The following is a 144,179-nucleotide window of genomic DNA, read 5'->3' as shown; positions in this document are numbered from 1 at the left end:
TGAGATGATCGACCAGAGATGTTAGCCACGGGTCCTTGCGCTGTTCCGATGGCATGTCGTCGATGGACAAGAAAGACATGGTGGAGCTAGAGGCGGAGGACAACCGAGCATCAAGCAGCACCGGCGAGCGAGATAAAGCGTCTGCGTCGGAGTGCTTGCGCCCTGTACGATGGATGATTCGGGCATTTTACTCTTGTAGTCTGAGCGACCAGTGGGCGAGACGGCCGGTGTGGTCTTTCAGTGAAGACAACCAACACAAGCGTGGTGGTCCATAAAAACCTCGACCAGGCGATCATACAAGTTATGGCCGAAATTTCTGAAGCACCCAGAATATAGCCAAGCATTTCGTTTCTCTCACCGAGTCTGGGGTTTGGTCAACATTCGACTTGCGTACGTCACAATGTATTCATAAGCGTCTGGTTTTCGTTAGGCAAGAACAGCGCCAAGGCCGGCGGGGCTGGCATTGGGGTGCTCTTTGGAAGGAGCAACGGGATCAAAATAACGCAGTATGAAGGTTAGGTAAATATTGTGCGTATTTTTATAAAGGCATTATCGCAAGCCGGCGACCAGCCAGAATGAACTTTTTGAGTGCCGAGAAGCCACGTCAGAGGGGCAGTGATGATTGCAAAGTTCCAAACGAAATGCCCAAATATGAACATAAGAGTATAAAGCTCCGTAGTTTCTTTATAGTTGCTGGCTTCGGGAACTCAGTGACAGCGCGGAGTTTCGGTGGATCCCGAAGGATGTCATCCTTTGATACTGAATGCCCTAAAATAGTGAGTTGGCGAGCGGCGAATTGGTACTCTTTTTCAGATTGAGCTGCAGACCGGCGTCGCTAGGGCATTGCAAAACAGTTTCAAGGCGAGTCAGGCGGGTAGCTAAATAGGATTAAAATACGAAGATATCGTTTAGGTAGCAAAGACATGTGTGCCACTTGGACCCGCGGGTAATAATGTTCATCATGCGCTCAAAGGTGGCAGGCGCGTTACACAGGCCAAACGACATACGTTTGAACTCATAGAAGCCGTCGGGAGTAGCAAAAGCTGTCTTGCGACGATCTTCCTCAGCCGTTGTAACTTGCCACAAGCCCAATCATAAATTTATAGAAGAGAAACATTCCGCTCTGTGCAGTGGCCATCGCGTCGTCTATGTGTGATAGCTGATAGACGTCCTTTTGTGCGACCGCATTCAGACGGTTGTAGTCCATGCACTCAGAATCGAGTAGACCCGTCTTTCTTCTTTACTAAAACGACCGCGGGGACGCCGAGGGGCTACTTGAAGGCTGGTGACACCTCTACTGAGCATCTCGCCGACTTGCACATCAATAATGCGGGGCTCCGAGGCTTGTACACGATAAGCACTTTGCCGTAATGGGGCATGCGTACCAGAATAGATGTGGTGGTCAACAGTTGCTGTCCGTCCCAACGATGGCTTCTGTATGTCAAAGGAAGCTCGGAATAGGTTCAGCAAGTCGAGGAACTTGTGTTTTTGTCAGAAGAGAGAGACCACTGTCGACGGCTTTGCAAAAGGCAGTCCTAGGTAATGAAGGGGACGAGGAAAGAGGTGGGCTAAGGGCACTGACGTTGTCTGAGATGGTGACGACACAGGTGGAGAGAGGCGGTGGGACGAAAACAAAATGTTCTAATCGAACAAGTTCGGCTTGCCCAACGCACTCGCCACGTTGCAGTGTGAATGGGTAGAGAGAATCATTAGTAATGGCTAGTTCGGTGCGGCCGCCTGGTACAGTAATGATGGCGCAAGATAGCTTCGCGCTACGAAAAGGAAAGATGGGGGGAAGAGCACTCTACAGTCATTAAGAGAGGCATAATTTATAGGCACAATCGCCGCAGATTAGGGCAAGATATCAGTAGAATCCGCTACGGGGCATTTGACTTCCCTAAGAACGCAAGCGGTGGTCGGTGCAATGCACAGCGGAGGAACCTCGGCTTCGGCACGAGCGCACAGACTTATGGTGCGATTGAGACACAAAAACAAAAAGCATCATACTAAAATATTGTCATGAGAGCAGTCACGGAGAACAGTAAAACTGATCAAGTAGAGATCGTCCTGAATTGTGACTCGAGCCATGGAGGTATCGAGCGGTTGGATGTGCTGAGCAGTGGCGGTGCGCAGAGAAACCACAGAATACGACAGAACAACTTTGCGAAAGTCTAACGTCTGTAACTCACGCAGCAGCACCAGTATGTATAAGCACAAAGGTACAAACATTTACAATGGTAAGTTTGATTAAATTGCTCGGTGACGCAGCAGGACTTTCACTGGTCAATGAAAGCGCAGTGCTTGCCTGTGGAACGGCGTCTAGTGGATTTCCGGCTTTGACGTGGTAGGACGACGACGCATTGGCAACGGCGAGCAACGGCGCGGAGAGGTTTTGCCGTTGGCATGAGAGAAGTGGTCAAAGTGGGACGAGGGCTGAGGCGGCGCACGGAGATCTGACGGCGGCTGCGCGTAGTTGACCGGGCTCTGATTGAAGACGTACAGGGCCGGCGACGGCGGCACAGGCGTGCAACATGGCCAGGGAAGCTACATGCAAAGCAAATCGGCCGGTTGTCAGATGTGCACCAAGGGTGTACAATGGGTGGCGCACGACGCTGTGTGAAAAGTCTCCGCTGAGGCGAACCGTGGAAAAGGCGCATGTGGCGTGCTCTTGCGGCCACCTCAGCATAAAATACTATAGTGAGTCCGGCCGTCGAGTCTGCGTCGGCATGAGTGAGTGGAGCCGCGTAAATTTTTGGTTGTCGAAGGGGCAAAAGTGCTTTGGAAATATGTTCCGAAATAACCTGGCGTATGGTCGGAGCCAGGTGACAGCTGGATTGCAGAACGTTTGGAATTATTGATAATTGCCGGGCAACCTCTCCCCGTACGAAGTCTTTGATTTCTTAAATAACGGTGGAACCGACAATGGCCTCAGACATAGTCGCGGTCGTGGCTTCAAGTTGTCGAGGGTCGACGCGTTGGCAATGAAGGTAGTCGTAGTTTTGAGACTGATAACAACATCAATTACAGTGCAGGGATCTTTGGCGAAGAGCATGAGCAATGCGCATTGGTGGATGCTCCTCACAATGTGGCGAATTTTGTTGGCTTCAAGCATGGATGTATTTACACGATGGCACAAATCTAAAGTATATTCGATGTAGTTAGTGAAAGTTTCTCCCCTTGGCTTTGGGTCGCTTTATTAGCTCTCCCCTTTTGTTTATCAACTTCCAATCAAAAACCATTGTTCAAGGACCTATTTATTTATATCTCTCATTAGATTACCTTTCTCTACCCGCCATTTATATGTGGTGCGAGAGGAGGCTGTCTATGGACTCCAACATACTACATGTCTGCTTCACCCCTTCGCGCAAACGGTGATCATGTTGTTGAGCTTCAAGACGTCATCCTACTTATTGTGGATGCTTACGCGTTCGTACGACGAAAGCCAGTACTTCACGTCCTGATCATCGGTACCTCTAAAGACCGCCGGCTCCCGCTGTCAAAGCACCTCGGAGCGTTGAATAGAAGGTACACATGGAGCGGAGCTGGCAGGGCTGGTGCTGGGGGCAGTCATTGAGGTCAACATTCGACATCTGCGGAGCTCAAGGGTGAGGAAATGAAGAAAAAAATTCTGTGACCTCTACCAAGTCTTAAGCGGGGATCCTGGCACTGGTAAGAGCAGGACCGCAGCGGTGGTGGCTTAGCTTGTAGACAGCGAGTCCGCAAAAGCACTTCCTTTCTCGGCCATCTGTCCACAAAATGGCAACTTCTTTACAACTGAATAAAAATTATAAAATATTTTAGTTCACTCAAGGCGCATCACGCCTTTTTACTTTAAAGCCTCAGAAACTCCCGCAAATGCCTTAAAAGAAACACCAGATGGCCGGAACATATATAATCACTGGTCCTCTCCCACATGACAATCCCCTAGTAAAATTATCCCTCATTCTTCTCAATCATTTCCACCATGCTCCCTAAGAAGCCGAATCACTAACTGATTTCCTGATACATAATATTTTCCAACTGTTTAAATTGCAGTACAAATATTTGTCAGAGTGCTCTCAGTTGATATATGATAATTATCTACACTCTCCTTCGTTTTTCATTCATATAATTGTCCCTCGCCCAGTGGCTACTTAATCGTAGGCACGCCCACAGACGTTCCTGCTTAGCTTAAGGCATACAACGGGGACCCGTGAAGTTCTTGCTAATCGCAGGCCCTTAAGCAGGCCTCCATGCCTCGTGAGCAGGCTGGCCGCGCTGCAGATAACTGCGAGAAAATCAGGTGGCCTCATTCGAGAACGGCGAATTTTACTGCTGCCAACGTCTCTCTACTACCGGTCCTGCGACCGATTGCCAACAGCGCACCTTCCTCTCTATATTCTGCCAGTTTCTAATGCGCGAACCTCCACGCTTCGTGCGAGCACATACTCATACCTGCACGCACGCACACAGCGTTCCTTATGTCCGTGCTACGATGCGATCAAATCGCGTAAACTACACTACTATCACTCCACCCACTTAACGCCACGTCAAACTTCATATCATTATAAGATACGACGGAGCAAGAAAAAAAGAAAACAAAATGAAGACAAAACGCGTCACTTTAGCTGCTCTCAGGAAAATATTTGGAGTTATTCTAGCGCATTCCTGTCCGCCCGTGTACAGCTCCAAGCCTGTAAAAGAGGTTGTTTGTTGCTTCGGCCTTCGATTCACTTCGCGACAGTTGCTTTTGAGGACATTAAAATGTGTGTGTTTCTTCACTTCTCGTTGTACCTCTTTTTACCACGAGTGTAACCAGACAACGCTGCATCCTTGGTCTATGAAGCCACTGGAGTGTCACAGGGCGTCCTCCGGACACCTACACAAGTCCGAAGTACGCCATCAACTTTAACCTGACAAGCACAGCCTTCTGTCTGCCAAATTGAGAGCTGCTTGCGACGGGTACAATCCTGCCGCTGCACTTACGCAGGCTTACTGCAGGTCGTTTATGCTTTTGAGATGACCTACCAATCGCCTACCTCCACGCTAAAAGCTGTGTCGAACATTAGAAGCAGTTTCGGAAGTTTAAGACGGACAGTTGAAATTTGGTACACAAGCAAGAAGTATGCAAGGCGGCGACGACGTTGCGAATGCGACTAAGCTGACTATCTAGCTCGCTCTTAGGAACGCCGGCCTTTGCAACTGCAATGTGTCAGTAAAGATACTGCCATGTGAATTGAATAATTCACTACATTCTATAAGTAGTTATTTACAGACACTGCAAAATGTATGCTGAACATAGATTTACATATTAAAACTACGCAATAAACTTAACACACTACATTCAAAATTAATAGCAACAGTAATTGAAAACTATTGGTAATACCAGTGTTGAGTGACAACCAAGTGTGCTTAATTACTGTGTATTAAGTTAGCCAGATTTCGGAAAACCGCTTTAATTAGGGATATATATATGTCCGAGGTATATAAACAAGATGTTCCATGACACCTGCCTTCGGAAGGCTTTTCTACAAATGCTCAAAAAAGCTCTTCTTTCATCCACGCGAGTTGTTTTGGACATGGGTTAAAACATTCAGGTCGAACCACCTCTTTTTGACTCTAGACTAAAACAGTTCAGTTCGTTGCGCGTTTTCGACTTAGGACACCCATCGCTGCTGTTCAGGGTCTATATCCAGTGCTCCTATGATTGCAGTACCATATGCCAGCTGCAGCAGACCCTTTCAAGGAAGGCAAACTGTAAAATAAATATTTTAGGAGCTAAACTCTCGTTTACCCCAAAATTACGTAATCGCAGTGCAATGATGAACATATCGGATTCTACGAATGGAAATCTTTTCAGTGATATATGCCTAGGTCTGCAGCATAAAGTTGAATTTTTATTCACATTTACTATATATAGATATTTAAGAAATACTAAGACATACATTTATGGAAGTCATACTCCAATAAGCTCTACAAGGATACATAACTACTTATGTGGCGTAAAGTTTGCAATCAGCATCAACTGCATAGCATCAATCCTTTATTTTCTGTAATTAGTTAAGCGCAACATTACTCGACATAATCTGGCCAACGATATATTACTGCATTACTAAAGTTCAACTTTTAAATGACAAGAATCCAGACCTGCCATTAGTCCAGTGAAATTACACTCGATATATACTATTCAGCGGTATAATACTGAAACGTCTACCGTGTAGTTAAATGTCACCAAAATAAATAATTGAGGGTAATTACGACGCCTATTTAGTATAGTGGCCAGTTATAAAAGCTAGGTATGTCATCTGGTCATGCACTAGCTCACCATAGCACACTCTATTAAGCGAGAACTGTTGCTAGGCGTGCCAGATCCCAGTTTGTCTTTGAATGACTTGAAGGCCATTCTAAGATAGCATAGCTGCCTCTTGGTTTGCACCTAGAGTATTGGAGTTTACACTGTATAAGGATGACCGCCGATTTAGCCTCGTTACGCTAATGTGAATTCGGGTAAGATAGCAATTCAGTGTTTACTTTTGTGTCGGGTCACACATACAGATTATAAATAGTCGTAACTACGGCTTTACGTGGAAGCCCAACTTTAACCACTTTAACCAAGTCCCGTTCGCATTACATAGAAATAGTATGGCTGAATCGCTATCCAAGCGTTCAGGTGCGATCGATTCCCGTGTCAAAAGGGCTGATCAAGTTTTCAGTTCCTGTTTAATCGGTCATGACTTCCTGGAGTGACCTTAAACAATGCACCGGCCAGACACTACCCGGCCATGCCCCATCAAAACTGCTACCTGCAGGGCACATTTGTGATAAGGCACGAACAAATCTTCTAGAAATATGGTAATGGTGATCTTAGTCTTAAGCACACTAAAACGTTTCTTGGCTCTTTCGTATCAGTTTTGACTAACACAGCGCGATCCCATCACTACATGAGCCTTCGTTTACGAAGCCTATCATATCTGATGCATCACCTAGAAACCTATAACGTCTTACAATTTTCAATTCGCATTTGTTTTTAAGCATCTTCATAAATGCTATACTGTGGCAATGGTGGGCTGCATATAAAAATTGGGGTTATCGTTTAATTTACAATTTAATTGGCTCCCAAAGCTGAAGCGCGGATCTTTGTCAGCTGCTGTATGCAATTCGCTATCATATCATACTTTGATTTTTTAGCGCAAGGACATCTTCCCAGCAGTCAAACTCCAAAGTCTTCAAAAGTCATCATTAATAACACCTCGAACTTACATGGCTTTAGTCTCCTTTTCCTTCAACTGCCAAAGATTCAGCTGTGTCTCCACAGTCAGACTACTAAATTCCTCAAAAGCCTTTTTATACTTCTCAGCGAAAAGAACTTGGAAGCGCTATTTCGCAATGCTGTGGCGCATTTCATCATAGAAGGCATTGTCAGGCATTTAGGAATTATTATCACGAGTTGCTTTGCATGTTAAAGGGCCACTGTCCAGAGAACGACCTTTTAAACAAATGATCCCAGTGTTTCCATCAGGTAGCGGAGATAGTCTAGATAGGGGAGATAGTGCGTTATTAGTTACACTTTTCAAAAACATTTTGCGATCTTGCGTTCTGGGGGAAAGTCTCACAGTCACCGGGGAAGAAAATATTTTCGACCAGAGGATGGAAAGTGGGCCTTTAAGAGTGAACTGACTTCTCCATGTTTCTAGGCTATAGACAGCTGCAGCAAGTTAACCTTCAGAAATGTGAAAGATTCAAAACAATCAATTCCTCAATATTTAGTTCCACGGCAAAAACACTTCGTCCTCTCTAACTGCCCACAGATTTGTGGAAAATTCGATCAATAAAATCTTGATAATTGTAAATGAGAAGTGAAAGAAACTACAACTGAGGTATAGTTACTGAACGTTGGTTTTTATCAAGGTGTTTTTATTTAACTAAGCGGAAATAGTACTTGTATAGCGACCCACAAAACCAGCTGCCGGATATACCGCTCTGCTTAAATGAAGAGTGAAACGTGCATGCTGGATTTATATAAGCTGTGTACATTTCTTCAGTACAAAAGCACGATACCGACCGCTCAAAATACGAGGGCCCATTTCCTACCGCTGCAGTTGGTTTAGTTACAGCGCTCGTACTCACCAGTTTGTCGATTAATACTGGACGTTTTGTCTTTCTGTGCAACAAACGACGCTGATCTTGTACAAAGCATCGAAACAGTAAGAAACATGCATTGTTTAAGCCTACGGTCTTTCTCTCGTCAGTCGCGTTCAGATTTAGCTTCTTGCCAAACCTGAAAGGGTAACTGAACATGTTGAAACTGGTGCATTGAAATGTTTCTACATTATTGATTCTGCGACTGCATGCATTTGTGCAGAATTCCCCTACAACTGTTGATATTGTATTGACCCTGCCCTTGTCAATCTAGTTGCATACACCTGTATGCCTCGCCTGAGCATAGTATCCTATTGGTCCAATCTTACAGCCTGCATACTCCAACTCATATTATAGTTCTTTGCGCGAGATGTCTTGCTTTTCGAACACTTTGATTCCTATGTCAAATAAATTTTTATGACAGAACAGAGGAATATGCTCCTTCTTCTGATCCCTTGTATCGTGAGAAAGCTCCCCGGTATCCTGTTCAACAATCACTTTACCTATATCTGTTGTGTACACTATACTAATATACTTGAAATAACTGTTAATTTGTTTGGCCTAAGGCCACCCTCTTCATTTAATTAAGTATACCATATCTGTATATTTTATAACTCTGCTTCATCTCTTATTGATGTCTTGTGGAGAGTCAGCTTGCCTTCAGGTTCCTTTCGTTTCCTCCAGTGTAGATACTAAGGTGTTTTATGTTTCGCACATAGTCTTCTGGTTGTTCCATTGCGGGGGACGCATGGGACTATGAAGTAAAGCGTGCTTGTGGGCAGGGGAATATTTCAGAGAAAATTAGTATCTTGCGCTCTGGTTACTGTATCGAACGGTGTGCTTTACAGTTTGCCTGCATTTAAAGATGGCCTCCGTGACCAGGATCGAGACGGCGAACTTGGGATTTGGAAGCGATAGGCAGAAACCACTGGAGTACGTCGGCGGGTCGCAAACTACCGTTGTTTAATTATAGTCAGCTGCTGTAAAAAATGGTGGTGCGAAGCTGCCCGTGTACTACTGTGCAAAACCGCTGTGCAAGTACCGCTTTTCTGCCTTGTGGTCTATCGCTGTACCCTTTTGAAAGGCTTAATACGTGGCGCAGCGCTGCAACATAACGCGTGCAGCAGCAATTCATCTTTGGCCTGCGGTCTTCGTGATGTTTAAACTTAAGCTGTTTGTTGTTACACTAACTTTGACCCTTGATGCGAACGCGATGCAATAACATAATGCATTTTTCCATTATCCCTTATCCCTTCACGGTGTGAAAAAAAAGTGATCGGAGTAGGAACCGAACCGACATCTAATGCCCGATTACCCGCTTCGGGTTTTTCACTGCACCTCTGAGGCCTCTATTTTGCTCCGGCACTCGCATATGTCGTATCAGTAATTACCCATCATAGGAAGAACAGCAAAATTTAATATACAGGCAGATATAAAAAGGGGGCGGGGGGGGGGGGGGGGGACGAATACATTCCACCGATTACACAACGATTCATTGCAGGCTTAGATATGTTCAGTGCCGTGCACAAGAGCTGTATCCTAGCACCGCTCGCACCTTTGTGTCTGGACAATCATTCCCTGTCTGATTGCTGGCGTTAGCAGCAATGTGGGATAAATCAGTATGCGCTATTTCACTAAGCATGAATGATAACTTATCGGGGGAATGCAAAGAAAGCGGACCCAAGACCACATATTAACGGCTTTTTCATTGGCCGAATCGTTGAGATAAAATTTTTTTACCGCAGCGATTGAGCGACAGCTGCGAGTGTAAAATTTCCTGACTTTGCTTTATCTGCATGGGACAATGCAAGGATGCAGTTCCTATGTCACTGAGTTAGCACACAAGTCCTCCGAGCGTATATGCTCCAATGCATTTTAACCCAGTGGTAATGTGTACCTGCAGAGTGTCGTATAAACTACATTTGAATGAAAACTTCGTTGGCTGTGTTGGATTATGCTCCCTTATTTGTAACAACTGAATTAATTCATTTCGGATAGAAACAGCTTTCCTACAATATAAAATAAAGTGTCAAATAAAATATATGGCATAAACCCGCTGCCTTCAGTCAAAATCAAATATGGGTGACTTTCCCTACCGCCCTTAAATTGCAACATTTGTGACAAAAAAGTGGGCTCTCACGCAGACTTCAGAAATGTAATTAGAAATTCTGTTGTTTCTTTTTCAGGATTCCTTCTGCTGTATACTTCTCAGACATGCTCGGACGAAGGCCGTACCGCCAAGTTATTGATGGCGTTCCTAGGTGTCCTAACATCAACCCAGACCTACTGAGGAAAAACCTTTCGTTCCGTGCGACGAAAGGCGATGTCCTTCAAATATCATACCCGAAAAGTGGAACGCACTGGCTTCATTACATCACGCAGCTAATTATTACGAAGGGGAAGCCCGTCAGTACGTTCAGCGAGTTTTCCCGCCATTGCCGTGTAGTAGAGTATACCGAGTGCGCTGACTGGAAATCTGATCTTCCTGCGAGGCTCTTCGTCACGCATCTACCACTCCGTCGGGAGACCATGAACGATGATGCCAAGTATATATACATGGCTCGAAATCCGTGGGATGTCTGCGTCTCTCTATACCGCATGATGTCAGACTTAAGTGTCTACCAGTTTCAGGACGGTACATTCGAGGAGTTCTTTGATGCCTTCGTCGAAGGTGATCTAGGTCACGGCAGCTACTTTGACCACGTAATGTCCGGATATGTCTTGAGGCAGGAGCCGAACGTATTTTTTGTGACTTACGAAGAGCTCACAAAGGACACACAGAGAACCGTGCTCAGGCTAGCTCACTTTTTGGGCGAGCAATACGGACGAGCATTAGAAGAGGATGAGCAAATGATGTCGAACGTGCTTGAATGGTCAAAATCAGAAAATATGAAGAAGATCGTTGTTCTTGACCTGGCAGTGAACGACACTCCTGAGTGGCAAGACTTTGCCTCGAGAACCAGCATGAACAGCAAGACTGGTTACGCGGGAGACAAAAACAAGTACGCAATAGTCAAAGACGCCAAGGTAGGAAGCTGGAAGAATTACTTCACCCCGCCACTGCTGGCTCGCTTCGAAAAAATTATACAAGACCAAGGAGAGAAGGCTGGGTTTTTACAGCTTTGGTCTGATATTCACAAAGAGGTGATCTCTTTGGCGCGCCTCTCCAAGTAGTTTCTGCCGATAATGTGACCGCTAAACATCAGTGAGCAGTTGCGTCAGCGATCAATTTCCTTTTTTGATTAAGACGTGAAATTCTGAAAGCGTAACATGCTTACACCGTAAAGACAACCCTGCCCTTAGGACAAAATAATAAATGTCTGGCGAAGTAACAGTGACACGAGTAAAAACTGCGCACGCATACTCTAAAATGAGGAGCATGTCTTTAGCCAATTAAAACAGTGAAAACCTGAACCGTCTCCACGTCACTTGTACTGCCGCTATAAGTATTCATTTATTTTTTCACGCCATTCCCTACAAACGTAAACTGCTTTTTATTTATTAGCACACTTTTACTACCACCTCAAACAGATAGGATATCTGTCCAACTGTCTTAGTACCACCTCAAGCAGATAGGGTATCTGTCCAACTGAGCGCCTTTGCTAAAAAGATGGCTAATTCACACAATTTTTATTTGCTTATTCCGTCTTATTCGCTGTGTCAGTCGTAAGAAATTTATTTGCTTATGTACTCTGCATAGTAACCTAACTGTACGAATCCTGCGGGAGTTGATTAAGTGTGAAAAAGCAGTGTATGTATAATTTTTAAACAAATCTGCAATATTGTCGTGAATACTCTACAAGGACGTATTTATTTTTCCACACTTGCTGTTTTACGTGGCGTCATTATTCCCCTCACTTGCCACCCTGCGGCCACACTGTCGTACCTATCGCGGCATTCACAAGCACTTTGTTGTTAGCAAGGTCATTTTATTAGTTTTAGCATGGTTCCCCAGGGTTTCTTTTATTAGAATTCCGAAACTTTAAGGCTCTTATCATGTCTGCTAATAATGCTGCTAACTCTTAACGCTCGCAGCAGCAAGTGCTGGGTAACTGCTTAGGTTCCATGTCAAGTGCGAAACCTGACAGCGATCATGACTACTGCTTTGCGTTAGCCGTACTTTGTGACACATCGAACTCACAGCAAATGACTCCGCAAACATGGCTCCTGACAGTAAATTGTGTAATCATGTGAACGTTTCCCTGTGAATCTTATAAGAACATTCACTGGACAGGCGGCATTTAAATTGTTTCACGAGGAGACCAATAACTGCTGCCTCCAAATTTTTCGGCTCCTCCAGAAACGGGGCCGCATCCTATTAATTACAGAAAACATTTTCTGGCAAAATGGCAGCTGCCCCGCTTGTAGCTCACTTAGCTGGTGCACGCCTGTGTGGCTTCGGCAAGCCGAGGCAACGGCGTTGAAATGTGCCGAAGGAATGCTCAAAACTGCTTGCTTTTCTCTGAGCTACCTTTTGAGGATCTGTGATCAATAATATAAATATCACCGCAACGTTGTTTATAGACCTTATACAAAAACTAGCGCCCCCTCGCTCCGACCGCATGCGTTTTCGTCATGTTGGCGGAATATGGATACACCAGCAGCACTATGGCAGGCAGTGTTCGCCACAAACGTTGCTATTTATCACCTTCTAATGTGCCCACACTGCTCTGCGCCTTCATGTACACAAACCTATATATAGCTACGAATAAGCAGGAAACAAAGTGAGGGCGACAGCTTCGTAGTTGCGAATAATGCTCTGAATTATTACCTGGCTCATGTGCGCCTTGTATGGAATGTGTGTAAATAATGTCTGCAGTGGGTGCGTAGCTTATGCTGAGCATTATAGCCGAATGGTTGTTTATGTTTGGATATCTTATGTCGAGCGTAATCACCCTTTATTTATTTCCGGTCTCAATTGATGGCCGTTAATTAGTTAATTGGGATTGAGTTGAACTTTGTGCTACATGATTAAATTTTAAATCTTTGGATAGCTTATGGCGAGGACAATTCCATTTAACTATGGTATATATTAATTTTTAGAGTTAATTAGTAACTTTGTCTCGGCTGAAATTTACTCGACATCAGCAAATATATCGTTGGATAGCTTCTAGCAAGTATAACTGAAGTACACTAATTCAGTTCTTTGTTGATAACCGTTAACTAGGAGATTTAATTGACATATTTGAGATTAACTTTTGGCTACCCTTCATGGATCACTGCCTTGTCATGGCGGAGGAGCTTGCGAAACTCGATGAAGTCGCGAGCTGTGCTGTGTAGGGCCACCCAAGATAGACAGGTCACGGCAGAGAGTTCTGACAAAATGTGATTCACTGGAGAAGATAATGGCAACCCACACCAGTATTTCCTGCCAAGAAAACCCTATGGCCAGTCACAATTTAAACTGAACAATAAAAAGACAAAGATCATGGCGTCTTGCCCTATCAAGTCCTGGAGCATCAATGGACAAGATGTGGAAGCTGTGACAGATTTTCTCTTCTTGGGCTCCAAGATTACCTCGGAAGGAGACTGCAGCCATGAAATTAGGAGACGCCTGCTTCTGGGAAAGAGAGCAATGGTTAGCCTTGACCGCCTAGTAAAGAGCAGAGACATTAGTCTGCCAACCAAGATCCGTATAACTCGTGCTATGGTCTTTCCAGTTGTGATGTATGGATGCGAGAGTTGGACTGTGAAAAAGGCTGACCGCCGAAGAATTGACGCGTTTGAATTGTGGTGCTGGCGAAGACTCTTGAGAGTTCCTTGGACTGCCAGAAGATCAAATCAGTCGATATTGTCGACCATAAACCCTGACTGCTCATTGGAGGGTCAAATTTTAAAGTTAAAGTTCAGCTACTTTGGTCATCTCATGAGAAGAGAGGAGTCGCTTGAGAAAGATTTGATGTTGGGAAAGGTTGAGGGTCGCCGGAGAAGGGGTAGGCAGCGAACGCGTTGGTTAGATGGCATCCTCGAGGCACTGCAGATGAAGTTATGTGATGTTAGGAAGTTAGTGAGAGACCGGAAAGCGTGGCGTGACATGGTCCATAGGGTCACGAAGAGTCGGACACGACTGAACGACTAAACTGAACTAAACTGATCATTTAAAAAGCCTCGTCTACTAGAATCTAGCTCTAGTCTAGAACTCTAGCTCTGAAGAACGTAAAAACGATGTAAGTCTGATGAAGCAGCCTCTAACCGAGCTAAGGGTTATCCATCTGGGTTAAAGAACACACAGCAGACGCGAAATACAACAGAATGATAGCCATTAGCAGCACATCGGGTGCCATAAAGGCTCGAGCAGGTTTTCTAGCTGGGATCACGATACGAGGACAGCGAGAAGCTCTACAAGGTGTTTAGTTTTGCTGGTGAGATAATAATTCAATCGCAGAAGTTACATCATAGAAAAGGACCAAAAGCTAGCTCTTTGCTTGTCGTATAATTTGCCAACGAGCACTCCGTGGTCTGCTAGGAGTATTAGAGCACAGTGCATTAGTTTGCTAGTAGTTTCCTACCCGAGACTATGCGCCTGGCGCTTCGGCTTCGTGGTCCTTTTTTATCCGTAACGCTGAGTGTACTTTTTTATAGGTGTTACAATTTTTCTGTTTGCGAAGTGTTATAGGCGAAAGAATCTGGAGCAGACCTTCAGCTAGCCCCCCGAACGCAGTCACGCAAATCCCTCATTCACCGCTCGTGCTCAGCTTTTCATTCTTCGTGCATATCGAGAAGATCATATCTTCTAAGCCGAACTGTCCTAGCTATGGTGCGCCAACACTCCAGCATAGGCAGCCATGGTTAGACCGTCACTCTGCCAATTACCTGCTATAGCGGCTCCGAATTGCGAGCAGCGATGCAAATTATCAGGCCATTTAGGCGCATCCAAGCTACACCAGGGTTGTGGTGCGCGCAGTTATAAAGGGCTACGAATTAATTTTGAGCAACTTGGAATACGTGCAGGAAATCTCTACACATGGGCGGTTATATTTTCAATCCTATAAAAGAAATGGGGACTGCAGCCGGTTCCTTTGGCTAGGCAGCGTAGCATCTTTGGTCAGCCTTCAACACTTCAGCAAACAGGAAGTTTCATCAAAGTGTACTCGTAATTGAGTGTGTGATCGTGATCTGGCGTTGTCCGTGCAATGCGGGTGCGGAGTTTGCCATTAATTTCATTATATGATCGTCGAAGCAAAAAGTAAACAAACCGGCGCAAACAGTGATGAATAGGTGTCGCCTTCCGAAGATTCAGAAGGGTGATTCGGCAGACGAAGGAATTTTATGGCAAGTCAAGCAGTCTTGATTTTGAACGAAGAGGAAAGATATATTTACAGATTATGTGCAAAGCCACCTGAATTTACAATGGAGGCCTCAAACAGGGCTGCCACCGCTCTAGCAAAAGGGTACACTTGATGCACAAAACATCTCACAAAACATACACAAAACATCAGAGAACTGCTTTCTCACACAGAGGGAAGCTTACGGGCCGAGCACAGAGTCGCCAGTTGTGCTCGGCTGGACAGAACTGCTCAACCGGGTCTGATTGCTGCTTTTTCATGGCAGCGACAAACAAAGACATAAGGGCGGTCGCTTTACATGATCCGCCTCAACATTACGCAGCCAATAAAACCCGTTGATTAAGACGACGCAACCCCGGTGGGTTGGCCATAATCTGGGACCCAGGTCTTTAATTCCTTAAAATAAAAACGCAGCATACATGCCGCACGCTCTCTTCTCTCGAGGGTTCAACCTCTCCCCATCGGCGCTCGTCCTCCTTTCTCTATCTTACTGTCGACATGGGGAAACAGCCATGCCGCTGCCGCATCTCCCGATGTAGCACCGCGGAGTGTTTGAGACAAAGACACTGTTCCGTTAGCCACAAGGGGCCAGGGTGAAATACTGTCAGTGGCCATTAGCGAGAGGGGCTGGTCGCCATCGCTGCTGCCCGATCCGGGAGAGGCACCGCGGGTGGGCAAGGTCAGATCGCGTTTCGTTTAGGAGGAAGATCGAAACTGCTCTATAAACAGCGCCGTCCCGCGCCTCCAATTTTCTGGCTCAATAGAGCTCAGCTGGAGTGTCTTCGAGACGCCATGTGTCGGACAGCTCCATTGACAGCCGAGTTGATTCGTTAGCGGCGCCATATGGGGGACCGCCGAGGAAGCTGTGCTCCAGCGCTTTTCTGAAAAACAGACCCTCCCAGGCAGAGGGAAGCGCAGCTATTGTCGCGCCCCGAAAGTCTTCCAACGCCTGGGAGGTGATAAAAACGAAACCTTCCCGCATTCCAAGAGGGCTCGGGAAGCGGTCGGCACCGGAGGAAAGGCGAGAAATAACAAAACGCTTCAATCCTGGCTCCGAGTAGCGTGGTCCGGCAGCCCTTTCGACGCGGCGCGGGCTACACGTCTAAGTGCCAAAAAGAAAAAAAGAGGAGCTGCAGTTTATCGCGGCCTTACACCAACGTTAGAGGAATAGTGTGCCTGACATTTAAAACCGAAAAGAAAAGATATTGTTGCCCCCGTGCACTGTCTGGTCTTCAACGTACGACACAATTCTGAATTATTTCGCTGCTGCAATTTGCCTCTCCGATTTCGTTTTCGACGCGTATTAGGTATCTCAAAAGCAGCTCAGAAACGTGACAACACAGAAAGGTACATGAATCACGTATTGGTCATGATTTCTCTCTTCAACCTTAAATTAAAAGCGTAACCGACCCGAGAAAGCCGCTCACAAGTTCCGCTCCAGGCAATGCCAAACCTGGGCCGATTACTCGTTTCCGTTTCCTCCATTACATGACAGCACGTTTGCCTGGGGTCTATTGCCTCATAGATCGAAATGATCTATAGGTGAGTGATGGACACGCAGTCATGATTTGTTGTCCCTTCATACGCGTGGAAGCGCATTTTAATGCGTTGAAAGCTTTCACCACGCCGCGGTGGAGCAGTGGTTAGGAAGAACGGCGTCTGCACCCAAGGATGCGGGTCGATTCCCGGCCGCGACAGCCGCTTTTCGATGGAGGCGAAAAGCAAGACACCCGTGTGCTGTGTGATGTCAGTGCACGTTAAGAGCCCCAAGTGGTCTAAATTTCCGGAACCCTCCACTACGGCATCTCCAATAGCTGAAGTCCCTTTGGGACGTTAACTCCAAAACCCAAACAAAACCAAGCATTGAATTATTTCTATGCAACAGCATTTTGTCTTTAAGTAGAGAAATGTAGTTAAAGGCATAGTGTTAGAATGCAAGTAAAAACCACTCCAAGCGATGCGGACAGTGTGAGGAAAAGAAACGGCACCGCGAGCTCGCACTGTCCGATATTTTAATGCGTAAGCACTATGCAGGCGTGTTTCGCGTGGGCACGACCCTGTCGGCGCTGTAAAAGAGGCACTAGTTGCTATACGGGAAAAGGAACGGTACCCATAGGACGTCAATTAACGGTGTGCGAGTGACGAAATTGTTGATGCAGTTTAATTAGGTAACTAAATAGAGCCAATAAAAATATTAATGCTTCACTGAAAAAGAAAGGCGCAACATCTGTCACACGTTGCAGTTGGAGAGTATTTCTTCCTTTGTAAAAGAAAGTGGAAGCCAAGGCAAAAGGCGACAAACCTGGCTGGGCCTTGGCTCCCAAAGAAGAAAGCAGCAGACAACAGCAGACACCTCTTGTGTATATAAAGTATAAAAAAAGCATTATGCAACACTTACATACAATATATCAAAGATATCAACACATGCAGCATTCATTTAGAGATTCAAATCAACAGGCCACGCACTCAACAATATATAGTTTACAGCAGAAAATATTTACTTAAAAGAAGATTGCATATGAGAAAAACAACTACAGCGCTCTTCGAAGAAGGCAGCAGAGCAGTAACAACACAAAGCATAAGTAGAAGACGCAAACACAAGGGCAACGCTGCACTGAGAACTATACTGACAAGAACCGCACATCTTCTCCCTTCACTTCAGGCAGCTAACTTCTCCCTCGTCTTTAAATCCTGCCGGTTTGCGCAAAAATTCTAATTCTATCTTCAACAAAACCACTGATGGCATACTGATGGCATACTGACTACAGCGACCACGAACCAAGAGAATATAGGGGATATTTATATAATAAATGTTATTTTACGTTCTCTGTAATTACCCTTGGTTCCAATGAAAATATTTGGTGTTGTGTTGTTGATAAGAGATGGTACCTGAAAAGTTACTTTCTCTTTTCCATAGTTGGTTCTAGGCCTAGGTACAAGTTGCTTCGTGCTCTCAGATCATAGGTTACTGCAAATCTATCAGTTCGAGTAGTATATAGCTTATTATGGTGAATGTACTAAATGTAGTAAATCTGATGAGTGGCTAAAATGGCATATTTTTTAAATAAAGGTTCTCCGCGCAAGTCTCACTGTATGCCGTAATAACCTTCTATACCTGGAAAGGCTTTTTTCGGAGAACAAGTAATTTATTAATATTTGTAGAAGTAGTGGTTCCCTATATGAGAATACAGTATGTTAGTTTGTGGACACCTCAACCGCACCTGAAAGGAAGCGAGGAAAATCGGAGTTGAATCAAAAATAGTGAAAGGGGTGCACTGATGAATAGGAGTCGCCTTCCAAAGGTTCAGAAGGGTGATTCGGCAGACGAAGAAATATGAAAAGTCAGGCAGTCTTGATGTTGAACAAAGAGGGAACAAAAACAACTGAATTTACACAGCTGGCCTGACACAGAGCCGCCACCGCCGTATTAAAACGGTACATAAGCACAGGACATATCTCACACAGAGAACCGCTTAACTCACACAGAGTACAGCTTACGTGCTGAGCACGGAGTCACAAAGCTGTGCTTGACTCGACAGAGCTACACAACCGGGTCTGATGACGCTTTTTCATGGCAACGACAAACAAAGATAAGAGTGCGGTCGCTTCACATGATCTGCCTCAAAATGACGCAGCCAATCAAACCTGTTAATTAATAAGATTCAACCCCGGTGGGTTCGCCGTAATCTCGGACCCAGGTCGAATTCTTTAAAAGAAAAATTCAGCATACGTGCTGCATGCTCTCTCCACTCGAGGGTTCAACTTCTCCCCATCGGCGCTGGTCCTTATTTCTCTATCTCACGGTCCACGCCGCTGCCGCGTCTCCCGAAGAAGCGTCGCGGGGGGTTTGAGGCGAGGACGCTATTTCATTACCCACTGGGGGCCAGAGTGACAATGCAGTCAGTTGCCATAAGCGGGAGGGGCTCGTCGCCGTCGCTGCTGCCAGAACCTGGAGAGGCGCCGCCGATGGGCAAGGACAGATCGCGTTTTTATTTAGGACAAAGCTCGAAACTGCCCTATAAACAGTACCATCCCGCGCACCCAATTTTCGGACTGAATAGAGTGGAGCTGGGGTGTCTTCGAGACGCCGTGTGTCGAACAGCTCCATTAACTGCCCCGTTCCTACGTCAGCAGCGCTACGTGGGGGACCGCTGGGAAAGCGTGTTCCTGGAAAACACGCCCTCCCAGGCAGAGGGGAGCGCAGCTATTGTCGCGTCCCGAAAGTCTTCCAACGCCTGCAGGAGGTGACAAAAATGAAAAAGCATCCCAAGCGTGCTTGGGAAGCGGCCGGCACCGGAGGAAAGGCGCGAAACAAATAAACAAAGCGCTTCAATCCTGGCTCCGAGGAGCGGGGTCCTGCTGCACTTTCGACGTTGTTCGGGGCCACGCGTGTAAGCGCGAAAAAAAAAAAAAGCTGCCGTTTAGCGCGGCCTTACATGTCCCCCCTAAGATGGTAATGAGCTTGGAGTCTGCTCATTCTAGCCTAATAGAACAAAGACCGCAACAACTCGCGACGAAAACGAGACATGTATGACACTTCACACATGAATGTGACACAAAATGAATCTCGCGACAGAATATGAGTCTAACACAGAACAAATCACACACATTCGCATTGGCGGACCGGGCATTATTCGTAAGAGGCTCGCGCGTGAGCAATTGGATGTTCTCACACAGAGTTCACGCACACTTCACCGTTCACATCTCATAGCCTGAGTCGCTTTGGGACGTTAAACCCTACAAACCAACCAACCATCACACATTGCACCGGGTACGCGGGAACATTCACGAGTCGCCGAAAGGTCATGGCTCAACCGTATGCTTGCTCTACGCCCCAAGTCACATTCGGGACCCGGGATAACGCGTCGGCGTTCCCATTGCTTGGCCCTTTCCTATGGGTCACCGCCACATTGTAGCTCTGTAAAACCAGCGCCCATCGCGCGAATTTTGCCCCATGCGGCGTACTCGTTGTGAGATAAGAGAGGAGGTTGTAGTCATACACCACGTTAACGTCTGCCCCGTACACCCAATGATCATTTTTCTTAAGTGCACAGATAATGGCGAATGCTTCCCGCTCGATCCTAGACCAGCGGGTCTGCATTGGCGTGAATCGGTGGCTGGCAAACGCTATCGGCCTTTCCCATCCCTCGTCTCCTTCTGCGCTAAACAAGCTCCCGCTGCAACGTCGGACGCGTCCGTGAACAGCAATAGCAATATGGCCTTTGAATGTCGGGGGTGTTCTGCGTTGAAGCTTCGCATAATGCTGACTTGAGCCTATCGAGCGCGTTTTGCACTTCCTGGCTCCACAGAATCATGTTAGGTACACCTCGCCTCGACAAAGACGTGAGTGGTGCGGCCACCTCGGCGTAGCCTTCAACATAAACGCAGCAGTAACCACATACGCCGAGCAGACTCCAGAGCTCTTTCTTCGTTGCGGGAGGCACGAGGCCACGAATGACCGATAGCTTTTCTGAATCGGGTCCATGGATTCCGCTCCCAGTATGTGTCCTAGGTGGTGCAGTGGTTAGACGCCCGACTACTGTGCCGGATTACCCGGGTTCGAACCCGACCTCGGCGTCTGCGTTTCGATAGAGACGAAACAAAGTGGCGTCCGTGTGCTATGCGATGTCAGCGCACGTTAAAGATCCCCAGGTGGTCGAAATTACTCTGTAGCCCTACTCCACTACGGCTCCTCTTTCTCCCTTTCCTCTTTCACTCCCACCTTCCTCCTTTCCCTTACGGTGCGGTTGAGGTGCCCACAGAAAACAAGTGAGACAATTACCGCGACTTTCCCTTCCTATAAATCAATCTACGCAGTCACGTCGCCTTGACTCACCAGCGGCGTTGGCGGCATTGGTCACTGGCTGCTAGCGCTGCCTCCAGTGACCCCCCCCCCCCTTTTCTGTTGTTCTCCGGTAGCTGCACGAGCTACCATTCGCCCCCTTTTTCTGCGAGGCTCCGGCTGCCGAAGTGCCGGCTCGAACTGGCGGGCTGAAAGGGTGGCGGAACTGGTTACGAGGCCGACGACGCCGCGAAACCCAGGAACGGGCGCCTAAGAGCTGCGCTCTAAAAGAGTAGTGTAGAGATTCTAAAAATTTAATTCATTCGGTGTGTAAAATCTAAACAGAGTGGTGTGTAGGGCGTAATAATTCCTTCACGTCGCATAATGAAGTGTGCAAAAATTAAGAGGACATGCACATGGTTTAAAACGGGCTGAGGTCCGCATCGATAGATTTCATGCAAAAAGCCAACTTTTGATAGGAATTTGAAAACGTGTTATAAAGGAAACATTGGGTTTTCGCCAAGAAAGCCTCCTTTCTAGTTAAAGTAGCACGCATGCATATAAAACACATCTCGAACAATGTGGCGCAGGGAAGTTTGTTAAAAAACACATGAATGTGTTGTGCATGTGTGACCTATTCTCAGCCTTCAGGGAGGTATTTCTTTGCACCAGTTTCGTTTACCTGTAGTGTATCTGTCTATCCTTGGCTTTATTGTACGTAGTTTATTTTTCATTTCTGTATCCCATTACTCTTGCCATTACTGCCTAATCATGTTCTAATGTGTTGAGACTATAATATATTATCTTGTCAATGTACATGTTATTCAAAGGGCAGCTGCTACAGCTAGCTTATCAGCCGTCCCGTTACCTGGTATACAACGGTCGCCTGGCACCTAAAGCAGCGTAATTTTAAGTTCTAATTTACGGTCAGACATAGGGTTGTTCAAGAGAAGATTCAGGCCTAAGTTCTTATGATGCCGTTTCGAATCGAATAGGGAGGTTAGAACACTGAGGGAGTCTGTGTAGATGACCGATGTCAGAATTTTCTTTTCACTGATGTGTCTCACAGCTAACAGCATTCCGTGACAACAAGCACTGCACCGCGTGCCCATCGTTACTATATGCGGCCTGGGCCCTCTGCGGGATGCATCAGTATAGGGAGCGGCGGAAAGCAATCTGTTTTTTTCTGCGCCTCTCCGCATGATATTTTTTCTATTACCGTCAACTTTATCACCTCGTTTTCTTCCTGAGAGGCCGCACAGGACGATGAATACGCCAGATGTGTGCCCTCACAGTTTACACATTTGTTAGTAGCTGCATTTCAGTTATGTCTTGCTTGGTCGTGTGCACTGCGCTTTGCAGAGGTAAGGCGTCCTCGGCATGTCTGGCTACGATGCCAGTACTGCTGGCACTTGAAACACCTGCGGCGGCTTGGTATGTGTGAACTTTGCGTCGTATGAATACGACATTGATGAATTCAGAAAGTTTGCTCCGGTTGAAAGTGAGAACATTATGTTTGGTTCTTATTCCTCATTCTTTCACTGATTGTTATTCTTCGAACTGAAATTGCGCGTCGGCTCGACGCCTTCAAGGAAGGTCTGAGTCTGTTTCATTTAGGACTCGTTCAGAAAATTACTCCCTGGCAGCTGTTAAGACTGTGGTCAGGTTATACTTGAACGTCAAGGTGAGCAAACGTCTTTCTTGTGAGAAGCTTGTCTGATTGGATTTTATCTGATAGCGCTATTATTGGTCACAAGATCCTAGTTTTCCGCGCTTTATAGTTTGCCCAATGAAGGCCTTCAGCAAGTTGCCAATATGAAAAACTGATAATTTATTCACAGGTTCGGACTTTCTTATAGAGCGCAGGTTAAGGAACTCTGGGAAGTTCTCATCTAGCACCATGATACGCGTGACTTCGATGCGACTCTTTTCGGGGATCAATGAGGTTTCTTTTTATTCTTTTTTCATACATTACGGATAGTCTAAGCGTTCCTAATATTCGTCACCTCTGTTTCACCCTTATATACCGTGGAAGGTCTCGGACTCCCTCGCCTGGTAGACTGGCCAGGAGCCCATTAGCCGAGGCTTGACCGCCTCCGTTCAAAATTTCTTCGCTCCACATTTCAACCTATTGCCACGATACCGATGCTCAGGTGTCTCTGGTGGCACCTTGTATCAACACCTGGCCGTAAACTAAGAGTGTCATGTGAAAAACATTGTACTAGAAATAGATATAAACTGCACAAATTTATATTCTGATTCACCCAGGATGCTCAGCATAGCAGAAAGCTTTTTTCTTGTTCTGTCCAACGTCCCAGTACCTACGTCCCCTGGAAAAATGCTACTCTGAGAAATACCATTGATCCAACCTTTTTCGCACCTGAAAAAGTTTAGGCGGAATATTTAAAGGTTAAAAATTCCTGTTATGGCCCCACAGCCCGGACATTCAAATGATGTACAACACGCGACTTCCTGGGCATTACCGCCTTTAACCTCGGAGAGCAGCTGTGGGGCATTTGTTTGACATAGCAGGAACTCTGTTTTCCTGTGCACTCTCTCTATAAATAATAATAATAAATTGAAGCTGCGCAGACACAGGACGATTAAAAGCACAACGACACAGTGCATTTATTGGTCAGCGTATTGCCCTCCGGTGTCAGCGCTGTTCTTTGTACTGATTCCTTAAGTAGCCCGCAATAACCACCTCGTTTAAATAAATGCGCTAGCTTTCACAGCATTTCTTGCTCTGCTAGGCAACACACAATGGTGGGCGGGAAAGCCCAGGCGCTCGTTGCGGCGCTTCTCACTTTTAGCGTGGGACCATCAGGAGCATCTGTTTATCAGAACTTCTATCCCGAGCAACGGAGTGACCTTCAAAAGTATCAAGATGTCAGCAGGGTAAGCGCGTCTGCTTTTCTGCATTCCCAATTCTTTTTCGATTGAGAATAAGGGGCCCTTCGTTTTCTGTACTTGTAACGAATGCAGCACAAAAACTCTAGAGGTTCAACTACCCGTCAACCGAGTTGCACGAGCGTTCGCCATAGGCCTCAGCCGCACTCTCTGCGGCCGCTTCGATCTTGGCTCCCTAGCGTGCTTCCTAAGCCTCCCGGCAACGGCTACGGTTTCTGTCTTCAGCGATATGGCGTATGTTTGTGACTTGTTTACATGGGTGCTTTAAGCGACCCAGATGGAACTTCAGCACGACATGTTCATTGCACAGCGAAGAGCTTTTTGCACATGGAACTTGATGAAGACGATGATGTTTAATTCTCAGCACGAGATTGTGTTCCAGTTTTACACTGGGGGTGACCGGTCGCGGGGATAGCATAACCTCTCGTTCGTGGACATGATGATGAAGACAATATTTGCTGCGCAGCGCGAGATTAAAGAATATGCGGCGCCGTCTGCGGAATCCTTGAGGTACTAAGGGGTTGGAACAGAGCGACACCCTAATGAACGCAATAGAGCTAAAGCTCTATTAGTATGACCACACAACAGAGTACATGTCACATAGAAACGCTACTAGTCTGAAGCGGGGGTGACAAGGCCATAGGCAACAATCGGACTCCTACGTTCTTATGAAATGAACGCTTTATTGAACTGACTCGTCACGAAAAGAATTAAGAAGACTCGGCGGCAGCGATAGCAGCAAGCGTACTCCTTTGTCATCGAACTACGAATTTTGATTGCACTCGTCAGTAATGTCAGAAATGTTTAGATAAAGCCGCACAAGGTGACTACAAGAATCTGGAACACTGTGAAAAGAGACGATAGTGGCTGGATAATTCGAGACACAATCCGGCACGTCCTGCGTGACAAAGAAAACGACAAAGCCGCGTCTCGGTGAAATCGGGCGTAAACAATGAACACAGTTGCCTTCCGAGCGGTACACGCAAACGGATAAGGCCTCACGCCCAGCGGCTGTCAACAACAAAAATAAAAATTAAAAGGCCATTAATCTTTCCTTATATCGCTTCAATGTTTCAAAATTAACACATCTGTATAAAGGAAAAATTACTCCGGCTTAGCTCGGCTAAGCCGGTTATGCAAGCGAAATATTCACCATGCTTGGTTACGGTGTTTTGTGAAGCCAGCTTAGACTCAACTCATGTTTCTATTTCCAAATTTATTTCAGACAACAATCGAGGTTATCCGGGGTGGCATGGTAGACGGCATACCTACCGTGCCACTCCGATGATAGACAACAAAAATCAGGACTACTAAAACATCCTTTTTGCCAGATTAGACGATATGACACAAATTCAATTTTTTTGTCATGAATAGTAAAGGGACAGATTTACAAGCATTCAGGTTCTGGTGCAAATAAGCATAGTTTATCCACAGTAGTATAAAAAGTAATAAACCTATTTATGACCGAAATAAGCGTATATTAGATTTCATCTTTCAAGGCTCATTTCATTTTAAGGCGGAGTTCATTTTTAACTTTTTGATATTTGCTATTAGAGGCAGTGGTGTGTGCAATGTCAATGATAATAGGATGTTGATGAATTCACGAATTCACAAATTCACTGCACTTAGACCTCTGAAAACCTTAAGGTGTCTATATAGTGTGGTAATATTTCGAGACGTAACGAGTATGCCTGCAGTTGACTTATTTCTAACATGCATTAAAACTTAAATAATTGGACAGCTTTGTGAAACCGCTAACTTCCCGATAGCCTGCAATGCTTGCTTTAATATAAAAAGAAAAGAATTTAAATTTGTTTGTGTCGTTAATCATACAAGGGAACAGTATATTAAACTGGAGTGCCTTAGTAACTAATATATTTATGTATATATATTTATTTAAATATATAAAGTGTAAAGAAGACGAAATCCCCATTTCATACAAAATAATATGTTTATTTATTATATGCATTTTTAGTTCATATATGTACTTATGCCATATAGCATATCACAAAAATTTTAAAATTGGCTAAATACGCAGAGACATTTTCGCCTCCGTCTTCACGTTACTTCTTTTATCCGGGAGCCTACGAGACCAAGTTTGTAGTCTTTTGTAAAACTGCAGTGACCCTTCCTTGTCAGCATGAAAGGTGCGACAAACACAAATTTCCTAAGCACCACATTTTCCATGAAGAACACGCCCAACATCTGCACGAAAGTCCTTACTGTGTATCGCCACGAGACCGCCGAGCCATCGGATAAATGCTTCGTGATGATAAAATCTATCGATAAAATGCTTCGGGATGACGTCATCAAGCCATCGGAGAGCCTATGGGTGGCACCAGTCGTCTTGGTGGAGAAGAAAGACGGCACGCTGTGCCGCTTAAACAACATAACGAAAATAAATGTTCACACCCTCCCTCGGACCAGGAATGGCTCAGCAACGTCAGGTACTTCATATCGATGAACACGAAGAGCGGCTACCGACAAATGAAGCACCACGAAAGAGACCACAAGAAGATCGCATTGATCACACAAGATAGCATCAACTAGTTCAAGGGGACACCATTTGCCCTTTCCTTTGCCCTAACGTTTGCATCTACCATGGTAGATGCAAAAGTACGCTGACAGCATTAGTCATGTGCATCTTCTGGTGGTTGGTCGGTTAGGGTGATTACATCTAGGATGTCTGCTAACTAGTCGAGTAAAGCGATCGTCGTATCCATGTTGAGATTCCGGTATTGTTCGGTAGAGGTCGCAAGCAGCCCTTTAGAATGTCCCTTCCGGAGGTGGGCGAAGCCTATTGCGATGCCTATTCCTCAGTCAATGAGCAACTCAGTGTACCTTTCAAAACGTGTATCTGAGTGACACTCAGACACACGAAGACATCAAGATACACTCAGAGACATCAGAATGCCTTCGTAGTTTTTGTACCGTTGATCAAAACATCTTAGGCGTTTTTGATGCCTCCGGTACCCACGCAGATGATGACGCTTGATCGGCGTGGTACGCTCAATCCTTCATCAATGACCTTTAGTCCGACATGATACTTCACAATTTTTGTAGAATGTACGGCTTTATCCGCCGAAGGTTTGATTGTCGAGGTTCGATGGAAGGTCAATCGTTGCTCGATTTTCGCAAACAAAATCGATTATTAAATCACGTCGTGGGGGCACTGCGGTGAGACCACAACGCTGGCAAGATAAGTATATAGGTTTACTGGTACTCTGAATATACATCACCCTAAAGGCGTACTAGGTTACCACCAGCGCTGTAAGTCCTCGTGCCGTCACTTGCGGCTGTTTTTTTTTCAGCTTGGCGGCGAAGACTACACTGATGACTTAATAGTCATTTCAGATGTCCAATAAACTAGTGACCGTACGCGGGGTTTCGAACCGGAATTGTAACCTGAGTCGAAATAAAAACCTGAACCAAAACCTGAATTTTCAATCGGTAGCAGAACCGAACCGAACCAAATTTTTTTCCGTTATCTTGGAACTGAACCTGCACCGAATTAAATCGGACGAACAGTTCCGAACCGTTTAGAGGTGCGGTTCCGATTTACTTTTGCTGGCAACTTAGCTTCATTGTATTTCTTTTATCGCAGCTTGTAAAGCGCTTTTATGGCTTTTTTCCAAACCGTTTTTCTTGATTATTTCCAAACCATCATTGCGCATTGCAAGCATCACAACAATACCTATAAACCGTTCCTCGCCAAAAGATGATAGCACCAATACTTGGTGTCGGGCTATCGTTTCTTCCCTGAGCCGGGTGGCCCGCTGCACTGCACAATGGCGCTGATAATGAAGAAATCTGCCCCATTCGAGAGCCCAGCTTCCTAGTCAATGAAACAATAGCATACCTGTATAATTCGTAAGTTGAGTTACATATATAGATAAGTAACTATATAGCCATGTACAACTCAAAAACAAAATGGCGAAGTGTTAAAAATGTCCTTCAAATCATTTTATTTGATATCGTTTGACGAACTCGAAATGATTTACATGGCATGTACATTACAGCCGTATGCGATGTGACGCCAGCACATTCACTTTGGTTGACCGAGACTGATGGAGGGAAGGGTGCTTTCGGAAGCAATTTACCGGTCTCTTCTTGAGTTGTACTTGAACTTAGCACAAGAATGAATTAATACGTTGATTTCTCTTTTTCTCTTCTCTCGTTTTTGCTCCTAGCGATATGTGATTATTTTATTTCCCTTCGCACGTTAAACTATGCCAGAAGTGAAGCTTCGATGTTTAAATGTGAAGACCAGGTGGGTCAAGGAAATGAGTGGAATTGCTAGTAGGAGTATTAAATCACAAGTTATATTTTGTGTGCTGTTGCTTTGAGCCGTACAAATACGGTGTTGAAAAAAGAATGCCTTTCATTGTTTTATCCCCCATCACTGATGCGAGCACCTAAAGCAGTTTAGAAATGCCCCACTGAAAGCTAGGAGCGCACTATTGAGATAATACGTAACTATTGAATAACCTGGTTAACGGGTTGCGCGATGATAAGGGAGAGTGACGAGGCCATGCGGACCGATGAAACCTGCGACTAATCCCTAAGAAGAACGGAGAAGGTAATGGCAGTAGTTGTGTAATCGGTGAACTGTAGCTTCAGAAACTGAAGGAAAGAAAAGCCGCTGAGGAGACGGGATGAAGCAAGCTTGAAGAGGGAAAACATGAAGTAAAAGAATTATCAGAATAAGTAAAGGGTAAATGGAGTATTATTTGTAATCTCACTCGAGTGGATCAGACCGCTTACAAACCAAATGGTCACTGATAATATTCCTTCTATCGTTAATTTTTTTTTTTCTGAACCCATTTCAACCGGTTCGGGCAGGGTGTAATCGGTTCGAACCGGAATGAAATATCTCCGGAGCCGAAACCAAACCCGAATCCAACCTGAAAAAATACCGGTTCGACACCCTGACCGTACGACCATCGACAGCCACGTCAAGGGCTCGTGTTAACGTCCCTGCATTCCGCTTTGGCCTCGGTGTCAGATCTTGACGCCATCGTGTACTGTGCTTGCAGCTGTGGCGCACTGTTGTCATTTCGCTGGGTGGCGGTGTCAGTTCGATGTGTTGTCACTTCGTGGTCGAAATTGTCCTCGTGTGTAGTTACGGGGCAACATTGGCGGCGTCTTCATTCGTCGTCGGAGGCAGAACATCTTCTATAGTTTGCCAATTAGTAACCTCACCTCCAAAGGTCAGTCTTCCTCTACGGAGGCTGGCACAAGGATTTTTGCGGCTAGGAGATGCAAAACGTTGTCGGAACGAGAATGGTGAGCTGGACAGATAACTTGCGGGAGTGTGCCATATGCAGGTAGGCGTCAATTTCTTCTAGTAGATTGCCGGGTCTTGGGGCTTCGAATGCAAAACCGCGAATGCCCACGAACCAGTAGGGGCAGTAGCGTAGAGTATGATCGGCTTCAAAAAACTGGAAGCATAGTATGGTTGCTCGCAGTCCCCCAGGCGGCTTCGCACTTCGTGGGGCTCGGCAGTCGGCCATGGCTGGTTGGGCAGGGGTCGAGGGGCAGTATTTACGGACAGATTGGAAAAGGTGAGGGCTTTGTACCTGCCATCGAGGTGGAAAACTGAGAAACGCAGCGATGTAGTTCATAGCTTGTGAGTAGTTCGTTATAACTCTCAAGGGCCAGGCATCAAGCACCTGGTGCACTTTATCCCGATTGATATCTACAAGTGCAGCTACATAGAACTGTTGCGATGATAGTAGAAGCAAAAGGGGGCCTTCTAAGAGGACTTCCCGAATGAAATCCCTCTGGTTGTTGTTATTCATAGATGTTGCATTGGGGGGCATGGACAGCTGAGAATTCAGCTGAGAAGTTGTAACGATGAGTCCGGGAGTCGAGGGTCCGTTTTGGAGCAGGCTTTTCTTTCCAATTCGGCCACGGTTCTGGGTATGTTTCTCAGGAGTCAAGCATTCTGTGTATTGTTTTCGTACTTTTGTATTCCATAGTATTATACATTCTTTTTATACTTAGAGTCTCCTATATTCTTCTTGGTATTGTGGTGCGTACCTTGTAAACGTGTCCTAGTGTGCACAGTATGATGACTTTTTCAGCCTTCGGCGCTCTGCGGCTGTATTACAAGTAATTTTGTATTGGACCGGCCACTAGTTTTATAGCTATCGATCCAAACAATGTTTGCGCATATTTCTTGTCATCGCCATAACGTCCCCCCCCCCCCCCCAAAGAAAAAGGCTCTTCAATACCTCACATAAAGAAATTCGGTTTCCTATCTACTGCCATGTCAGTACCGTTGGGGCAAAATAGGCACGTCATTTCTTCGACATAACTGAGGAGGGAGATCGTTTTCTGTAGGAGCATTTCCGCTCTTTCTTCACTATGCTCGTGAACCCGCTGCAGCACTCTTCATTTATTCATCCCATGCCATGAGAGAATACTCGTAATCTTCATAAAAGGTGCGAACTGCGCAATCCAGTGCAAAGAAGGAGAAGGTGGATGAGGAAGATGAGGAGGAGGAAGGGCAGGGAGTTCAACCCGTAAGAGAAACCGGTTTGCTACCCTGCGCTAAGGGAAGGGGGTGAGTAGACATAAACGTGATGCGTAAGAGAGGGATGGGTGAAGTCAGTATAGTCACATCACAGCCATACCACGACATATCACATCACGTCAAAGTGATATTGTAACAGTTGTTGCGATAAAGAATTACGGCAGCCGCTGAACGAGGGCACCGAGAGAGCAGAACCAGGAACGCGGGTAACGGGAACGGACCCACACTTCAACGTCCTCTACTTCTACCGATGGCGCTCCTTCTTTTACCTCTAATGCACGTGTCATTGCCCCTTCTCTGCGCCCCGATGCGGTGTTACCGTCAGACAGAAGAGCTGGGAGCAAAAGCGTTCAAGAGTTACACCACGAGTCTAACATCACGGAATAGACTACATGCAGTCTGAAAGTCAGTCGATGGGTCACTCGTAGTATGGCTTTATTCGCACCACATGCACAACATCGCTGGGCTTGTTGTGCGATGAACGAGCTGGCGAGGCTGGGGCAACTCCACACGTTACATCGCGGAGGCGGCGGAATACAAGCTTAGGGCGGAAGTAGCGGCGCAGTAGCTTTTCGGACAGCCCGCGGCGACGAACGGGTGTCCAGATCCATACATAGTCTTCCGGATTGTAGGTAACGCAGCGGCGTCCAAGGGTGTAGCGGTTAGCATCTATCTGCTGCTGACGGAGAATGCGGTGTCTGGCCAGTTGGCACGCTTCTTCTGCGCGCTGAATATAAATGGCGAAGTTGACGTCAACTTCGGCCTGATTTTCGTGGGGTCCACGGGTAGCATAACCTCCAGGTGGATTTGGGAGTTCGAAACCCACCGCCGGACACCCACCGGTAAAAATGGGTACACGCGTTCCCCGGCCTGGCGCTCGGCTTTTCCAGGGGTGTGCGTTTGGGAGAAGCTCCGTAAACCCGGCTGCGCGCCTCTCCTCCGCAGTGGGCCCAAACCCAGTTTCGAACCTCGCAGCCTGCAAAGGTGGTTGTTTGTCTTGCAAAGGTACTTCCTTTGAGCCTCACCAGAAGTGCTCCCTTAGAGCCTCAGCTGCAGCAGTCCCAGACCTAACCTGGCGACCGAAGAATAATTCGAACGGAGTGAACCACGTCATTTGTTGCTGCGCGGTATTACACGCGAACGTTGCGTATGAAAGAAATTGGTCTCATGTTTTGTGTTCGATATCAACGTACCAGGAATGCATGTCGGTCAAGGTCCGGTTGAGGCATTCCACCAAGCCATTTTTTTCCGGATCGCAGGCTGTTGTACGTCTATTGCTGGTGTGCGCGAGCTTGAGCACAGCCTGGGTGAAGTGGGCCTTAAATGCAGCACAACGGTCAAAAAGGATACCTGTAGGAACACCATGACGCAGAACGATGTTGTGGACAAAGAATTCGGCGACATGAGCAGCAGTACCGTTTGCAAGTGACGTGGTGCCAGCGTACTGCTTCAAGTAATCTGTCGCGACCACAATCCACCGATTTCCTATGGACGACGTAGGGCCGAAGAGGTCTATGCCAATTTGCTGGAAAGGGGCTTTGGGGGTGCTATGGGCAGCAGAAAGCCGGCTGGTTTCAGAGGAGGAGATTTGCACCGTTGGCGATCGCGGCCTGTTTTTACATATTTACACACTGATGGTAGTAAACTGGGCCAGTAATGTTTCCGCCCAATCTTTGCCAGTGTGCGACCGACCCCCAAGAGGCCGGCAGAAGGTTCATCGCGACAAACGCTCAAGATTTCAGAGCGTAACTGGGATGGTAAAACAAGCAGAAACATCTCCTTATTGCTGTGAAAGTTGCGCTTGTTGAGGGCTGCACGCCGCGGATTGGATTGTATTCCACGGCGAAACACACGAGGTACAATAGAATTAAAGCCCACCAGATACTTAATGAGTGGCGGTAACTCCAAGTCAGTCCATTGAAGCTGCGCCATATGGGAGGTGCTAACAGCACAAAAATAGGGCAATCTTGGGTGTTGTCTTGCGTAGCTAGTTCCACTAGCGCTCGTGATAGACAGAATGTAAGATGGAGTCCAAAGACAGACTCCGGCCGCACCACTAATGTATCGCGGGTAAACAAAGTCGCGCAATTGGAGATGTCGGTGCGCGTCTTGGTGCTGCTGACCCGATTTATAGACGACCGTCACATCGTACTCCTGCCACCGGAGACTGCATCTCGCCAACCGGCCAGAAGGGTATTTAATGCTGGCTAGCCAGCATAGCGAGTGCTGATCGCTGACAACATGAGACGGTCGTTCGTAGATGTATGGTTTGAACGTACTCAGAGCCCAGATGACGGCAAGACACTATTTTTCTGTCGTCGAATAGTTCCCTTCCGATCGAGAACATGTGATGCTAGCGTAGGCGAAGACTCGTTCTGCGCCGTCCTGCCACTGTATGAGGATCGCTCCGAGGCCGACATTACTGGCGTCAGTGTGGACACCAGTCTCTGCATTCTAGTCAAAATAAGCTAGTATTGGTGGACTTTGAAGGCGGCGGCGGAGTTTCTCGAAGGGCTTCTTCTTGGCCACTTCCCCATAAAAAGGGTATGTCATCTCGAGGCAAGGCTGTGAATGGCTCAGCTAGGCGAGAAAACCCTTTAACAAAGCGGCATAAAATAGGAGCAGAGGCCTGAAAAAAGTCGAAGGGTCACGACTACGAAGGTGACTCTCAGCAAAACCTTCGTAGTCGTCAAACCAGTCGTTACTCACTAACATCAGCACACTGGACCGCAGTGGCAGCATTATGTAGTCTTCAACAATACGCATAGCGTTCACTCCTTGGTCTTCTGTATCACTATGCGCCACGGCTTGCTTTGTCGACAACGTTGCTCCTGCCTCGTGTAGGTCAATCACAGCACCGTTTGCCATCAGAAAGCCGAGGCCGAGGATCAAATCTCTCGAACCGTACCCCGCCCCTCACCCCGACCTCGACCGGGCGCAAGCCACGACACTCAGACGCCTACAAACAAAGGCCATTCTTAGCCCCTACCGAGTATCGTTAATTACGAACGGGGAATTCAACCCTGCATGCCGGCACTGCGGTGACGGGACGCAGGCCACTCAAGACCATATACTGTGGGAATGCGCCAGCAATCCCCCTCCAAAGACACTCTTGCAGCTCCCTCAGCGGAGGAATGGGACAAGCTGTTGGCCAGCCCAAGAAAAACTACGCAACTGGCCCTCGTCACGTGAGCTCAAGAGCTCCCGACTGGAGGCCACCCTAGACTCGCCCCAGCCCGAAATAATTCCTTTCATTTCGTGGCAATAAAAGTTGTTACCACCAGTCGCGCAAGACGACGAATTCACCGACGCAGACTAAACCAATAATAATAATAATAATAATAATAATAATAATAGTTGGTTCACAGGAAGGGAAAGGCGCAGTATCTGTCACACTTGCTCTGTGACACCTGAACCGCGCCGTAAGGGAAGGAGTGAAAGTGGAAAGAGAGAAAGGGGAGCCGTAGTGGAGGGCTACGGAGTAATTTCGACCACCTGGGGATCTTTAACGTGCGCTGACATCGCACAGCACACGGACGCCACTTCGTTTCGCCTCCATCGAAACGCAGCCGCCGAGGTCGGGTTCGAACCCGGGAACTCCGGCACAGTAGTCGGGCGTCTTACCACTGCACCACCACGGCGGGGCCGCAGACTAAACCACGGATGCCGATTGGGGCTGTGTACCTTCCAGCCGGGCTGATGAGGTGATCTTCAGCCATGCGAATGCTAAGACCCAGCCATGGCATCAAACCTTTGCTCATTCCTGAGCTCGGGCGTGGCTCATTCCTGAATAGTCTGCACCAGTATAAAGTAAAGTGATCGTGTCAGTTCCTTCAATTGTCACACAAAAATCAGAAGTAGCGCGTCAGATACTTTCGCTACCCTGCCGCTGAGAGAAATCATCGTATCGGTGTATCGGTGGCGAAGGATCTTCAGTTTTTCCGACAGACCGCTGCAATTAGTTTTCCTGGCGTGGAATAGGAGAACGCCGTTCTGGATAGGTGGTCTCACGGCGAGGGCGTGGAGAACAGTACCGCAGCGGAGAGGATGATCTGGAGTCATAGCTGTCGTATGTCCCAGGCCTCTGACGGGCTGACAGATTAGTTACAATTTTGTGTGGTAGTTTGCCGTTCCGTGAACAAGAACCATCGGGCGCGAAACCGCGCAGACGTACTCGGCGGCACGGGCAGGACCTGTAAAGATTACCCGCCTCACCATAGTGGTAGCAGAGGGGCCGCCGGTCCGGTGCACGCCACACATCCCATTTCCGTGGCCGTTGATAGACTGGTCGAGCAGGCAGACGGGAAAGACCAGGCTGCTGCACTGCTTGAGTCGCGGTATTTGCATCATAGCCTGGTGCCGGCGCCCGGCAGAGGACAGATGCATAGGTAGATCTGACTTCAGTCTGTCTAGGAATCTTAGAGAGTTGTTGCTGCTGCGCTGCCGGCCGCAGCTCATCCCAGATAACTTCAGACAGCGAGGTAACAGACGGCGTGCTGGGAGGCAGCTGGAGGGTTTGTAATTGCTCCCTGACAATCCACCTGATTAGGTCACGTAAAACGGCTACATCACGCCTAGTGGTATTGAAGAAACAACTGACACAAGCGTGCTTACATTCCGATTGTATTGCTGGGCTCATTGCAGGAGCGTCCGCTTCACTAAGGAATTCGGCAACAGTACGCAGTAGACTGCGCACAAGACCGGCGAAAAGCTCCTGATTGGCCCGCGCATGAGGTGGCGAAGCTTCATGTCGATCCACCATGAAGGGGTCAGCACATTTGAAGAGGCGCGTCATGTCCTCCACATACATGCAAACGCTTTCGTTAGTCCGCTGGTTACGGGAGTGAAGCGCTGCTTCAGCTTTTTCCCGGCGGCCTGTGTTGTGGAATGTATCCAGAAAATTTCGGCAAAATGAGTCCCAGGTGAACAGGATGTCCTCGCGGTTCTCGTACCATGTCCTAGCGGTGTCCTCGAGTGCAAAATACCCGTTATGAAACTTACGGTCGTCGCTACAGCCGTTGAAGATGGCGACCCCTCGAAGGTGTCCAGCCAGCCACGACGACGCTCGACGCAGTGCTGCCGCACGTAACCAACGAGGACAACTTTGACGTCGCCGCCGATCTGCAGCGTGCAGAGGAAGCCCGACGGCTTGCACGGGTGCATATTAAGACCAACAGCGCACCAGCACCCAGCGATAAAACTTACGACGACGCCACGCAGAGTACAATCCAGGAGACCAAGTGTGGGTTTGGACTCCAATTCGCCGCCGTGGACTAAGTGAAAAGCTACTGCGTCGAGACTTCGGGCCACACAAAATCCTTCTCCGCGTCGGACAACTCGGCTATGAAGTCATTCCCGACGGTACGACAGCATCATAATGGCGACCCGCGCGCCCAGAAATCGTACATGTTGTTCGTCGGAAGCCTCATTACGCGCGGTAACGAATCCGTTTCTATATAAGTTGCTTTGTTTATTGTGAAACATCGGATCGATGTATTTAAAGGGAGGAGAAATGCCGCGAATCCTTCAAAACTGTATTTGTTGTTTTTTAACAGCCGCCGGCATGCCGGCTTATCACTGTGATTCTGGCACGCGTGTGAATTCTGTCTTTTTTTGTTTGTTAATGCTCGATGTTGCGAGACGCACCTTTATCAGTTTCGTTTTCGCGCAACATGCGCCGAGATATGTCTCGAAGATTCGGATCGCTCGCGTATGTTTCTACAGTCTTCCAGGTTGTGCTAGTAGCAGTTTGCGACGTTATCTAGGTTGTTCTGAGGCAGCCTTTAAATTGAGCGTTAAGTGCGACGGGCATTCTTAGTTCGACGATCGACGAGCACGTTTGTTGCTATCGCAGCCGCCGAGTGGCTTAGTTCGTTTGCAGGCGCAAGTCAGCCCAATAAAGAGTTTCTTCAGTGCAATCACTGACTCTTCATTTGTGTCATCGACCTCGTCACCACCACATGAGAATATAGCCACATCGTGGTCTTGGGTGGGGCCTGATAGACGGTAGTTGGCGACTCTCGTGCGCTTCTTTCAGTTGCAACTCATGACTCAATCTCTACCCTCTTACCAATTCACCTAAATCCCTGTCTTCACGACAGTTTTGGTGGAGGTACTGGGTGGAGGTTGGCTGTAGAGGGCGATATTGGCCGATGTCGCATTTCCTTAGGTAAATAAGTTGTTAAAAGTGCCGAGACGCTTTGTATGTTTACTTCCGCTTGCCTCACAGAACGCAGGATTCGCTTTCCGTACCTTATTTGCGCTGCTTAAAGTGAGAAAACTGTGCTTCCCAAGCGCCGTCGAAGGAGTAACCGATACACAATGGCTGAGTGCTGTGCTGTTCCCTTCACAACATTTCTGCATGAAATGCAACTACAACTTTTTCTTCGCTACACTGTTAGGATATAAACTGCGTCAACAGCAATGGCAAGCCAGTAAAATATTCTGGAGTTCACTTCTTCAGTAATGTAGTGAGTGTGGCTAAAACATTAATTGTTACGGCGATGTTTACTGGTGATACGGAGAGGCAGCTCAGGCCACGCGAATGTCTTGCGCCAAGAAACGCTCGTGCAATATCAGCTCGTTACTAACGCAACCATGGCTTTCATGTATTTGCTTTTTTTGGCAAAGATTCACCAATACATCGACGCTGCGATATGCGCCAAGGTTCGGAAGAGCGTGGCTGGCCCTCTATCTAGTCACTTGCATCCAGTGCCTCACCCGACCTGTGCACACCCCCCCCCCCTCCTATATACCTTGTACTGTACTCCCGATGTAGCTATTACTGCTAGAATACGTGACATGGTGGTGAGACTTTAAACTCAAGAAACGCAAAACTCCGTGTCGAAGTAGGAACTGCTACCTTTGAAACATCCAAAAATAATCAAAATAAATATTTGTTTCATTAAATGTCAGTTGCCACCTCGTGTGTTTTACATGCATGCAGTGCTACCCGGATGTAGGAGAGTGGATATGCATGTACCGAAACTACTACGCTGACCCCGATTTTGGTGGCTCCTCCAAGTGCCTCAAGTACCAGACATACGGAACCTACGAGAACTTCACCACTCAAGTTGTTTTTACTTTCGGACAAAATGGATCGACGTAAGCATGCATATTTTGCCTTAAAGGTGACTTGGCTGCAGGGGGCTGTAAAATACAGCATAACACATTTTTTCAAAAGCGGTTAAAGCCCTATAACGCAAAAAGACACAGCAACAATACAAAGAAGGAATTCAATGAAATTAAATGGCATTAATCGCCCGTTGACTATTTGTGTTCACATATACTTGGTGAAACCAAAGGGGCGCTGCGCTCATACCAAACCTGGTGACCTTCCTTATCGCGTACTTCGCTTGTAATGTTTCTGGTATATAGTTTCTCATTTTAGATTGCAGTCTAATAATGGAGACCATGGAGGCATTGCTTGAAAACAGCCGTTTGAAAAGAATCTCTTCATTTTTCTAGACATGCTTGAAGAGGGAAATACCCTATATATCATGCTTTCTGGCTTTGCATAATTTCTCAATTGTCATTGCATTTTTCACAATTTAAGGGACGTTTCTGTTACTTTTGCCAACTGAATTACTGGCAGTAATGTAACCACTTTGAGAAGGTTTTTCTCTTGTTGCCTGATGATTTCATTAATGAAAAAGCATAGGATGACAGTAAAATTCAAGTTGCAAGTATTATATCGAACTGTATCTCTGTAACGCATGCCGTCTTAAACATTGAGACGCTGATCGCCCTATACAACGGGTCATTTAGAAACACGAAGAGGCGCTGCAATGATTCAAGGGAGTTTGGTGAACCCAAGAAGCATGGTATATTCAAGCGTAGCCATAATATTTCAAAACCACGACGTTGGTTGCATCGCCTTCGTTTGTTCGCTGCGAACCATGGTGGCGAAAAGTTATTGAAACGACAATGAATGAATGCATACGTTTTCCTTGATCTCGAGAGGGGAAAAGAGCGGACGTCTTGCTTTTTGCCTTTACCCAAAAGCGCATTGAGGAGAGCCACCAGGCGCCCTAACCACTGCGCCACAGCGGCGTGTGTAGACAAGTGAATGGACACAATTCTTCCCTGCACCCGAAAAGCGCCAAAGCACCAGCTGTGTGTCTGTGTGTTTTTGGCAAGCAGTTCAGCTCACTTAAAATAGCATGCAAATCAGTTTCGCTACTAGGCATGCAGCTATATTCTGCTCCTTATGGACATCCCTGTCCGAGAGAACAAGGAACACGTCGTATTGAGAACGCACCTCGAGGAAGGCGCTATGAAAGACGCGACATTCTGCCATCTGTCTGTCCAGCGGCGGTGGTTCGCCTGTCGTACTGGTGTCCCCTTTTAGCTTGTTGCCAGCATTGACTAGAAAACTTCGCAAAAACTGAATAAAATAAATACAGAGAGTCGCTCAAGATCTTATGAGATGCCAGGCGTGATGATCGCCGCATTTTATTTGGCGACAAACTGACATTGCTTGCACGTCTTGCTTAAACGTATACGCAGCAATTAGCGCGTTAAAGTTTATACACTTTCTGCAAACCCACAATCCAGTGTCCGTTTTGTTAGCTGACTCTAAATTTTACGCCAGAAGTTTTCCGTCTTTGAATTTCATATCCACGGGTGCACCAAACACAATAAGCAAAATTCACGTAGAACAAATCTAGCAGCAGTATGGGCGTAGCTAAAATACATAGAAATGACCAACCTGTAAAGAACAGTTACCAGTCGCAAACAACATCTTGTTTTCGTATGTTGTAAAAGTCTTAAAGCTGCACTGAAAGAAACTTGCAGATGCTAAGCAATGAACAGAACTTGATTCTAAATATATTGATCAACTTGGTTCTGGTGACGACATACATGGATATAGTAATGAAGAAAGTGCGGCGATTATAGACAGCGTCACGATAATTCAATATATTACTCCTTGATTCAAAATATATTGATCAACTTGGTTCTGGTGACGACATAAATGGATATAGTAATGAAGAAAGTACGGCGATCATAGACAGCGTCACGCATAATTCAATTATTAATCCTTTTCCACACCAAAACAAAAAAAATGCATGTCGAGAAAAGGAAGCAAAGAAAAACTGAAACACCATAACAGGGCTCCACTCAACCACAACAGCCTCCGGCACTTGCCCAGACCACACATGATTTGTATATAGCAGAGACCTCCACGCCCCAGGTGGAAATCGCTGAGGCTGCTCCAGCACCCCCAAAACAAGTTGCCCGGCCACAAGATCGCTCCAGTCACGGCGAGGCTTAACTCAAATGTTTCTGTGCGTTCTTCCAACATATCTGAGAACGCTAAGGGTTCAACAAACCATGACAGTGCTGTGCCTTCGGAATAGGAGAAAAAGGAGTAGACCCTTGGGGTCAACAAAAAGAGGAAAAGCCCAAATCAACGGGCTATATGGCGTCTAGTATCTTCCCTTGGCTCATATATGATACTAATTCTGGTCCAGATACCTGCAGAGAGCATGTAACTGTAACTATATAAAAGAGTTTCCTTTTCACCTGTATCGCAGCGCGTACAGGAAATAACACATACTCATACTAAAAAATATATTTGGCTTTCCGCCGAGATCGAGACAAAACAAGCCGGATGTCAGGTGGCGTTGGCATTGCCGTAAAGAATGGAATATGCTAATAAACATAAGCTTAACACTCGGTATAAAGCAATGACAGCCACCTTAATCGCATTCCAGAAATCATAGCTTGCTTTGTGTATATCGAGCCATTTCCGACAATAACCATCCACGACCGATAAGAGCTTTGAAATAAACTGCCAAATCCTTATGAGGTGGTTGGAGATTTTAACGAACGCTCTGCTTTTAGGGAAGTAATAAAATGACACTCGCCGTGACATAACAAGATTTTCTTTTATTTACCAATGTCTGACACGTGTAAACCGCTCTACTACTCCCTTACCACAGGAAAATGAGTGTTTGGCTTATCGTTTTATTTACCATCTGTTTTCAACTAGTTTAATATACGTTTTAGATACTTCATATAGGGGTGATCACCTATCGATGTTAACCTGTCCTGCCAATTGACCTCCGATGAGCCAGAGGTGACAGTGTGTTTGCATAGGTTAGCCATGGCAACACCTACACTCCCAATTGACCACTCACATTCACCTTTGACGGTAGATACAGCATCGCGTGTTGCCTCTTGTAGTTGACGGCGTCTTTGATTTCATAGTCTCAGATTTTTAATCACTGCTAGTTTCTTACCCTAATGCCAAAAGCAAAGCAAAACCACGCTTAGGCTTCGCCTAACTGGGTTTAGTGTGCTGATTGTTTTTATGTATGTTTTTGTATTCAAAATGGCAGATATTTACCTCAGCTGTTCGTATTACAAAACATAGCCATAAACTACTAACGTGCATAAACTGGTGGTGCAAATGAGCCCTATAAAAGCCACATTACAGTCCATGCGGTCAATAGAGGACTGTCTGGCAGAAAGCAGCTCCAAGGTCCGACAGAATACTGTATGAAACGTAGGCCCATTTGTCCGATTCCGCTGTAGAAGCACTTTTGCAATTTTTAAACTAAATATCCATGCTAGGAAAGCTACCTGAGGGTTAGAAAAGAGTTATTTTAGATGCATTCCTTAAACCAGGAAAGCCGTCAAAGTCCCCTAAGAGCTATAGACCGTTTACAGGGAGCAGTTCGCTTATTTGACACCCGCGGCGCCCCTGTCGTCGCGACATGAGTGGCCTTCTGGATAGCAGTCGGCTACAGATGATGTCGATCAGTCACTGATCTCGCATTCTGGTCTCGCTGCTGCATACGCAGTGCTTTGCGAAGAAAATGTGGAAAAGCCGAGAGAAAACATGTTCGGTGTTTGGGTGTAAAACCTGCGACGCCGACTTGAAAGTGTGGGACAAATCCGTTTGTCAGACACACTTCCCTCTACTTCATGAAGACTGCGCGTGCTCTAGGCCTTTCGGAATGCATCGATTCCCAAAACAAGCCGATTAGCCAGCGTTGGATTTCGAACCTGCAGAGAAAGAATTTCAACCATGGAAACATCGGCTAGAGTGAGTATGCTGCATAGTAGAAATATCGCGCAACGATCGTTTGTTGATGGTAGCTGTCATGGGGGGAGGGGGGGGGGGTCGACTGCTGTCAGTGATCATGCCCTTGAGCATGGGCTCAAATCAGTTTCTGTGCGCGATTGAACGGGAGAACGTGTGCATGACTTCATTTTCAATGTCGTTGACTCTTTGCTCACCCGATCGTAGTGGGATACCATTTAAGTTTTCGAATTACGTCCGCGTTACGAGTCAACTGTGCATTCGCGCTTGTATTGTAGGTCAGTACTGTAAACAACTTCTGGGATCAAACTTGTTTCGATATATTCAAAATGCTTTAGATGAGGTGTTGGATGCATTTCGGTTTCACCGCAACGGTGAGGCGCTTGGGAGTGTTACGCGCGCATGAAATAGGCAGTTCTGCAAACATCACAAGCCTTCTGTGCATTATGTTGGTTGTTTTTGCTTCAGCGAATTGTGTTATTTCATAGAAGAGATAATATGTGCTTGGTTTCGTTGAGTAATTGCGGACGCCGGTGGCAGGTGATTGCTGCTGTGCTTTTAGCTTGCGATTGCGAAAGAAGTTAAGGCAGGCTCGCGTTTTCTTTATGCCAGACAGCCTCACTAATACATTCCTCAACTGTGCTGTGTCGGCGAAGTTAGTGGTGTGCACAAACACGTTTCAGTGATCCATATGCTGTGCCTACCTTTGTGAAATATTATAAATGACCAAGCTGGAAGACAAAGCCAACAAAAATATGCCTTAAAAACGTTGGCAATGAATTCTTTTTAAGAGGATAAAGGAAGACGTGCAATGCCATGGGCACCTGCATGGAATGACTCTACTCGATTATGTGACTGTTTCAGTTAATATTCTTTGTATTTATGGCTTTGAAAGTAGCCTGCTTACACTGTTTTTCAGTACATGTTTTAGTCCTCGCATTTTTTTTTCAGGTATGCTCAATTCACTTTGTTGACAGGCGGCCCTCCAAACATAACCCATATCCAACGCTGCACCTTGGAACGCCGGTATGGATTTTGAGGTTTTGTTTTGAACTAGCATAAACACTACCGGGTAATGACTATCATAACAGAAATTGTCTCACTGCAAGCGTTAAAAACACATAAACATACTCCTTTTTTGCACATATGTGTGAGCATTTTTTATTCTTTTCATCAGGGTGCTAAGTGGTGTGTCCTACATAAGTTCAGCATGAATGCGTTTATATGGTTTATATTTTCCTGTTTTATTGATAACTAACATTGTTCATTGCTGCATATATTTAGTGGTTTATTACCATGCCTTGTTTGGATTTTGTTTCACAGTGTATTTTTATATTAATATTAATAGTTTTCACTGTCTGTATTAATGTATTACTTTTGTTGTAATGGTATTGTTTAAGAGTTCCAGAGCACTGTGGCTTTGTATATTACTTTACTGCTATTGAGTGATGTGTGTGGGGGTGGGGGAGGGTACAGACACTGAGTCATGCATTTTTTTCTTTTTGTCTGCATCTTAGGAATCTTGCTGCCTGAGTGAAATACTTTGACTTTGAACTTGACCCTATTTATGGTCAAAAGATGGAATGCACTGTTGTCGTTTGAGCATTATTTCCCATTTAAGTATGAACTACCAATATGACCAAACTTACTCCCTGCTTCAGCCTACTTACTATCCTTCTGTATTTTTGTTCATTGCAATACCTTAGACTGTTCATCACAAAGGACGAAGGAAGCTAGCACGGCACATTGCCACAACTCTGGAGTCAGAGACCAGTAAAACGCCTTCCCCTGTGCCTTGCAGCAAAACAGGCACACAAAACAACGAAGACAGCACTGAGGCTGACCAGCTCCCTGGGGATGTTGCAGCGGTTGAACTTGAACATAAGTACAGTACAGTTGATTACTTTTGACGGGTACTCCTTTATACGGTTTTGTGTTTGTCTTGTGTAAAAACATAAATCTTTGTTTTCAGCAATATGTGGCAGAATTTAAGAATTTCAGCAGCATAGCCTGCTCCCGCTATAATGTAGCTGATATTCTGCGACGCACAGCAGACTTTTGCATATTGGTCTTGCCAGCTCTAGCATAATCATTTTCAGTTAAACTTTCTTGGGATCACTCATACAAAGCCAACCTGATTACAGCCGATAGCTTCCAGCCAGAATGTCTCTCATGCTGCCAGGTGTTAAGTTTATTCGAAAAGATCATGCAGTAGAATTGAATGGACTATATATATATATATTATTCTAGAAGGCTCCACAGTAAACATTGACAGGGGACTTCCTAACAACAAGTGTGGTAAAGGGTCGTAGAAAATGCAACAAGTAGCGATAACATCAGTAGAGCATTTATATTTTCAAACTAGCAATCGACAGCAGGTAGCCAAATGCATTGAAGGAAGAAATAGTTTACCTCATTTGTTACCAGTCAATTTACTGATGACATGCTATTAAATATGATAGTGAAATAAATCTGGAGCACACAAAGTTTACTTTCAAAATGCAAAGTAATATGTCATCAAGTTTAGTGGCAAATTTTACATATTTGATCCTATGTTTAGGAAAAAGTAAATTATAATGCTTTGAAAATCTAGTGTTTTTAGTTCTATTAAGCTCACTTGTGGAGAAGAATCAACAGAAAAAAATTACCAATCAGTACAGCATGCGCTTTAATTGAAAAAGTTGTCAGAAGCAAACAGATGTGTAATGCCTGCCACATGAACATTTCGAAGGCTTTCAAACTGATAGCCTATTAATTAAGCAGCCAGTTGAATGCTGCTGCACTGGCAGCTCCAGAAGTCAATATAGTTTATTAGTTAGCCAAGCAGTGCAGAACTGAGATTTTAAAGACCCTCAAACAGCAGCAGCAACAGCAGCAGCAACAGCATGCAGAGTTGAGTGCTGAATGCTGTCAGGAACATGCTAAGGAATAAAATCGGAGCAGCGTAATTGTCGAAAAATTGTGCAGCTCCAAAATAAGACTTTTTAAAACCTTTTCTCAGGTTACAAATGTGGTCATATTGCTTGCATGACTGTAACATTATTGTTTACGTGGGCCACATCATCTCACACCATTTTATTGCTAGATTTTGGAACGTTTTAGCAGCTCTTTGCTATGTGGCAGCAGCAAAACTATCTCTAGATCGGTCACCATTGAGAATATAAAAAGCTCTCAACTTGATAGCAGTTTGACTACTCGTGTGGCTGGTGTAAAATATGTATTGCAATAGGAAAACAATTAGTAAGAGAAATTGCAAATATTGTGATGTTGAAAATACTGCTGCATTCTGATAATGGCATCTAGACGTAACAAAATCTTCCTTGGCGTTGAATAAATGCCAAATGTTTGTCGAAAACTACATGAAGCATATGGACATTGTTCTTTGCAATAGTACAATAATTTTACATGTTAGTGAACGGTGCAGAAGTATGTAAGCTGCATTTTAGTGAAACAGCCACCAATATTGCATTCATTTTCCCATGCAATGCTAGTTTGTCACATGAAGCTTGTACATGTTTATGATGACTTGTTTGTTTCACGACACTTCCCGGGGTGGGAGTGCTGTACAAGCAATATATGCGACAGGTATCTTATTTTTAAACTGTGCAGTAGAATGGCTCTGCAATGTACACGCACTAATCATCTACTGCATGCTGGACATAATACACCATTGGTACTATTTATAAAGCCTTTGGAACTTAAGGAAGTTGGCTAGAGAGTACAATATAGGTCATTTATTTGCATATAGTACTTGCACGTGGCAAGGTGATCATGTTTTGGGTGGTATAATATAGCGGTGCCAAAAAACGGTTCTATGCCGTGTTGAATTTTCACCAGTCACGCCCTGCATTCGCACTTCATTATTGGCTGCAGCCTAGGCCGTGGCATTACTTCTGTCAGTGGCAAGGGGAGGGGGCTTAAAATGGATTGGGGAAATAATTTTTATATTATACAAACCCTAGTGTACCTTCTGGCTCATGCTGCTGTGTTGTTTCCAATATTTATTCACGTTTTTTTTGCACAGGTTTTAAGGAGCTCGGAATGAGGTCGACAGCTGCAAGACCTGCGGTTGCAGGTTCAAGAGTGCCGAAATGGCTGAAAAAGGAGTTCAAGTTCAGCCAGCACATATCCATGACCACGCATATGCAGTCACCCCCAAGCAGGCCCCTGTTGTTGCTGACAGTGCTTGCCAAACAGTGTTCAGTGTCAGTTCATTGATAGCGGCAAGCCAGTTCCGTTTCTTTACAGGACTATCGAAAGTGACTTTTTACGAGCTGGTCAGCACTCTCAAAACAGTTATGAAGACCATCTTTACGATGCCTTTTGAGGACCAAGTCCTTCTAACATTGATGCGGCTTCGCCTAATCCTCTTGCTCAATGACTTCAGCATACGTTTCTGCGTATCGACAGCAGCCGTGAGCAGAATTTTCTGCTTCATAGTATCTGAACTTGCCAAGTTTTCCAGAGAGTTTTTAGTGTTCTGGTTGCCCGACAAACAATAAGGAGAACATCACCTGATTGTTTTGAGGAGAATTACTCGGTGACTTGCATTGTGGATTGTTTCGAAATTTTTATTGACAGGCCCGAGAATTTGCTGCGAAGAAACATAACCTATAGTTCATACAAATAACAAAATACGGCCAAAGTCCTTCATGCTATTGCACCAAGTGGATTCATAATGTTCACTTCTAAACCATATGGTGGCCGTGCAAGTGATCGCTGCATAACACTGGAGAGTGGTTTTTAGAGCACTTAATCCAAGGTGATGAAGTCCTCGCCGACAGAGGCTTTACCATCGCCGATCTTCTTTCGCCAGGCATGAACGTTTCACTACCGAGCTTCTCTAAAGGCCGGCCCCAGATGAGTCGGTCCGAACTTGTAGCTTCGCGTCGACTGGCCAGACTACGTATTCATGTGGAACGGTCAATCAGGCGTCTTATAAGTGCTTCAGAATCCTGAAGCGATTCCCAGCTAGCATTTTTGCAAAGAAACCGCTAGCAAACAACATACTCATTGCCATAGCTGGGCTGCGTAACCTTAAGCCACGTTTCATCAGGGATCAGTGCGATGGAATGTCAGAACCTGGAGCTTGATTGTCATCGCATCCAGACTAGCAGCTAGGAGACACCAGATGCCAGATCTCTCTAATTTTCGCATTTTCATCTGCCCACTTGACTGCCACTTTGATATTATTGGTTATCTTCCCTTTGCATTAGGTGTCTTGCCTGCGACCACCGCTTGTTGGTTTCAACTCAAATACCAATAGTGAAACTATGTTCACGCAATAAATCCATCCTTTTCCATAGCTTGGTATGCTGCCTTCATCTTAATTCCAGGCTTTTTGTTAGGATCCAACTACCTTTCTATGGTGACTCCTGGCAAGGATACAGCTATTGTATACTTCCCACTTGGCGGATGCTGGTAAACTATTGTCTATGATGCAAGGGTTACTGTCAAGTTCGCTCTAGCCTATTTATGTACTCCTAGCTACTGCAGTGTCAAGGTGATGACCAGCAGTCATTACCACCCATTAATAGATGTATTCATTTGCCCCTTCCAATGCTTTGCTCTGTATTGTGAATTGGTGTTCTTTACCCACGTAGGTAATTTTTTATATTAGATTTTGGATCCGCCTTATTATTTCACTGCTTAGGTCATCAATCATCTCCACAGCTTGTTGTATTACTTAGCAGTGCATTATTATCAATCATCTGAAAATTTCAAATATATTTTCCATTAGCTTGATCTCATCCCCATTGAATTCCGTCGCTATCTTCTGGAAAAACCTGATTAGTTGTGAAACTGTCTTTTATCTTTGATTGGTATTTCGCCATGTTTTGTATGGATGGCCATCATTGACTTGCAATCTTTAGATATTTCTCAGCACTCATGCACGTGCTTTTTCGGCACTTGGGTTGCCCAGTCACTGCCAGTGTTTCGACTAAATCAAATTTCTCAGTCACTGGAGGATATTTTTTTTGTTTTTTTAGATTGGTACAGAAGGCTATCTGGCATCTGCCTTCGGCCCTTAAGTGCAGACCTTAAACCTTTCAAGGTGAAGCAAAAAATATTACGAGTTGGTTTTATTGTATTACATGCTTTTGCAAATATTAACAGTTATTGCAAACTGAACAAACCAATTCATTATTCCTTTAGGTAACATATACTTCAATGAACTCTTGCAGGTGCTATACTTGAAGAACCAAGTTTTATCCACAATGTATTGTCCATGCTCAGTACTGATGCCAATATGTGATGCGAGTGGCCCAGTAATTACTTTGGATTCCCAAAGTACGGCAGTCCGCACCTCATCAGAATGCAGAAATTGGTAGAAGTTTAGCTCGCAGGGCTGTTAAGAGAACTTGCCGTTTCTAATACTAGTACACAATGAAGATGCCATGTGTAAAACGGAATGTCATATTTGGCAGTTTCTGTGTGCTTGCTTCGTTGAACCTTGTCTTTAAAAATGCTTCCCGAGCTCCTTGCGTTCAAAACTAGAAATTGACGTTTCAAGGAAAGGGTTGACCAGAAGTTGAACACTGGGCAAGCATGCAAGCCTGTTGCTTTATGTAATATAGTATACTGTGTACATTTTTAATTGGTTCATGGGAAAGGAAAAGCGCAGTAACTGTCACATTTGTCCGTGGACACCCGAACCGCGCAGTAAGGGAGGAGAGGGAGGCGGGATTTTTTGTATTATGTAATTATGTGCTGATGTTTTGATACTCGTGTATTATGTAGAGCATTAGTTAGAAAGGGCAGCCAGTCCAAACATTTTTCTCACAGTTATTTTGATGAAAACTTTACTGCTTGCTCTCGACGATTGCTGGCAGCAGGTGTGAAAAATATAAATCTTCAAGATGTGCTACTTGCGTTTTTAGAAATACGTCATCATAGGGCACCTCAACAACATATGCCTCATTGAGTGACCAAACCACAAAGTCACATTGGCTTCTCTCAGAAGAAAAAAGCTGCAACTGCACTTGGTGGTAGTACCTGTTTTTGCCAGTCTTGCTCAGTGTGAAGCGGTTGTCATTTTCCACGACGTCATACTTGCCCCTCTTAAAGAGGGCAGCAAGGTTTCCATGCTTTTGAATTGTCTGAGGGGTTGGGCACTTGATTTCCAGAACTTTATCCAGGCGTGGAATAATGCCATCAGGGTTGGCACCCAGCCACGACATAGCAGGCCGGACGACAAGGCCGCATTCTGTAATGTCCGCATTCTTCACCTGCTCATACCAGGCACGGGCTTTCACTTCTGACTCCCTTCCATACTTTCATGCAAAAATAGCAATCATGTTCATGTGTACCTTGTCTAATGCAAGTCACTGCAACAATGATTAGTATCCCGAAACACTCAAACTGTGCATGCAAAACATAATGAATATCAGTAAACATTCCATTCAGAGCCTCCTACTTATTAGTGTCAGTATTGCCCCATACATGAATTTTGCTTTGATAAATCAAGTAATGCTTTCTCATTCAAAGCAATTCATATAAATAATAACATGCAAATTTCCACCACAAGCTACAACTGAATAAAAATTGTGTGCTTTGCAGACAGATGCGGCTAGCATATGACACTTTGCGTAATGCTATCATAGAATCCATGCTAATTTGTGACAGTGCTGCTCTACCTAAAATGTTATAATTTATAATGAAAGCGTGGTGTTCAACTGACTTATTGACAGCATCACAAGTGAATGTTTAGCCAAGTTTCTTGCACTACCAAACTTGGCATAGCAGTTATGAATCAGTGCTGTAGAACTAGACTTTCCGCATGGCATGCACAGTAAATGTGACCGGACACAGCTCAAAAACGAAGTGAGAATGCCCTTCAAAGGAGACCTTCCAGCTAATGACAAACTGTCATAATATTGAAGTCAGATTATTAACCTGGTGTTAATCCCCTGACACCTGCCATCCACATGTGATGTCGTGACAGCGGGCTAATTAAAGAATTTAGTCCCAGTGGCATGACAGTCAGTCAGCCACATTGGCAGGACAGCATCTCTTGAGGAACACTGAAAATTCGTTCTTGAGTTATATCCTACTTTACAGTACTTCAAGTCTACAATCAGTGCGACTGTTCGTAACACTGTGTTTAGATCTTACCGTGTGCTGGCATTGCCATATAAGTTTGGGTGTATGTGCTTCGTCACCCACTTCTCAGGGGCAGCCTTGACAGGAACTGTTCGAGCCTCACTCGCTGTTATTCGTAGTAGACGTTCCTCGTACCAGGCTCCACTTCCTTGGGGGTGTTTTACCAAGGCTACAGATCGGTCAGGGGACCGCAATACATTGTCCCTGTAGAACTCCTGACATGGCTGGCACAGCAGCCTTGTGTCATGCTGCCCATGCTCTTGCTGAACAGCTGTGAAGTTATGACGACTGCTTTAATAATGAACTCTTTCTGTATACATTCAAAACTAGTTTCAGGTGGCTCACACCTTAGCTTTATGCGATCAGAATGAACACTGGCAAATGAGGTATTATGTATTATGTTCATCTTCAGATCGCAAAAACTTGAGAAAACCTTTGCTGCAGTACGGCTTCATGGCCCAGGTTTATGGCACAAAGTGGTACTAATATATCAAACGAGGCTATTGTAAAGTGATATCGCATAATGCATTTTCATTGTCGACAATGCATCCTGTTCTATTACAAGACAACTTAGATTGTGTGTATCAGCATGAACAGTCTGCTTGATGCAATACTTCTTGTTCCAAGATCAAGATCAAGATGAAAGCTTAACACCGCATAACTATCAAAGCAGTTTCATATATCGGGATTGTTCTAACTAAAGAAATGTTACTTACAGCTTTGAACACAGTAACTGATAGCACATTTTATACTCAATAGAATGGAAAAGGAAATCTTATGTGCACCTCGATCTTCACCTGCATGTGCTTTCTTGCGTTGCATGAGGACGGAGTGTAGCATGATGTTCTGCAGCTGGCTAATATCCAGTGGACATTTTTTAAAACGCTCTATAATTTCTCTCTCGGACAGGAACTCTAGAGTTTTTGCAGTTGTTTTTTATGACAGTAGACTGTCTCCATTGTCGCCGGGGTCACATTTCTTGACGTTGTTTAATTCTATGCGCACAGTCTGTCTGTGGCTGATACTCCAATAAGTCCCCTTGATGTAGCCTCAACAATCTTCATAAAGAGGGCACAGATATGGCTGCATCATTCACTCAGCCCTGCTTTGCATGTGCAGCTTGCTGCACATGCAAAGCAGCATACAAAACTTGCCCCCATACTAGAAGCTGGTGTCCATGCCAGTTGTTCCCTGTCTGCTGTTGGGTTTTCAAGGGACCTAAATAAAGTCAATGCTAATGCTCTGAGCAGGGATTCAGATCCAAATAAAATAGCAGAAACTGAGAACTGATGATCGCATGCGCAGATCTTGCGTTTTTGTAAAGTTAACCACACAGGCGCAGAAATAAGCACAAAAATTGTAAGTTGCGGGATTTAATGTTTAAAATTGGGTATCAGCTATGAGGAACCCCATAATGAAGAGCTCTTGAATGATTTCGACAACTTCAGGTTCTTTACCGTGCAGTGGCATCGCAAAGCACACGGTCACATTTTGCGTTCCGCTTCCATCGAAACACGGTCGCCGCAATCCAGGTAAATCATGCAATGAAGAATAATGCTTGCGCTGTCATTTTTCTTCGGTTTACTGACGGCTGTAACTTATGGCTGTCTACGCTGGCAACTTCAGTTTATCACACGCAAAGCTACCGCAACACATCGCGGCATGTAAAGCAGCAACTGCCGGTTAGGCAGCACATCTTGCAAACAAGGTTTTTAAAACGCACCTGAACCAATACGTGTTGAATGTCGCACTCGTAAGAAAATAAGAAAAGCTTGAATTCAAGCACGTTGCCCACGCAAGCGCGAAAAAATCAATCTCAAGCGCAGTCTAACGTCGGGGGGCTTGTTAATTGTTCTACCAATCTGCGGTGGGTCGCACGCAGAGCAAGATTTCAGCAACTTGAAGAAAGGCTTGTGCGATATGGCGCAATGCAATCAATCCTCAATATGCATTACCACCTTGCGCACTGTAGCGAGAAATTTCTCGTAGTTTGGGGCAGTTACGTGCCGGCTACATAAAATACAAACTTTTAAAGCTTTACTAGACGCGCTTTATCAACAGCTCCTACAACGTGTACATGCATACGCCAAAACTGTCGCAAACACACAAGCAGGCATTAAATTTCTAGCAGCGCATTTAAGTTTAGAAAAATTAGGAAAGAGAAAAAACAGCGAGAATGCCATCTTCAAACATGAGTGGAGGTGTGAAGGCCGAAGAGAGGCTCGAAAAAGAAAGCCAGAAAGGCAGCGCACTTACACTGCCGCTAAAGGTTTGACCAAAGCTTCGTGTCATCAATCCATCCCGTCGTATCTATTTTGGGAAGAAATAACAATATTTCAGACGTACTTGCAGTAACAAACAGACTCGCAGGTCCAGCGTCCGCACGGGCAGGCAGCGTCCGCGCGGATAGACAGCATCAGTACGGGCAGACAGCGAAGAACGAAGGCCACCGATGGCTTCGGACGTCACGTGATACAATATGGCAGCCTACATGCGTGAGCGCTGTAAAGGGTCTATACGCCCATAACCCTAACAAGCTGCCATGTCGGATCTCTCTAAAGTGTACTAAATACTCGTTTGACCTTTAACCAGGAATCGATTAAAGTCGACATTCAAACATTCGCAGTGCGGGTTTCGAAAGCATGCTCAAGAACCGACCATCTCGTTAGTCTAGAACATATTAAAACCTTTATACACAAACAGTACTTTCTCGTTGTATTCCACCTTGACAAGACATGTGACACAACCTGGAGGCCTGATATTCTGCGTGGCCCGGCAGATCTAGCCGTCCGCGGCAGTATATGTGGCATATTTTCTGGGAACGCATCCACAGGGAGAATAAACATATGTGCTAAGTCAGTTACAGTCAGATTTATCGCGTGTGTATTGTTTATTGGGCATAATTTCTAAGCCGTCACCTTCTGTGTTAAAACTGTTGTTAGAGCTGTGGAACACAGTACTTGCTTCGCTAGCACAAGTTCGCAGCAGACATGCGCTGTACGGGTTAATTGGTATGGCTATTTCGGATATGCGACCGCTACTGCTGCCTCCTCTTTCAAGGAAAGAAGTTTTGTAAAGGTCATTGAGGACTCGGCCACAACGCCGAGTCCTCAAGTGCTACACCTCGGCTACGCCGCGTCACAGGAAGCTTGGAAATATTTCTAGTGTTTATGTCATGGCCCCATTTACAATAAAGTGTTTCTGCTGCCGGTCTAAAAATTACAACTTCTTGATCATTGAGGAACAAAATACTGCTCATGCGTCCGAGGGTCATGAGAACAACTCAGCGTCTCAGGCCTTGGACGAGATGTCGTGTCAAGCTTCGGATAAGGAGCCAACCGCAGACGATCCACCAATCGTTCCCGAACAACCAGCGGATGTCACCGCGGATATTGTGACCCCTGTGGCCGTTGCTGTGCAACAATGTCCAGACCAGAGCCAAGTTCCTGTGGCTGACGGGCTCGCGGCTGCCGACGAGCCGGTCTTGAAACGCTGTGCATCATGTGCCTCCGAGTCCAGTGAGGAGGACGATCAAGCTGGCAACAAGCATCGTCGTCGCGGTCGAGCGTCGAAACACAAAGGGAAGTGCCGGCGTTCGCGGTCGAGGAGGCCTGGCGGTGGTTCGGAGGCGAATTCGCCGTCTTCCGAGAGGCAAATGGAATTGTAGACAAAACTATGTGCTGTCATCATGGCGGTCTCTGAAGAGATAGTGCTTGCAACTCTCAATGTACGGGGTCTTAGGTCTCGCCAGAGACAGATGCAACTTCGCCGACTTTTGCACAGCAGGCGTCTAGATATTGTGGCAGTCCAAGAGACGAAGATAGAGAGAGAGGAGGAAACTGAGAGGGCGTTACAGCCCTTTTTGGCAGATTTTAATGTCATTTATGCGCATGCTGTGGGCTTGTCGGCAGGTTGTTTTCTGTTTCTGCGAAAGACGCTGCCTTGTACTGGCCTAACTTATAATATCGACGCCGAGGGTCGGTTGATATGTTGCGATCTTCTACTCTTTAGGAAGCCATGGCGGATAAGTAATGTTTATGATTTTAATACTGTGACACAGCGCATAAGTTTTTTTGAACACATAGCCAGCTTACTTGACTGTGACCGACATCTTGTGCTAATGGGTGACTTCAACTGTGTTTGCAACCCCATAGATCGTTCTAGTCGAGACGCACGCAGTGACAGGAGTGGAGAGCTTTTGTTCCGTGTTACAGAAGATGCGGGACTGGTTGATACAGGGGCATCCTGCCGTGCTTTTAGATCATTCACCCACATTCAGGGGCATTCTCACGCTCGCCTAGACCGGATCTATGCATCTTGTACATTAGTTTCCCGCTGGCTTGTTTGCGAAACTATACCGGTTTCGTTTTCTGATCATAGCATGTAGTAGCCCGGCTCGGCGGCAATGACCATTCAAAGTTTAGGCCGCAGTGGGAACTTTGGAAGTTAAACTCATCGCTGGTAAATGATCAAGAATTTATCATTCGTGTGCGCTCACAGCTCCAATCATGTTTTTCCAGAAATCTACCATTGTTCGCCGCTTGGGAAATGTTCAAGCAGGAAGTACGTGCGATAGCAATTGAACTTGGCTAAATTAAATCTTTCTACAGAAAACATCAGGAGAAGACACTTAACAAAAACTTGTGTAACCTGTATGAGCTAGAAGGTGAATCCCCTGGATCATATACGGACGAAATTGCTAGTGTCAAAAGTCAGTTACAAAGGCATGATGCGGAACGATACAGGGGTGCCTTAAATTCGATCTCGTGTCAAGCGTGCTTTGCACTGCGAACGGCCGACGCGGCAAGCTTTGCTTGATGAACGTCATCATGCGACTGCAAAGCTCATTCCGGGAATTATGCGTAATGGCACATTGGTTACGAGTACGAATGAGGTTACGTCCGCATTCGTGGATTATTACTCGATTTTGTTTAGTGCCACTCCTCCTGTAAGAAATTCTAACATCTCGCGTTTCACATCCCTGGTGAGCCCTTTATCAGAAGATGATTGTTCTGTAATTAGTAGCTCTTTCACGCAGCAAGAGGTAGAAGTGGCAATTGATCAATTACCTCTCTCAAAAACGCCTGGTCCTGATGGCATTTCCTCTGAATTTTACAAACCTTTTAAAACTGTTCTTGTTCCTATCTTGCTAGATGTCTTCGCGATAAGTTTTGATCTAGAAGCCCTTCCCGAGACTTTTACAAAATGCCACACAGTCCTAATTCCAAAGAGTACTGATGAAGAAAAATTACGCTCAGTAGAAGGCTATAGACCAATCACACTGGCAAATGTGGATTACAAGATTTTCGCCAAAATTTTATCAAATCGCCTACAGTTCGCAATGTCGGTTCTCATTGGCCCTCACCAGACGTGCGGCTTGAGGGGCCGAGCCATACAGAGTAATGTACATATTGCACGCACAGTCCTCGAATCATGCTCCTGCTCTCACGATCAGGTTGCTTTACTTGAGGTCGACCTCGCAAAAGCATTTGATCGAGTTCGTCATTCTTTCCTGTTTTCTCTTCTGGAACGAGCGAACGTTGGTTCTGTAGTACTGAAGGGGGTGCAACTTTGCTATAGAAATTGTTCGACTCGCCTAATTGTAAATGGCCACCTATCAAACCCCATACCAATCAACTCTTCTGTGAAGCAAGGCTGTCCGATGTCTCCACTGCTTTTTGCTCTTTACTTGGAACCACTTTGTCAGAGTGTTTTACGTAACAGTAGTATCCATGGCTTCCCTCTCCTTGGAAATGAGGTTAAAGTGCTTGCATATGCGGATGATCTTGCGTTTTTCTGCACTGACAAACCAAGCATAGAAAAAGTTATATCCAGCATACAAGAATTTGGCGTTGTTTCTGGTGCTCAGATGAATCACTCCAAGAGTTCCGGCCTTTGGTTTGGTTCGTGGGGCTCAACACCACCCCTATATGCAGGAATTGAATGGTCATGTGTGCCACCTAAATATCTAGGCGTTCCACTGCATGCATTTAAGTCAAGTTCAAATTACTGGAAAGAGCGCGTTCCAGTAGTCCAGCGTTATGCTAATACATTTGTCCCCTATCGGCTTTCAATATTCGGTCGGGCTCAGGCCTGCAACATGTTGTTGGCGACAAAACTTTATTATGTGCTTCAGGTCCTCCACTGTGCTAGGCATTACATCCAGCGCTTTCACCGAATATTTGCGACGTTTATCTGGCCATCCAATTTTGAACCGATTCGGCGTGATAACCTATTCAGACCTGTTTGTGCAGGGGGGCTCGGCTTAGTGCATCTGTATGTAAGGCAGTTAGTTGCCCGTTTCTTCTTTTTTCGTGATTGTTCACATCCGATTATTAGAGCATTCCTACAAGTTAATTTCATGAATCTGCTTCCCGACTTAGTGGTTTCTTCAGATTTTACTGATCGCCCGCAGTTACTAGGATTTATGCAGGAAGTTTATGCTTCGGTGAGGTTTTTGACAGTACGATTCTCGAATGAGTACTTATATTCTGTTTCGCGCAAAATACTATACAAGGATTTGGTAGCAATGCTTTTTCCGCCCCCACTGTATCGTTCTTTATACTTTGGCTTTAAGGGTCATGATGTGTTAAAAAGGGTGCGCAAAATGCAGATTTCTCCTTGCACGAAAACATTTTTCTTTAAATTACACACCGAAGCTCTACCTGTTAACACATGGCTCCATAGAAAAAATATTTTTGTATCTTCTGTAAACTGCCGTCTGTGTGATGTGCCCGAAACTATTGAGCACTGTTTCATTAATTGCAAAGACGCAATTCTTTTTTGGGATGTGCTGCAAAGAACTCTAAAGAAAGACTTTGTTCTAAATTCGTACAGTGTGCGGTACCTTGCTGTTACACAATCTGATTACGAACCATATGACATGTTTTTCCTTATTGGACTTCATAGCTTGTGGAAGACACGCATGTCGGATCGCAACGCTGAACCTGTTGTCCCACCTAGACTCCATTTTAGCAGAATGATGCTGCAACTGAAGGACACTTATGATGAAAATGACTTTCAACCTGATTGGTTTCCGCTGGTGACACGGTGCTTATTTTTGCCTGCCTTTTAAAAAAGTTGTCTTCTGTTGTGTATCTCAGCAATGGCTGAATGAATTGTAAATAGTCTGTGTACATAACCCTTTTTGTATAATAAATACCATGTCAGAAAAAAAAAAACGCGGCGTAGCCGAGCGGTTAGCGCAGAACGTTACGGAGCAAGCAATAGCGAGTTCGAGTTTTACCGCTTCTGGCGTTTTTTTTTTTTTTTTACAAATCGTTTTTTTTTTTAACTTTTGTAATGTATTTCTGGTGCTTCGTTATTTTTAGCTTTTACTTTTTACCAGAGGCCCTTTTTTTCGCCGGGCGACGAGCGCAATATATCGACGCTCTCCTTGGTATGAGCGGCAAATATGCCCCTTTTGTTTACGACGCCTGCAAATAGCACGTTGAAGGTCTTGTTGACGCAGTATATGTTGGTCAGATGTGCCATGATTTAGTGAACAATTGAATGATACTGCGTTTTTCCTTCGGTACTTAGCATATGTTTGCTTTTCGTGGCGTATGTAGCTGCAGTCAAGCGGTCAGGTCGTAATCGAAGCGGCAACGGCGGCGATATGTTGGCGCAGAAGTGTGAACGAAGGAGCGCGTCGGCGGTAGCGGATTTCGCTCGCTTGTGCCTCCGAATGCTCAAATGGGAACCATCAAGGCGCATCTGCTGCTCCAAGCTCGTAATTCAGGCGCTGCAGGTTCAAACAAACTATCCGAGTGCGCACGAAATGCCTGAGCCGAAACATAACCAAAACTGAAGTGGGCGCCTGTGGCGCCTCCAAGTATATTTTTGTATTTGCCTTGCAACGTTTACGTTGTCTTTCCGCCGTCGTTTACGTATGATAAAAGCGTGTTATCATGTTTGAGAAAAAACGTACTACCGCATTCAAACATGCAACGTAATTCACATTTGCCAGCCTCCGGGATCCCTAGCGCGTCACGTGATTTGTAGTTGCGAGCCTCGGCCGTTTGGCTGTGGTGGCGATACCTGTATTTCTGTTATTCTTCTTTACTACCTTATAACAGCTCTGTTTTCAGTAAGAGTGGTCTTTTTGTAATCAGGAACTAGCATTCTATTAATGCAAACCCACTTCCTTTCTCTCTTTAGTGTCCCTTTAATGATTATATAATGTGTAAAGCTACTTATCACCGTATTATATGTCCTGTTAACATCAGTTATATGAAATGTGTCCGTCCAGTCAGTCACGCAAACACTTTCTTTATTGTTGTCTAAAGCTATGTGGCGTGGCTTGCTCATTTATATCTGTTTATATTTAACGCTTTTGCTCTATAAGGAAAAACACTTACGGTAGAGGTTCCTAAAATTGCAGCTTAAAATTCGTGATCGTGTATATTCATTATGTGAATGTATGATGGCCAAATCAAACAACGACGGAATTTATCAAGCTATTCGTGTTGCTACAGAAATGACAATATAAAAGGTTTTGCATTTAGCTATTGATTGAAATTTTGTGGCTATAGAGAATACCACTTAGTATAATCTCTCTTAAATACAATACCAGTTGTTAATTTGAATTGATGGTGATTAGTGCAGCAAAAAAAAACGTTCAAAGAACTCGATGAAATAATCGATGATACCATTTCTAGGGCGAAGAAGAGCGGCAAACAGAGTTCTATCCTTTCTTTACAGTATTTCATAGTCTTCTGTGATGAGACTATGTTCCTTTACAACTTCGCAGTGCTGAGGGAAGGTTAGTGTGGATATGCTACCTCCTCTCCTAAATGTTAGTGTAACATTGGCTTGACATATAATACTTTGCGCTTTGCTTGTACCACGTTTCAGTGCAAAAAAGAATGCCGAAATCAAAACTTGAATCTTTAAGCAATGCAGATGTGTAATCCATTCATCCTTGTATAGATCATCACCATGAAATCGTGGGAAAGCCCACAGCTACCGCAGTCATTCTTCACGCACCTTACTTCTGGGTGCTCCCGTATGGCTATGGTTTCATTCGGCTCTAGCTTGCACGTACACAAAACTCTTCGCCATGTACCACGGACCCTATCAAGTGACACAATAGACAGCTCCTGTAAAAGTGAAACATGATAAAGAAATCTCTACCCTAAAGAAACGTGTTAGTGCCCTTGAGACCAGAGTCGACGCTGATGATGTTGAATCGTTGAAAATGACTGTGAACGACCTTGAGTGGCGAAATAGAAAGCTGAATCTTGAGGTGCATGGCATACCGGTGACAAATGATGAGAATCCGATGAAAAAAGTAAATGATGTAGCAAAATCTGTGAATTTGCCAGAGCTCACTTTGAACGACGTCGATGTTGTGCACAGACTTCCTTCAAAGGCAGGGAAGGGATCATTGTACGGTTTTCAAAGTTCTCAACTCGGGACATGTGGTTTCAGAAGCGGACAGCCTTAAGAGATGCTCAGTCGGATGTTTCAGTCACTGAAAACATGACGCGTCAAAGCCGTGAGCTGTTGCGCTATGCAAAGGCTTGGGCAGGTGAAAATCAGTACCAGTACGCTTGGCACCGGAATGGAAAAGTGTTCGTTAGAAGGAAACAATACGATTCTGCGATTGTCATCCGTTGTGCAGCAGATTTAGACCAGTTTTGAGGCCAGTAATGTGCGGTAATACGCGGCACTCTTTTTTTTTTCAATGTCTTTTTTTACTGATCTAGTTGATCTCTGTGACCTCAGTAGTTCCATTAACCTTGATAATCCTAATTGCTGCTCTTGTATTCACGTTAATCTCAGATCTGGCCGAAATAAGCAAGAAGAACTTGACTGTTTTTTCAGCGAAGTGGAAACTCGTTTCGATGTTGTTATGTTTTCGGAAACGTGGTTTACTTGTGAAGGTGACGTTTATGTTATACCGACGTACAAGTGTTTCTATATGAAACGATCCATAAGAAGGGGAGGTGGTGTTTCAATGTAAGTTTCGAATCTTATGAAATCGGAAATGCTGCCTGAATTTTGTTGCATCACGCCCCATTACGAAGTCTTGGCAGTAAAGTCTGGCACAAGGATATTTTGTGTCTGCTATCGTCCCCCGGGTAGCAGTTCTGCTGAGCTCTTTTTATTTCTTGATTCATTCCTAGAATTTGTTAACATGAACCAATATCAGTTAATTTTAGGTGGCGATTTTAACATTGACATGCTGGCCAATAATAACACATCAATCGAGTTTAATACTTTACTTAACGTTCACTCCTGTGTAAATATCATCATGTCACCTACACGGATTACAACAGAATCAGAAACACTTTTATATCTTTTCATAAAAAACTTCAAAACAGATACCTTGAAATCTGGCACTATCGCTTATGCTCTGAGTGATCATATGCCAATATTCATATCTGTCAATCTCACTTCGAATTCCCAACGACAACCGCACCAAACGTCATTTTATCGAGTTATAAATGATCACACGTTATGCGAGTTCAAGGAACGCTTATCTATTGTTAACTGGGAACATGTTTTTGAGGAAAGTGACCCTGATGAGGCGTATGCAAAATTTTTAGAGATATTTACTGACATTTATTATGCTTCCTTTCCACTGAAGAAATTCTCCCAATCAAAGAAAAGTAGAAAACCATGGGTCGACAAAGACATGTTGCAGTTGATAAGAAAACGAGATAAACTTTACAGACAGTTTTTACAAAGTAGGTGTCCTGAAGCGCTAAAAACGTTCAAAAAAATTAGGAACTTTGTCACAAAGCAACTTCGCGTCGCTAAAAAGCAATATATTTATAACCGATTTAATCGAACTGGTGGACAATCTGATAAGGTTTGGAAGGTTTTAAAATCTATCTTTGATAATTCTTCCGAACCGACCACAAAAATTATTCATGAAGGGATTGAATTAAAGGGAGCCGACCTAGCAGATTCCTTTATGACTACTTTCTTTCCTTTGCTGATACATCAAACGACGACGTAAATGTGTCTAATATGAGTGCCCGAAATAGTGAAAAAATATTTCTAACACCGGTTACAGTAAATGAAGTCATTACGGAATTTGTATCACTTAATAATAGTAAAGCTACAGATGCGTCAGGTTTCCAGGTACAGCCCACAAAATTTACTATCGACATTCTTGCACCTTGCCTTGCCCATATCTTCAACCTATCTTTGGTGTCCGGCGTTTTCCCGCGTCTTATGCAAAGGGCAAACGTCACAGTAGTATATAAAAAAAGGAAACAAAAATGAAGTGGCAAACTATCGCCCGATATCAATCTTACCTGTGTTTTCAAAAGGCCTCGAAAAAGTCACTCTTAAACGGCTATCCTGCTTCACTGAATGATATAACAATATCACTACCGCTCAATATGGCTTTCGTAAAAACAGGTCGACTGAGTTAGCTCTCCTTGCTCAGAAAGAGTCCATACTAAAAATTTTGAATAAAAAAACATGGTACTTGGATTATTTTTAGATTTTTCAAAGGCGTTTGACCTTGTTAATCACTCTGTGCTGCTTAAGAAACTGGATCACTAAGGCATCAGAGGCATAGCTCATATGCTGATTTCCTCATACTTGCGACATAGGTCTCAGTTTGTTAGTATTGCCGGTGAATGCTCCCAGTTGAAAGCGGTAGCATCTGGCGTTCCGCAAGGGAGCATTTTGGGCCCATTTCTTTTTGTTCTTTATGTAAATGATATTGTCAACATCGACAGCACTGCTAAGTACATAACTTACGCAGATGACACTAGCCTGTTTTTTTCGGGTACTTCAACACCTGATCTCGCAATCGAGCTAATAAAACCTTAAAAGAAATAAATACTTGGGCGGCTGATAACCACTTAAGGATTAACGTTAGCAAAACTGCAGCAGTCATGTTTCATCCACGTCATAAACATTTTGAACCTCCTCTAATTGAATTAAACAATACCAGAATAGAATTTGTGCAGTCTGTGAAAACTCTCGGCGTTTACTTTGCAGCAGATATGTCGTGGAATGATCATATTAATTACGTAGTTCAGAAACTTTCCAGAACAGTTGGTATCATGCGCCGAAATTGCTTTAATTTTCCTACGTCAGTTAACATGTTACTTTACCACTCTTTGTTCTCTTCCATAGCCAACTACGGATGTATGGTGTGGGCAACAACAACAGCTGAAAATATTAACAAACTCACTGTCTTACAAAAGCGCATTATACGCATTGCATGTAAAGTGCCGTATTTCTTCCACACTGCAAGCCTTTTCCATCAACACAACGTTATACAAATGAAGTCCATGTATCACTATAGGCTGTGCTATAAATATGAACACGCCATAATGAAAAAGGATGACTTCTTACTTACACTTGCTGGGTTAGAGCAAAGCAGGACTGTGTATGGTACCCGCGCAGCAGAACCTTGGCATGTTAAGAAATGCCGCACAAACTATGGCAAACAAATGCTGCAGCATACCTTACCGACCCTTCTGAACCAGTTGTACTGCTCCGAAAATATAGATTTAACCAATATTTCTTTGAAATAATTGCCCCAAATGTTCATGTAGTTTTGTACTGTACAAGTACAATGCGCTGCGTACTAAAAGTACATCTCTTTCTTTGTACCGACGATGTTTTTTTTTTCCTCACATCTTGTTTGATGCATTGTACTCCGCCGCCGTCAATGCTGCTCTGTAAGAGGAAGCCAGGACCTCTCAAGCTGTTTATACAACTTTTTGCCTGGCTGTCCTCGCAACACCGGTTGCGGAAATAAACTTTCAACCTTCAACTGTAGGTAAGGCAGCGCACCTTGTAAACACGAAAAATCAATACGGAGTTCCAACCTTGTTTGCGTTTGCGGGCAGAAGCCATGTCCAGCAGCTTTTTTTTTTTTTCCGTACCGGGCTTAGGTGCTAATCTAAGAAGACGGGATCATCTGGCGTGGCCTAAAGTATTTGTTAATCTTTTTTGGTGACTTGAAAACTGTCACAGTTTTCACGGCGCTGAAATTGAACTATATGTTTTTCTCTTTTACCTTTGGTGAGTAGCCTGCGGTAGACATCAATGTCAATCTGTGTTTAGCGCTAGCACTTTCATAACACAAATCCGACGTAAGATATTTTCTGTATGTGTGCATAGTTTGGGTTCACGACGACCATATAATTATGAGCCAACAAAAAAAATGTATACCTTAAATATGCATTCTTTGCAGATCTTTACTTTCATAAAGGACGACCTAAAATGCTTTCCCTTATGCCGACGTTTGATCCTTGCTTCTTGACTATTGAGATCGCTCGCATGTATCTTGGCAATGCAGAAAAAGTATTTGAAGCATCTTAATTCCGATGCTTCTTCTCTTGTACACATGATACGATAAATATTTCACATGCACCACTTTTCGCAGCGATGTTCTAACGTTGGCTTCGTTAACAAAAAGAAAGATAATTTATTATATTTAGAACAAATTATAAAATAAAACAGAACTCTAGTACGTAGCTCAGACTGCTGCTTTCAATTACAGTGAAGAAATACGAGGATAACATGGCACTCAAAACGATGACAGAAAAGATCATAATTTGATGTTGAGGCATCACAACACACGCTAGCATATTCTTTCTCGGGTTTCCTAGTAACATCGTTCGAACTAATGAAGGAACATTGCACATTTAGCGATATTCATTTCACAGGAGTGGGACCACTGTGCTTGGCTCCTCACCGTGTTACACGGGCAAGGATATACATACGTTCACTCCAGACAACGGTGAGTGCTGACTACTCTAAAATGTAGCTCGGGCCACACTACGCGTTGAAACCAACGAAGCATCGCTGGTTAGCCCGGAAAAATTTAGTGCAACACTGGAAGCAATTTTCTAAGACTGTTCTTCAGGGAACTGCTAACTGTGACTTAAGGATCTATTTGTTACATTGAGCTAGAGCGCCGAAAGGATCACCTGTCACAATAGGAGGGCGGGAGTCTGAGCACTCAGATCCGCATGCTACAGTTTAGCTGAGGCCAAAACAAGTATAGCCACAAGGACAAAATTGTGAGCAGTAGTACGACACTATACTTGCGTACCTCTGGAGAATATGGGTGTGTGAAGATTGTTATTTCACCAACCAGGTTACTATGTAGCAAGCCAAAGTCATTTCCCATTTGATTTCAGTAAACACAGTCCTGAGCCACATGGCTTTACACAAGACGCAGCATACTTACGAGTCGTGTCAACACATCTGATGTTCGGCGCGAATTATAAAATAAGTATTGCTGCCTTCTGATATTCATCATAACCACAGCTTTGAACATCAGGTTTGGTGGACGTGATCCTACGCACAGTATTTGGAAGAAATACTGCACAACTACGAACAATGTCCAGCAAAATACTCGAAAGACAGCCTTTGTTGTGCTCTAGAATACCATTTCATGAATTCTGTACATTGACAGGTGTATATGATTCTGTTCTTAACGTGACACTGAGGAGGCTGAAATACTTCAGCTTCCAAGTGAACTTCACGCTTTTGTAATGACAGGACATATCAATTAGCTAGTTTTCATGTTCAAAGACTACGAGCATTGAGAAGGTAGCATTTTAAAGTGCTATAAATTATTTATTCATTAATTTATTTCAAAAGACAGCTGGCATCGATTCAAAATACACTGTGGATAAAGAAACAACCTCTTTGTAGTACGTGTATGCGATACACAACACAGAAAAAGAGAAAAGTGAGATCTCAGTGCCTGTGCAAGTGTATTTACTTGAAGGCTCCGACTTGCAGCGTTGCGTCGTTTACAACGTCGACATAAACTAAGATCAAACCACCCTTCAACGTGAGCTGTACTGCCCAACGCACCGAGTCATACAGGCCCGACACATAGGAAAGAGGCGTTCCTGCATGATCACCTTGCAAGGCCCTCCGACACTCCCAGCCTGTCTGTACTACAACGGCTACATATTAAAGCCGCGGCCGTATAAACAGTGTGGTTTACTGTTACAACTGTTTTCGGGCAGGGTACATGCGCAAATCTTGCCCTTTTGCTACTGCCGATGAAGATGCGTCTGAAGGAAAAGGTACGTACCGATGCAGCCTCTGCAAATCGAACGACCACGAGATAACATCTCCAAGTTGTCCGACAAAGCAAAAGGCAACGCAGAACGCTCGTCTTTGGGACGCTAAGCGTTGGCAAATAGAAGACATTACACCAGTGCAGACGTCTAATCGCTTTGCAGCTCTCCAGTGGGATGATGACGAGTGGCCAGAGCTTCCTGAGCCCGCTTCGAATGCACCTCCAGTTAAGACAAAGTCTAACGATACGGTGCTCAAGAAACGCCGTCGACAACAGCCAATACAGCAGCGGCGTACTGATATGGCTGTAGTGGATGAGCAAATCAACGTCTCTTAGTAGAAGTCTCTAAGCTCCGACACACCGCGAAATGCTTGCTCGACGTCGGCGAGCTGCAGAAGTAACCACCAAATCAAGTAATTGCCCAACACCGCCGCCTTCATCCCGCGCAACAGGGCTATTTGTTGCATCTTCCCAGTGTACCACAACGCCAAATGATAACTCTGCAACATCGCTGCTCCGCTATATGATCAACCAGTTGTCCAACCTGACATCAGTGATACTGCAGCGCTTGGACTAGCACACGAAAATGGCGAAATCCGGTCGTCCTGGTGTGCTACAGTGGAACTGTAGAGGCATTTCCACGAAGGTGGCCGAGCGCAAGACCAGACTGCGATTTAACAAGCTTCGGGTGTGAACTATGTTACTCCAGGAAACGAATGCCTTGCCATCTATTCCGGGCTTCAGCGGCTACGTGTCTCCTTCAATGACCGACCGTCGCGTGCAGACTGCTTCTCCCTCGAGAAAGGCGGCGGTATAGGTTGAAATGCGTATTCCTCATGTGCGCCTTTCTCTCGAAAACTGGTGCACATCATACTAAGAGGTAGTAGCAGTTGCTGCGAAATTTCTGAAAGGAACCGTTGTTCTTATTTCATATTACGTCCGACCAGCTGGAGGTGCCTCTTCCCGTATTAATCTTGGCTGGTTATTAAGTGTTCGTCGGCAATACCCTGGGTGTCCAATTTTAGTCGGAGGCGACTTTAACGCCCCTCACCCGGATTGGGGGTATCCTACTGCAAGCCCTCGTAGTAGGCGTATGCGGGACGCCTTCACTGATGCCCTGTTTGTTCTGCTTAATCACCCTGGGACAGCAACACGGCCTGTGCGTCACATACGTACTGCTGCCTATGCTCCAGACTTGACGTGGTGGTTGGGCGCGGGACCTCCCTCATGGCACATGGACCCAGACTGCTAGGGAAGTGATCACCACCATATCCTCATCGATCTCCGTCCCTCCCGTCTCCGCCCTTTACGCCGCAAATGTTCTGTGATAAACAGGGCACCTTTCGCTCATGTCTCGACAGTATGTCTTCAGATTCGCCGTCACTTCTTGTTGACCGTATACAGAGAGCACTAAACAGCGCTATGGCTACTACGTGGATTGATGTAGGTCGACCGGCACCAGATCTCGGCCTGCTTAACTTGTGGGCAGCCCGCCGTCAAGCTGAGCTGGCTGCTACGCGAGACCCTACTTTGGGACAGGCACGTACACGACTGTAGTATCTTACTGCGAAGGTTCGGAGATATGAACGCGATCTATCGCGACGCCAGTGGCATGCATGGTGTGAACAAATTTCTGCTAAATCATCGAATGTCTCACTCTGGCGAACGTTTCGTGCAATGGAAGACGGTCGTCGTTCTACTGACACAGCAACAACAGCATGGTTTGCGGCTAATCTGTCGCCGGGCGATTTCGCCAAAGAAGCTGCTCGAAATGTTTCCCCAAAATACGATATACTGCCTCCTTCAGCTGCAAATCTTAATTTGGCAGGTATCCCTGCAGACGAATGGAAACTGCCATCTGCTGCCGACGCAGAGGGAATCGCGAGCCCCTTTTCGATGTGTGAGCTGCTGGCTGCAATTGACGATGCGAAACGGAAAACAGCGCCCGGCCTGGACACAATTCAGTATGAGGTTTACAAGAACCTCAGTACTGCTGCACTTGCTCAACTACTAGACACCATAAACAAAGTGTGGCTTGATGGTGTCGTACCCGAGAGCTGGAAAAGCGCTGTCGTGATCCCTATTCCCAAACCTAGGAAGCCTCATACAGACCTCGTCAACTTACGACCAATCTCCTTAACATCAACGCTTTGCAAGCTCGCAGAGAAAATGCTAGCCACACGACTTTCTTGGTGGCTTGAACAGCACGGTTTTTATCACCCTGCTCAAAGTGGATTTCGTCCATACATAGGTACAGAGGACAGGTTGGCTCTCTTGGCATCAGGAGTTCTATCACATACCCGCAGCCGCAATGTACGTACCATATTAGCAATGGACGTTGAAAAGGCATATGACAACATCAGTCATGCTGCAATCCTGAATGCCATTGACATGCTTCATCTCCCTCCGAGAGTACGCACTTTTGTCGCATCATTTTGGACGGAAGAAAATTTGAAATACGCCTCAGTGGTGACACTGTTGGTTCATTCTTTTCACTACGTGGGGTGCCCCAAGGATCAGTATTGTCCCCGACGTTGTTCAATATTACTTTCATCCCATTAAAGTGGCGCTTACATGATATCCCTGAAATCACGTTTTTGCAATACGCAGATGATATCACAGTATGGAGCACTCACCATGATCTTCTCACTCAAGAGGCTGCCCTTCAGTCAGCATTAGACGTAACCTCTGATTACTCATCCTCCATTGGCCTTCAACTTTCTGTGTGTAAAACTTCATAAACGTCAGTCGCCAAACGCTGGGGACGCCGTAAACTCACCCCAAATCCAATCCGTCTCTCTCTATCAGTCACCCCAATAAAAGAATGTTCGAGCCTGAAAATTCTGGCTTAACAGTTCACCAATAAGGATCAGCGACTGCTTGGCTTTCTCAGGCAAAAAAGCAAGCACTTCAAACTATGAGTTTAATAAGGCGAATTGCACTTAAAACGGGTGGCGCTGGCTCGTCTGTATTTACCTGTATGTACCTTGGTATTTCAGGAGATGAATGGCAAAGAGTCATTGATGACCTAGACATGAAAAGTAAAAAAGTTGGCTTGAAAATCTATGTGCAGAAGACTAAGATAATAGTTCTCTCGTTTCTCTAATAGTTTCTCGTAGTTCCAGCATACCTAATGCTTATCAGATTAACAATGTTTCTCTTGAGACTGTGCATTGTTGCAAGTATCTAGGTGTTTACGTTTCTTCTAACCTATCTTGGAAACCCCACGTTGAATATATCATAAGTAACGCGCAAATCGCATACTAGGGTACCTTCGGAGAAATTTCTCTCGTTCATCCAGTTTTTTAAAATTATTGCTTTATAAAACTGTGGTACGCTTTAAATTAGAATATTTTGCATCTGGAGCCCTGGCATTGATTCACTCGTTTCCGATTTGGACGCTGTGCAGAACCGCGCCTGTCGCTTAACACTGTCAAAGTATCACAAAACAAGTAGTGTAACTGCCACGAAATCAAGTTTGTCCCTTCCACTTCTATCTCACCGCAGATCAGTAGCGCCATTATCTCTTTTCGTAAAACTTACCACAACAGCTACCTGAAAGAAAGATTACTAACAAGACCATCTTACATATCAGTGCGCATTGATCACCGCCATAAAGTTGCGGTTCCATCTGGTCACACAAAATGTTTCCATGACTCATCCATACCCAGAACTTGTGTCAGTTTGAATCACCTTCCCCATGATATCGCATGTATACCAGATAACGATGCATTTCGCAAAGCCGTTGTTTTTCTTTGCATACATCTATGTTTGTTACTATGTTAATATTTGCCCTTTACTTCCTGAACATAGTGTCATGTGGTGGTGACCAGGGTCGATGACACAAATGAAGACACAGACTTGATGGTACGGAAATGAACTCTTTATTGGGCTGACTTGCGCCCGCAAAAGGACTGAGCAACTCGGTGGCGGCGATAGCGGCAAACGTGTTAGTCGATCGTCGAACAAAGAATGCTTGTCACACTCGTCAACGCTCAATTTAAAGGCTGCACAGAACAATCTAGATAACGTAGCAAACAGCTACCAGAACGAGCTAGAACATTATGGAAAGACACACGAGTGGCCGGAATCTTCGAGATAGATCTCGGTGCATCTTGCGCTTCAACGAAACTGGTAAAGGTGCGACTCGAGATATCGAGCATTAACAAACAAAGATTACAAAATTGATACGCGATCCAAAATCAGAGTGATAAGCCGGTATGCTGGCGGCAGTTACAAAACAACAAATACAGTTTTGAAGGTTTCGCGGCATTACTCCCCCCTTAAAAAAAACATCCCCTCGATGTTCCAAAACAAAGCAACTTAAACATGAACACTGCAAAGTTTAAACGCCACAGCTTCTTTAACGCGCGTAATATGGCTTCAGTCCTACAACATGTACAATTTCTGGGCGTGCGCGTCGCCATTGTGATGCTGACGTTCCGTAGGGAATGACTTCATATTCCAGTGGTCCGACGCGGCGAATGATTTTGTACGGCCCAAAGTATCGACGCAACAACTTTTCGCTTAATCCGCGACGGAGAAATGGTGTCCAAACCCACACTTGGTCTCCTGGATTGTACTCTGCGTGGCATCGTCGTAAGTTGTATCGTCGGCTGTCGGTGCGCTGTTGGTCTTTAATACGTAGTCGTGGGAGTCGTCGGGCTTCCTCTGCACGCTGCAGGTAGGCGGCGACGTCAAGGCTGTCCTCGTTGGTTACGTGCGGCAACATTGCGCCGAGCGCCGTCGTGGGCTCCCTGCCGTGCACAAGCTTAAGCGGGGTCGTTCTGGTCATCTCCTTACTGCCGTGTTATACGCGAAGATCACGTACGGCAAGATGGCGTCCCAGGTCTTATGTTCAGCGTCGACATACATGGCGATCATGTCCGCGATCGTTTTATTCGGGCACTCCGTAAGGCCATTGGTCTGAGGATGGTACGCAGTTGTTCGTGGATGGCTTGTATGACTGTATTCCAGGATGACTTGCGTCAACTATGCCGTAAACGCCGTTCCCCTGTCCGTGATGAGCACCTCTGGGGCGCCATGTGGCAGGAGCATTTGTTCGGCAAAAAATTTGGCGACTGCTGCCGCGGTACCAATGGGTAGTGCTTTTGCTTCAGCGTAAGGGGTAAGGTAGTCAGTGGCCACGATGATCCAATTGTTACCCATAGACTAAGCTGAAAAGGGGCCGAGGAGATCCATTCCAATTTGTTGAAAGGGCAGGTCTGGGGGCGGAATCAGGTTTAGTAGTCCTGCTGGTCTGATAGGCGGCGTCTTGCGTCGTTGGCACTCACATGTCTTCACGTCGTGGGCAACTTCAGCAGGCATTCGCGGCCAGTAATACTTCTCTGGATTCGACGCAACGTGCGCGCAAATCCGAGATGGCCTGCTGTGGGCTCATCGTGCAACGCCTGCAGAATTTCCTGCCGGAGTTTTTCGGCACTACAAGAAGCTGCGCGGTCTTGTTGGTACGAAGTTCTTCTTCACAAGGAGGCCATTGCTTAACGCGAACGATGATAAATGTCGCCTGAACACACCAGGAGGGGAAGTGGTCTTTCCATCTAAGTAATCGGCTTGCGCTTTCAGCTCAGGGTCTGATCGCTAATGTTCTGCGAAATTGCTGGCGCTTATAGGTCCTAAAAAGGCGTCGTCGTCATGGTCCTTCGGGGGAGCGTCGACGGTAGGGCGGGATAAGCAGTCTGCGTCGGAATGCCTCCGGCCCGACTTATAGACTACAGTCAAGTCAAATTCTTGAAGTCGTAGGCTCCATCTGGCAAGGCCGCCGGAGGGATCTTTCAAATTAGCCAGCCAGCAGAGCGCATGATGGTCGCTTACCACCTTGAATAGTCGGCCGTATAGGCATGAACGAAACTTAGAAGTGGCCCAGATGATTGCGAGGCACTCCTTCCCGGTTGTCGAGTAATTGACTTCGGCTTTTGTGAGGGTCCTGCTCGCGTGGGCGATTACTTTCTTCTGTCCGGCACTCTTCTGGACGAGAACGGCTCCAAGGCCCACACTGCTCGCGTCGGTATAAATTTCGGTCTCGGTGTTTTCATCAAACTGGTCAAGTACAGGAGGGCATTGCAGGCGGCGCTTTAGTTCGTCGATTCTCCTTGCGGCGCTTCCCATTTAAAAGGTACGTCAGCCTTTGTAAGCTGCGTCAACGGTTCGGCGATCCGCGAAAGGTTTCTGACAAATCGTCGGTAATAAGCGCACTGCCCAAGGAATCGGCGCACAGCTTTCTTGTCAGCATGTGGTGGGAATTGTGCGATTGCAGCTGTTTTTTCCGGGTCTGGGCAAATACCGTCCTTACTAACGATGTGACCTAGGAACCAGAGTTCTTCGTAGGCGAAGTGACACTTCTCTGCTTTTAGCGTTAGTCCCGAAGACTTGATGGCTTCCAGCACTGTCTGTAGTCTTTTTGGGTGGTCTTCAAAGTTTGACGAGAAGACAACAACGTCGTCCAAATATACCAAACAAGTTTGCCGCTTCAAGCCTGCCAGAACTGTGTCTATTACTCGTTGAAATGTGGCTGGTGCGGAGCAGAGGCCAAATGGCATCACCTTGAAATCAAAAAGACCTGGCCGGTGTGATGAATGCTGTCTTCTCGCGATCTTTTTCGTCGACCTCAATTTTCCAATATCCGCTCTTCAGGTCCATCAATGAGAAGTACCTTGCATTGCAGAACCGGTCGAGAGTGTCGTCGATGCGGGGAAGCGGGTAGACCTCCTTTTTAGTAATGCTATTCAAGCGGCGGTAATCACCGCAGAAGCGAAGTGTTCCGTCTTTCTTCTTCACCAAAACGGCTGGTGCCGCCTAGGGGCTCTTCGATGGTTGGATTACGTCATCACGCAGCATTTCCTTAACTTGATCGCGTATGGCCTGACGTTCTCGCGGCGATACACGATATGGGCTTTGGTGCAGAGGTCGGGCGTGTTCGTCCGTGCTTGGCCAGTGGTGTTTGTCGTACCTTCGATGATGACGAGAAGCACTCCGCGTAGCTTCGAAGAAGACTGAGAATCTGGTCTTTCCTGCTGTGGGTCAATGCCGGGTTGATGTCAAATGTGGGGTGACGGAATAGGTCCGGTGCGTCTTCCAGCGTTTGGTCGTGGAGGGCGAATAAATCTTTGAGGTCCGCTAATTCGTCGAGAAAAGCCATCGTCGTACCCTTGTTGAGATGCCGGTATTCTTCAGAGAAGCTTGTTACCAGCACCTGAGCTTGACCTCTTCGAAATTTCCCGATGCCTCTTAGAGCAATTGGATATTTCCTTCGATGATGCCTTCAGCGGTTTCGATGTTTGCGCTACCTACGCAGACTGCGATGCTTGATCGGAGCGGGACGGTCAATTCTTCATCGAGGGCGTTTAGAGCGATGTGTTGCGTCGACGTCGTCGTAGGAGGAGCGGCTTTGTCTGCAGAGAGGTTGATGAGCTTGGATCGCAGGTCGATGATAGCCCTATGTCCACTTCCATGCCTAACATCACGTCGCGGGAGCACTGCTGCAAGACCAGAAAGCTGGTAGGGTAAGTACGCCCATTCACGGCTATTCTTGCAGTGCATCGTCCCGATGGAGTAATCAGGTTGCCACCTGCGGTGCGAATCAGTGGGCCATTCCAAGCGGTGGTACCTTTCTGAGCTGAGAGGCTAACGGTCCACTAATGACTGAATAGTCAGCTCCGGTGTCTACTAGGGCAGTGACTCTGCCACCGTCGATATCAACTTCGAGGTCACTTGTTCGCGTCCTCGCATTGCACGTAGGCCTTAGTGTCCGATCTCGGCTCCGTCGTTTCTTCAGGTCATGACCGGGGAATAACGTTGTTACTTCGCTGGGCGGCGGTGTCTGCTTGCACTCTGGTCGTGTTTTCGTCGATGACGTCGTGTGGAGCGCCGGTGAAATGGCTGCGTCTTCGTTAGAGGTCGTCGGCGGCGGAGGATGTTCGTCTTTTCGTTGTTGAGCAACCTCACCTCCAAAGCTTGCTTTGTTTAGTTCCCCCTGCGCGGGCTTCGGGACCTTCCGCGCACACTATCGTCATAGTTACGTCCTGGCGACGCAAAGCGGGCCCTGTACGGCGATGAAGACCTGAATCGACAGCTTGGTGGCGCAATCTCACAGCTACACAGATAGTTGTCGATTTCTCGCTGTCATTCACCTGGGCGTTGTCGTGAAGCGTCGACTGCAAATCCGCGGAGACCGATTCGTCGGTGCTGGCAGTGCCGCAGAATGTGGCCGGCCTCACCGCAGTGGAATCATAATGGCCGGTTGTTTGTTGTCCTCCAGGCCTCGCGCTTCCTGGGGCTTGGGGGTTGTTGGTAGGCATGGCGGGTGGGAGCCAAGGGGCAGTTTTCAGGAACAGGACGGTAGCAGCGAGGGCTCGGAAAGTCATCACGTCGGGGCGCAGGGCGACGTAATACACCAGCGTAGTTCATCGCTGTTGCTTTTTGTGCTGGAACAGTTACAGCCGTCGCTTGAGGAACGCCCAGCGCCTGCTGGACTTCTTCACGGACGACGACCGCGAGCGTCGTCACCTGCGGTTGTTGCGATGGTGGCATCAGTGGGCGGAGCTCCTCTCGCACGATCTCCCGGATGAGGTCCCGAAGGTTCTCTCCGCTTGTAGATGCGCTGGGGTAGTGGCTTGAGTAGTCCGGTTGAAGTGGTCGCTCGTAATGGCGCATCCGGTTGTCCAACGTCTTCTCGATGGTCGATGCTTCTGTTTCAAATTCCGCCACAGGTCTTGGCGGATTTCGCACAAGACCCGCAGAGAGCGACTCTTTAACGGCTCGCAATAAAAGTTTGACTCGCTCACCTTCGGTCATATTAGGCTCGGCGCGGCGAAAGAGGCACTTCATCTCCCCAACGTACGCCAGGACAGGCTTGTTAGGGATTTGAAGGCTTGACTGAAGGAGGGCCTGGGCTCTTTCCTTTCGGACGACGCTTGAAAAGGCAGTCAGAAACGCTTCCTTGAATGTCTCCCAATCCTTCATAGTTGCCTCGTGATTTTGGAACCAAACTCGGGCATGTCCTTGGAGAACAAAGTAGACTTGCCTAAGTTTCGCGGCGTCGTTCCAGCCGTCGAATTCTGCCACATGATCAAAAAGGTCCATCCATTCTCTCTAATCTTCATCCGGTCGTCCATGGAAGCAGGGGGCTCCTGGAGCTGGACGAAAACAACCGGTGCTGTAGGCTGGGCCATTGTCAGCGTCGATGCCTTCCGAGATCGAATGGGGTAAGGCAGCATACCGTGTACGGGTTGTAGGCCTTGGAGTCGGTGGCTGGCTCGGTGACCTGTAGGTTGGTATTCGAGGACGACAGGAATAAGGCAGAGGTCTTCGCTTAAAGGATCCAGGGCAGCAACTCCACCAGATGTCACGTGGTGGTGACCAGGGTCGATGACACAAATGAAGACACAGGCTTGATGGTACGGAAATTAGCTCTTTATTGGGCTGACTTAGGCCCGCAAAAGAACTAAGCAACTCGGCGGCGGCAATAGCAGCAAACGTGTTGGTCGAGCGTCGAACAAAGAGTGCTTGTCACACTCGTCAACGCTCAATTTAAAGGCTGCACAGAACAATCTAGATAACGTAGCAAACAGCTACCAGCACGGGCTAGAACATTGTGGATAGACACACGAGTGGCCGGAATCTTCGAGATCGATCTCGGTGCATCTTGCGCTACAACGAAACTGATAAAGGTGCGACTCCCGACATCGAGCATTAACAAAGATTACGGAACTGATACGCGATCCAGAATCATAAAGATAAGCCTGTATGGCGGCTGTTGAAAAACAACAAATATAGTTTTGAAGGTTTCGCGGCAATAGTTTTTCCTTATCCCCACTGCATTCTGAAGTTTTGTTTTCCTTTTTCTTTCTGTGCATGTTTTTTGTGTACTTGTATTTTTTTTGTAACTTTGCTGTACTTTCATATACTTTTATGGCTATCCCACTCCCCTCTGTAATGCCCCAGGGCCCTGAGGGCAAATAAATAAATGTTCAATAGCCTAGAGAGGGAACAGCAGTTTACGATGGGTAGCGAAGTGGAAGTAGAAGGCTAATACATATATTTAGGACAGGTAGTAACCGCAGATCAGGACTATTCAAGGGAAATAAGAAGAAAAATTAGACGGGGATGAAGCGCATTTGGCATGCACTCCCAGATTATGACTAGCAGCTTACCGGTATCGCTCAAGAGGAAAGTATACAGAACGGTCATCTTACCCGTACTTACCTACGGAGCTGAAACGTGCAAGCTAACAAAGAGGGTTCTACTGAAGTTGAAGACAACGCAGATGGCTATGGAAAGAAAAATGGTAGGGATAACGTTAATAGAGAGGAAACGTGCAGAGTGGGTCAGAGAAATAACTCGTCACTGACATTCTAATGGAAATCAAGAAGAAGAAACGGGCATGGGCAGGACATGTAGCGCGAAGAAAGGATAACCGATGGTCGCTTAGGGTAACAAACTTTATTCCAAGGGAAGGAAAGCGTAGCAGGAGGTGGCAGAAATTAGGTCGGTGGATGAGATTAAAACGTTCGCAGGGGTCAAGTGGATGAAGCTCGCAAGGGAGCGGGTGATTTGGAGCAATATAGGAAAGGCCTTCGCCCTGCAGTGGGTATAGTCAGGCTGATGATGATGATGATGATGTTGAAGCTTGCTTTGAATGACCGGCGAAGTGCTGTGTACTTTCTGCTGTCAATGCTCATCTTATTGTGAACGATCATATACAAGTACTTGAATCTATCGTGGTACCTCGTGAGCGGCGAAAATCTTGAAATTTGCTTTCTTAAGTACATAATATAGGGGATGTCTGCCAGCTTATGAATTATAAATAAATCGCACTGACTGAATGTTTTACGGGTATGGCTATAACTATTTAGATATTCTACGCATAACGGTCAATTTTACAGCGCAGTGAGTGTTGACTAAATTATAGCAAAACGTTTAAAAGAGACACTGACGAATATGTCATTTGTCTATTAAGCAAAGGCTTAGAATGGCAGCAAGAGGTTGCTTCAGACATTGGAATTCATATACCTTGAGTGGCAGTTCTTTTTGCTAAGCTGTCCTGCCTTCCACCCTATCCCCCCTTCCCCCCCCCCCCCCCAACACACACCGATCATTTCGCGGTTTTGTTGTTTTTCTTTCAGAAAAAAACCCTTTCGAAGAATTTTACACAATTTACGTCGACTGTGCAAGCTGCGCTGTGCTTCGTCATCGCTACGCCGGTAACGGTGAGTACAGTGTAGCCTGAATTAACAAAATTATGATTCTTATTGCGCACAATCCGGAAGTATAAGCAATCATTGTTTTAATCAGCTGCGAATATTTTCATATCAACTCGTACAGCAAAAGTAATGAATCTCGTCACAACAGCAGTTTTCATATCAAGAAATTATGTAAGAGGGCATTTTTAAAGGCAGAAATCTTACCTAAGCAGAAGACCATCATTTGACCGAGGATGAGCTAATGAGAGAAAACATGGGCATCAATATAGGGTCTACATTGAATTTTGTGGAATGTGCTTCATTTTTTTTTTTTTTTTGCTGGACCATCGTTCATAGTCCACCGTATAGCCTTTTTGGTACTATCAATATGTGCTTATTGCCGGCCTTTTCCATTCATGGTTTATGTAAGACGATTCGACTAATCCATTCGCATTTCAAGCTTGGAAAACCATTCGATTTGCCTACATGAGCATATCACAGGCTTTTTCATTCATCTCCCATTATACACCTGCGCATTCGATATGCATTGCCGAGCCTTGCAGCAGCTTATCCGGCATGGTTCTTGAATAAATGTTTATCTTTTATACTGAAGATTGATGTACAATTAAATATATGTGGAAAATGGTTCAAGGAACCTTTTTACTTGTAAACAACCAAAATGTATTTCAAAAAGAGAGCAAATACGGGCTGGTTGGTACATGCTTAAGAATCGAGTAAAACAGCACTAGGGGAAAAGAAACACGTGAACGACAGACACAGTAACGCATGTGTCTGTCGTTCACGTGCTCGGTCTCCCCTAGCGCTGTTTTACTCGATTCTTAAGCATGTATTTCAACAGTGAGTTATCAAAATGATCCAGGAAAAAAATATTTATTTCACTTTAGATACATGGCTTCAGTGCCTATTGGCAGAACACCCAGGGGAAGGGAGAATTCAAATACTGACTATACCTTTGGAAGGAAGTAGCCTCTCGATATTTACTGTATATTCATTGGACAAATATACATGATCTTGTTCCAATCATTCAGCTACCTGCGTATTACAGTAGCCTAGTACTGACAAGCGGCCCTGGGATATGTTGAAATGAGCATATGAACAGTTCCTGACAGGTGGCTCGGGTTGTCTAGGTAGTTGGGGTTACACCGCTATGGAGCACACAGGTAATCAGAATTTGTGCTCAGATGTGAACAATACATGGCTGGATCAAATCCTGCGAATCAAAAAGTGCCATTCCTGCTTTCACGCATGACATCTCTAAACAAAACAAAACGCAGGCTTTCTGCAACAAGCAGAAATTAGATTGATTGCTCACACAAAAAAGCACAGAAAGCAAAAACAAAATGGCAGCATACGCATGGTTGCGCGAAAGCGCATTCTGCAAGCATTTCAGTGTACTCAAATATGACTTTCAGAAGGTGACAGAGATAATCCTAATTTTCGCAAGCTGCGTAAAGCTATAGCAGTGGCTATAAATAGATTGATTGGTATTTGAATAATCAGATTGATTCTTCAAATACAAAAGCACAGAAAGCACAAAAATGGCAGCATGCCTCTCATTACGCGACAGTGCACACTGGAAGCTTTGAACTGTATTCAAATATAAATTTTTAAACAAGACAAAGATAATCATAAATATCATGAGCTGCACCGAGCTGTAGCAGTGGCTTCCCGCTGACCACCAAAATGTAGGTCTGTGCACTGGCTGGATATGCTGTATTTAAAGATGTCGAAATGACTTTGTTCGCGGCTGGTAGATGCAAGTCAATCGTATACATCGCCTTGACAACAGGGGCACTCGAATGTTTTCAAGACCTCTACCCTGCCTGAAGGGTATCTGCTCTTTCAGATTTGATTTGTATTCAGCCCCAAAAATCTCAGATAGCTGCATGTTTATTTATACCAAGGTCACATTTATCACACCTTGCACAAAATGATGGCAGTGGTAAAGCAAGTTAAAGAGAACAAAAAATACGAACAGCAGGAAAACATCAAATGCTATAAAAAGTAAGCATTTCTTGGTAAATTTGAAATTCAAGCCTAGGGAAATAAAAATATAGTTTAGCTTTGTTCATAATATCCTATGGTATCTAATCCCAACGTCCCATTCAACATAAACAAATTGCCGTATTCAAAAAATTCCAAAGGGCACTTTGGACCCCTAAAGCGTGATGAGACGAGTGCCTTTATAGCGATGTGGTCCATAGCCCTTCACTACGGCACCTCTTTTTTCCTTTTTCTTTCACTCACATCTTCCTTTCTTGCCTTATGGCACGGTACTTGTGTCCGCGGAGAAGCGACGGATACTGCGCCTTAGGTTTCACGCAAACAAATTTAAAACGGCACTGATTCCTGATTTACTGCGTCTGCTTTTGTATGCTCTGTGGTGCGGCGCACGAGGACGCGCCAAACGAAGGGCGCAGCATGAACGAATGGACCATACGCCGGGTGAGGTCAGCTTCCTATATGCTTAAATAGGAAGGTCGAGGTATCCCGCGGATTCTCGCAATGAAATACAACAGTTCTCGCGGACGCACACACGCACGGACGGACACTAAGCAGCCTAAATGGGCTTTACCTTAAAACTGAATGTCAGAACTATGTTTGTATATATTATTGCTCTTATTTCATCGCATATAGGTACGGTATCTTTAAGTTTATTTGAACAATTGGTTTTATAATTCCATGTAAGCACACTAGCACAGATTTCTAAATAAACTAAACGCATGAATTTTAGAGGAGCTTTGTTTCTTAAAGCATAAATGAAAGTAAACAGTATATTTAAAATCCATATATACTCTATACTGTATGAAACAAATACATCCCAAAAAGAAATATAAAATCTGATCATAGCAATGAGTTGTTTACTATAACTCTTAAACGTCTCCTAAACTTTAAAAAATGCCTAAATAGATCAGCAAAGTCATCTAACAGCCCTGCTACGTAGGACCGATATCACCAGTCTGCAGAAACAAATATTGAAAGCGTAGCGTTGGCATAGCATAACTTTTTTTTTCAGTCGATCTACTTGGAATCTTGCAATCGAACCCCAACAAATACTGGCGTATTCTATCCCCTAGGTCTTGGCCGAACCAAATAGCCCTTATGAGAACTGATGGTGAACTAGTCGGACCAGAAAAGTTTCCCGCCGTCTTGAGCCGTTATTTCGTCTCGGTCACTCCCCCCCCCCCCCCCCCCCCGGCACACAACTGTACGACCCAGCCCCCATGAGAGTCGCCACCAGTCACGATGCCCGAGATAGAGATTAATGAAAACGGTATCGATTGATTCTCTACAGTTGTCTTCATCGGTAGCCTCTGACCATATCAATAGCAAACTACTACAAAACACATCGGAAACCTCGTCATGGATATTACAATTAACCTTCACCCACTCTTTACAATTGGAGGGAACATCGGTCGATTGGAAAGTATAGTTCAAATCGTTATTCCAGTCTTTAAAACAGGTGACCGCAAATCAGCATCCAACTACCATCTTCTTTCTCTAACCAATGTCCCATCCAAACTTCTCGAGCACGTTATATCCAGGAACATAACGCACACCTCGACTCTAACGACTTCTTTTATCCTCAAGAGTATGGGTTTAGAAAACATCTCTCATGTGAAACACAGCCTGCTGAATTAATCCACAACTTACTGGAATCCATGGATAATAGCCTCCAAATAGTGCTATATTCCTGGATTGCTCCAAAGCATTTGACTGCCGTTCCCACAGTCATATACTTCAGAAGTTCTCATGACTAGGCATTCCCGTCAGTCTAATCCACTGGATTGAAAATTTTCTTTCAGGCCGCAACCAGTTCACTTCCGCAAATGGTAGCCACTCACCTCTCACCAATATATCATCGGGAGTCCCACAAGGCGGCAGAGTTTCACCGCTACTATTTCTAATTTACATTGATGATCTCTCTTGTAATATAAAATCACAATTACGTATTTTTGTCCATGATTGCGTCATATACAGAGATTAGGGCGACCAACGACTCATCTTTACTTCAATCTGATCTTATCACACTCACCTCTTGCTGTAATAAGTTCCTCCTTCCCTTTAACATTAACAAGTGCAAATCCATTGACTCACAAATTAGCAACTGCAAATCCATTGATTCACAAAGAAACGTACAGTGAATCAGCATCAGTATAGTATTGGCTCACTTTTTATAACCCCCGCATTATCCTACAGATATCTTGGCCTCTACCTAACACCATCAATATCATGGGTAACCCACGTTCAAAACAATTGCGCTGAAGCCTCACGCACACTCGGGGACCCGCGACGTAACTTTAAGGCCGCCTCAATAAAGAAACTAGCCTATACAACTTTCATTCGGCCTAAAATAGAATATGCGTCACTCATTTGGCACCCATCACAAGCTTATCTCGCCACCGACCTTGCACACATACAGAATCAGCCATCCGATTGATAACATCTTGTTATTCAAGAAAGACCAGTATCACCGCACTGAAACAGTTATTCGCCATTCCATCGCTCATGTCACGCCGCATCATATCTCGCCTCTGTCTTCTACGACCCTTCTATTATCATCCGCGCACGAGGCACGCAAAGCTACAACCCCCCCCCCCCCCCTCAAGACTTCTAGCCGCCTAAACTATATTCATAGCATTGCACATATCAACTGTCGCACCTTAGCTTTAAATTCCTCATTTTTCCGGACGCAGTAGTACTGTGGAAGGCCTTGCCAAACACCATCGTATCATAAAATGATCGCAAATCCTTCAGGGTAAAACTAAACGACCATCTTTCGTGAACGCATCGAGGGTAACGTCGTCAGAGTTGTGGGTGACCGCTGAGGAAACCGGAAAGGGAGGGGGGACAGGGGACAACGCTTACCTTGTCTTCCCTTTTTTGCATGTGTCTGTTATCTTGCTGACGTTGCAATCGATGACTTACCAGCCAGCTCAAGTGCAACCAGTTTCGTGAAGGCATTTTTTTTTTACTTCATGCATATCACACAGATTTGTATAACCTTTCTGGCGTCATTTAATTATGGTATATAGTTTTTCTTGTATTTTATAATGTTTAGTTTAACGCATGCATCCTTTCTCTAGTTTCTGTTTTGTTGTTCCTTCAATGTTTTGCTGTTCTTGTCCGCATTGTATATTGAGTTCACTCCCCACTTATGTAATGTCCTTGGGCCTTTAAGCAAATAGTAAATTAAAAACACATTCTACAAAATAACGGAATTCATGGCTTAAACGGCACTTATAACATAAGGTTCGCAATGTAATAAGACCATGAAACTTACAATGAGCAATGAGGTGCAAAGAAATAAATTTATTCAAGTCAAGCGAAGAGCCTGTAAATCAAAAGATTTACAGCTCAAAAACAGCCACGAAGCGTAGCACAAATTTATACGCGTGAGCAGTAGTCATGGTAGTCGAGTCAGATGAGAGCAAACAGCTTCAGTCAGCAACGGAGCGAGAAAAAGGAAAGAAAACTTATACAAGGTAGTTCATGCAAAATAAGACAGTGTCAGTATGGTAGTATCGAGTGCTTCTGGCATGTTGAGAAATTGAATAGTGGGACGGATGAAGTACTAATTTGTTCTTATGCAAAAGAAAACGAAATTCTACACGAAAGTTTGTTCGTCGACGTTCAAGGTGTGGTATGTCGTGATTTTGCACAAATTCCATTGGGGAATTGGATTTGAGAATTTTCGAGTACACAAACCTGATAGCATTTCTTTTCACTTTTGCAGCTGTTTTATATTCTATGTAGTATACGTTTCCAAACTATGCACGCATATTCAAGACTAGACCTGATTAAGGAACTATAGCTAAGAAGAACTACGTTTACAATATTACAGTTTACAATATTGCCAAGAGATCACATTGATCATAAATTTGGCCTATTTCCTCAAACAGCGTGCCATCATCAGCTTACAACCGGATCTCAACACTATGGCACACTCCATCTCAGTTCAGTTCAGTTCAGGCGTTCAGTCGTGTCCGACTCTTCGTGACCCTATGGACCATGTCACGCCACGCTTTCCGGTCTCTCACTATTTTCTTAACATCACATAGCTTCATCTGCAATGCCTCGAGAATGCCATCTAACCATCGCGTTCGCTGCCTACCCCTCCTCCGGCGACCCTCAACCTTTCCCAACATCAAATCTTTCTCCAGCGACTCCTCTCTTCTCATCAGATGACCAAAGTAGCTGGGCATTAACTTTAGAATTTGACCCTCCAATGAGCAGTCAGGGTTTATGGTCGACAATATCGACTGATTTAATCTTCTGGCAGTCCAAGGAACTCTTAAGAGTCTTCGCCAGCACCACAATTCAAACGCGTCAATTCTTCGGCGGTCAATGTCAATGTAATTAGTATATAACGAAAAGAGCAATGACCCGAGGACGCTTCTCTGGGGCACACCAAATGTGATGGGGAGGGAACCAGAAAGATGCCGACCAAGCGTGACATTTGCTGTCGATTAGTAAGATAGTCGCTTGTCCAAGAAATAAAAAAAAAAATTCGAGGCACTTGGCGACTAAAGTGATGAAAGGCGAAAGCCTGAGTGCTGCATTCTACTACTCTACTTATGCGCAAGTAGCGATGAATGCTGCTGCTAGTAAAGCGAGCGACTACTCTTTCACATCCGACGAGTGCATTTATTCAGTGAATTCTGCTTGGCAGCGAAGAGATCACGCTCCTTGTATCTTCGCAGTTGTTCTACGTTTCCTGTTGTGTGGTTGATTTTACCGGGTGCGCAGCAATAAGCAATAATTATTTAAGGAAATAATTGTTTACACAAGTGGCACTAATTATAATTGCTATTACCTTGGTAATTAGTCACTATTATTTATTTAGCCGTTAACTATTACTTTGTAATTAGCAGTTATTATTTAGTTACCCATTATTCGTCAATTGTCAATAATTATTATTCATTAATTTGTAATTGATCATTGATTGCTATATTGCCATATAAAGCACGCATTCGCGCATACTGTGGTAGTTCTCTGTGATTGGTCGAGACCTCCATGACGACATCCCTTCTCAATTGATCATAGCCGCCGCAAAAGCGTGAGACTTTTGCTGACGACAACGATGAGGCAATAAAGGCTTTCGCCTTAATATTTGTTGGATACCTAGTCGGTGTAATTTGGTTATTAGCCTGATAATGACCCTTGGACTACGTAATTAAGCGGCGCCCCTATATATTGCTTTCTGAGGGGCCGCGCGCCCGATAGTGCGCGGCGGCACTACCGAGATATACCACTCAAAACTGCTTCTGTTTATTCCGCAGGTGAGGAAACGTTACGCAAAATGTACTCCCTCTAACAACCTCTTCTCATTTGTGCTGCCATTCCGGAACCTCTCTTCTCTTCTGCTATTTATTTATTTATTTATTTACCCTCAGGGCACGGGGGCATTACAGAGGGGAGTGGGATATATAAAAGTATATGAACGTACAGCAAAGTTACAGAAAAAATACACTACAAGTACACAAAAAATGTGCGCAAAAAGAAACAGGAAAACAAAACTTCAGAATGCAGTGGGGATAAGTAAAAACTATGTTCAGGAAGTAATGGGAAACTAGAAACACAGTAGCAAGCATAGATACATTCAAAGAAAAACAATGGCTTTGCCAAATGCGTCGTTATCTGGTATACACGCGATATCATGGGGAAGATGATTCCAACTCACACAAGTTCTAGGTATGAATGAGTCATGGAAACATTTTGTGTGACTACGCTTTCCTTGGCCTCGCCGACTGTTGGCTTCTTTCCTTCATGTATTATAGCGAGTACCCTCAATTCCCCTTAGATGATCTCTTTTTTTAAGTTGCTGTGTTCCTAAGAAAAGTGCTATTCTTTCCAGACATGTGAAAGTGAACCCTGGTCCCGACATGACACAGATTGCTAAAGAATTCATAGGAATTGCAATGATTTGTTTTTGCCTGCGAGTCATTCTTAAAATCACAAAATGCATATCAGCCCCGTCTTGCAAGCGCCAGTTTCCAGAAATAAATCTAGTCGAGGCAGCAGATAACAATTAATCTTAAAGCTCGAAGTGTTATATAAAATGCCCATGATCGTGATTTTTTATTGCTCTGGTACGATCCTCACATATCCATTATAAGTGAGACTTGGCCACATGAAGATATTACAATGGTGTAGTTTTCGCACCCTGTTATCGCGTTTTCTGAAAAGATAGGCTCTCGATAGGTGGCGGTGCGGCCGTTATTGTAAAAAAGGACAAATAATATCCTCCTTCATTCAAGATCTTCCTGATCTTCAGTGGTTGTCTCTTAGACTGTCATTATGGGGACATGAATTATTCTGTCTGCTCACACTCCAGATGTCGCTAGTAAATATTTCAATATGTTACAGAAGCATTTCTAAATAATAAAAAATGCAAAATACTATTGATTGGCGATCTAAATGTATCAAACATTATTGACTGGCTAAGTCTTGAATAATGTACTGGATCTAGTAAACACCTGAATAGTGTTTACAATATCATGTTCATACACGAATTGGCGAAGGCCATTCACCAGCCAACTCGCATATCGTGCACAGTAAGTTCCATTTTTGACTTGGCATTTATACCTTGCGCATTGGCGGATTATGCCATCGGTGGAGAAAGGGCTTTGTGATAAAGCCTTGTGATTATTACGACACCCATTCATAAATATGGTGTTCCGAAATAACAGCAAAACGGACTTTCAAAGGCAGCTCGTGCGCAGATCATGGCCACACAATACATCACTTGGAAACATATATGTTATCGAAAATGATGGAAACGATGCCTATGCGTTTTGCATTATGTTTAAACTAATACGTCACTATTGTATAGGAGTGTTTGCGCCCACGGAAAAACAGACCAATAAAGCCACACCCTAGATGATTCAAAAAATTATTCATCTCAAACGAAAAATGAAACTAAACAAGGAATGTTTAAACCCTAATCTGATGATTGAGCTCAAAGATGCCCTCACAAAAGCGGTACATCTAAAGAGTTCTACTTGAAACCCAGTCTTTCAAACTTTCTAATAACCGATACGAGCAAGTTCTGGGGCTACATTAGTGATTTGAAACAACCCGTACCAGAAATTGTAGTTGAGAATAAAAATCAGGGATGAAATGGTCATTGCCCAATTCTTCAACAATTAGCGACCGTATTTGTGATTCTTGTTTGGCCAACACCAACGTCGCGTTAGGAGAATCAATTTTCTTGCAATTTTTTTATCATACGTGAGAGGCAAAATTACTGAAAGGAAAATGGAAAGTCAGTGGAAAAATACGTCGCGATTCACTTTTTAGAACCCGATTGCATTTTTACGGTTGCAGGAGAATATATCTCTAGGAATTCTGAATGCGCCCAAACGTCTCATGTTCCTCACAACGTACCGAACAGCTCCCCAAGCGCTTAGCAAGGGTCCAATCTAAAAATACGTGTGCATTTACAGTAATGAAAGGTAACCGTACCCTAATTAAATCTCCAAAAAGAGTGACATACTTCACTTTCATACAAGCATGTACAAGAGCATTGTATCAAGTAAAACCTGCTTAATGAGAATGACTACACCTGGAAATACCACAATCAAGTAATGAATTTCTCTTTTACAAATCAAGGAGCTTCCATGCAGCAGCACACCGACGACTCATATTATGCATAAAAGGTTTGCAAATATATTTTTGTAAATTACGCTTGTCTGTAAGTGATTGTGTAGTGCCAGGGTCTATTAACATAGGTAAGTCTCATGCGCAACTAATTGCGTCATATTATATTTTTTATCAGAGTGTGAAACGTGGCAAATGCATAAAGAGTATTGCTGAATATGTCTCAATGTGTGTATAATTCTGCAATCTGGCATAATTACCGTTACCCTTTGAACACTATCCCTTTGAAACTTTAATCTAGGTGTACATATTTAGGTGTTTTTTGTGATTAAGGTTGGTCAAAGGATATCTTCACTTGGTGGTGTCAAAGTCGATAGCAAATGAAGTGTCCGGGAGTGCACAAAGAAAACTCTTTATTGGGCTGGCTTGCGCCCGCAAATTAGCTAAGCGATTCTGCGGTGGCGATCACAGCAGTCGGGCTTTCTGGTCATCGAACAAAGAATGTCTGTCGCGCTCGTCAACGCTCAATTTACAGGCGTCGAAGAAACGTCTAGATAAAGCCGCGAACGATGACTACCATAAACTGGTACATGGTAGAAACGCACGAGACTGGATGGAATCTTCGATATACAGCTCGAGGTATTTTGCGCGGAAAATAAAATGATACAGCAAAGTCTTGGGATACCAGGCATGAATAAACAATCAATAAAGAATTGATCCGCGCGCTAGATTCACAGTGATAAGGCCGCATGCCAGCGCCTGTCTAAAAAGAGCAAACAGGATTCCAAAGATTCGCGGCGAAATTCACTGAATAAATAGCGCACTGTAGTCGCAGGGCCAGGGTACGAGAAGGGTTCGCTGTTTGCGGCCTCTTCAGACTGTAAATTGGCAATGTATAAATCAATTATCCGTCCACTTTGTTTTGGGCAGTTAATTTTCCGACGTGGGGGAGAAACGTTTCGCCGTCATCGGCTTTCTGCCCTACGTTTTTCAGTGTTGTTTCAACGTTGAATGAGCCTACAATAATTTCCGAACATTTTACATTCATCCTGCTCTGCTCTATTGATTCAAAACCTGAAAATTTCTAAAGCTTCATGTACAAGGAACGATCATCCTTGAAGGTGTCACGTCTTCACTCACGCACAGAAAAGACTCAGATTTAGTTTCTTGCCTCCTGTCGTTGAACGCTGGAAATCTCAACACAGTGATGTGATTTAGAACATTTTAATCTCTATTGGAAATGCCTCATTACAGCGTTTCCGTCTCAAGCTGTTGCGGGTTTTGTTGTTTACTGTGGCCATTAGGTATCCTTTCTTACCTTTGTTGTGATAAATCATGATTGTAGTGTTGATTTATTATACTGTATGGTTTTGCTCTTGACACTTGATTCTTCTGCACTTTGTTCCCTGCTCCTGCCTTGACAAGAGTGTAGTACTATATACAAATAAAACACAGGCAGAGTGACTTAAGATTATCTATGCTTACAAAGGCGAAAGCTCGCTAAAGAAATGCGTTACGCGCGATACCCGATTGAACCGCTTCACCTATAATCCCTCAAAAACTAAATGTAGCGCCATCTCTCTCCTCCTTCTGCGCCGGCGCTGCTCCTCTCGAAACATCCAGGGCGCCGGCGATGGCTCCACCTAGGTCAGATATATGATAATATGAAACGGAGGATGCAAGAAAATAACTTAGGTTTTAACCTGTCATATATAGATTAGGCGGAAAGGTGGTAGAGCAGCGTCTCCCCGGTTTAATGTATGCAGACGATATTGTGCTGTTAGCTGGTAGTCAGGAAGAATCTCAAACTCTAGTTTGGTATTGCGGAGATGAAGGGGACGCTCTAAGCTTCAATTCTAGCGCACTTAGGTCGGGTATAATGATTTTCACGGGCTCAACTGATCAGGGTTATAAAATACAAGGCCATGAACTACCAAGAGCGGTAGAATATAAATATATCGGGGTATGGGTAAACGAAGGATTGGCATACATTGGAAAGCATGAGCAATCACTTAAGGCAAAAGGGTGAAGAAATGCCGGGATAATGAAGCATAGGGCATTGTGGGATCCAACAGGTATCAAATTTTGAGGGGTATTTACAAAGGAATTGTGGTTCCCGGGCTTGCATTCGGAAATGCGGTTTGGTGCCTAAAATCTGAGGTGCAGTCGACATTCGACTAGGTGCCCACGGCAAAACCACAAATGAGGCGGTACAGGAAGATATGGATGGGGCATCTTTCGAAATACGGGAAGCTCAGAGTAAAATACTATATGAGCAATATCTGACAAAATTAGACGGTAACAGATGGGCGTATAGAGTATTGAAGTAATAAACCTAAAAAGCGTTGACTCACAATGAAGAAAAAGAAGTAGGCAACTAACCAGTAAGTATACTGTTCACAAGGACAAATAAATAAAGAGCGTTAAGCAACCGGTGAAAAACACATAAGGTAATAATTGAATAAATTCTCTGGAAAAGAAACAGTGTGTGCAATTATACCGAAAGTGGAAAAGGCAGATATCAGGTGTTAACAGACACAAGTGGGACAGATACTGCGCCTTTCCCTTCCTGTGAACCAATTATATTATTATTATTATTATTATTATTATTATTATTATTATTATTATTATTATTATTATTATTATTATTATTATTATTATTATTATTATTATTGATAGCTCGAGAGGTAGTGCCCTACTTTTTGAAGCTAGATCAGGGTGTCTTAAAACACGCAGCCACAAAACGAAATTTAACTATGAAGATTACACATGTTCAGTATGTGGTAAACCCACAGAAACAATTAACCATACTATACTAGAATGTAATAGTATAGTCGATGAAGGCGCAGTCACTCTTCCTGAAACTCTGGCGTTTAGAGATACCAGTGGCCGGGTGAATGAACCTGCGCTGGAAGCTAGCAAAAATTGATCGGAAGATTGGTGGCTTAAATGCAGAAATAAAGTTAGTAATGTGGAAACCAAAACCCAATAAATAGAATGATGGTATAGTTAACCAATCTAAAACAATAATTAAGATGGAGGAAAATGAGCATGACAGCTACTGCTACCACCCCTTTACAAAGTGGACGCTCCTATATTCCACCCCAATCCATTCATCCCATAGCACGCAGATGCTTCTAGCGTTCGCCCTTTGGCGCGCAGTAGGCCGCGAGGTCAAGTTAATTTTTATTGCATTTTGCTTAGTTTTCACTGAACGGTGGTCGGGTAGTGGGAGATAAAAAAATTACCTGCTTCAGTAATCGCCCCAATCCGCGTTGAACTCGTTAATGAAGCATCCAGCGCTGAGGTCGAGCTGATTACGGTGCACATGTTGGATTGGGGGATACGACCAAGCTGGCGGTGCTTTTGTTCTGCCGTGCCTTCTAGCGATATGATTTTAAATTGAATGCTGCCATAGGAGGTGGCTTTATAAATGCTTGAGCGTGGATATTGCAGACGTACAATGTGGTTTTATTAGAACCGCTGACTGTGTAACTCTTCCAAAATTGACTGTTTCAGTAACGCGATTGCTCCCTCCGTCTGTTGTACTATTTAATGCATAGTTGCGCATTCGCTGGTTTCATTTCGATGTTGTAGGAGCGCTTGCAGATTTATTTTGAGTACATCTGAACCTAATGATAAGAGGCTCAGAACGGCTACCGTCATTTAACGTGTGTGTATGTGTAGAGTGCTGGAAAAGATTACCTCGTTGCCCATCTTCCAAAGGTGTGATAAAAAATAGGCAATATGCACCAAATTGGTTCAAGAATAGGAGCCATACCAAAATACTTTACCTGAAGCTACAGCCTAACAGCAGAATTAGTTTCACTTGTAGATATCTTCGGTAAAGTCAGCCACCTGATATCGAACAGTACACCGGCGCCTTGCGTTTTAACTGCATTGGAATGTGCTTCCGCGGCTGGGATTGAAACCGTCTCTTTGGCTTAAATGATTTCATGGCATATGGCATATTCAGGATAGTTGCCGTTAATCTGCACAGCCTATTGACTCGGCTAGAACAAGTATGAAAAAGATAAAATTGGTCCTGTACCGCAAGGAGCATGCATGAATAATGGTAATGTCTGCATATATATCAAAAGCAACCGCCATTTTTGTACGAGTTCATAACCAAAGCAATCACCTTGCAACAAAACGAATACTACCTGCATAGGCGCTACATCAAACCGACATGCATGCATAACGAGCGCAATGAACGGCGTAGCTCAAGAACCAGCAGTACTACTTTCTTCGCAAGAACGACTCCAATAACAGTAAAACGAATACATAACGCAATAAATGCTCAAAACGTGAAAGCTGAACTTGCAAGCGAGTGGCACGAGCGACGAAGCGTAATAAACGTAAACATACGAAGAGCAACTTTCGAGTCCAGCCCACCGCCTAACAAGCAAATGAATACGCGTCCGACAATGAGTGCGTCTTATCTGGATGGGCATAGCGAGCGGCGTGAATTGCGTTAACTATGAAAACACACGAAGTGCAGCTTTCGGGTCGAGCCTGCGATCAAACAACGGCCTAAACATGATAAGCACATAGCCCGCGAATTAACGATTTATGCTACAGTTGTTCACGCTTCGCATAAAATCTTCAGAAAAAAATATATGTTTGAGAACTGAAGGGCCACTTACCTCACAGAGGCGCGGATCCTGCAGTTTCCCCCAAGTGTGCACACAAGTCTTCCCATTCAATCCTGTGGCCTTAAACCTTTCGGAGAGCAGCGTTTCTTTTTTCTCGTTTTCCGGCAAGAACTAGATAAAATTATTTCTCCCCGCCTCACCGAGTGTTGTATCCAAAGCACAGCCGAACCTTGGCCTCACCGCGACACGGAAGCACTTCCCGCTATGATGTTTCCGTGCGTCAACAAAGCGGGCAACCCGATTATGACGCCAAAGTGTGCAGTGACTCAAAAAAGCGCGCGCTAACAAGTGACCAGGGAACCGCAGCCAATGGCAGGCTCGCGCCTTCAGCGGCGCGAGGAAAAGGTAGAAACTGACGAGTTCAAAGGCTATCGCTACTTTAAGTTTCTTAATGGACTTTAGCTTCCTGCAGTGGTGCGCGCCACCGCACGACCGGTAGTGGCATGTCTTCTTTACCCTTGCTGCTCCTTTGACGACACCCTCAGCACTACCTTATATCGCCTTATCCGCTCCTACTACGAAATCCCGCAGAGATATTTGTTGTACATGGTGTAGTCCCACTCACGGCTTGGGTTGCTTGCTGCTATGACAGCCAGCAAAGCAGGACTGGACTTTTCCCTCTTACGACAGACGCTCCCTGTCCATGCCATGCAGGAACCAAGTAAAGCTCTGGTCTTCAATAAATAGAGCATTTAAAATATGAACAATAGAGCGTGCCTACATGTAGGGGGGGGGGGGGGTAACTGATTTTGGGCGTTCATATAATGAAACGCTTAGGGAAAGATGTTGATGAAGCCATGCGTAATCGCTATAAAGCAGTGACCTTTTTCCTGTTTTGTCTAAACGCAACAGGTCACGGATGCTCCCTGTGGCGCAGACGTGGAACATTGAATCAGCCCAACGACTGCTGCGAGTTCATCTACGACGAAAACTGCGGCTCTTCGCCAAAGTACCAAGTGTACGACTCGGGCAAATGCCACTTCTAACCGGTGCATGCGCGGTGCGTTTAGAGCAACGTCCCCTAAGCTAGAGCATAATACGCCAACAAGACGGAAAACTGCGCGAATTAGTGGGGATTCTGTAGGCAGCTTGAAGGACAATAAAAATCTAAAGTACGTAGACGGCATGAGAGCTCTCTCCCCTTTCAGGTGGTTTCAGCCCCACACATCACTTTGAAGTGTTCCGACTAATTCTTCAGAAGTAGCAATGCGACGAATAAAGGATTGAATTTTGCTGAAGTGACATACAGAGTGGTCTTTGTATTCCGCTGCGTTACCTGTATTCCCAATTCTGCCGACTGAGCAAACATTGACTATTGTCATCAGCCTCAGGCGTCAAAATATAGCCGGAGACCGTAAACGCACACTTGAACCATACCGGCACCGAAGAAGCACAAACACAAAGAGAGGAACATGTAAAACCACGGACGGACGCTGGGCTCCTGGTCTATTGGAAAAAATTTCGGGCATAAAAACGCTCACGCGTCTGCGCACTACAGAGACGATACCAAAAACACACAACAACCACGTGCCAAGATAACACCAGAAAACATCTTATATGGCCGCGAAACGGTTGAACTCCGAAGTGTACATACCATCCGAAGCATCACTATTACAGCAATCTGCTCTTTTCTTTATATGATTGACCTCCAGGAGATCATGTGTCGTTTGATTTTTGCTCCTGCCTAGAAGCCTAACGCCGTCGAAACGTGGCGTACATGTTGTGCATGGCTGGCAGTGCATGACCAAGTGCACATTTTCTTTTTTCTTTATATTTCTTTGCTGCTCTTAAAGTCGATGGTTGATACATCGCCCCGTTTGATCGATGTACAGTCGAAGGCGATTTGAAGGTTATCACGCGAGCGTCTACCGGGAACATTAACAGCGCCATGGCCCCCATTTCTCTGCCGAGGCGATGGATGGATGGATGGATGGATGGATGGATGGATGGATGGATGGATGGATGGATGGATGGATGGATGGATGGATGGATGGATGGATGGATGGATGGATGGATGGATGGATGGATGGATGGATGGATGGATGGATGGATGGATGGATGGATGGATGGATGGATGGATGGATGGATGGATGGATGGATGGATGGATGGATGGATGGATGGATGGATGGATGGATGGATGGATGGATGGATGGATGGATGGATGGATGGATGGATGGATGGATGGATGGATGGATGGATGGATGGATGGATGGATGGATGGATGGATGGATGGATGGATGGATGGATGGATGGATGGATGGATGGATGGATGGATGGATGGATGGATGGATGGATGGATGGATGGATGGATGGATGGATGGATGGATGGATGGATGGATGGATGGATGGATGGATGGATGGATGGATGGATGGATGGATGGATGGATGGATGGATGGATGGATGGATGGATGGATGGATGGATGGATGGATGGATGGATGGATGGATGGATGGATGGATGGATGGATGGATGGATGGATGGATGGATGGATGGATGGATGGATGGATGGATGGATGGATGGATGGATGGATGGATGGATGGATGGATGGATGGATGGATGGATGGATGGATGGATGGATGGATGGATGGATGGATGGATGGATGGATGGATGGATGGATGGATGGATGGATGGATGGATGGATGGATGGATGGATGGATGGATGGATGGATGGATGGATGGATGGATGGATGGATGGATGGATGGATGGATGGATGGATGGATGGATGGATGGATGGATGGATGGATGGATGGATGGATGGATGGATGGATGGATGGATGGATGGATGGATGGATGGATGGATGGATGGATGGATGGATGGATGGATGGATGGATGGATGGATGGATGGATGGATGGATGGATGGATGGATGGATGGATGGATGGATGGATGGATGGATGGATGGATGGATGGATGGATGGATGGATGGAGATGGATGGATGGATGGATGGATGGATGGATGGATGGATGGATGGATGGATGGATGGAATATAGGAGCGTCCCTTTGAAACAGGGTGGTAGCAGGAGCTACCATGCTCATTTTTCTCCCTATGTCTTAATTATTGATTTAGAATGGTTAACTAAACCATCAATCTATTTATTAAATTTTGTTCCTACATTACTATCATTATGTCACTTCTCTGCTTTTAAGCCACCAATCTTCCAGTCGCTTTTTGCTAGTTTCCACCGCCGGTTTATTCACCCGGCCACTGTTATCTCTAAACCCCAGAGCTTCAGGAACAGTGATTGCGCCGGCACCAACTTCCGGATGGATACCATTACATTCGAGTATAATATGGTCAATTGTTTCACTGGAGTTTCCACATACAGCACATGCGTCATCTCCATTGCTAAATTTCTTTTTGTAGCTGCGTGTTCTCAGGCACCCTGATCTAGCTTCAAAAAGTAGGGCACTGCCTCTTGAGTTATCAAAGAAATCGTCCTTCCTGATCTGCATTTTCCACTTTCGCTATAATTCCAGACTCTGTTTCTTTTCCATCGAATTTATCCAATTTTTACCTTCTGTGTTTTTCACCTGTTGCTTAATGCTCTTTATTTCTCCGTCCTTGTTACTAGCATACTTACTAGTTAGTTTCCTAGTTCTTTTCCTCCATTGTGAGTCAACGCCTTTTAGGTACAGGTATTTAAATACTTTAGCTGCCCATCTGTTACTGTTCAATTTCCTCAGGCGTTCCTCATATAATATTTTACTCTGAGCTTCCCGTACTTCGAATTATGCCCAGCCCATATCTCCCTGTACCACCTCCTTTGTAGTTTTGCCGTGGGCACCTAGTGCTAATCGTCCAACGGATCTCTGATTTGTTTCTAATGTCGACTGTACCTCTGATTTTAGGCACAAAACAGCATTTCCGAAAGTAAGTCCGGGCACCATAATTCCTTTCCAAATACCCCTCAATACCTCATACCTATATTATCCCCACTATGCCTTATGCTTCATTATCCCGGCATTCCTTCGCCCTTTGGACTTAAGTGATTGCTCATGCTTTCCAATGTATGCCAATCCTTCGTTGACCAATACCCCCAGATATTTATATTCTGCTACTCTAGGTATTTCAAGGCCTTGTATTTTAAGACCCTGATCAGTTGAGCCGTTGAAATTCATCAGACCCGACTTAACTGCGCTGAAACTGAAGCCTAGAGCGTCCCCTTCGTCTCCACAATACTTAACTAGAGTTTGCAATTCTTCCAGACTCTCAGATAGCAGCACAATATCGTCTGCATATATCAAACTGGAGAGGCGCTGCTCTACCGCCTTTCCACCTCATCTATATGACAGGTTAAAACCTAGGTTATTGTCTTGTATCCCCCGTTCCAGGTTTATCATATAAAGCATGAACAGCACCGGTTATAGAGGACAGCCTTGTCTTAATCCTTTGCATACTTTGACATCCTGCGTACTTCTTATCCCTTCCCACGTAATTTCTACTTTGTCATGCCGGTATATTTCCTGTAGGAACTCTATTATATCATAACCGATACCTTTTTCTTTTAATATGTTCCACAGGAGTTCCCTGCTTACGTTATCGTACGCCCCGTTTATGTCCAGGAAGGCCAAATACAAAGGTCTATTTTCCACTCTAGATATTTCGATGCATTGTGTAAGCACCAACAGGCTATCATCTAAGCGCCTACCATTTCTAAAGCCATTCTGAAGTTCTCCGAGTATCTTGTTACTTTCAACCCATGCTTGCACCTTTAATTTCACCGCCTGCATGGCTAACCTGTACATAACAGATGTTATGGTAATCGGCCTGTAGGATTTTATGTGCATCCTGTCTCCTTTCCCTTTATAAATCAAATTCATTTTACTCTGCCGCCAGCTGACCGGAATTTGTTTATTCGTTATGACTGTTTCCAGAGCTTTTAACAACGTTTTCTTACTTTTTGGACCGAGTTCAATAATCAGCTTGATCGGAATTCCATCTATTCCTGTAGATGTGTTTTTGGAATATTTTTTCTGCCTTTTTCCAGTTTAGATTGGTCAGTTCTAAGCTGCTTTGTATTCTGCTACCTTGTGTTGCTTCCTGATTTGCGGAGATTACCCTATCGTCGCTCTTAAATGACTCGGCTATAACTGATGTAATGTAGTTCACTGAGTTATCTCCCTTTAAAAATTTCCCTCGTTATCTTGAATCCGATCCTGCTTTCTTTGATTCTTCTTCCCTAGCCAGCTTATATGGTTCCAGAATTTTCTTGCTCCGCATCTAGAGGCATCGTGTATATCAGCCATCCAGCGATCGGTGGACTGTCTTATTTTATTTTGGACGAGGGCCTGCACTTGAAGTTTATTTTGTCGATATGATTCCCATTTTTGGTCGATTTCCTCCTGAGATACCTGTGCTTTCTTTGCCATTCGGTGTTCTCTTGAAGCAGCCCGTCGTTGTTCAATAGCTTCCCTGATTTCCTTATTCCACCAGCTCCGTGGCTTCCTCTTTACATTCCAGCGGTTTGCTACTTTAACCTCCTGAATTTTCCTCCTTATGAGTAGTTCTACCTGTTCTTAATCCCAGTCTTCCATGGGGCTTTTCTCTATTGCTTCCTCTGTGTCTGCTGCTATCTGCGCTATTTGATCGTCGTTTAATTTTGCGTTTACGTTTTGTCTAAGTTCCATTCCTCTTTTCATCAAAGGCCCCATTTGCAGACTAATACGTTTATGATCACTTCCCAGACTACATTCCCCTTCTTCGTCTATTTCCATTTTTGTGACCTTGCTATAAATTTCCTGCGACATTAGACAATAGTCAATGGTCGTCTGCCTGTTGCGGAATTCCCACGGGATTTGGCCTTCACATTTTGTTTCTCTATTTACTGTAACTAGATCGTGTCGCTCACAGAAATCTAGCATTAGCTTGCCGTTACAATCCGTGTATCCATCCAGATCGTCAATGTGGCCGTTCATGTCCTCCTGTAGAATAATATTGGCCCGTTTCCAAACTGGCTTATATCGTTACTGAGACATTCAACAAGATCCCTGTTTTCTTGCCTGCATTGATGTCCTGTTCCTAAATAAACTACCCCTAGCCATGTCCTTATGCCGGCAATTGTTCCTGAAACCCAGATATGTTCTTTACGAGATGATTTAATTCTTTGCCAGTTCGTTCCCTGGTGTATCAACATACCTACCCCTCCGCCCTTTTTTTCCGTTCTCGTTCTGCAGCACCCTTTCCAGACGTAGCCTTCTATAAACGGCGGATCTTCTAGATCCCTGAGATGAGTCTCGCAAAGAGCATACACACCTATTTTGTCATCCTTCAACTGCTGTTCTATCTCTAGCCATTTCACTCTTTTTCTACCTCCTTGCATGTTTATGTAGCTGATCCTCGTGTTTAATTTCTTTTTTGTACTTTTCTTTCTCGACCTACCCTTTGCCATTTTCGGGGGCTCAGCCTCCATTATTACACTTTCTTCTGCTTCACTTCTAACTACCTCTGTGCACGGAGTCCTCGCGGACCCCCTAAAAAAGCTACAGCCCTGCCTGCCAGGCGCCAGCCGATCTCTGCTCCCACCCTTCTGTTAAAATGAATGCCATCTCGCTGAAAAGCCCTACCAAAACCTGCTTTATGTACCTCCCTGTTTACCTCAACCACTTCGAAACGCTTCTCCAGGCTTAACTTTCTTATGTCCTGATTAACTGTCACCACGTCCTTTTCCATCTTTCTGTTCAATCCTAGCACCTCTGGTACTGTGCATACAACTATCTGCGTCTGCTGTGCTATCTCCCTGATCTCGTCAACTCCCTTAGCTAAACTTTCCACTACTCCTGCAGTGTCACCATTTAGGACATCGTTTAGCCCCGCTGCTACTATTACCATACAGCGCTCTGCGGAATTCTTCAACAGCCTATATTTACTCTCTTTTAGCACTGCCCTCATTGTTCTCCCTGGGAAGGCTCCAACCAACACTCTCTTATCACCCCTTACACGTTCCAAGATACCTCGCTTGCACCTGTTCATGTTAGAATCTCCGGCGATAAGCACCTGGGCCTTCTCTCTCCCTCTCCGAACTGTTGGCTCCGGCTTTCGGTTATCTGTGTCCTTATCTCTGGGATTTTCATTCTTCCTTACTTCCTTTTTTTCCGGCGTCTTAGCTGCTTCTAAATAACACTGACAGTTCGGATCCGCCTGACCTACTTTGCTTATGCCTTCCATGCCAGTGCTGGCCCCAGCCACGCGGCCCGCATTGGAATGTTCGTCCTCGTTGGTTCCAAGGATAAAGTCGGCCCCTCTTTTTTTTTTCAATTTGAGTAAGCTGTTCAAGCAGTTTCTGATTTCCCGCTTAACAAACGTACTTCATTTTCTAAATCATCCACACGAGACACTAAACTGCCCCTTTTTTGATCAAATCTATCTAGACGCGCACTCAGTACGCAACACCGACACAAAAAGTCGCTGCCTTCCGCTTCACCTACAGAGTCAAAACGCGTTTCCTTGAGATTAACCTTCGCCTCACACTGAGTGCACTTTACCTTCTTTTGATTGCACATCTTAAGCGCTCATCGACTCAACTATATATATTACGAATTCTCAGAATATACAAATTGCCAAAAGAAGACACAAGAAACGACTAGCAAACACGCGTTAAAAACCAATTCTGCGAATGCCAATAGCCTAGAAAGAAAAATTTATCTAAACAAGATAGCTAAATAGTGAACGCCAAGAAAACCTAGCTGCCGGCACGAAAAACCAGGCCGCTATGACCAAGAGCTAAAATCTATTCCTTAGGCTGCTCCTAACCAAACTAGCTGAAAACGAAATAAAGTTAATAAAAGAAAGAACTCATCTATTTGACGCTTCGGAAGCTCCCGCTGTCGCCAGTCCGTCCGTTTCCGGTAGCCACGTGCAATCGGAGGAGCGATGGAAAAGGCGTCCCCACCACACGGCTGTCAACTGCCCTGCCAACTCCCAGGGAGGTATCAAGCCAAGGGAGGTATCAGGTCAAGGAGGTATCAACTCAAGGGAGGTATCAAGCCATCTTCCCTCACTCTGTTTGCTGTTCCTTCAGCAGCCGTCATTCCCTCCTGGACATCACTTCCTTTTTTTTTTCTTTTGGTTCTGCAAACAGGCAGTGATCGTTGTGCGCATGACGTATTCTGCGGTATTATCTGAAATTGGACACTTTATCGTAACAAATAGAAAGCTTAGAATAGAGAGGAAGGGTGGTGAGTTTGTCGCGGGGGTGATGGCTGTTGTATGGAACAGCGAACGAGGAAGAGAAGATTGCGATATCATTATTTTTCCTGTTCCAAACCCGGCCGCCAGGTGCCTGGAGTGCTAGGCTGGTCGACGCTCGCGCGATAACGTTCAAATAGCGCTCGACTGTACACTTTTCCGTATGTAAGTGGAAACTCGTACGTCGCGGTGCGTCGAATGCTCAATTAAGCCGTGTCTGCAGGACGAGGGCTACTGTGCCTGCTAAAATTGCCTTCAGCTCAGCTCAGTCGTTCAGTCGTGTCCGACTCTTCGTGACCTTATGGACCATGTCACGCCACGCTTTCCGGTCTCTCACCATCTTCCTTACATCACATAACTTCATCTGCAGTGCCTCGAGGATACCATCTAACCATCGCGTTCGCTGCCTACCCCTTCTCCGGCGACCCTCAACCTTTCCCAACACCAAATCTTTCTCCAGCGACTCCTCTCTTCTCATCAGATGACCAAAGTAGCTGAGCTTTAACTTTAGAATTTGACCCTCCAATGAGCAGTCAGGGTTTATGGTCGACAATATCGACTGATTTGATCTTCTGGCAGTCCAAGGAACTCACAAGAGTCTTCGCCAGCACCACAATTCAAATGCGTCAATTCTTCGGCGGTCAGCCTTTTTCACAGTCCAACTCTCGCATCCATACATCACAACTGGAAAGACCATAGCACGAGTTATACGGATCTTGGTTGGCAGACTAATGTCTCTGCTCTTTACTAGGCGGTCAAGGCTAACCATTGCTCTCTTTCCCAGAAGCAGGCGTCTCCTAATTTCATGGCTGCAGTCTCCTTCCGAGGTAATCTTGGAGCCCAAGAAGAGAAAATCTGTCACAGCTTCCACTTCTTGTCCATTGATGCTCCAGGACTTCATAGGGCAAGACGCCATGATCTTTGTCTTTTTAATGTTCAGTTTAAGCCCAAACTTCTCACTCTCTTCTTGTACACGCATCAGAAGTCTTTTGAGTTCCACTTCACTTTACGCCATTACAGTGGTATCATCCGCATATCTAAGGTTGTTGTTACGTTTTCCAGCAATCTTCTTTTCAGCTGAAGACTCGTCCTAACCGGCCTTATGATGCACTCAGCATATAGGTTAAGCAGGCAGGGCGACAGTATAGAGCCTTGCCTCACTCCTTTCTCGATCGGAAACCAATCAGTAAGACCATGCCCAGTTCTGACTGTGGCCTCTTGCCCTTCATACAGGTTCCTGAGGAGACAGATGAGGTGAATTGGAACTCCCATCTCTTGGAGAGCTTGCCACAGTCTGCTGTGATCTACGCAGTCAAACGCTTTTGCATAATCAATAAAGCAGAAGTAGATGGGTTTCTGGAACTCTCTTGCTTTTTCCATGATCCAGCGAAGGTTGGCAATTTGGTCTCTAGTTCCTCTGCCCTTGCGAAACCCAGCTTGCACGTCCGGAAGCTCCCGATCCACATACTCCTGCAGCCTACCTTGGAGTATTTTCAACATCACCTTGCTAGCATGCGAAATAAGCGCGATCGTGCGGTAGTCGGAACAATCTTTGGCACTGCCTTTCTTTGGGATGGGGATGTAAACTGACCTCCTCCAATCCTGTTGCCACTGCAGGGTTGCCCAAATCTTCTGACATAATGTATGCAGAATGTTAACAGCGTCATGGTTGAGGTTTTGAAGCAACTCAGCTGGAACGCCATCAATTCCGCTAGCTTTGTTCTTAGCAAGGCTGGCTAAGGCCCATTCAACTTCACTCTTCAGGATGCCCGGCTCCAGATCAGTAATCACAACCGTCTTATGTTGGGTTTGCACATTCGGGTCCTTCTTGTACAGTTCTTCTGTGTATTCCTGCCACCTCTTCTTTATCTCTGAGGCTTCAGTGAGGTCCTTGCCTCGTTTGCCCTTTATCACGCCCAGCTTAGCACAGAAGCTTCCATTGATATCTTTGATTGTCTTATACAGAGCTCTTGTGTTACTTAATTGGCTGTTGTCCTCAACTGCTTGGCACTGTATGTTCAGGAAGGCATTCTTATCTCTCCTTGCTATTTTCTGAAAATCCGCATTGAGAACCTTGTATCTTTCTCTTTCCCCCATAACTTTTGCCATCCTCCTTTCCTCAGCTATTTGCAAAGCCTCTTCAGATAACCAGTTTGCTTTCTTGCATTTCTTTTGCTTTGGAACTACCTTAGTAGCAACTTCTTGTATTATATCACGAACATCGGTCCACATCTCTTCGGGCTCTCTGTCTTCTAGATCTAATTCTTGAAATCGATTCCTCACTTCCACAGCATATTCTAATGGAATTTGATCCAGATCATACCTGAAAGGCCTTCTAGTTTTCTGCGTTTTCCTCAGTCGAAGCTTAATTTTGGCAACAAGAAGCTGATGATCGGTGCCACAATCGGCCCCAGGCCTTGTTTTTACTGCTTGTATAGCGTTTCTCCATCTCTGCCGGCAAAGAATATAATCGATCTGATTACTGTACAGACCGTCCGGTGAAGTCCATGTGTACAGGCGCCTCTTGTGCTGTTGAAAATTAGTATTCGCTATGGTCAGGTTGTTACGCTTGCGCTATTTCGGCTACCGGTGACAATGCAGTGAGGACGCTGAATGTGACTGCCATCAACACTGTACAGCAACTAAGCAAACACTTCTGTAGTTGCCAATGGGAGAATGTGTAGCTGGGGAGAGCTGTCCACACGAGTACATAAACTGGTACCCTGCAAAAAATTAGGTGTTCCAATGTGTACCTTCGTCCAGTATTATTGTCCATTAAACTGTGCCGGTAGAGTGGGCGCTCTCGGTGCGATAAATGGAATGGAATGACAAAACACCCAACCGGAAGACAAACTAAGCGAAAACTTAGATAACTCTTACACAATATCTAACCTGGATTGCGATAGCCCAAGTAATCTGTTGGAACCACCGCCATGGACGAACTTGCATGAACACAAACATCTTCGCAGTCTTCCAAGAGCTGCGACAAGGCGCCGCAAAAATGCGACCGCCACCTGGAATGCGGCAAGGAAGCTCTGTACGCCAGTTGTAACTTGGCAGGAAACATCGAAATGAAGGAAAACATAACTTCACATTAGTTATTACGTGAGCACGGTGTATGATTAAGTCATCAATGTGAACTTGCCAGGGTTGACTAGCCCAAAAATTGACCCCGCAAACTTATCACCAGCGTGAATAACTGCCGCCACAATATTGTCACGGTGTTGGCGACAGGGGGTAGATTAACAGAGCCGGTACAGGTAGAATCACACGGTCCAAGGTTTAGATACGTCCTGCGAGTCCGGAGCCGATTCACTTCAACGTCGCATTTCACTCTGAGCGCCCCCTGGCATTCCTCCCTCCTTAAGCGTAACGCACACAGTTACACGTGCACACAAGCGTACAAAAGCAACCTCCCCCCCTCAAAAAAAAAGTTTGTAGATGTAGTTTGTCAGTCACCGTGCAAAGTACGGCTTCAGTCGCAAGACATGAACTGTCTCTGGACGAGGTAGCCGACGGCCTGTGTGCTCTGCTCCATCCGGGAGCACCTCGTAATTGACGTTACTGATGCGTCGCACGATTTTATACGGTCCGAAGTAGCGGCAAATTAGCTTGTCTGAAAGGCCGCGGCGTCGAACAGGAGTCGACACCCAGACCTGGTCCCCGGTGTTGTAGGAAGCTTGTCTGTGGCGGAGGTTGTACCGGCGTGAATCCCTGTCCTGTTGCTGGGTGATGTGGACGCGTGCTAGTTGGCGTGCTTGCTCAGCATCTTGGGCAAACTGCTCGGCGTCAGAACAAAGTTCGGTATCTGTTTGGTAAGGGAGCATTGCGTCCAGCATCGTCCGAACCTCCCTGCCGTAAACGAGGCGAAACGGCGTGAAACGTGTGGTTTCTTGGACTGCCGTATTGTATGCGAACGTCACATATGGTACGATCGCATCCCAAGTCTTGTGCTGGGCGTCGACGTACATCGCCAACATATCCGCGATGGTCTTATTAAGCCTTTCCGTCAGCCCATTGGTCTGCGGATGGTAAGCAGTAGCTTTTCGATGCGCCGTACCACTGAGATGAAAGACTTCGGCCATCATTTTTGAAGTAAAGGCAGTCCCTCTATCAGTAATAATACAGGTAGGAGCACCGTGCCGTAGTATGATCTGGTGTACAAAGAAATGGGCAACTTCAGACGCTGTACCACTAGGTAACGCTTTGGTCTCGGCATAGCGAGTCAGATAGTCTGTGGCGATGATTATCCAACGGTTGCCACCAGAGGACCGAGGGAAAGGACCGAGAAGGTCCATGCCGACTTGATCAAATGGTGCTCGTGGTGGTATTATAGGCATGAGGAGGCCCGCAGGCTTTGATTGCGGAACCTTCCGACGCTGACATTGCCGACAGCTCTTGACATAGCGCTTAACAACAGTGGCAAGGTTGGGTCAGTAGAATGTCTGTCGTATCCTAGCAAGTGTGCGAGAATAGCCCAAGTGGCCAGATGTTGGTTCATCGTGGCACGCGGAAAGGATTTCCTCTCTCAGAGCTGTGGGTACCACGAGGAGGTAGGTTCTTGACTCGGATCTAGAGTTCTGCTTATAAAGCACATCACCTCTCAGGCAGAAAGTTGAGAGGCTCCGAGAAAAGCACTTAGGTATGGTGGCTGGCTGACCTTGTAAATAATCAATCAGTGCTCGTAAATCTGGATCTGCACGCTGCTGATGTGACATATCTGAAGCATCAACAGCTCCGAGGAAACTGTCAGCGTCATCCGTGTCTGGTGGAGCAAGCTCGACAGGCGCGCGGGAGAGCGTGTCAGCATCTTCATGCTTAAGTCCGGACTTATAAACAATAGTGAGATCGAACTCCTGTAGGCGAAGGCTCCATCGCGCCAGGCGGCCGCATGGGTCACGCAGGTTGGCCAGCCAACACAAAGAATGGTGGTCAGTGACAACTTTAAATGGGCGACCATAAAGATAGGGGCGAAATTTCGCAGCAGCCCAAATAATGGCGAGGCATTCCTTTTCAGTAGTTGAATAGTTCGTCTCGGCGCGGGATAAAGTACGGCTGGCATAGGCGATGACTCGTTCAACACCCTCCTGACGTTGCACGAGAACCGCCCCAAGGCCAATGTTACTGGCGTCGGTGTGTATTTCTGTCTCCCCCTGCTCATCGAAATGGGCCAGAACAGGCGGCGATTGGAGACGGAGACGCAGCTCGGCAAAAGCAGCTTCTTGTTCGTGCGTCCAAACAAAAGGGGTGTCTCCCCGGGTGAGCTGAGTCAGCGGTTCAGCGAGATCAGCGAAGTTATCGATAAAACGCCGGTAGTAACTGCACAAGCCGAGAAATCGGCGAACAGCTTTCTTGTCACGTGGAATCGGAAATTCCGCAACAGCAGCAATCTTGTCAGGGTCGGGCTTCACGCCGGCGGCGCTGACGACATGGCCGAGAAATTTAAGCTCTCGGTAGCCAAAGTGGCATTTCTGTGGCTTAAGTGTCAAGTTAGCGGATCGAAGGGCTTCGAGTACTGACCGCAGGCGCTGAAGATGTTGTGCAAATGATTCTGCGAAGACCACCACGTCATCTAGGTAGACTAGACAACACTGCCATTTAAGGCCGGCGAGGACAGTGTCCATCATCCGCTGAAATGTGGCCGGCGCGGAACACAGGCCGAAAGGTAGAACTTTAAATTCGTAAAGGCCGTCGGGTGTGACGAAGGCCGTCTTCTCACGATCTCGCTCATCGACCTCAATCTGCCAGTAGCCACTTTTTAGATCGATGGACGAAAAATACTTTGCACGCCGAAGGCGGTCGAGAGAGTCGTCAATCCGCGGCAAGGGGTAGACATCCTTCTTGGTTACGGCGTTCAGTTTGCGGTAATCGACGCAAAAACGTAACGTGCCGTCTTTCTTTTTAACTAGAACGACCGGGGAGGACCACGGGCTATTGGAAGGCTGAATAACCTCATCTTCGAGCATTTCCTTAACTTGTGACCTAATAACTTCGCGCTCGGTCGAAGAGACGCGGTAGGGGTGCTGGCGGATTGGGCGCACATTATCGAACGTCACGATCTGGTGCTTGGCGATGGGAGTTTGATTCACTTTTGACGACGATGCAAAACACTCATTGAATTCGAGTAACAATGAAAACAGCTGGTCGCGCTGGCTGACCGATAGCTCTGAGCTGACATCGAGATTGTCGAGGGATGTGGGCGGTGGCACGGTTTCTGCGGACAAGCACTCGGAGACATCAGGTATGCGTTCGGCGAAAGCTACGGAAGTGTCACGAAAATGTGCCGATACTCGTGCGAAAAATTTGTAACAAGTACCTTGGAATGACCACGGTGAAGATGTATCAAACTGCGGGCCGCGCAGACTCCTTGTGTCAACAGTAACGATACGTTAGTTTCGGCTATTGCGTCACCATCGTTAAGGGCATTGCATTTGACATTAACGAAGGTGCTGGTTCGGGGTGGCAGAATGACACTGTCCTCATAAACTCGAAGCACATTGAGTGGTCGCTTTGCACCGCTGAGGGCCACTGCTTTTTCAGTAGAAAACGAGACCTTAGAATTCCGGAGGTCAATAATTGCGCCATATTCACGAAGGAAATCTACGCCCAGAATCAGGTCACGCGAACAGCTTTTCAGAACAAGGCAGCTTACCACAAATGTTGATTCTTGAATTTGAACTCTGGCCGTGTACATGCCCAGAGGAGTAATCAGATGACCACCCGCGGTGCGAACGTTTGTGCCAGACCACGGAGTCAAAACCTTCTTGAGAACTGCGGCAAACTGGCTGCTCAAAATAGAATAATCAGCGCCAGTATCCAACAGAGCCCGAACATGGCGACCATCCAGTACTACGGGTATGTCCAACGAAATCTGCTCGCGAATGTCAGGCTTCTGAGTCTTTGAGTGCTCTGCGTTGGTGTACGCGGTCTGCTTCACCTGCAATTCGTCGTCGTTGCAGGTGCGTTGTTGCAGCGTCCGTTCCACCGGCAGTTCGTCGTCGTTGCGGGTGCCTTGTTGCGTCATGTGTCCCACCGGCAATTCGTCGTCGTTGCGGGTGCGCGGTTGCGTCGTTTGTTCCACCGGCAATTCGTCGTCGTTGCGGGTGCGTGGTTGCGTCGTTTGTTCCACCGGCAATTCGTCGTCGTTGCGGGTGCGTCGTTTCGTCGTCGATTCCACCGGCAATTCGTCGTGGTTGCAGGTGCGTCGTGGTGGCGTCGAGGTGGCGGTATGATCGGTAACCGCGGACTTTTCCAATGTCGATGCGTAGTCTTTCCGTGTCCGCATCAATGGGGGGTCTCCCGCGCCGCGATTTCCAGCGAGCCTACCCCCGAAGGTCGCTGGTTTCAGTTTTCCCTCTGGGGACTGGGCGAGCGGCCCTGCGCTGCCCATGAGGAACTCGTAGCAGATGGCGACGGGCGAGACCTGGGTGACGGTGATCTAGATGGTCGCAGACGAGACGGAACGATCCGGCGCTGATCATTGACGAAATCTTCAACGGCTCGAGGCCGTTCGCCGTAGCGAGGCCGCGGAGAATCAGCGGAAAACCCTTCGAGACCTAGTCGACGGTAGGGACAGCGCCGATAGACATGACCCGGTTCGCCGCAGTGAAAGCATAGCGGCCGTCGGTCGGGGGTACGCCACTCGTCTGCTTTCCGTGTAGGCGGTCGAGAATCTGTGACGTACTGGATCACGGGGGCTGCTGTTTTCGGCCCAGCTACGTTCGGAGGAATCAGGGACGGCGACGAGGGCGGAGAGTATTGCAGCACCTGGGAGTATGTAGGGCGGTGACACTCTGGTGGTGCAGGAGGAGGAGTAGGGCCAGGTTCACCGATTGGAAATGGAGGCCGGAGCGCTTGCTGTACCTCGTCGCGGACAACGCTGGCGATGGAGGAAGGAGCTGGTTGAGGTGTGCCATACATCAGTCGGAGTTCGTCGCGCACAACGGAACGTATGAGCTCCCGTAGCGCCGATGTGTCCATGCTGTGCGATGGGAACTCAGCAGAGACGGAGGCGGCGTGGATGGTGGGATCCCGTGCCGAAGCTCGCTGTTGAAGCACTTTCTCTATAGTGGATGTTTCAGCAAAGAATTCTGCAACAGTTTTCGGCGGGCTGCGCACCAGGCCAGCGAAAAGCTGCTCTTTGACGCCACGCATGAGGTAGCGCAGCTTTTTGTCCTCGGACATCGTAGGATCCGCACGCTTAAACAGGCGCGTCATGTCTTCGATATACGCCGCTACAGTTTCGTTAGGCATTTGGATCCGAGTGTGTAGAGCGCGTTCGGCCCGTTCGCGGCGATCTGAGCTTCCGTAAGTTGCCGCAAGATGACGTTTGAACTCACTCCAAGACCACAGCTGCTCTTCATGGTTCTCGAACCACGTCCGAGCGCCATCTTCGAGGCTGAAATATACATTTCGAAGCCGTGCAGCGTCATCCCAGAGGTTGAATGTAGCTACCCTTTCGTAGTGCTGCAACCAGTCGTCGACGTCTTCATAGGTGTCCCCGTGAAAGGTCTTTGGGACGCGGGGGTTTTGCAACGTCACGTAGGTGGGGGTCGTGCCAGGCATTGCGACGACGTCGTGGCTACTGGTAGTCATGCCCGAGGGGGAATACTCAGGTGGTAGGCCTCGTTGCCTGCGGCTAGTGCGGTGAACGGGCGTTTCCACGAATATATGACCAGCACTCCTGCTTAGCGTAGGGGTACGGGACATCAGACCTGACCTCCACCAGATTTGTCACGGTGTTGGCGACAGGGGGTAGATTAACAGAGCCGGTACAGGTAGAATCACACGGTCCAAGGTTTAGATACGTCCTGCGAGTCCGGAGCCGATTCACTTCAATGTCGTCTTTCACTCTGAGCGCCCCCTGGCAATATTTATCCCCAGCAGACAAAATCAGGACTTACACAATCATGGTTGCCAGACAAAACAAAGTTTTATAGGTTGTAGGTATATCAGTCACCACAAATTCATATCATCGTCTAAATACTTGACATCCTGTTGCGGTAAGCGATGGTTAGGGCGCTCGAATTCTTTGCCCAAGTATGTGTGATTGAGACCTGGCCATGGCGGCCGCTTTTTGATGGAAGCGAAAAGCAAGGCTGCCCTGCCCTGTGTGATGTCAGTGCATATTAAAGACCCAATTTGTCAGAAATTTCCGTTGCCATTCACTGCTGCGTCTTTCATAGTCTTAGGTGGTTTGGGAAGTTAAGCCTAAGTAACCAAACCAAAACACTTGTTCTCGTTGAGCATGAAACGATATGCTTGTTATGAGCTTTGTTATGAAAAGATATGCTTGTTATGCAGTGTCATGCTTCAAAAAAGTTTCACATTACCACATTCCTAGCTGTATAAGAAAGCCTAGATACCCATCACCACCATATATTAATTCATGCTTGATGGTGATATGACTCCGCATATTACGTGCCGTGCTTTCCGCTTTCCCTTATTTCACCACTTATTCTATGTTACCTATCTGAAATAAACAACGTAGTTGATACAAACAGAGTGTGGCTGGCACATTTCAAACTAATTGGTGAACTCATTTTGAAGGCAGCGCGAAAAACGAGGACCAAGAGCAGAAGGACACAACACGAGCGAATTGGTGAAGATAAGCTTCGTTGCCTAACGCAGCAAGCAGCATGAGCTAACTCGTATTTGCCTCCCTTGGATAACCTGCGGTCGGAACCTTTTGCCCAACTGGAGCTGGATTGCTGCGCGGGATGCACGCTAAGTGTTCTATGGTCCTATCAGATCAAATGAACCGCAATAATATGATGCTCAGTGAAAAGTATTTGGTAGACCCCCATTTGTGAAGTGAAACAGGCTTGAAATTGGCCTATCAGGTCAAGATATTCCCGCCCTAAAGTCGAGAAACTTTGGCTCACGTCGGCGAAGGATGCGGGTGCCTCGCAGAATGGTGCTCCCTGTTGCGGCGCAGAATAGTCATGCATGCTTTGTAGCTGTTGCAAAACCCACAGCTATACGTTAGGTACTTTTTGGCACCGCTCCGTTATGCTCGCCAGAATCAAGTCGGTACATGCCGAAGTCTGCTAACGTCACCCTTGCCATGACGAGTCGGTGACGAGTAATGCACTGGAGACATCATGATGACCCGGCTTTCCTGCTCGGTGGATTGTCCCCAATCCGCCTTTTGCGTGAGTTTTCTGCACATGCGCAGCGTCCTAGCGGCGACTGATAGAAACGAATTGGACGGCGCTACTCATCACCGCACTCATAGCAAGTGCACGTGGGCTGGCGGCGCAGTGACCGTAACAGGCTTGGCAACATGATGCTAACTACATCAGCCACGTATGGATGCCACTCTCGAGACGCGTCGGGATTAAAGACACGGTTTTTTAGCTACGTCTTGAAGCTTGGATTAGGGCTACCAAGTGTCAAAATGTGAGTTTGTGACCTTGGCAGCCGAGTGCGTTCTCTCGACTAGGCCACAAATACTTCATTACAAGTATGTATCCATCTAAAGGAAATGTTCATGATGAAAATTACCGACTGGAGTTTGCGCCAAGCCTGTAACCCACCAGTGATAGCGTCAATGATGATTTTTTTGCGTGTTTGATTTATGTGCGACCAGGCCAGACCGCGATATGTTTTGTACTTTGTTTCCTTTATGTGCAAAGAGGCCGGGTGGCGCAAATATCAGCAGCGGCTATGTGCGCTAGATCGAAATATTTATCATGTCTTATCGTAGCTGTCACCAGATTAACAAAAAAAAATGCAGTTTGTTTTGCTGCACCGCCAGTCGCGAGCCGACTGGTTGAGCCGGTCATGAGTTCACCTTGTAGTATCTGTGCTGTTGCCGCTCAGAGCATGACGCACTTGAATCTGCTGCACGCCACTCAGTATTTTGTTTTTACATTACAGGCTCACCTTCGTTTTGGGGGCAGAAACCGGCTACAGATCTAAATCATCCATTGTCAGAAAAATACTGCGCATTTCCTGCAGGCTTTTATCGTGCATTCCGGCTGGGATAATGCCCTGTTCACGGGGGGCGGATACGTGCATCTCTGCCAAGCTTCGTAGAATAAATCCTATAAATGCGCGCTTTTAAGTGACGCGAGAAGGAAGCGACGCTCAATGCAACAGGCCGGCGTTGCGGTGACCGCATTGTGCTCGTGAACTTAAGACGCCCCAAGTATATGCGCCTCGCACAACAGTGACACAGCACGTGAAAATGTCAACCAAAGTGGGGAGGAACAGCCTGCTCCACACTGTGACTGCAAGGTCATATTTTTCTTCGATATATATGTGTGTTTTTAAATGACGTTTAGGCTTGGGCACAATCATTGTGACCACCCGATAAAAAGGAAAGAACCCCATCGCCTTCATCAAAGCCGGATTTAGCCCGAGTTAGCGTCGAAATGTCGGCGAGCAGAAGCAGGTGGGAAGGCTTGCTCCTATTCTAGAATACAGATGTGCACCATGCTCTCTGCAACAATGACATCTCGATATGGATGGCGAAAGGCTCGAATGACAACATCCAAGATAGCCTTAAAGACACCGTAGAGGTAACACAGCACTAACAGACTGAACGCGGGCTGACAACAGCGCTTATTAATGTAGACCTTCTTTTTCGCACGCACGCGTGAGGATCCAATTGTCCAGCCTAGAATAGACCTCTATCTTGAAGGTACTCCCATGCCTACAGTGGGGAGATTAAGGGTGCTGGACCAGTATATGACGTCTATACAGCTGCTACATTTGCTACGATTGCAAAATTCACACTTTGCTATGCAGCTGCTACAAAACCAATTCGCACAGGTGGCGCACTTGATTCGCCGCGCTTGCAACGGACTCATGGGGCTCAAAGAAAGCGACACGATGGGAATTGTGCAGGGTCTGCTGATGAGCCATGTGTCATTTCATGCGCAATATCCACGAATGAATCGAAGCGAGCTGAAACGCCGCAACATCATTTTGCGATTGGCGGTCACGAGCGCCAACAGATTGGCCCCGTGCACCTTGACACAGCGCCTGTACACGTCATAATAACTAATCGAAGCCCAAAGGACCAGCCAGCTTATGCGCCTTCCAGACACGATAGTAGGCTGGGCTACTCTGCGCCGACTAGGCACCTCCGTTTCAGCAGAGGTGCCACACCATGCCACCTAATCTGGTAGCTAAGATCAAAGTCGCACCAGTCCAAAAACACATGGTCCCCGAACTCCACGGTGGCCGGTAAACAAGAGACAAAAGACTTCTGCGCAAGTACACCACTGGCCAGACGTTCAATATGTCGAAACAACAAAATATCCATCTGAATGAGACGCTATGGGTTAAGCGGTCACAGATACCAACTGCTCAGTTGCAAGTACGGCCTCCATCTGGGCACCAAGCTTGAGCACGACGCCTGAGGACACCGTCCGAGCGTTGTGTTTCCATACACCATATGGAGACACAACAAAATTCGCACACTACACAATAATTACAAATTTCCAAGCTGTGTGCTGCGCATTCGCAAAATACGTATTATCTAAGTAGACTGCGTGCCTGCTCTCGCCAATGTCCCTGCACATTCCCGAATTTCCACATCGTATGGACCCTTGCTCACGCCCCCTTCCTGGCGATGAGGGTGCGCATGCGCTCGCGTGAGGAGCAACTTTTCGGGCGCTGCCGATAGGAAAGGTAGGAGCAGGTAGAAACAAGTTGCCTGCGTGGCTGTGTATTTTACACCCACATCACGCAACTAAGGCAGAAGAAGGGAAGACCTATATTGGGAAAGATATGGTAAAGTATTGGGACAATCAGGCCCTAGATTGAACCCATGTTGCCATTCGCTCGCCAACATAGGCAATGTCGCTCTCTGACACTTCCTATAATAATGCTACCTGACCTTCATAATCCCCATTCGCAGTGCCATTCTCCCGCACTTCTAATTGAGTCTTGTTTGCCCTCAGTTCTACCCATATTGGCGTTGTCAGTGCGTTACACTTCCAATGATGGCCCTGTTTCTCCTCTGGAACACTCATATGGGTGTTGTCACTGCGTTACGCTTCCAATTATGACGCTGTTTGTCCTCTGGCGCACAAAAATATATGTATCATCATCATCATCAGCCTGATTATACCCACTGCAGGGCGAAGGCCTCTCCCATATTTCTCCACTTAACCCGGTTCTGTGCTAGCTGCATCCACTTGACCCCTGCGAACTTCTTAATCTCATCCGCCCACCTAACTTTCTGCCGCCCCCTGCTACGCTTTCCTTCATTGGAATCCAGTTTGTTACCCTCAGCGACCATCGGTTATCCTCTCTTCGCACTACATGTCCTGCCCATGTCCATGTCTTCTTCTTAATTTCTACTAGAATGTCGGTAACTTGAGTTATTTCTCTGACCCACTCTGCACGCTTTCTATCTCTTAATGTTACCCCTACCATTTTTCGTTCCATAGCACTCTGGGTTGTCCTCAACTTAAGTAGAACTCTCTTGGTTAGCCTCCACGTTTCAGCCCCATAGGTGAGTATACCATATATGTATACCAGCCTCCAACTAGCCCGTACTCGTACCTTTTCACCCATATGGGCATCGCCATGGCGTTACGCTTTCTACGATGACCCTCATTGTCCTCTATGCTGCCCATATTATTGGTGCCAAGCAAAAACACTGACCGCAATGGCTCTTGTATGCTGCTTCTCCCACACTGTCGAATTTTTCAATGGGGCAGTGTAGGACCTTTTCCACTGATGATGTTGTCTTCAGAAATGCGCCATATTTGTGTAATGAAAACGTAGTTTCACATTTGCAGTTTTTGGGGAAAATGACATATATGAGGCCTGGCATGTGTAGCCAGTTACCTTGGCGGTCATAATGTTTTAATTGGCCGATAATAACTAAGGTGAAGACAACTAGACGGAGTGAAAGCAGAGCTGTAAAATACTTTTTCGGAAAACTCTCCCAGCTCAAGTAGTTAACAAATGCAGGCTGAAGAGGCCCCGTAGAAAACCAATCGACTATGGGCTAGGCAAGCTGCTATTTTTTGTCTGTGATGGACGCGGCGCAGCATTTCCGGAGTGTCACTTGCCTGATTTTCATGAATAAAAGCGCTCTTATTTCGTAAGAATTAAATGACCTTCTTTTTATGGCGTTTTCTGCGGTTTGACGCTACAAGTACCTCGAAATCGACCCGAACGCGGTCTGAGCTAAAACATTCAATTCCACAGTCCAGACCGCGTATATCCGATCCCAACAAACGGATGCGGCGCGAGGGGGAAAACGAAGATGGAGAGGGAGAAGAGGCCTTCGGCTGGCTGTTACGAGCTGCGGCCGGCACCCCCATTCCACGCTAGTGACTCAAGGCATGGGATTCGGCGCTCGTGTTGTTGTGGCAGCGTGCGATGCGCGTTGTCGCGTGGATGTGTGTGCGCGCTCTTGTGCTATACTTGTGCCGCGAGTCTTCTCCAAAGACCGCGCGAGGCTAGTCGTCTGTCTTGCCCGGATGAACTAAATGCGATTTGTGCATTGATTCAATCGCTGGCGCTCGGCCGCTCCACGAAACCCGATCGTGGCTCAGACGCAGGTTTGTTACACACCGCTTACATGCAAATCGGCCCCGAAATGCGATCTATTTTATGAGGGAACGCAAGCCTTGTATTTCCGCAAGATCCCTTGTGCTGACTGCTAGAGTTTGTTCTAGTAACGTTGCTGCTAGCCGTTGGATGTGTGTGCGTGATGTGCCGCGAGACTACCCCAAAGACTGCATGAGGCTAGTGCTCTAGTGGCTAGTCTTGCCACGAATCAATTAAATGCCGTTTATTTGTGCACGTTTTCGATCGCTGGTGCACGGCCGCGTCATGAAACCCGTCGTGGCTCTCAGTGCAGGTTTGTGTTACATATCGTTAACATGCAAATTGGCTCCGAAATGCTATCGCACGCTTTGTATTTCGGTGAGAACCCCACCTAAACCGTCCGGTGAAGCAAAGGCCTGCTTTAAAAAAAAAAAAAAGGCGATCGTACGTAGCTGTGCTTCAACCCCAAAAGCTGATACATTACTTTTCTGAGTGCCTCTACTGCGTGCAAACACCTTCCGCCGTGCATGTAGTGAAAATGATTTGTGTATTTTGCAAGTGGCTTTAAACAGCTCGTGCAGCTGTTGCTTAGGTATTGCAGCAATGTGGCACTGTTCAAAGCTATCTTGTTTGCTTCTTAGTTTCGCAGGGTAGTAGATAAGAGTGAAAGGGTGTTCACAGTGTCATAAATGGCAATATAGCATCAACGAAACCTGCAGAAGTCGCACTTCAACAATTTTCCTACTAGAGATTTACTTTCAGATTAAAACAAGCATTCATTGAATATCCATGCTCAGGTGGAAATTGCCACCACCAGCTGCTGCCTCTGAATACACTTTCTTTCCTTCAACATCAGGTTTAAAGGCCAGGGCAATCGCAAGTTTCGTTTCTTTTTCACTTATTTGGTCAGTAAAGAAAGTGTTGTTCCTCCTTCGGTGTGGGATATATGGTGTTTAACTTCCATAAGTGATATAGAAAAACTGCCTATAAGAGACGTCATAGTGGACAGCTCTACCTTAAGGCCATTGATTTCAGGTTCTTCGTGTGCACTGACATTGCAAGTGTGTCTTGCATTTCACCTTCATTGATATGTAACGACCACTATGGCTGGAACTGAACCCAGGTCCTCGGCCTAGCATGTCTTAATATGAGTACTATTTTCTTTTGCAAATGCAATCCTTAGAAATATAGTTTGTTGATTGCAGACAGCAGCAGAAACAAAGCCTAGCACAAACACAGACTAGAAATCACTTTTTTCACTGGTACACACTATGTTACTTTATCTGTGTCAATGTGATGTGGGCATTAACAAAATCAGCCTTGCATGTTACACACATTTGCAAAAATGTTTTTTTTTCTTGCGAACAAAGTGGTAAATGTTTAATAATAATTTATTGGTACAATATATTAATCCATTTATTTCTGCTACCAGCCCGAAGTGCAATGTCTGGTGAAGGTATGTGTCTAATACTGATCAGTTAAGCGAGGCAAAATGCATGAAACAAAGTCTATTACTGTTTTCACATAGAGGAGAAGTAATTCATTTGTAGTCAGTGTGCACGAAGCAAGAAAAGTATTAACTTTGGCATGTTTTAACCTTGACAGTGTATTCCCTTGCAGCATACTTGCGCTCTTGCTGCCCATGCAGTCATGAGGGAGCTGCACTAGTTGCTACTGTTATGATATGGGCAAACTGTCCCGATGAACTAAAATGCTGGCAGGGGTATGTAGCTGTAGGTCGCTGTATGTGAGCAATTCTTCCATTTCAAGTTCCTCGGCACTAGGTCTCACCGCTCGGCCGACAAAACCTCGAGCGTGTTGATGAGCAGCCTCATTGCCTCGGTACTCTGAGTGGGCAGGTGTCCATACGAGTTCTATCTCTCTGTCGAGTCTGATATCCGCGAGGTTGTTTCTGGCAGTATTTGAATCAGTGACAATTATGTCCGCATCTGCTGTAGCGATGGCTAAAGCGATTGCGGCTTCTTCCTCCTGGTCCGAGTAGCGGACTTTGACCGAAGCAGCTGATACGCATTTACTTACTGTACTGCTTAATTACAAAGATAGCAACGGCACCGTCAGCCATATAGTAATCCAAGGCGTCGGTATACACCACCCCATCGTGATTTCGGTATTTTCTGTTTAGGGCCCTAGCTCTAGCTTTCCTCCTGCCTTCATGGAAGGAGGGATGCATGTTTTTGGGCACAGGTTTGGAGATAATTTTGTCGCCAGCTCCTCTTGGTAGTGGTCCTAGTGGTTCGGCATTAATTCTCATGCGGTTGAGAATTTGTCTGCCTGCTTTAGAGTTTGTTAGTCTTTGTAGCTGCAATCAGCTCCTCTACATTGTTGTGTATCCCAAGTGAGAGAAGTTTTTCGGTTGCAGTGTTTCTGGGTAGACCTAGCCCAGCCTTGTAGGTGCTTCTAATGAGTGTCTAATTTCTCCTTGTCAGATTGAATGAGGCGGAGATAAGGGACAGAGTATGTGAATCGACTTAGTACAAAGGCATGGATAAGACGACAAATGTCAGCCTCTTTCTTGCCGTTACTCTGTGTATCAGTCTAGTGATTTATCGCACAGTCATTTCCAGCCTGTTGATAGTAACATTTCTCTTCCTATTGCTCTGGATGTAGAGCCCGAGCACTGTAATAGTATCGACTGTGGGTATGGGTAGTCCGTGCAGGCGGACTTTTATCTCTACTTTGTCTTGCGTTTTCCTTCTCACTGCTAGTAGTTCAGACTTATGTTGTGAGCATTTCAGCCCAATCAGGTTAGTGTATGACTGGACTACATTCACTGCTTCTTGAAGCGTTTCCTCTATGTGAGCGTCCGGACCTTTTGCTACCCACAAGGTGACATCGTCAGCATATAGGGAGTGTTGAAGATCTTGGATTTCTTCAAGTTTGGGAGGCAGACCTATCATTGCTAGGTTGAACAAGAAGGGAGAGAGGACTGACCCTTGCGGGGTTCCTCTGTCTCCTATTGCTATTTTGTCCAATGCAAGTCCTGCGATACTTAGCTCTGCCCGCAGTCCTTCCCGAGAGAAAGGAAGGAATGTAATTAAAGGTTTTGTTCCCTGCGTTTATGTTGGCGAGGGTTTGGAGAATGGCTTCATGAGAGACATTGTCGAAGGCTTTTTCCAGATCCAAGGCAAAAATTGCTTTGGTTCCGGTTTTGTTAGGGGGATCTATCACTTCTGCATGCAACTGAAGCATTACGTCCCGAGTAGAGAGTTGAGTTTTGAAGCCAATCATTGAGCTGGGCAGAAGGTCATTCTCTTCTGCGTAGTTCTAAAGCCTATTTAGATTAACATGTTCCATAAGTTTACCTAAGCACGACGTAAGAGAGATGGGCCTTAAGTTCTCTATGCTTAGTTTCTTTTTGTGTTTAGGAGTAAAGACAACCTTCACGTGTTTCCACATCTGCGAAAGTTCACCTTTGTTCCAATATTCATTCATTAAGTCGTTAATTGCTGAGAGGTAGTATGTAAATGGCGAATTGCGGCCCAAATTTCCGCTTCCGCGATCTCTCTGTCGAAGTCTTCATTAGGAACCCCTTTGTACTCATAGGTAGCATTGAGGTTGCTACCGGTATTGAGATATCTGCTTCGGAGTTCGCTTAGCAGATCTGCATCTGTACTTGGGTATTCTTATATGATTTGATTCATAATAGCATAATAATAACATATTAGCAGCGAAATGGCTGAACACAATCACTATAATATTTGGCTTTTGCTGTGCCTTGGTTGTATAGTCCTTCCCCCTAGCAATAGCAACACACTTTCACCACTAGTGCAGTCGTCGGCACGTCTACAATGCTGGAGAGGTGTGCTGCGGAGCGAACAAAGTCAAATTTTGTCTGGGCTGCTCTATTAGTGGTAAAGTGTAGCTGTCAGTGCAAGTAGTATGCCTATGCACCTTCAGTATAGTGCCATCATTGTTCCTAGAATTGGGCCCCTGCTCAAAAATTTCATTTTCTTTGTGCGACAGGTTGGTGTTCGAGCACTCCGGGCAGACTTGCTGACGTCTGTACATCAGTCTGTACATCAAAAGTTGCTGGTTTACCTCGCGCCCCCCACAGTACCAACCTTGTGCCATTGAACGCTTCCTAGAATAAAAAAATCATCAACTGCTGTTCACTGATAGTTTAGTCAACAGATGCACCAGTCACAGTTAGCGTGCTGCCACCAGTGAAAACTGAATCAAAATGTGTGAAGTAGGACTGAGCTCATTTCTAAGCGTTATTTTAAATGTAAATTCTTTCAGTTCCATCATGTAATGAGTTACAGGACAAAAAGCAAAACGCTTTTTAATGCACACTGTATTAGGAACAAAAGTGTTCCTGTGACACAAACAGCCAGTGGTTAATAAAGCCATTCGGAGCTGCCTAGCTGTGTCATCGTGCGGAAGAGCTAGACTTTTTTCTATGGCTACAGTGGAGAATATGATGGGCTTTCGAGTTTTTCCTCCTCAGCTAACTATATCTCTCATTTTTTTTGTTTACACCTTAGTGAATTTACGTCCTACGAGAACTGCAGATTGCAAACTTTTTATGGCTGCAACGTGCAACAACAATGGCTTTGCAAAATGAGTACATTTCTCACACCTTACAAAAGTTTAAACACCTAATCTTTTCGGCACAATGAAAAACATACTTCTAAGGTAATCATTCCATGAATTTTTTGTTAGAAATGCTGTAGAAAAGTTTTTACCAAGAATATTTTCATCAGTTGATGTTACTGGTCTTTTGTTTGTATGAAGAAGCTGGAAACCATGATAAATGAGCAAAATGTCAATCACAGGCGGGCAAAAAGGATGTATTGAAAGCTAATATAAAAAGAAAGCTCTGCTGCCAGACATTCATTTTTTTTACAGAAGAGAATAATATATATATGAGTTCCCGCACCCAGACGTTATGGCACTTTGACAAATGCCTAAGTCTATGCAAGCATTAAATGACCGTGGTCGCCATTGCAGCCAAGAAATGCAAAACATTCTGGTTCCACTGAGTGACAGAAGCTAGACGCACTTCACTGGCGAAGTGAAGGGAGCATTTATAATCAGCAGAGTGATGGCCAGAGAGTGCATAAACTAAAATAGAACATGAACACTCGTGAAAGAAAAAGAAAAAATCATGTGCACTCTAATACTTCACCGAGATGTGGCCATATGGTGGGATGCACCGGTAACGGCAAGGTTTCACAGCAATGCAACACTCTAGCTCATTTGATAAGATTTTCAGTGATAAATAAATCCTTTTGCTTCCTGTACTGCTGTCCTCAATTGCAAGGCAAGAGCTTGCCATTTCCATCATAATTTATGACACATTTTGGTCTGTTAGTCTCTTGAATGTGAATGTGAGGAAACCACCTACACATATTTCCGCCACTTTGTGATTCTGCCAAAAACAAATTCCGATAAATGAAGATTACATTCAGTTCGCCACTACGTTTAAGATAGTTAGTGTATAGTGAGAACTCGGTATTTTTCTGTATTTCTACCCAAGCATGCTTCGTGAATGTGCGGACAAACCCAATCATTATCCGAAAATTATCTGCATCAACTCAGCTGCGTTTTCAACTGTTGAGGACAGTATAAAAAAAAATTCGGAGTGAGAAAAGCATAACAGAGAGATTGCTGGCAACACTCCCAGGCTTTCCACATTAGGTGTACTGTAGATGCAAGATGTGTAGTGCTGAATGACCCTATAATTCGTCTCTTGTGCTTGATTGTACAAGTGCAAAACTAAAGGAAGTGCGAGTTGCTTTAAGGTCGCTCATAAGGCAAAGCCACTTGCCTATGTCGCAAGGAACCCATCACAGAAAGAGCACAATACAGGAGCCTCGAGGCACAACATACACTGACACGTGACCAAGAGAAGATGGTTTGTACTTGTCGTGTTAATACAGTTCTTTACAGCTTTTGCTTAACAAAACTTTTCAGAGTTGTATATAATTCCTCATTAAAATCTACCTAGCACTAGTTCTAAGGAAAGTTCACACTTTTACAGCCATCTTCTACAAAATATAACTTGCCAGTACAATAATCTCAAAGCAGTGCACAAATCAGCTTTCGATAACTGATCTCCCGAATGCAATTTCAGCGATTTCAGAGAAAGTTGCAAATTCCCTGCAGTATACCTTTAACAGTGGCTCTGGCTAGAACCCTTTGGTGCTCCTAGAGGAGGACTAAAGGGTTTTGGTACAGCTGCTACTCTCACCACTCAATCGCATTCCAAGTGGCACTTGTGGTATTAGACCTATTGCCGTATTGGTTGGGGGTGACCCTAGTGAGCAATCTCAATATTCGGCTATGCACAACCGAATTAGTATACTCGGACGAACAAGGTTTAACAGCCACTGCTGTAGCTTTGGATCTCTCCACTTACATATAGTTGCCGTCTCTCCTACTTCCACCGTAATCTTTCAGGTAAAAAAGATTAAAGTAATAATTTTCCATTGAATATCCTGTGAAACAACAATAATAAAAATTTCCATATGCTTTACTTGATTTCAATCACTTTTGGCTTTTTTCATATGCATGTCGTCACGAGCCATTCATTTTCCTACCCTTGTCTGTGCACGAAAGGAATGAAGTTGTTATAAAACTGCTGCATGGAAACCACAACAAAGAAGGAACAAATAGATGAAAGCAAAGCTGCATACATTTTTGTGATAATGAATGAAATAGTTCAGCTCAATTAAAGGAACAATGAAAAGGTATTTGCTGTGGCTAGAAAAGGTGCACTAACGATTAGTATTTCATCACTCATTTCCACGACACAAATTTTTAAGCTGGTTTTACTAACACAGATGGAGGTAAAAAATAATGCCCCTCCTTTCCCTTCAACTCGACACATGCCGATGAGAAAAGTAAAGAAAATGTCACAACCATTCCCCACTGTGGCCCATTTCGCCTGCATCATTTGGTCCCAGATGGCCAAGTTTATGTCAGTAGGGGGCAGCTAAGAGTAGGCCGTGAGATGATGTCCAAACAGACTGCGAAAAGCAATTTTGAGAAATTTGTAAATTAAAGGGGGTGAGACATTTAAAATTTGACTTGAATACCAACAAAAAAAAATCCTAGAAGTGTACTGCATTACAATGACAATAATTACCTTTATAGGTTCTTTTTAGCATATTTCCTCAAAAATAAAAAAAAATCAAACCTTAAAAAAAACGCAAGAAAAGAGAAAAAAACTGGAAGACATCAGCCCTAATGCGATAGTTTTAATGGCTTCCCCTGCAGATCCTCATTACTTTACAACTCGCTGAATCACCAATTCCTGAATTTGTGACACTATCATCCCACACCTACTCATTAGCTTATACTCGTGAGCTACCACATTACGTGAAACACCAACAGCCATAGCTAAAATGACCTGCTTCAAACAAGAACGTGCCTGCATGGCATAGGAGTAATGTGCTTGACTCGTTATCTGTTTCATGCCTGTTTAGTACGGATGAATTACTCGAGTAGTTTTTAAATGGGCATAACAGGTTCAACTAGTCTAGGCTACACAGGTGTGGGCCTGCTGTGTTGCAGCTAGAGAAGAGATGCCATGTAACGTCAGTTGTCTGCTCTGTGTGAGGAGGGAGACAATGGCTGCCAACCACTCCACTCGGCGCACGGCACTCGGTTGGGGCTCCCAGCTGGCTGCTCCGATCGATGAGGATACGATGCATCGGTGTTGTAGCTTGCGTTATCAATGGGAGATTCTTGTTACAGTATAGAAGGCTTCCGGTGGGTCCGATTCTCATTTCCCCCTCCATCTCAAAGAAGCTGCTTGAGTCAGGAGTTCCAAGTCGGCCATGTCTTGTGGCTTCGTGGCGACAGACAACCTGCTGACCAGTCAGTGCACGGCTTCTCACCTGCCAACTGCTACCTGCCAGAGGCATGCCCATGATTTTTCGCTCACATCAATATTGCTGCTGTTGCTGGATTTTCTGGAAAACGAAGTCTTTAAGCTATCATATCAAAACAATGCCGCAGAAGCTAAATGCTACTTGGGCTCGAGGCAAGGCTGGCATTATGCAAAAAGGAACAGGGGCCGAATACATTGTAGGCTGAAGACCTCAGGAGCGAAGGACGAGACAGCTGATAAGGATCTAGACTAGAACAGACCAGCCAACTGTGGTTTCAAGTGCCACTGCCAGCCGGCGTCCTTTTTCATTTTTCCAGCGGCCATGCTTTGGCCGCAGTCTTTGCGCAGCCAGGGGAAGGCGCTACACCATGAAACTGTTTGATTTGGAACTGGCTCGCTTTGCCGCAATGTCATTTTGACATTGGCATAGGTGAGCAAACATTTTGGTAGGACAAAAAGGCAACAGCAGCCAATCGGCCATCGAGCGAGCTTTATTCTGCACTCACGAGAAGGTACCACTCAACTGAATTCGCGTGGGAGGCCAGTAAAACTTTTAAAATTTAAAATTTAATTTTAAAAACAAAATTTTTGCAGTGTTTTGCAGAAAATTTGCTGTCAGCGTTATGGAATTTGTCAGCATCATGAGCGAAAAATCACATGCCATTGCCAGAAAAAAATATGCATCTCAGTGCAAAAAACACAGGAAGAAAGGAGACAGACGCAGGGCAAATGCTTCAAAGGATGCAGGACGAAGCGTTCATCCTGCGCCTGTCTCCTTCCTTCATCCTGTGTTTTTGTACCCGCAGTCATCATACCAATACCAACTAGCCCGTCTTTCCACTTTAACTTTGTCAGAAAGTAGTTGGCAGCTGTCATGGCCCGGCGCTTACTGGGTATCAGGTTGTCTTTATGGCAGAAGACTATACCGCATGGCCACTTTGGCAAGTGCTGCAAACTCAGACTTTGCCTTTGAGATAAGAGGGTGAGATCGGAATCCAGCCCTCCAAGACCCTTGGATCTTGAGTAGGACACACTGCTTCTAGGCCCAGGTAGGACAAAGGTCTCTCCCATATTTCTCGAATTAACCAGGTCCTGCACTAGTTGAATCCACTTGACCCCTGCAAATGTCTTTGCTTCATCAGTCCACTTAAGGGCAACGCTTGGCATCCGTTGGAAAAAGAAATTGTTACCTTTGCAAGCGGTAAGGACTATTCCAGTTAATGCAAGAAGGAAATGACCCCGAACTAAACATTGTCTTTGTTATGTCAGGCCCGCTGTAATGTTAATACTGTGTGGAAGTGGTGCTGTTGAACACAAGTGTGATGTGAGTGGTGCCCTAGGAGACCTAGCATATCATTGAAAAATGGGGGTAAATGTGCGTCAGTGCTTGAGAAAGTAGGTTTTGACATGTGGCAAACGCAACGACAATCAGGAAAATTTGAGAAGCATTTAACACAGCCCAGAAAGGCATTTTCATAGGTCCTTTATGACTATCATTCAGCAGGAAAGAATTCATGTTCATTGCGGGCACAGGCAAGCAAAAGAATGAAGCAGATGGACATGCTCAGAGGTATCGTCACACCCCTCACAAAGCTTCAAGAATTGCTTGATTAAGCTAGTACAGTCACAGTCTATAAAGTTGTCCTACCTGCTTGAAGCTGATAAACATGCTGAGCTGATGAGTGCTTCAATGGTAATATTCTAATGCAAGAAGTTCACGGAGGTGGTCTTTCTGAGCACTCAAGTCAAATTTCAAAGCTTTGCAGATAATGTTTAAAAAAGTGCTCCTGGCAACTGCTCGCAATAAAATAAGGTGACGCCTCTCGTGCGCTCACTCTTCAATGATGTTATTGGGGTCTGCTGGGTGCACAAAATAACTGGACACTCCCAGGTGATGCAGGCAGGCAGGCGGGACAGGGCATGGTGGCATGCGCTGAGTTGATGGGGACAAGAGTAATTTTTTGCACCGATACGATCAGTGCTAATGCAGGTAGCTTGAAAATGTTTGCATTGCAGAGGTACTGATTGCTTGCACGCGTTTTCTAGTTTTAATAAATGGCTTTTCGTGGGCCCTTTCAGTAACAATTCTACAGCAATTATGTGCGAGACGAGACACTTATTTAACAAACACAGTTCCACTGTAAAGATATAAGAATGTAGCCTATACCATGTTTTGTCGTAACTCACTAGGCACGTCAAGGTGTTAAATCATTTGCATGAAATGTCAACCACGATATTGCACATGAAAGAACTGAACAATTGACTGCTACAAACTTGGCTTGACACTGCATTTAATCTTTGTTTCATCAAGATTTCTGATAACAGGAAACTTTTTATGAGACAGTTTGAGTCTAGAATCAATGTGTACCTGTTAGCAAGGTATGACTAATTGTACTGGTGTTATAAAATGCTTTGGAAGCAATAACGGGCACACAATGCATGCTCATAACTGGGAGGTGAAAGAAGTTTGCTTGTGAGAACTTTATGCAAAACTGTGCAAAATATGAGCGCTCGTTACATTTGTGCAGTTGTGGAAGAATTATTTCTTCCTTGTCCCTACATTTCACGCAATTACCTTTGAATCAAGATTGCTGAATAATTGAGCTATAATTCAGTTTGCAGCATGAAGTTTATACTTAACTAGAGAGCATGTACTATGGTTGCATTATCTAGCTCTCTTATTTTGCGCATTTTTAAATGCAGCTTTTGAAAGTTTTCACAAAGCCATGGCAGCACTCGCGCATCGTCAGAGTATCACCAACGAAACAGCCGCAGGCATCTGAAAAAAGCTGCAGTACGCTAGTCGTTTTAGGACAGCAGGCCCCGTCTCAAATATTAGGTTGTTTACAGCCTTGCCAGAGACGTGTGCTTCGGAATAAGCCCCGAGCTGCGTTCTAGCTACAACACCCGTATGGAGTCCTAAACGAAGGGTCATCTTTTAGTTATCACTGCATGGAACACACCGCGCCTACGCTGCTCGTCGTCCTCGGGTCTCCGTCCGCTGGTCCGAACCATGATCCACAGCCGAAGTTTACAACGTTCCTGATGATGAAAGCTCTATGGCTCCACTTTGATGATGTCCGAATTCAAAACCACCGTGTACAAGTTTCTTCCCGTGCTGCGCATGGTGCTGCGCCACAATGCGCCATGCTGCTAATGTCGCTGTGGTTGCGTTGTGTTGCTACGCTGCTACCTATTGACTGCCTGACTACTGCTACTGTTCACATACAATCATGTGCCTTTAGACACATTACAAATTATTTTGTTTACTCGTCATAACACAAAATACAATATAATTCACTACTTTGCATGCATTATTTGGAACAGTTAAATGTGGCTATATTTGACACATTTTGTTTTTTGTGTCATTGATGTTATTTTGCAAGAAGGCTGCGCCCAGTATAGCGAGCTCGCTATCTCCTCAGAGGTTTGTTTTGCTCCTCCCGGTTTGCAAAGCATTTCTTTTGAAATTAACCTTAAACGAGTGTGGAAACAGTTGCACTGCAAGTTCACATTTTTTCCCAGCAATAGTGCTGAAGCGATGTTGGTTTTCTGATGACCACTTCAGGCACCGTCTGCTTCCACATTAAGCCGGATTTTAAACTATTGGCTTTCGTGAATTGTCTTGTGCTTACGGAAATGCACTACAGATATTTATGTTCTGAATGTATGCGGTTTTCACGGACGCGGTCCGCTGTTACCATAGGGTGTCTACGGCTGTTGCCGCATGTGTTGCCCGCAAGTACTTGGCTCTGGCTAGTAGCATAATGTTGATCCGAGTTTTAAAGCGTCTGCCTGTCTGGTTTGACTGCACTGGCGCTAGATCCATATAGTTCTTTGGTGGTGCCACGAAATGTGCGTCATTAATTGAAGTTTCTACTGTTATACTTGTACTACTGCTTCGAGATTTGAGCGCTCATGCTTCAAACTGTTCGATTGAGGCTTGTGCTGTTGGGCAAGTTGGTTCGACTTCAAGGCCAAAATGGACAACACACACGACTCAATTTCGTCGTTGCCTTGGCGCTGGTTGCCTAAATCATTATTTTTTATCCTTTACTCTGTAAGCGGTCACACATCGATGATAAGTATTTTTGTGGGGGTTTGGTATGTCGTTGCTATATTTATTTGTAGCTGTGGGGCCGACCAGTTGTAACTTACTGCCTCCCCCATTAGATATCCACTGCAAGGCAGTACAAACTACAATCGAAACATGCAAATTCTAGCTTTGTAAAACATATGTACACTTGGTTAGCAAGCCTGGCTTTTTGCTTGATGGTAATAGAGTGTTTGTTTGTAAATAGATGAAGAGCCGCAAAGTGGTTCGCTCACCTAAGCCAGGGAAGCCACATTTTGGTCAAAGTGTTTTTTTTTTCTTTAGAAATAGCAATACAGCATACCCTTCATACATACACCAGAGCAGATGCATGCAACTTTTTTTTTTACCAAATTATAACAGCTCGTGCGTGCTGTTCAGATGTCATTGCCGTGCAGTAAACAAATTGAAGGAAATTGCCTGTCTTTGTTGAAATTGTGTGTTCTTGTGTTTTTCACCGGTACATTAGAAAATCAATAGTGCTTCAATCAGTTTGACTTCTGCTGTGTAATTTAAGACGTCATAAAGTCCTTGTTAAATTTAATACTGGAGTGCTCTGCCAGTAGTCATCTTAAATATTGTGGTTATCCTTTCATGCCACAACAAAAAGGAAACATACTAAATGTATATGCAGCATGAATGAAGACGAGAGTTCGGTTGCTAAGAAAGGGGACAGCTGTACAACTGCCATAATGTGGGTACAGACCTCTTCAGACTTGAGTTGCAGGTAGGATATGGCCTACAAAGCACAGTTCAAGGAAGGATGCTGACAATTGTTTGCTGCTGCTAGGTTAAATGTACCTTTTTGGCCCAGAAACCATAGTCCCCAGAGTTCATAACATTTTCACAACCATTTCAAGCTTATTGGTTCCATCAAAACCTATGGTACTTACCAGGCTGTTTGATAACACACATCCACAAGCTTTTGTCTGTAGAGGGTGCTAGGAAGTTGCTAACAGATATGGCTTACAAAGCACAGTTAAAGGAAGGATACTGACAAATGTTCATTGCTGCTAGGTTAAATGTACCTTTTTGGTCCAGAAACTGTAGTCACCCGAGTTCAAAGTGCATGAATGCATATTCATGTGACAGCCCCACGATGCCTTCCTTGTTCACTTCTGTAAGGGATGCCATAGAGAGTAGCGGCACAGTTGATTTCAGAACTCCTCAGGTGTGTCAATTAGTAATTTTATGAAGCTGGTATAATTTCATCTCAGTGTGACGTTTGTATCTTTTGATAACAGCTTTTACCGACAAAGACGAAGGACTTGCATGAGATCCTGCGTAGCCCCTGTGCTAACATTTTTTTAGCCTTTAATGACCGCACCCTAGAACTCAGTTTGACTGAGAAGGAAGTACTAAACGTTTTCAGGTATGTTGATGATTTTCTAATAGTTATTAAAGAACAGAAAGATTTGACCTACACAGATGCTGTAAGCCCAGTTTTAGCCAACTTTCAAGACGAGGGGCAGGGATTGTGTTTTACCCGTGAACTCCCTTTGCGAGGATATTTTCAGTTCAAGTATAGATTTAAGTATTACCTTGGGCAAGCATCATGTGTGTTGGCAATACTCGCCTCGAGCACGGAAGGAGCTGCTGCCTTATTCCTCGGCTCATTCAAAGACTGTGAAACGCGCTATTGCTAACCTCTGCCTTGGGTCTGCTCTTGTGAAGTCGTGTGAACATACTATGCAGGCGAGCTTTGAAAAGCAAGTGGATTGATTTGCTATGGCGGGGTTCCCAAGCTCGGTAATCACTGGTGATGCTGAAGCCTTCCTAAGGAAAACCAAACGTGTAATGTTCAAAAAGTCGTGCGAGACAAGAAAGTCAAGCGTGTAACCAGAAGTGGTACCCTATGTTCACAGGGTTCCGCACAATGTGAAAAAGGTTCCACGAAAGCTTGCACAATTATGCGCGCGCATTGCGAGCAATGAAAAGGAGGGCGCTTGCAGCAAAAAACGTAGCAAGCAGTATGTGAAGTGCTGCATAGGAGTAATATGTGAGATACCACTGGCCTGCGGAAAAGCCTATGTGGGCCAATCGAGGCGCCAAAATATGCGTGCACTGAAAGATATGTGAACCACGGTTTCATGAGATAAAGATTCTGGGCAGAAGTAGAGATTTGAAGGCATGCGAGGTCTTGGAGGCGTTTCACATAAGAAAAAGAGGGAAAGCGTGTGAGTGGTACATCGGTTCACCTTTTCAAGACTGAGATGACATATCTTGAACGGTTTGTTTAATGCGTCGTGTTGTTGTTCATGCGCATGCCTTAAAATTTCTATATATTTGCTGCCTTGGCAGTGAATAAAGGCCAGATGAATTTAGCGCTCGTCCTGCGTCATTCTCTCTTGTGTCACTTCTTAGCACTATTATTTTCAGTCTCGAACAGTATGCACTATTTAGCCCAAACTGACATTCTTCTAAACCATGTTGGCTATAGGGGCCATATGTGATAGAAAATATATTTAGAAAGCTGTGTATTCATAAGTCACTGAGAACAAAATATATCAAAAAGGCTGCGTTAATCATATCTGGTTTACTTTTCATACCCTTCTACTTTAAGATGACAGACATGGAGTACGACTGAAATCGACAATATGCAGGGATTGTCTGCCAACTTGAGCATCACAAGAATTTTGTACCTTTTTTCCAGCTTTACAGGACACAATAACAGATTTTTTTGCAGATAGTGACAGTGTAGGGCAGTATTGTTTATGCATCCAGAAATTACGACACCAGAGCTTAATGGTTTTTGCTTGGTGCATGTGAAGAAATGAAGCAGGAATAAGTTCTTAACAGAGGTCCATATTTTAAAGCAATAAAATTGCTCATGGATGTTTTTCTCAATGTGAAAAATACAAGTTTATGTTAATGAAGCAATGAAACTGAATTGAAAATGAAAAATAAGTTATGTATAAACAAAGACGGAGGGTAAAAAAAGTAGGAAAGGAGAAGCTCGGAAGCACTTCACATTTTCCATTGTGGCCATGGAAAAAGTCTGGCTCTTCTGGACGATGACACCGGCTAGGCAGTTTCCATCAACTTTAGCCTCAGACCATTTGTGCCAAGTGAACACCTTACTGCAACATTTATAACTAAATACCACTATTGATGGTACGTCTATGGAAAAGTTTCGCTTCTCGTCTTGCAACTCATTACATGATGGAGCTTAAATATGTTCCGCTTATAATAAAGTTGGCTATGAGCTTCTCACACTTTTTGACAGTTTTCACTGGTGCAGTGTGCTACTATGAATGGTACAGGCGCCCAAATCTTTAACTGGCGTGTGCGAGCGGCGACTTTTCTGTGCGTCAGCGCCATATGACGGAGCGAAGTTGGAAACAGGATGAGGCTAAGCGCATGCTCACAAAGCACGCTCAGCTGGACGGAACAGCCTGGTAGACGACGCATCCAGCTGAGCGTGCTTTGTGAGCATGCGCTTAGCCTCATCCTGTTTCCAACTTCGCTCTGTCATAGGGCGCTGACGCACAGAAAAGTCGCCGCTCGCGCACGCCAGTTAAAGATTTGGGCGCCTGTACATCTGGGCACTCTATTGATGTGCACTCCATTGGTGTCTTATTCATCACATGCAGTGTTTATTCCCTTCAAATTTAATTTATCCTAAGAGTGGCACAAGGTTGCTGCTGCAAGGTGCATGATGCAAACCAGCAACTTTCACTTGATGTACTAGTGGTGAAAGTGTGTTGCTATTGCTAGGGGGAAGGACTATACAACCAAGGCACAGCAGAAGCCAAATATTATAGTGATTGTGGATAATCCAGCCAGAATTCTAGTTCATCGGGACAGTTTGTCCATATCGTAACAGTAGCAACTAGTGGCTGCATGGGCAGCAAGAGCGCAGATATGCTGCAACGGTTAAAACATGCCAATGATAGTACCTTTTTTGCTTCATGCACATTGGCTACAAATCAATTACTTCTTCTCTATTCCTCTATGTGAAAACAGTCACTGACTTTGTTTCATGCATTCTGTCTCGCTTAACTGATCAGTACAGACATATACCTTCACCGGACATGGCACTTTGGGCTGGTGGCAGAGAGAAATGGATTAATATATTGTAGCAACAAATTGTCATCACTTACTTTGCAAAAAAAAGAAACTTGCTTGTAGAAGTTGAACCCCTTATACCACACCAAAAGAGCAACAAAAAGCTGTTTAGTAACCATGCAAATTAACGAAACAAAACTCGCGAGTGCAGTCAGAGGCAGCAGATGGCGACAGGGCATAACGAAAGCAAGATTGTTCTGAAAAGTGCCACATGGCTGTCATTTATCGAAAAAGTAGCATACAAAAACAATGTTTCATACTGTAAAGGTCACTTCCTCTGATGATAATGCGGGCGATCTCCAAATTTTGGAATTGGTTTCCAAGATCAAATAAAAAATGGCGTGCATGTCATTCATGAACGCGGACGAGTAACGAACTTCGTGCTTTACACATAACCAAACTTCAATCACAGCTGTTTCATTTAGAGCTTGCAGAAGCCGCACATTACTGTCAGTAGAACAAAACACGTCATCCCGAAAGCAGCCAAGTGCTTTTGGTCTCCGCACTTTCATTTCATTGCCGCCTTGCGAAATGTACAAATCACTCTCACTGCATGCACGGCGGAACGTGTCTGCACGCAGTAGAGGCGGTCAGAAAGCACAGCTGCGGACGGTTTGCTTTTTTTTAAATGCAGGTCTTTTCTTCACCGGAGGGCGTAAGTAATACAGTCGTACCTTAGTGGGGATCTTGCCGAAATACAAGGCTTGGGTTACCTCATAAAATAGATCGCATTTCGGGGCCGATTTGCATGTAACCGGTATGTAACAAACCTGCGTCTGAGCCACGAAGGGCTTCGTGGAGCGGCCTTGCGCCAGCGATTGAATCAATGCACAAATCGCATTTAGTTCATCCGGGGCAAGACAAGATGACTAGCCGCATGCGGTCTTTGGAGAAAACTCGCGGCACAAGTATAGCACAAGAGCGCGCACACACATCCACGCAACAACGTGCATCGCGCACTGCCACTGCTGCCACCACAACACGGGCGCCGAGAAAGTGTTGGCCGAGGTAGCCGAGGCCCACGGGTCGCTAGCGTGGAATGGGGGTGTCGGCCGCAGCTCGTAACAGCCAGCCGACGGCCTCTTCTCCCTCTCCATCTTCGTTTTCCCCCTCGCGCCGCATCCGTTTGTTGGGATCGGATATACGCGTCCAGACCCGGCGTCTCTGTATTACAACAGCTGCACCGCAACGGATGGATTTTAGAAGTATATTGACTGAGCGGCTTTTGCGCGCTGCTTTAGCAAATGCCAGCATGAATTCAATCATCTCGTGTTATAAAATCAGAGATTGAGCGCACGTGAAATACGAGACCGGCTTCAGGAATGAGGAGAGTGTTCCGGGTTTCTGTACGTCATGCCATTTATAGTAACACGTTTCTGCTTTTTTTTTAAACGTTTGCCACATGGTATAAATTGAGAAAGGGAGAATGGGGTGCCAGAGATAGAAAGTTAAAAAAAAAGGAGTGAAGTCCTATTGCACTTAGGTATTCGCAGAGGTTAGCGGTGTAGTGATTGTCCATTGTCCACTTGTCGTAATCACAATCGCGGTTCGACCGTAGGCCTACCTTCATGAGTAGCCGTTGTTTAACTGGAGCCGTTGCTGGACACGTCCGCAACACGTGACGGATATCACAGTTCTCAGGTGCAGTGTCACAGTGAGGGCACGTCTCAGTCACTGGCAGATCGCCACCAACCGATCGCCCGGATGGCGTCTGTCTCAAGTTCAGACCATCTGTCCGGGTGCTCGGAGTCTTCATATACCGCACCCTGTCGTTCATAGCTCATGGCGAATATCTCAAGGAGCGTGCTGAGATGCTTGCTGCGTGTCTTAGAACCCTTTTGCGCATGAGTGGCATGCTGGCACCGGAAAAGCTCAGAAGGCTATACCATCAGGTCATTCTGCCAACTCTAACTTATGCCTCCCCTGTGTGGTGGACTGAGTGTCACTACTCGGGACTGCGTGCAAGATTGATAACTGTGCAGTGGGCTCCGCTAATGGCGTTGGCTGGAGCTTACTCCACAACAAGCACGAGAGCACTTCAAATTTTAATGAATGCGGCTCCGTTGCAGTTTGGCCTTAATAGGTTAAACGCGATTGGATACGACATTCAGCCAAAATTCATATCTTGCCTCGGAGATAGTGTGCCCTTTACTGAGGCCCTTCAAAATCCGTCGGAAGTAGTTTCTTTTAGACACGTCCGCTTGGACATGGTTGCGGCAGCGGCGAGGGCGTCGCTGCCGGCGCGCCATGTCTTCACGAATGGATCATATACTTCCACGGCTGCAGGTGGTGCATTCATAGCAATTACACAAACCGGCCGAATTTTGTCAGTAGGCCGGTTTAGGGTCGAGTTGGCAAACAGCGCGTATTGCGCCGAAACAATAGCATTTGAAGAGGCATTGAGGTATGTGAAGTATCAAAATGGACGAACACCTGTCCACATCTACACGGACTCTCATTCACTCCTCAATGCCCTTTCAAATTATTCCACATTAGACCCACGAATTGACACTATCAAACAACTTCTAAAAACGGTCGCCTCTATTCGCACAGTAAATCTGTTTCATGTCCCAGCTCATTCGGGCGTCGTAGGGAATGAAATAGCTGACATAATTGCATGCAAAGCATATAAATCAATTCGAATTCGATATTCTGCTAAATCCGAAAATTTCGTACGTACGGCATTGAAAAAATCAGTAAGCGCAAAATGGCAGGCCTTGTGGCGGGACAGCAACGAGAATACTTTAATTTATAATTGGATACCAAACGTATTTAACATACTTCAAAATGTCCCTCCGGCGAAGCAGTTGGATACTTTACTCAGGGACATGGTCGCTTCCCGCTTTGGACTCACTACCTCGTCGACCTGTCCATGCGGTTATGCCGAGGGAGATGTGTTTCATTACTTGACGTCATGTCCCAACACATCACATTCGGTGTCTCGACTACCTAACATTCTGCCGAATGACCAACCAACGACCAACTGGAGACGTTGGCTTGACGACAAAAGATGTTGCGCGCTATTAATGCGCATAGTATCAGTGGTTACTTCTAACCTACCTGTCTACACATGAACACAAACACGTAAAATGTAGCAGCAGTTTTTCCTTTTCTAGGGAGGGTCATTGAGACCATATGAGGCAGACATTCATGTCAGCCCTCTACGGAATGGAGAAATGCAGCTGTTACCATATCAGATTTTTGATTTTTTATTTCCGTTTTAACTTTTTCCATTTCACCCATTTTTTTATTTATTTATAATTATTACGTGACATAAGAAAAAAGTTGTGCAATAGTGTAAAATAAATGAAAATTCGTGGTGCAAAGGTTGCTCTAGTCTACGATAAAGTACGCATTAACGGGGAACTATTCCAATGGGATGAAGAAAATAAACGTCGAGTGCCCTTCAAGACACATGCAAGCGAGATTAAAACCGTTAAAAACCACCAAGGTGCTGGACCAAACCTACGCCCCCGGCAGCCCCCAAAACAAAATCAATAACATTTGCGAACGTAAACGCGCGTAGTATTCTTAATAAGCTTGAATCACTGGAATCGCTTTTGATAGGCCTCGCAACTGATGTCCTGGCGATTACGGAAACGTGGCTAACTGAAGATATATGTGACAATTAAATTTCACCCCCAAACTATGCAATTGTTCGCAGAGATAGGTTAACACGAGGAGGAGGTGTGGCTATATTAATAAACAAAAAAATTCCTTTCGTAGTCCTGCCGGAGGTCGAGGGTATTGAGGCACTCTTTTGTAAATTGATTTTTGAAACTACTACCATCACTGTTGGTTGCGTATACCACAGTCGTTCAGCAGACGAACGTGCAGTGGTAGTACTGTAGGAATATATGCAGCGTCATGTACAAAAAGCCAGACTTATTCTACTTGGCGATATCAATCTTCGAGATATAAACTGGGAAACTATGTGCTACCGCTCTCCTGGTTCTGAAGTTGTTATTGATATTATGCTTAGTTTTGACTTGTTGCAAATTGTTAACGAACCCACACGTGTTCAAGGTAATGCATCTAACATTTTCGATCTCATCTTCCTCAGCGATCATTTTTCAATTGACGACACTAAGTTAGCAGTTCTAGATGGCATATCGGATCATAAACTGACGTTATGCACTACTCCAACTGAAGTCCCAACAATTCACTCCATTTTTAAAACAACTTACTTAGACTTTTCAAAGGCTGATGATTCAAGCATACTTTTCTAACACCGGAATTTGAATCATTTAAAGAACTTTATAATTGTCCAGACAAAGATATAGATAATCTATGGCAAAGCTTCAAGGCCATTGTATCACACTGTGTCAACAAGTATGTGCCAAAAAAACAAAACGAACAAATAGACATAACCCATGGATAACACGTGATGTTATTCACTCGAAATACAAAGTAAAAAGACTGAAAAAATCTTTAAAGTTAAAAAATGACTCTCAAATAAAACATAGGCTTACGAACGCCATCAATGCAATGAAAGCAAAGATTAAGACAGCTAAAAGAATTTATTTTTCAGATACCCTTCCTAATTTTATGAAACATTCACCTGGAAAATTCTGGACGTACCTTAACCCCCAAAAACAAACAAAAAAAACACTTTCAGTTCGCGAGATCAAAACGAAAAGTTCGCCAACTCTTTAAACGCATATTTTCGCTCCGTGTTCACAGCTAAAAATGGCCAGATTCCGGTGGTTGATCATATCTGCCAGAGACCATTAGATTATACCAACGATAACTGAGGCTGGAGTACTGAACCTGCTACTATCAACTGATACGAAAAAAGGAAACGGCCCTGATAATATTCCTAACACTTTTCTTCACAGATATGCCGAAGTAAACGCCAAATACTTGCATTTAATGTTTCTTAAATCCTTATCTACTTGTTCTCTTCCTGAAGAATAGAAAATTGAGAAAGTAATTCATGTACACAAAACAGGCAGCAAAGATGATTTTTCAAATTACAGACCAATCTCGTTAACATGCACGGTAAGAAAATTATTAGAACACATTATACTAAAGCATATCACTAGTTACCTTGACCAAGAGAGCACACTTTCACCCGTCCAACATGGGTTCCGGAGAGGACTTTCCACCACCACTCAATTACTTGAATTAACACATGATTTGTCCCAAAGCATTGATAATCAAAAACAAATTGACTTAATTGCATTAGACTTTTCTAAAGCTTTCGATAAAGTAACTCATAAAAAACTAATTAGCAAACTTAGAACAACTTTAGGCAACGGCTCCATTGTCAACTGGATAGAGGACTATTTAACTAACCGATCTCAGTATGTTACAGTTAACCATGAAATTTCATCCACTGCATCGGTCACATCGGGAGTATCCTAAGGATGCGTCCTTGCACCGATTTTATTCCTCATCTTTATCAATGATCTACCCACTAACATAAGAGTTAAAATCAAACTTTTTGCCGATGACTGCATTATTTGTAATGAAATTAACTCTTCAAAGGATCACGAAGACTTAAACAACGTCCTTCAAGACGTGATAACGTGGTGCAAGGATTGCCAAATGGAACTAAACATTCAAAAAACCGCCTTCCTAAATGTAAAACGTAAAAAACAAATGTCCGACTTCACGTACAGCATAAATAACATACCACTGACAAGAATCAATCAACATAAGTACCTAGGTTTCATCCTCTCACATGACCTAAGATGGAAAGCACATATTAACAGCATTGTATCTTCTGCTTTGAGACGGTTGTTCTTGTTGAGAAGACGACTTCGTGAAGCACCACCAGAAGCTAAACTATTACCATATAATACATTTATACGGCCAGTTCTAGAATACGGTAACACATTTTGGTTCCCTTATACACAGCAGCTTATTAATAAAATCGAGAGTACAGCGAAAGGCAGTTAGATTTATATTTAACGAATATAGGATCACTGATTCGCCATCCCAATTGCTTAAAAAAGCCTCTATTCTTACTTTACAAAACCGCACCAAACTTGTACGACTAAAATTACTCCACCAGTTATTACACAATGCACTAAACATAGATAGCTCGTTGTATATATCCTTAGATGAATGCAGACGTTCCCGCCATAATCACCCACAAACTCTCAAAGAATATTCTTTCCGTACCGAGTGTGTTAGATATTCATTTTTTCCACATGCAACTACCGAATGGAACGGTTTGGATCCACACATCACTAACAGCACATCATTGCCGAAATTTGTAACCCTTCTAGAAGAACTACTACACAATACGTAAACCATTTTGAACCAAATATAACAAACCAATTACAATACTCTAAATGAAAGCTATTGTATTACTACATTATTTACCTTGTTTAACTTCATTATTACCTAGATATGCTGTGTATGACATTTTTTATCACCTGCTGTTTTTTTTCTATATTCATTTATTTGTAACCTATTTATCGCCATTATTGTAGTCATTGTTCAATTATATGCCCATCCTGTAAAAATCCCAATGGGGATTGACAGTATCTGAAATAAATAAATAAATAAATATTTCAATTTTCCTATCTTCTAATTTTTCTTTTTACTAATATTTTAAATATAAGTATCAATTTCATTACTGCTGTTATAAGTATTTTCTTTATTATTATTTATTTATTTTTTATCACTTCGTTTCTGTCATCTAAATATTGTACATATTTTGTACAGAACAGCTAATGTATGTATATAAAAATTATTATTATAATTATTTCCTTTTTCTCCCAAATAATATGTACATATAACCTCGATTGAATTATGTATTTTACGTCTTGCTCTGCCTTTTCGCCTTTTTTGCTTTATTACAGATTTGAGTTCACAAACCCAGCCTATACCTGCATCTGCATAGATCGTCTACGTTTATTTTCATTCTTCTTGTGTGGGCTTTTCTGTTTTTTATTTATTTATTTATTTTTCCTAATTATTTTATCATTATTTTTATTTTTTCTTTCATTTTTGTTTTCCTTCCTTTCTTTTCTTGCGTGTGTGTGAATTCTTCGTGCACTTCTATTGAAAAAAAAAAAAATCGTAAATTAAACCAACTCTGCGAGGACTGCCCACCCTCTGCTGGTTGAACGCTCAGAACATAGACGCGTTACCGTGCCCAATTTAATTTTTTCAGTTGCCTTTTTCCACCAAATTAAACTTTTGGCCGACTGCGCCCAATTCATTTTATTTTGATTGGCTTAAGCCTGTTAATGCTTTGCAGGTGCAGGCATTTTCTCATTGCGCTTTATTTTTCAATTTATTTTCCAACAGTGTCAGGAATGAGACTTTGGATTGGGGATTGGGGAAGCAGTGGGGCGATTGTCCGTGGACTGGCAGTACGACCATGGAGGTAGTGTCTTTAAACGATGAAGTTGGAAAGACTGTTGGCGAGCTTTGTTTGCCATCTGCTGATCAATGAGTTCACTGAGCGTATTTAGCTGGGCAAACTCTTGAATTACTGGTATGGGTGTTAGACAGGGAAGACATGTTATGGCACGCATAGCCTCTAAATTGATGGCCTCAAAAACGTCCCACTGTCTGTGGGTAAGACGTTGAAACTGTGCCTGGTAGATTATATGCGGCCGGAGGACAGAGAGAACAAGCTGGTGAGCCGTGTGAGCACATAGCTATGCGACGAATCAGAAATAGACTAGCGTGAGCGGACTTACGGATGGCTGTCAGCCACGGGGTGCCAGTACCATAGGAATGAAGAAGACCAAGAATGCGAACGGTTTGTGCCTGAGGAATCGGGGAATCATAAAATTTATAGAGAGAGTTTTCCGTGAGCCATCTTTATTTCCAACGCGAATGAAACAGGATTTTGTATGCGAAAGAGTTAGTTCCAAAGGAGGAAGGTGAAATGTCAACACATCCAGCGCATGCTGGAGGGCCGCCTGATGGACAGACGTATCTGGGAAACAGCACCATAAGGTTATATCATCGGCGTACGCAAGCACGCGTATAGAAGCGATGGTCTCTAGGGCTCGAACAAGTGGAATGAAGGCCACATTAAATATTGTAGGGGCGAGAACGGAGCCCTGGGGCACTTCTCTGTTTGAGGGTAAGCGACCAAAGGGCTTTCCATGGACACGCACACTGAACGTTCTATTTGTTAGAAAGGCGTGAATTGAGAGGCGAAACCTGTGAGAGAGACCAAGAGTTTGTAGGGAGGCGAGAATGGCTGATGAAGGATGTTATCATATGCCTTTGTTATATCTGTACCGATCACGGTTCTAACAAGATGACTGTGCTGAGACTGGTGAAGCACGTCCGCAGCCAAAGTAGCAAGGCCATCCTCCGTTGCAATTTGCGGGCGGAAGCCGATTTGGGATTCTGGATAACAATCAGGGCATTCGAACCACCCCGATAAGCGAGTGGCGAAAATGTTTTCGTAAAGTTTGCAGATTGTTGGCGTCAGGGATATTGGATGGAGGGCCGAGAGAGATACTGGAGGATGACCTGACTTCGGTATTGGAACAATAGAATGCTTCCACTCGTCCGGCATGACACCAGAATGACACACGTCGTTGAATGCATCAAGCAGGGCCTGCAAAGCAGTCCCTTCCAAGTTGCGGAATGCCGTCGTGTCCGGGAGCAGAATTAGATTTGAGACGTTCGGTAGAGGCCAGCAGCTCTGCCATGATTAGGTCAGAAGTAATCTCATCGGGGGGTTCGGTAACCGGTAAGCAAGGTGGAGAACTCGAGATGGAATCATAATGTGGAAAAACCTGCCTGTCCGCCTGTTTTGCAAATTTGTCCTCATCCACATTCATCGAAAGGCGAATGCTCTTTGTGTAACCAGAAACTTGATATTAGTGCTCCATGACGTGAAACACTCCCCAAAGATGTCAATTACCCTGCTTGGACGACAGGCGCTCACACCATGCAGCCCAGTGTTGCCTCCTTAGACGCTTTTCATACAGCCGCGAACGTGCAGTAGCCCGGTGAAGAGCGGGATTAGCCGATGGGTCTCCGGGGTAGCGAGCAGCATAATGATCCGCCTGGCGATGCAGAGCCCGAAGATTAAGGAGGTGGATGTCCAGGTTTGGCTCGTCTTCATTTACAGTGCTGGTAATCGTGGGGGATGCAAGAACAGCAGAGAGAGTAAACAATGCTTATGATGGGTTGAATTCCGATAAGCGATTGTTTGCGCGTACAGAGTCCCATCATGTTATTCCTACGCTACGGCGCATTTTACGTATGCGCGAAGGAGTGAGAGAGATAAAGATAGGACTGTGATCCCTACACCAGGTATCTGGTTCAACAGCCTAGCGAGGGCTACCAGAGCCTAACCACCAAGTCAATTCAGATGAATAAGGCCCACCTCGTGGACGGGCAGATGTATGCGGGTGGTTTAAAAGATGAAAAGAATTATCTTGGAAGGAATTAAAAGAATATGCGTTCCTTGATTTAGTGGTTTTCTTTTTTTCGGTTTAGAATGCAGTAAATTCTTTTTATCAGAACATTGGCGTTTTGTGGTATTTCCGTTGCATTCTCGTGCATGTGATTATATTTATTTTCAGGCGTCATTGCTGTAAACGTTGTATTTATAGAAGAGATGCATCTGAAATAGTAATTCACCTTGGAGCCAATCGCGCTCGTGAATTTTTTGCATAAGGTTGCAATAGGAACACGTCGGAATTCGCTTCCTTTTAAGGAATCTTAAGCACGCACCTACGTGCCGCACTGGCATGTTCCTAGTTCAGTTCAGTTCAGTCGTGTCTGATTCTTCGTGACTCTAAGACCATATCACGCCACGCTTTCCGGTCTCTCACTGTCTACCTAACATCACATAACTTCATCTGCAGCGCCTCGAGGATGCCATCTAACCATCGCGTTCGCGGCCTACCCCTTCTCCGGTGATCTCAACCTTTCCCAACATCAAATCTTTCTCCAGAGGCTCCTCTCTTCTCAACAGACGACCAAAGTAGATGTGCTTTAACTTTAGAATTTCACCCTCCAATGAGCAGTCAGGGTTTATGGTCGACAGTATCGACTGGTTTGATCTTCTGGCAGTGCATGGAAGTCCCAAGAGTCTCCGCCAGCACAACAATTCAAACGCGTCAATTCTTCGGCGGTCAGCCCTCTTCACATTCCAACTCTCGCATCCATACATCACAACTGGAAAGACCATAGCACGCGTTATACGGATCTTGGTTGGCAGTCTTTACTAGGCGGTCAAGGCTAGCCATGGCTCTCTTTCCCAGAAGCAGGCGTCTCCTAATTTCATGGCTGCAGCCTCCTTCCGGGGTACTCATGGAGCCCAAGAAGAGAAAATCTGTCACAGCTTCCACTTCTTGTCCCTTGATGCTCCAGCACATGATAGGGCAAGACGCCATGATCTTCATCTTTTTAATGTTCAGTTTAAGCCCAAACTTCTCACTCTCTTCTTGTACACGCATCAGAAGTCTTTTGAGTTCCCCTTCACTTTACGCCATTACAGTGGTATCATCCGCATATCTAAGGTTGTTGTTACGTTTTCCAGCAATCTTCTTTTCAGCTGAAGACTCGTCCTAACCGGCCTTATGATGCACTCAGCATATAGGTTAAGCAGGCAGGGCGACAGTATGCCGCCTTGTCTCCCTCCTTTCTCATTCGGAAATCAATCAGTAAGACCATGCCCAGTTTTGACTGTTGCTTCTTGCCCTTCATACAGGTTCCTGAGGAGACAGATGAGGTGAATTGGAACTCCTATCTCTTGGAGAGCTTGTCACAATCTGCTGTGATCTACGCAGTCAAACGCTTTCGCATAATCAATAAAGCAGACGTAGATGGATTTCTGGAACTCTCCTGCTTTCTCTATGATCCACTGAAGATTGGAAATCTGGTCTCTAGTTCCTCTGCCCTTGCGAAACCCAGCTTGCACGTCCGGAAGCTCCCGATCAACAAACTGCAGCAGCCTAAATTGGAGGATTTTCAACATCACCTTGCTAGCATGCGAAATAAGCGCGATCGTGCGGTAGTTGGAACAATCTTTGGCACTGCCTTTCTTTGGATTGAGGATGTAAACTGACCTCCTCTAATCCTGTGGCCACTGCAGGGCTGGCTAAGGCCCATTCAACTTCACTCTTCAGGTGCCCGGCTCGAGATCAGTAATCACAAGCGTCTTATTTGAGGTTTGCACATCAGGGTACTTCTTGCACAGTTCTGTGTATTCCTGCCACCTCTTCTTTATCTGTGAGGCTTCAGTGAGGTCCCTGCCTCTTTTGTCCTTACGCCCACCTTAGTACAGAAGCTTCCTTTGATATCTTTGATTGTCTTATACAAAGCTCTTGTGCTCCTCAATTGGCTGTTGTCCTCAACTGCTTGGCACTGTATGTTCAGTAAGGCATTCTTATCTCTCCTTGCTATTTTCTGAAAATCCGCATTGAGAACCTTGTATCTTTCTCTTTCCACCATAACTTTTGCCATCCTCCTTTCCTTAGCTTTTTGCAAAGCCTCTTCAGATAACCAGTTTGCTTTCTTGCATTTCTTTTGCTTTGAAACAACCCTAGTAGCAACTTGTTGTATTATATCACGAACATCAGTCCACATCTCTTCAGGCTCTCTGTCATCTAGGTCTAAATCTTGAAATCGATTTGAAATCGCAAGCTAACCCGCAAACGTTATTACAGTAAAAAATATAGTAGATTGCGCTGCTACGAAAAGACTAAATTGCCTCCTGTAATTTTGTTTTTGCGTTCGGTATCTTAGCTTTTGTGCGACATGTATTCCAAATTAAACATTGAAATAGCATCTATTTTGCTAAATGCCTATTAGTATACTTTTAAAATATTTTCCTAATTGTATGGCAACATTTTTATGCCAGCTTTAAACAACAAACACCACAGCGCGGGGTGCACTAATCATGGCAGAGTTTGGAGATACCTTAGCGACAATGATGTCAAAGCTGCGCTCTTCACTGCACAAATCGCACCATGACCTGTCGTTACTTGACGCCTGGCTGTGAACGGCCAACGAGGAATTTTCCGTGCTTTTGCCCTCTATCATTATGTTTGCCTCCTTCGTGTTTCACCTTCACATCTATTCTGCCGGCTTCACCCTTTTTCCGAAAATAGCACCACCCTCCCCTCCCCGCTTGAAAGCGCCTGCTCGAACTTATTTTCTCACTCGCCTCCATGCGCTCCACGTGGCTTGTTCACTTTCTGCTCGTTCTTCTAAACATCTTTCAGCTGCATACCTTCTCTTGCTAAGGCAAAAGCTATAAAATAGGTAATGAGCTTGGTGTGGTAGCCTGCCTGACAAAGAGCACGACAAGAAAGCTTGCTCGCTCGAGGTGAGCTGTTCGTATTCGCCATGGCCGGACTTGAGCAGCGGCGGTGGCACGCATGTGTGTATTTGGAGTCAAGGCTTCCGTTCGGTCGTGGTTCTGTGCAAGCGAAAAGCAAAGCCACATCTTATGACGCCATACGAGAGGTCCGGCGTGTTCAGAAGCTGGTAAAATATGTCATGTTTGTGAGTGCCACCATCTGTTTACCTTAAGACAGTTTCTGGAATGAACAACGTTCTGGGCGGACTTGATTATTGTTGTATGTAGCTTTTCAATTTTTGGTGGTTTGGGAGGAAAAGCCGTGCACATTCAGATTTCTGGGACAGCTCTAAATACGAAATGTCTAAGTTACTTGGTGCAAAAAGTAATACTTCTCACATGGTAAGAATTTTATCATTTTTCTTTGTTAAAATGTATTTCAAAGATTTCTGACCACCTCGTTCATGAGCGGGATAGAGAGTTATGCAGTATCGCATCTTATTCGATTGTGCAAACATTGGTCAACTATTATTTGTACAACACAAGAATAAGACACGTTTGTTTTCGCAGTTTATCAGGACACGAAAGGCTTGTTCGCATGCAAGCGATTGAGCGATTGCAGCCAAAAGCAGTGGCGATGCGGCGAAATTTTTAATTTGCCCGAAATTTACTTTGAGGGAAAAAGCCGTAACTCTTACTTGCCAGCCGTTCTTTTTCTATGGCTTTGCAAATAACCCAATCTTACCCACAGTTACATGCCCCAGGAGCGACGTAGATGTACCATTTATGTTCATTTTGCTTTCGCTTTTTTATGAAAGGTGTCTCTGATTCCTGTATTGAGCTCATTTCACTCGATTTGCCAAAAACCCAGCGTTCAAAGTAGTCATACAGCTTGTACATTCGGGTGAGAGAGGGCAGAAATTGAAATTGGCGGTGAGTTCCTTTACAGTGTGTACAGGAGTTTAAGAAAGGAGCTTTTAAAGCTGTGCAGGGCACACCACTGAAATTTGAATCCAAACTTCACTTATATTTGATTTCAGTTTAGTATCGAAATGTTAACTCGCAAGCACGTAACAGATTCTCCTGAACTATTTTGAGCATTTTTTGTAATATTGAGCGATCATTTTGCTTAGATATGATGAATATACGATCTAATTGGATAGGGGCTTAGTTTAGGGCGTTCTAGTCTTTTAAAGTCAGAAAAAGAAAGCGCATGTCCGCGAAAGAAGCTTCACACCAATAGTTTCCTGTTCTCGATGATTGTTACTTGTTGCAGATGTCAACCACTAGTAATAGTAGGTCACGTACCTCTTACAATGTATAGTTTAAAGCAATGTCGTGACAATCTGTTAGCAACATTTTTTCAGAAGGCTAGATTCATGAATGGGTAAATATTCTGTACAACCTTTCACTACATGATATTGTCTTTTTAATTACTTGCGCGCCTCCATTTTTCTTTTTGTCAAGTAATGAACTTGATTTTTTTGCCTGCGGAATGTGCTGCTGTGAAATTTATTTCCTGGTATTCAGCCCACAATTACCTTGCGCAAATGCTATATGAGAAAAGCCAGAGAAGGACCTGGCGGTAAAACGGGTTATGAAAACATGGCTGCAAAGGCCTGTAATCCAAGGGCCGCAGAGGACAATAAGCTTGAATTTACAGTCTCCCCGGTTTCATCGCTTCTCGGCGCCACTACCGAATCCTTGCGTTGGGTAAGCTTCTTGTGCAGATCCCCAAATCTAAGGCCTGCAACCCGTTCCTAAAGTCCCACCCGTCTTCTGTCTCTGCCATCTCTTTAACCTGCAAAAAGCCCCTGTACTCAGAGCTACCACCTTCTGCAAACCTGCGCGGTCCGTCCCTAGCCGTGTCTTGCCACGTGCTTACGTGACACTTGAAATAAAAAACAGTTTGTTTCTTTGATCTTTTGGTTCCCTTTTTTTGCAGGCCCGCTGGTCGCTTATGAATGTTACATATGAAACCCCCTGCTGTGGAAGGACAAGCGGTATAGCCAGAATTCTTGACCAGCCTGCTATGTGTATTGAAGTACTGCTTACAGTTTTGCATAACGATTGATCGTTACTGCCGTAAACGAAGTGTAATATATATATAGCAAGAGTTGTCAAGGCACAAGCCTCGGCGAGGCTCCCATCGCATGCAAGAATAATTTTCCTGTCACCTTGAAACTGAATAGCACCTAAAACTATATTTTCAGTACTTAAGGTATAAATTGAACATGGGCCGTTGTTGAAAAACTGGCATAGTCAAGGCGCGTAGACTGGGCGATTGTTAATAGAATGGATAATCATGGACCCAATCAGGTGCGAGCGACGGGGAGTTTAGATAGTTATACTGGCGGATCATAGGCGACTATTGTTATATATAACGGTGTCATTGTTGGAAATGTTTTGCATTGCCCAATTGCAAAAACGCCATTATAGGACCATTGATTTTGTACTACTTGGGAATCTTACCGAACATAAAGAACACTGCCACCACCTAACCCAGCATCACCACGGCTGAACCAGTGGCATGGCATATGCTACAAACTAGTACGCATCCTAAGCGTTTGTTCTTTCCCACCCACTATCAAGAAAAATGTCCTACCTGCCGACTATACACAGCTACACTATATCTTTTAGTTCGGTCCTTAGCAACACCACCTGGTAACGTTCTACCATAAATCTCGGCACTCATTACTCCTGGCAACAAGCGATGGGCAGCACACTGTTGCCAGCGCCGAATGACCGAGCTGGCGGAGAACACAGTGGTGGTGAACGGGATTCAATTGAAAACCCTTATATCTTTACCCGAGATGACTCTCACCGGCACCGATTCGCAATACCCGCTATTGCTATTCTAGCTGGCCAGCAGATATAGCGGCGGCACATGGGGCCTTGGACAGCGGGCTCTATT

The 144,179-nt window shown here is 45.1% G+C and overlaps 3 protein-coding genes and 1 pseudogene across 3 annotated transcripts; all 4 read left to right on the top strand.

Annotated features, from left to right (window-relative positions):
* Positions 1-8,047: 8,047 nt before the first annotated feature.
* LOC146194522 (3-alpha-hydroxysteroid sulfotransferase-like) lies at positions 8,048-11,521 on the top strand. Its single transcript, XM_084596067.1, has 2 exons — positions 8,048-8,183; positions 10,305-11,521. Exon 2 carries the CDS (start codon positions 10,333-10,335, stop codon positions 11,290-11,292), a length of 960 nt encoding a protein of 319 aa, XP_084452193.1. The 5' UTR covers positions 8,048-8,183; positions 10,305-10,332; the 3' UTR covers positions 11,293-11,521.
* Positions 11,522-37,586: 26,065 nt separating this feature from the next.
* LOC146194519 (uncharacterized) lies at positions 37,587-91,278 on the top strand. Its single transcript, XM_084596580.1, has 5 exons — positions 37,587-37,738; positions 38,871-38,876; positions 63,437-63,510; positions 75,957-76,040; positions 91,145-91,278. The coding sequence occupies exons 1-5, from the start codon at positions 37,611-37,613 to the stop codon at positions 91,276-91,278; spliced, it is 426 nt and encodes a 141-aa protein (XP_084452706.1). The 5' UTR covers positions 37,587-37,610.
* On the top strand, positions 41,458-43,231 carry LOC146194521 (uncharacterized). Its single transcript, XM_084595940.1, has 3 exons — positions 41,458-41,619; positions 42,636-42,710; positions 43,202-43,231. Exons 1-3 carry the CDS (start codon positions 41,458-41,460, stop codon positions 43,229-43,231), a joined length of 267 nt encoding a protein of 88 aa, XP_084452066.1.
* Positions 45,918-47,015, top strand: LOC146194520 (uncharacterized; annotated as a pseudogene).
* Positions 91,279-144,179: the final 52,901 nt, after the last annotated feature.

This window comes from Amblyomma maculatum, chromosome 3, assembly GCF_055883805.1.
Source record: "Amblyomma maculatum isolate TAMU_Amacu chromosome 3, ASM5588380v1, whole genome shotgun sequence".
Taxonomy (NCBI): Eukaryota; Metazoa; Arthropoda; class Arachnida; order Ixodida; family Ixodidae; genus Amblyomma; species Amblyomma maculatum.
This window is presented reverse-complemented; position numbering and strand designations above follow the sequence as displayed.

Coding starts and splice junctions, on each gene's coding strand:
- LOC146194522 (XM_084596067.1), top strand. CDS start 10,333: ATGCTCGGACGAAGGCCGTACCGCCAAGTTATTGATGGCGTTCCTAGG.
- LOC146194519 (XM_084596580.1), top strand. CDS start 37,611: ATGTACCGAAACTACTACGCTGACCCCGATTTTGGTGGCTCCTCCAAG. Junction 63,511..75,956: donor TACGTTCACTCCAGACAACG/GTGAGTGCTGAC, acceptor TTTTTCTTTCAG/AAAAAAACCCTTTCGAAGAA. Junction 76,041..91,144: donor TCATCGCTACGCCGGTAACG/GTGAGTACAGTG, acceptor TAAACGCAACAG/GTCACGGATGCTCCCTGTGG.
- LOC146194521 (XM_084595940.1), top strand. CDS start 41,458: ATGTGGAAAAGCCGAGAGAAAACATGTTCGGTGTTTGGGTGTAAAACC. Junction 41,620..42,635: donor TGCATCGATTCCCAAAACAA/GCCGATTAGCCA, acceptor TTTTTTTTTCAG/GTATGCTCAATTCACTTTGT. Junction 42,711..43,201: donor CGCTGCACCTTGGAACGCCG/GTATGGATTTTG, acceptor TCTGCATCTTAG/GAATCTTGCTGCCTGAGTGA.